Below are 129,385 nucleotides of genomic sequence, written 5' to 3'. Positions count from 1 at the left end.
ATGCCAACGTGGCAGTTACTAAACTTGGATTAAGGATGCGTTGGTACCAGGAAAAGGATTGAAGTCCGAAGAACATAAGTGATCACAGCGGCTGCGTTTGCCATAGCATTTTTATCTCCATCTAAGTTACATGTGTGTAGCAGTCATCATTTGTCACACATACAGAATGTGTGACAGTGAAACACGAGCTCTTCCTGGTCTGCTCAGACACTGTGTGAAAAATGACCTACGCCACAGCCTCAGATCGGGGCATGAGCTTTAGGTCTGGGATTCTCATTATCTCTGTCTGGATAGTGCAGTAAGAAACTGTAGACAAGATTTTATAGATTATAGTTTTTTTAATATAGATTAAAGGTGAACTTTCATAGATATTTTGTAAAATTGTAAAGCCATTTTTAAAAAAGGTGAAGCTGTGGACTCAATATGATCACTTATGTAAAAGAACTAAACTGTTTAACAGGTATGACCCAGTGAAAGAGAATGTTTTCAGAAGTTTTATTCTGGATAAAGGAAAAATCTTTAATATTTGCAAGAAATGTTTTGTTGGCTTAGCTAGAGAGTTTTCTATGTCTTTTAGTTGTAAAAATATGACATATGACAGCATTTATCTTCCTGGATAGAATACACCCTGTTTTAAATATGGGGAATGAAGGCATAGAAAGATAAAGTGATTTGCTAAAGGTTATAGAGGAAATTCTTAACAGAGACGAGATAACTTTCCTCTCTCAAGTTCCTGCTTTACGCCAGGATACTCAATTTATGTTTTTATCTACAAGACTGTATTTCATCTTCAAAACGCTTCATAATACGGAGCTACCTATAAAAACTGCTGCATACTGCAGTTTTAGAATGGGAAGAGTGTGTATGGACAGGTTGTGTCAATCTGGAAGTCAGTTTAATGTTAAACTCTTATTCTGGAACTTCTGAGAGTTTTTTTTTCTCTTTTTGTTGTGTTTGTGATTTTGAAAATATATTAGGTAGGCAAAGATAGACTGAATTGCTGTTTGAACAAGCAGATAACAGAATTATAAATAAATGGATGCTTACATTGATTTGAAGGGCTAATGTTCAGAGTTCACAGAGTTCACATTCACTCCAAAGGTGGGTTTTTTGCCAAATTACTTTTCTTCCTCTGTTTTTCCTTGCCTGAAATGGACATAAGGAGACATTTCAGTTCAAGAAACAATTGCTTCCATATTTCTAGATAAAGATCAATTTTTGCTGTTAACCTTAGTATTCTGGCTATGAGCTGTCAAGGGTGTCTTGTACTGTCAAGCAGACCGTTGAATAGAAATGCAAAAGCAAATAGGCTTGTATAAAAATGTACCCAAGTTATCTTATTTCAGTATTTCCAAAAATATATTGAAACTTAAATCTTGAAGGCTGGGTAATGGAACAATTGAATAACAAGAACAGTCTCTAATTTTTACTGTATTTTGGAGGCTGTAATAACAAATTTTATTTTGAGAAATGTTGAGAACGTGGAGACTGGAAAACAAAAGTCTCAGTTAAGGGAAAAGACTGGGAAAAGATGTTGCTTTAAGACAAGTTTCTACATATTGCCAGCAATGACTAACAAAAAAATATGCCCATGCCTCTTTTTTACTGTCATCTCATAAAAAAATGAATTTTATAAAATTCCTCAAACAAAAGTGAGGTGATTTCACCACTTAGAATTGAAATATAAGGTCTAATATGGGAGTGTAAATCTGTGAGCTGCACGTTAACACTAAAGAGAAGCAGAATTGAAAAAAAAAAAAAGAACTGCAAATAATTGGGATTTTCAGGGAGGAGGGGGAAAAGCCGTTCTGCGCTTTTCCATCCATGCCGCTAACATTTCTTGGATGCGTTGCAGGGTGTTCGGAAATGGGGGGGTGGGGGAGGAGGAGGATGCGAGAGGAGCGGCTGGCGCAGCCGGGCTCTTCCTTTTCCCTCCTTTCCTCCAGGCTTTTCCTGTAGGGCAGGGCTGGCTGCCGGCTCTAGGGCAGACTGGTTACCGGTTTCTGTGAGGGTTTTGTGGGAGTAAATCCCAGTAAATGACCCTGGGAAAATCAGACGTCCCCAGAGCACATGCTGCGCCCCTCACCGCGTGGCAGATGGGTTTTCCCTGCGCGCTTCACACTTAACTTCTGCAGCAGCTTAATGAAAACACTAATGCAGGGAAGATGAGTCTGATCAAGCCATCAAAGACTTGTGCTCCACATCCAACCCGTGCTAAAATGCCTCGTCATAGTGTTTTCATTAATTAGCTAATATGACTACCAAAGGACTGCCACATAAACCAGCTGAGAAGCCTTTGGGGATAGTTTTTGTCTTCCATGGACAACGGAACAGGGGAGCTGAACTCAGCAGACACTAAGGAGGACAGGGGCAAGGGCCTGGCTGGCAGCTGATGCGTGTCTTGGCTTCAGCACATTCTGCAGTGTCCGTGAGCTGTTTTGAACCCTTTGTAGTCACACGGGGCTAAGCGCTCACCAGGGATCAGTCTTGAAATAATTACAGGGAAGGAAATAGTTCCTTATCAAACTGATTTTCTCCTGGGCCTGCGCTGAGGCTCAGGGCAGTTCACGTGGTTCTGCACGGGGAGCAGGACAGGGTGGCTGGGCCTGTGTTTGCCCACTGCAAAGCCGGGTGGTTGTTTTAGATGTAGAACTTCTGGCATGTGGTAACAAGTTGTTTCTACAGAACTGGCCTTATGGACACCCGTGAGGCTTTGCCAAGGAACGTGGCTTTTTGGGTGATGCCACCTGGAATAAATTGTTTCTTTGAGAATTAAGGCAAAAACAAACACAATATTTAACAAAGGAGTTTAAACGCTTTGCACACAGCAAAGCATGCAACTAATTTCTGTGGTTGATTCTTACAGCAAAAACTTTCAAAAAGCTGTATTGTATTAAGAAACAGATTGGACTTTGACAGTCATGGACAAAATATTGCTATAACCACCCAATGTTTTAGTAGGTGTTAATTTGTTCATGTAATTCAACAGTCGTTTGTTCCATGAATGGTATGTTCTGTGATGTCTGCCTGAAATGTTCAGTTACGCTCTTCATGAGTCTGAATATAAACAGTAAAACAGTACAAATACATGTTGAGAAAAAAGCAACAACTTTTAATTTGTCTCTTCAGGATTATGTGTTATCTAAACTTTTTTGATTGTATCTCTAGTGTCACAAGATTTTTCCCTTTCCTGCTTTTATTTTTGTAGTGCTTCTGGGTTACAAAAACAGCAGCCCTGCTTTGAAGCCTGATTCTGGCTCATTAACGCTGACAGGAGCCAGCCGTGGAAACCTGGCACGGGTGCAGCTCGGGAAGGACGTGCCCGTTGCTTCCAGCGTTCACAGTAGCGGTAAAGAGGTTTGCTTCATAGTTTCCAACGTAAAGACAGATTTAGATGTTTAATTTTAGTTTATGATACATTTGAGATATTCTGACCATCGCATCTTGCCATAGCAAGTTTCTGAAGACAAGTAATTAACTGATATATATGGTAAAGGGCAGCTTGGGTGAAGCACTGGCTTTAATACCCGTCACCTGTAATGTGCAGGCAGAAGAGCCTTTGCCCCGCTACCCCAATCACACAGTGCCCACTGCAGGGAAAGGGATTCTCCAAAGAAAGGGCTCATGGAAAAAAGTGCCCTAACCCTGTGGAAGATCTGGATCTCTGCAAATAGAAAGGAGCTGTTTGCTTTTGGGGCATTTAAAAGAAGGACACTTTTGTTTTTCTTCTGTCTTGAGACTGTGTGTCTTTATTCAGCAGCTATATCATGTAAATCAGAGAAGAGTGTTTCTGCATTTTGTGTTATTTTTTAATTTGAAAGCTGGAGCAGGTTTTATTGAGTTGAATGAAAAGGAAAAAAAAAGTCATTTTGATGTATGTGTATAAATTTGGAAAATCAAACTTTTACCATTAGATGTTTTTCTTTTCTGATTATCTTGTTCCCTCTGCTTTTTCAAAATAATCATCATTCTTACATAGTTTTGTTCCATTTGCTTTTTCACGTTTTTGTTGTTGTTAAATACAGACAGATTAGCTTAAAGCAAATGCAAACTTTTAAGGTTTTACCTTTTAAACCTTTTAAAGATTTAAACCTTTAAGAGGACTTTATTCTTTCCCTGAGAAAGATGTTTCTAACTTGCAATGAAGAAATAATGGAAAAACTTCAAAGGGTCACTGTCAGTTCATCCCTGTCCTAGATGCTGATGTGGGTAAGTAAGTGGGGAGCTGGCTTAAAACAAGTATTCCTATTTAGGTAGGTATTTGGTATTTAGACCTGAAAAACAACTAAAGGATGGAAATAGAAGATGTTTGCACTTCGCAATAATCCAGGTTAATAAAGATATAAACAGAGGTTTCAAATCTATTAAATTTAAAGTCAAAGAGCCTGCCATCGGTCTTCCCGAAACAGAAGGAACTAGTGCCTGAGATGTGTTCTTGATAGTCCTGTCAATTTTACATTTGTTTTTAAAACGATTTAAAACTGGAGAAAAGCTGTGGAGAAAGGGTGTACTATATATGTATCAGACTCTCAATTAAAAGGAAGAAATCAGAGAAGTGAATATATAGGCAAAAGAAAAGACTGATATTTTTCTTAGCCTGGACGGAGACATATATATTCACTTGGAAGCTGGAAAAGCATGTCTGGGACCATACTGAACACTTTGGCTTTATAAGAAGTCGCATAGGAGAGCATATGCACTAACTTTAAAGCGGGAAATGTGACCATTTGCAGTTTGTCGAACTCATGCACTTCGTTGAGGGAGGGGCTGAGATGCTCCTTTGTGCAGAGAAACTTCTCTCCTTTGTTTTACACATAGTAGATACTTATGCAAGATCCTAGAGCATAAGGATAACACAAAATGAAAGTACTGTTTTCAGAGAACAAAGACAGATTGATTAAATCTGTGTGGAGGAAAAAAGCCACAAAGATCATCTTACATGATATGTACTCTATAAAGTTGTAATGTTAGAAGCTTTGCATTGTTTTCTAGTTTGTCAAATCTTTCTTGTCTCTGCAGATGATGCAATTCTCCCTCAAAGGTTGTTCTTTTTTTTGAAAAGTAAACTTCTATAAAAAATAAGCTTTATGAGATTTATGGTCCATCTTTACCTGTTCAGATGTATTTTTGTTTTCTTATTGAATAGTTTATATAAATACATATTTGTCTTTTCCTAGGCCAGAAGTAAGAACTGTCATTCTGATGATTATTCTAGTTACATTTTCAACTCAAAGTTAATATTCTTACAGCTGTGGTATTCCAAACATTTTTATAAAATCTCACTTCAGTTTTGCATTTTTACAAAGATGATCTTTCTTAGCAGCAGAAAGATATACACAATGTAAAATGTTACTGAAGAAATAACCTTTCAAATATCTAGATATTTTGTTCTAAGCTCCAAGCAGTTCAGTGAACAAGTTCAATTACACAGGCCTTAAGATTTTGTTCTGTTTTGGTAGATTATACTGCAGATCTCTCAGAAAATGGGATACAACCCAGCTGAAATGAGTATGTTCTCATCACAAAGTTAAGTCTCCTTGCCAGTTTTCCCTAGGCTGAAATTTGCCCCTTTGCAGAAAATACCAGGGCAAGGTTATTACACAAGAAGTGGATAGTGGATTTCTCCTTGGGATTTCAGTCCAGGCATCTGAACCAAGAGGTGGCTGCTGCCAGTGCTCAGGAACAGGCTGTGCTGCAAACAGGTCCATGCTGCAGGTTCTGCCTGTGCTGGGAGCAGGCAGCGCTGTGGGACAGCAACATCCCTTACAGGCTCGGTGCTGTATTAAGATTTCAGTTGGGATTCACGTTAGACAGTTGAATTTTTTATTCATAATACTTCTTTAAGCTGTTTATTAGTTTCCTTATTTCGGTGTGAGTTTACAGGTTATTTGCTAGGTCTAAAAGGGGGGGTTGTTAGAATTTAAGGACCCCTCACGTCATGCTCTGCCTTGCTGGTGACGCCTCGAGGCAGCAGGTAGGTGCCCTGCTTTAAGGCAGGGCCCACAGGCGCGGGGCAGGGTTTGCTGCAGTCTCTCTGCAGCGCTCTGCAGGGCTGCTCTGCAGTAACTCCTCACAAGTGGCACAGAAACATCAAGTCCTCTTAATTCAGGAGGCACTGGCAGCCCGGGTTTGGATTTGTGGCTAGATTGCTCGAGTTTGTTTTCCTTTCTCAGGCTATAGAGACACCAAGATCCTGTAGAAGGTGTCAGTGCTGGAGGGATTAGCAAGAGGGTAAGTCTTAAGCAATCAGTGCTGTGAAGACCCCTGGTGTTAGTGCAGCCAGTTCCAGTGGGAGACCATCTTTGAAGCCAAGTACCTTTTTGAGTCTCTCCTAGTCTTTCAAGATTAGTTATGAAGTGAAAATGTTCTGTTAAAATGCTCAGAGCAATTAGTACAGACCCAGACCTGATGCGTGCGCCCTTTTTCTCCTAAGCTTTGTGCCAGGGGAAAGCTCTCCCGGTAATGGATTCCAATGGATATTCAAAGAAAATGACACACGTAATCTCTTAGGTCAATGTTCACAGCCCTGAAAGGGTGGTCAGACACCTCTGGATAACAGGAATTGCTTCCTCATTTTCTCAACAGACGCTGCTATGCAGTGCCTGAACTGATGGTTCCAGTGGTTTTAATTTTATAAATGCTATACCACTCAATTGGAGGGATCTCAGAGTCCCTTAAACTTAATTTCAAAAGTAACTACATTGAAGTGGGTCCTTCCTGTCTACAGGACACCCACCGTACCATAGTATCAGAGGTTTGCCATTGAATTAAGAGTTTTTTGTCCCTCCCCTAACCAACACTCTCCCAGTTTCCCCCTGAAGGCAGGTAGGGAATAAAAAGAAACCTAAACCCAAGGAATCTCATGACGCCCGTTCAGCTGGAGCGCTCAGGCAAGCTCAGCACACCCTCCGAAGCCCTGCATTTGGTGAGCAGATACTATAACCTGCAATGGGAGCAGGAGTGAACACAAACTGAAGACGTAAGTAATGGAGATTTTGCTTTTTTCTTTCTTTCTTTTTTTTTTTCCTTAGAAATACAGCTGTTTGCTGGAAGTCATAATGCAAAAAGACTGAAGTTGTACTTGAAAGCAGGAAGACAGTTGGTTTCCACTGCCTTGCTGCTGAGGAACTGGTCTATTCTTTTCTTCCCATTTCACCTAATCCAAAGCATAAAGAAAATAAAGTCAGAAAGAGACAAAATGAATGATATTTGTTTTTTTCCCAGCATGGGTAAGGTCAATAGTGTTCACACCGTTTTCACCGTTCTGGGTGTCTCTGCAGTTATTTTCCGTGTTACTTTCTCTCGTTCCTCGTGGCTGGCAGCGTGTGCCAGAGCGCTCACGGATCCGGAGGCAGATCCTGTTTACAGGATGTGCACCAGGTTTCACACATTCCAGGAAACAATCTGCTTGCTGTGGCCTCAAAGCAGCCATTTCAGTTTGCCACAAACGAACTGAATGGGATTGTGTTTACACACAATATACACTATACGACTTCGAGGCTTTTTACAGCTATCTATGAGGCAGGGATCATGGGAACGTAATCTCCTACTCAGGCTCTGCCCTCTCACTGAGGGATTGCTTCTCCCACTTTTTAATTACCTACTAAAACTACCAGAATAATATCTGGAGTAAAAGAGTGTGTTCCTTCTTGCTTTCTCACAAGGAAAAAACTACTCTTTGTTCTCACCTCAAGTATTTATTTAAAGAACAAAATGATTTCCGTCATATAATTAACCTGCCAACATTTTTCTCAGGTGCTCATTCACGTAAAGAATAACTCCCTGTGTTAGGAGGCAACGGGGCTGTGGCTCCTTACCTAGACAGAATTTCCTATTATTTTACAGCCACTGAGTAGTTTGCAAGTGATTCCACAGAACTGCCCTATCAACAAGAACGGGCACCCTGTGCTGAGGAACTCCTGTTATAAGTGAGTAGCAACTTTGCTCCCCATGAAGGCCTACACAAGCACGTTTTCATTAGTTGCTGCTAACATCTTTGTAGTTGCCAAATTAACGTGGCCAAATACTTTGGTATTGGCAATTTCTAAGGTCTTTTTCCTCGCAATTGATCAGCTTGGTATAAAATAAGAGCTGGTCACCTACAGTTTAGGGCCTCTTAGCATTTATTCTAACTGCACTTTCTCCTTGTTTGCTGCCTAGCAGGAACAGCCAGGAATCAGCAGTCACAAAGCCCTGCCTGACTCTGCTACAGGCAAGGGTAGATGAGGAGATTTATTGAAATTCAGAGGTGAAAGAGATATGATGTAAATGCTCCCTTTTTTTTTTTTTCCCAAAGATAATAAAAGTTATCTGTACTCTCTCCTGAGATGGCCTTTTTTTTTAGTGAGTCATCTCTATGGCTATCACTTCTGTGTTGGACTGGTTTGAATTCTTACATTACTTGAAAAAAGAAAATGAAAAATAGCAAACAAGTCACTTGCAGTATCTTGGTTGGTTATGTAGGGCTGCTGTTCACTGAACACTAAGTATGCGATCCAACTTTTCAGATAAAAAGTGTGAACTACAAACAAACCGATGATGACTGCTGAAGATGCAAAACTGTCACAACCGAAGCCTTCCTAAAATTGAATAAAATGTCTGGACAGTTTTCTCTTTTGGCAGCTTTTAGAGTCTGGCAGTGAATTTTGGCAAAAACAAAGTCACAGTGATGCGTGTTCACAGTGACTGAGATGAGGAGAGGGCCTCAGTCCTCATCATCTTCACCACTGCTCCATGCAGGTTTTAGCAGAGTTCTGATCACCCTGTTCTCTAACAGTTTAATTCCCACAACTGCTTTTGTGTTACTCTTGAAAGCCCTTCTAGGATTCAGAATATGTGACAACGATTGCTCTATTGTAATTTAATTGACATGCCAAATAGTTGTCCTACCGCTCTGACCCTAGCTGGCCTGTGTCCTGGTGAGCTGTTTGGCTCCTACTGCAGATTCCAGAAATCTGGAAAAGGGCTGCCTCATTGGTTTCAGCCATTCGTTATGCTGTTTCTCTCTTGATTTGGTATCTCCGGACATGTGTCTGGGTATCCTGTAAACAAACTGAGTCTTTGTTTATTTCTGAAATAAACAAACATCAACTGCAATCCATCGTCTAACCATCTTCTAGTGGGAATGGAACCATTCTCCCTTTATGGGATTCAACAAATCAATGGAAGAAGTGTAGGCAAAGCTTCCATAATAGAAAGAGGAATAGCTGCAAAGAATAGCTGTAATGTTTGCAGAACATCCTTTGCTTTCAGGCTTAAATAAAATTTTATTTGTACTTGCTTTGGTTTGTATGTGTTACAGGAGAAAAACTCTCAGAAATACTACTGTTAATACTGTGACTAAAAAAAATGAAAATTAGGATTAGAAATCTAAAAGTCTTTTCTGTAGCTCCCGCATTTCTTTCTTTCTTTCTTTTTTTTTTCAGTCTGATTTGTTTCCCCTTTCTCATCTGTTAGGATCAGCCTGTTTCTATACCTAGTTAATTCTTTCTTCCTTTTGAGCCTTCAAATTTATTCGGAGCTTCCTGCCCTCTCATCTTGTAGTTTGCAGAGATTGTAAGTAGCAGAAAAATATTTTTTGTTGTTGTTTCTTCGTTCTACTGTTCAAACCTGCTTCCAGAACCTTTCAGTACTGGCTGAGTCTACCGTATTATAAAGAACTTCAGGTATTAAACAACACAAAATATTATTTCTTATCCCTTTTCCTAAGCAACAAACCACACACACAAAAGTGGATGAAAAATATGCTAATGGGAACGGCAGTTCAAAACATGCAAATATACACTGTGCTGTCAAGCCCTCCTCATGCCACCGAAACCCTCTCAAGTTAACTACTTTTGGTGAGTTTTGGGTATGCCTTTTTGCACTCTTTTTTGTAAAAGAGTGATCCCTGTCTCCGTCCTGCGCCGCCTCTGGGAGTCGTTGGGATGTGGTCAATGGTCTTTGTCCCTGGGGCCGCACGGACAGGGAGAGGCTAATTCGGTGCCACGAGCTGGGTGCTGCTCCTGGAGCCTCCACACACAGACAGTCCCATTCGCGCCCCATTCACGCCAATTTTGGCCTATTCGAAGTCCCTGCACGTGGAGGGGCCACAGTCTACGTAGTTTTCATTACAAACCTACCAGCCTAGGATCCATAGCACCTGCGGCTGCGAGGGGGTGAGGAACAGGCTGAGGTACTCGGAGCTACCTTTGCCTTGGCTTTTATGGCAAACTCAGCTCTCAGCCCCCACAACTCCACGTCCAGTGGCAAAATGTGGAGGGGCACAGTAAGGACGGTTGAATTAGGGAGCGTGTAAGTAAATTAAATGTATACCAGTCCATAGGACTGGACAGGAGGTGCTATGGAAACTGGCTGATGTCCTGGCGCTGATTCCTAAATTCTCTGGAAGACTGTGGCAACTAGAAGAGCTCCAGTACCCAGAAAAAGGCAAATATCACATCCATTAGCAAAACAAGGTCCAGAGAACAACAGCCAGCCGGCCTTGCCTCTCTCCGAAGACCATCATGGAACTAGTCTTTCTAGAAGCCATTCTCAGGTCCGTGAATGGCAGAGAGGTGATTCGGAAAAGACAGATTTATTTTATTTGTCTTCCGTGATGTCTGGCTGTACAGATAAGGGGATGGGGTGGATTACCTTGATTTTAGTAAGGCTTGTAAAATGGTGTCAATAGCAAATTCACAGTCCCCTCATAGTCCAAAGGGACTGAGCCCAATGAGTGGAGCCCACCCACCCTGCGTCCATGAAATAAAGAGTTCAGCAATTCTTCAAGAAGACTTAAATCATAGTGTTTCATAGTTGGAAGAAACCTAAATATTCCTGCATTTTACCTGGATTTGCTCCTAGCGTTCCTAAATGACAGGTAACTGTGAACTGCAAAGCCGCTTGCTCTGTAAGCACGCGCTGGACAGCTCATTCCGACCACGCTTGTTGTCTGGCAGTGCACAACTTCCCATGCTTCAGGAAACCTTCCGAGCACTGAGGCTGGACTACGTGGTGCCTTCGAACCTCAGCTGTTCTCAAATTGTGGGACAGAAAACACCTGAAGGGCTCCAAGAGCCAGCGGGAGGTGGTTGTGAGGGGTGTTCCTCAGTGCGGGCACCAGATAACGGCCCCGCAGCAGTGTGGGAGAGCAGGCACGTCCCCTCCAACAGCCAGGCTCTCCAAAGCTGCTCCCCTTCTCCCAGGAAAACTGCCTCCTTTGCGAACCCCTCATGGATACTTATCGCTTTGTGTGTTAAAGTTAACAAATGAATTAAACTAGCAGCTGGTTTCTTGTTTCCATCGGGGGAGTTTACTCGGCTCCCGCTCCCCTCCCTGAAGTTAAACAGACCGGGTGAGTCTTCATCACACGCATTCGCTGTTCCCTTCGAGCAGCATCTACCCGGGTGGGGTGCATGGCTGGCCAAAGACCTTGCATCAGCAGCAGGAACCACAGGGCTGTGCGCAGGGCACGCAGAGCTCCTTAGCTTTGCACAGGGATTACCCAGATCACCACTGTAACGGCTTCAAAGTTTGCTTATAGGATGGACATACACCTCGGCTGCGATGAAGCAGGCAAGTTAGTTGTGGCTCTAAAGAAATTATTTCCTGCTGCATTTAAGAGTGGTATATTAATTTCACAATTGACAAAGCTTTTAGCATGATCAGATCAGTTTTACTTTTTTTTTTCCTACTTCAGAGTAGGCTAAATGTGCCAAACTAAATTTTCTTGCACACAAGTCCGTCTTTCAGGAAACTCTGCAGGTGACACCGTTTGCTGCAGCGTTGACGCGAACAGGGCAAATTTTAACGCGCTCCCCAGACCCCAAACCGCTTTTCCTGCGCATCAGCCGGGTTCTCCTCAGACGAGGAGCCTTTCCCGGGGCCCCTCTCTCCAGACACCGCTCCGAGCCCAACGGCCGCTCCCTCCCCGCGTCACACGGCGCCTCCTCCGGTGACGTCACGTGACGTCACAGCGCGCGGGAAACCCCGCGCCAACCGCCGCAGCACCGCGCGCACCGCTCCCTCCACCCACCCCCCCCCCGCGAGCGGGCCCCTCAGGCCCCGCCCCGGTGACGTGCACGCGGTGACGTGTCGCGCTGGCGGCCCCGGAAGCGGCGGTGGGGGCCGGCGCCGAGGCGGGGGTGCGCGGCGGCGGCGGTGCGGAGCGGCGCCCGCTTCCCTCCCTCGCTGTTGCGCTGCTGCGGCAGCGGCACCATGAGCGGCCCCCGGGCGCCGAGGGCGCTGCCCGCCGCGCTGCTGGCGCCGCTCCTGGCGATGCTCCTGGCTGCCGCCGCCGCGGGATGCGCGCTGGAGGCGGGCGGCGGCGGCAGGAGGGCGGCGAGAGGCGGCGAGAGCGCGGCCGTTGTGGCAGGTAACGGCTGCGGCGCGCGGGGCGCCGCGGGGAGCCGGCCGCAGCGGCAGTGCGGAGCCCCGGCAGCGGCGCCGCCTCCGCGGCGCTGGGCGGCGGCGCCCGCAGCGGGAGCCGCGCGCGGAGCGGGGACCCCCGCGCGGGGAGGCGGCGGGGCTGCCGCGCGCGCCCCGATGCGCTGCCTTGGAAAAGCGGGTCACCATTACTTGTTCCTTATTTTTTTGTTAGATGCACTTAGCCTGGCGGTAGGTGGTACTGTGCGGTTCTTGCAGGCAGCATCAGCACGGTGCGTAGCGTTTCACGCATTATCAACTCTGAATCTCAGCTTGTATGAAAGTGTCAGGGTCTTTTTTTCATGCTATACGAGCTAGAAAATGACCGAAGTGAGAGGCTCCTTGGTCCCCGAATCCTGAAAGCGTGTATCTTGTGTAGAAATACGTTTATGCAGTAAATGTAATATCTTATGGGTGGATTTTTTTTTTATGTTTTACTTATGTATTTTCTACACCGAATTGCTGTGTATGCTTAAGAGACACCCTGGAATTGGTCCACATCCCCAAGAGGTTTTGAACCACACGTATCTGCTTGATAAAATACAGCTTTTGAGTCTATCTTCAGCTGGTTGGTAACTAACCCGCATAGTTTGAGTGACTGTGTGCCAGAAAAGCTCTTGAAGCTTGGAAGGAAAATACAGGACCTGTTCAGGGGGTCATTTTAGTCATATTTTCTAGGATTCTTTCCTTAAAATATATTGCTTGGAGAGGTGACATGCAGTTCTGGTGACTTCACAACACTGGGCTGGAGAGAAGCAGCTATTTTATTCATTGCAGTTTTGTATCGAGTGTTGAGTGTCAATCAAGTGACAGAGGAGAGCAACAACAGGGACTGAAAGACTCAGAAAGAATGGTAAAAGGTGATGGGAAAAAGTTGTGTGCGGGGGGCAATATGTAGGGGGCAAGCTGTGTGGGGGGCGCAGCATGTGCAAGTTGTTCATAAAAAGACATCAGTAACATTTTTTTTTTTTAATTCTCTGTGGTTAAGAGGAAATAACGTATATCACAGTGCAGGAAATCTAGGTTAAATATTAGCTGGGCAGTTTTTACCTATAAGATTAAAGTTACAGAGGTGATTCAACAAATTTCTACGATTGGAAGTTTTTGCCGGGTTAGTGAGGTTGGTGAAAGTAATTTAGATGGCCTGTGATTTTTGCTCTTGTGATATTCCAGCAGATGCTCAGGGCTTGCTTGTTTGCTTATTAGATGGTGGCTACTGCTGTCTTCTTGTGTACGCCTATTTAATGGCACTTTAAAAATGTCACCTGAATATGTAACATCAAAAAGTACTGAAGGCATTTCGTCATGGTGATGAAAATCAGATGAACAAAACTGTTTCCACCAAAACATATGACAAAGCTTTTTTTTTTTTCTCATTCATTCTGTGTCTGTGCTTGCTCGCTGCTTGATTGAGTTGAAAGGCTTAAGAAATCTCTTCCAAGCCCTCACACAGTGATTTGGCATTCATTGCTTTCAGTTTGGTCATTGACTCTTAAGTTGCTCTGTAATTGCCTTCTTATTTGAAAGTCTAAGTTAAATCGCTGTTATTATTTATCTAGATCACTTGAAGGGTAGCACCATAATGTAGCCTTTTTTTCTGAAAGTCATTGGAAAACTTGTGCTTTTCTCCAGTGAATTTCCACTCTGGAATTTCTCCATCATCTCAACAGTCAGCGTTGTGAGTGTGACTTGGAAGTAAGGGGCTGGAGCAGGCAGAATTTCTAGTAAACTCTTTTTTTTTTAAAGCTGCAACTTCTCAGTTGGTTTAAGGCTCTCATGTGGGTGGCTGCAGGAGGGTTTTCCTCCCCAGGAGCTGATCCACAGCGTGGCTGGCAACGCAAATCCGGGCGCTCATCCCAGCTCATCCTGGCCCTTGCCAGTGACCGGGTGGAGCAAGTTCCTGCTCGCCCTTCTGCTTCACACCCTTTCTGTCCCCAGAGTCCCTAAGCACTGCCTGTTGCCTTAACTTATGGGGAAGGAAGGCGGCAGGAAGCAGGCGCCAGAGAAGCCTGTGAATTCCTCATCAGACGCTTGCATGAAACACTTCAGCCAGCAGCAGCTGAAGGAAGAGGGTGGGACTGGCCAGTGGGGTTGGAAGTGAGAGAAGGGTTGTCTGTCCCTGGGATGGCAGAGTCCTCAGCTGTCCATAATATTGCATCCCTGAGGGGACGTCAAAACTGCTGCAGTGTCAGGGGTTGGCATTTCAGGTGTGTGTGTGTTTTCTTTGTTTTTAAGCTGGAGTAATCCATTTTAAAGTCGGTTTGTGTGAGGCTTTGTGTGTGCTGGAGTTATACAGAGCGTGCAGTGATTCTGCACGAGTATTTTCACCAGCTCAGGTTGTAAAAGGTTGTGAGCTTTCTGTCACTGCTCTAACAAATTGATTTTTAAGGTTAGTAATTTCTTCTGTGGCAAAAGCTCTGAGTTTGTTTTATGCTGTCATTTTCCTTGGTAGGTCTGTAGTTGAGCACTTCATGATCTAGTCTTGCTATTTCTCCTGGGTTGGCAGAAATCAGAGGCCTTCTGTCATGTATTTCATGAATGCCTCCGTGCAGAGTCATCAGCTCCTGAAATCTGGTTATTCATTTCTCCTATGTTCTCAGTTTCCTCTGGCTTTATTTCTGAGTATGTGCCGTCCTGTTGTTGATAAAGAACAGGAAAACTCCAACAAAGAAGCCTTGTGCAGCTGGGCTTTGGGCTCTCAATTGCTCAATCAGCAGTTGGTGGGTTGGCGTAACTGCCAGGTATGGGCAAAGCTGCAGTTGCCTCCATCAGTAGAGGTTTTTGAAACAAAGATAAAATCAACAGCCAACCAAAAGGTTAGTCCTTATGCAGCTAGGGTTGATTTCTCACCATTGGCGCTGGAATCCCACTTAGAGATAACATCCCAAGCACTCATCATTTCCTTTGCCTATAGCTGAGTGTTTTTACCTTGCAGGCTTTCCGGTGTTTTCATTGTAACTTTTAAGTGCTCTGCATGTTCTCCTGTCCTGTGAACTCTTTTGCTTGTCCATCAGCTTCATCTCTCCTGAAGACTCTGGTCCTGCTGTTGCAAATTTACCTGGCCGCTGTTTCCCTTCTCTGCGCTCACCATAGCCTGAAGTAGACCCTCTCTTAAAACCCTTTGATATCCCACTACCCAGACATTCATTCCCTGGCTTAATACCATCTCTTCATCCACAGGTTCCTGTGTTTTCCTTCAGCTCTCTGAAGGAATCTCTGGCCAGGGACCTTCTACCAGGCCCTGATTAGCTGCTCCTTGCAGCCGCTGGGCATGGCTCATTCCTCGCTAACCCGCCTCAGCGATGCTCATCTACCATGGCCATCTGAGCTGGCAGGGGGCTGTCACGGGAGGCCTGGATCCCTGACAGCGGCAGCTGATCTTGGGAAGCTTCTCTGTGAAAAACACCTAAAATGTAGTTTGCTGCTTTCCCCTTTTTTCCTCCAGATTTGTATAAACGATTTGTTGTCCTTTTAATTGATCATAGCTTGTGTGTTGTGATTGATGTGCTCTCTGTATTTAATATTTATGTTCTCATTTGGTGATAAGCAGGAAGGGCATATTGAAAAATTCATTGGTGTTAGGCTGTTACATCCTGTCTGTCAAAGTAACTTTTCAAAATACAGGAATTTGAGATGTTTATCTTGACCACATATGGTATGTGTTAAGAGTAAATAATCATTATGTATGTTGTCCTAAAATAAACATATATATATATATATATTTTACAAAGGTGAATTTCAAGTTATTACATAAGCTGCTGTTATTTTCCTTTTGGATATATTACGAAGTCTCTCATGTTACTATGGAAACTATCTTTGCATATCTGAGAGGGGGAGTGGGTGAATAAAATGAAGATGTATAGTTATAATGTTGCGTCTGTGCCACTTCTACATGATGATTCTTTGCGTATTATAAAAAACGCATTTCTCTTTGACTTCTGTAAAAACTTCAAACATAGCTGAGAAGAATCATATATTTCTCTGTGTTTTGTTTGTTTGTTTTGTTTTGTTTTTCTACTTCTGGACCTTGCTCCTTTTCCTTCAAATCCCAGAAGCGTGGCATTTTTCAGAGGCCTATTAAAGGAATTCTTAAATCTGTTTAATGAAAAGTACTCTGGAGTTTTAACTAAAATCTTTATTTGAAATTGAAGATAATGTTCTTGGCAGAACAGTTGAGAATTTGAGTTAACAGAACCCATTAACAGGACTGACTCATTTGAGTCAACAGAATTTGAGTGAACAATTAAGAACCACTTTTTGTAATCTCATTCTTGTGGTCTTTAGCAAGGAATTTTAAGTATATCAGGAGAATATTTCTTCAGTCTGAAGGCGTTATATCCCTGCAAGTGAATCTTGCTTCTGTAGTGATCCGAGATGTGGAGGTGGAGGGGGGTCTGTCGCTGCCTATTGCGACTCGTGTTGCCAGTCGCGCAGCGCCATGGACCTCGTGTGCATTGGGGGGCTTGTTGGGGCTGCCTGCGCTGTGTGAGGCTTTTTTAGCTTGTGCAATAAATAGTTCAGAACTTACAGGAATGCAAAACCAGCTTTGATCCTCTCTCTAGGCCAAGCTCTCTGCTTCCTACTTTTTCCTTTGCCACTTTAAGTGTTTAGGAATGGACAGGGGCAAAGCCCTTTGACTGTTTTCAGTAAAAACTTTAATTTGAGTTTTTGTGTAGCGCTTGTTTCTGCAGTTAATTGCTTGAATTAATTATTGTCATTCACTTGGCTTCCAAAATAAGGTGGACATTGAACAGTAGTGTTTGTGAAAATATTTAAAGCTTTTTTTTTTTTTTAAATAAGTAAAGCGTTGAAGTTTTTGTCAAGTTAAAAAATAGGAAAACTATTTTGGAGTACTAGAATATGTAACTTTTCCTTTAAACTGGAAACTTTCTCCACTTGGAGGGGTAGTACAGTAGCTTTGTGGCTCTGTGGTTAAGGATGAATGAAAGGAGCTAGCAGTACAGGAATTGCTAAGCACATGTAGTAGTGTTGAACGGAGAAAGGAATATATATATTTTAAATCTATGAGGAGACTGTGAACTGAATTAATAAAAATGAATTCTATGCAAGTTAGATGTGCCATTTAGAAAGGAAACTTTCACACAAACATTATTTTCTGAAAGGAAACTGTCATGCAAACACTTTCTATTTATATCATATAATTCTACTAAACTGCCATTCAGATTTGTCCTGAGTAGCTCCTGAACATTTCCTGGGCTGGGGTGTGTGCTTCTCCCCCCCTGCCCGGGGAATGTGGTAGTAATTGTGGTAGCCCATGATAACTGAGAGGATGGCTCAGGGATTTGTTCTTTCTTTTTTGACTTTTACTTTACGGCCTTTGTTTATGCGCAGAAATATCTTCAATAGGATTTGCTAGGAAATTGTCAATATTGTTTGGGTTCATCAGCAGAAATTCTGTAGCCCTAACTAAGGGATTTTGCTTGAAACAGCACTTTGGTAAGTTTCTTTCCTCTACTGTCATTATTAATTAGGTGATTTTTTTTCCATTTCTCTGCCTAAGCCTAGAGCAATTAACAAGAGCACATTTTATATATATATATTTTTTTCTCTCTGGCAGGAAGTATTTTACTGTTAACAAATAAGCAAAACCACCCAAACCATGTGGTATGTGATTTATGACATGCATACTAAACTCTGTCATCCTAAGTAGGAGATTTCTCTCTGTGGTAGATTTTTTTTTTTTTTTTTTTTTATGTAGATGATTGCAAGATAATAAATGGTTCTAATGCTACATTTAAGAACTCTTAAGGAACATTATTGGTTTAAGCGCTTCTTTTTTTTTGTCCTAGTGCTTAATATGACTTACCTGTACATAATACCACGTAGCTCTGTACTTAAACCATGATGTAGCAAGATGAAGAAAAGTCTGTCCTCTTTTATTTGCAGTTTAGTTGCAGATGCCTCAGGTGCTCAGAGCAATACAAATGTCCTTAACCTTCTCTTTTTTCTTTGAAAGTCGTAGTTTTGCTGGAGCTGTTTCAGAACATAGTGGTTTCAGTCTCTTTCTTGTTCATATTCTCTGATTTCTTCTACTAACACACGGTTGGCATAGCCATAAGGGTATCACAGGTAGTTGTGAGGCAAATCCATAAGAGAAAAGTGTGGATAAGAGACAGTGCAATGAATTCAGCTGTGCCCACTTCAGTTCACTGCCCTGCTGCACAAGGGCATCTGCAGGAAGATAACAGTTTTTGCTGGTTTAATGAAACCCCTGTTTAGGTCAGTTTTTACTTGTGTAAAGGTGTTTGGTTTTGATTTACTGTAGGATGATGTTTAAAATTAAAGTCACTAGCTTAACTTTTTAGTCTCATGATTTTTTATTAATGCAGTATAATAAATACATAATGTCCCATTCTGATTCTTCTGTAGATAGGTTCTCTTTTGAGCTGGTGTCTATCTGAACTCCAAGTGCATCCAACTAACTACTTACTTTTAAATAGCCTTGTTGCAAAGGAACCCAAGTAAAACTGGTTTGTTTGCTTTGTTAAGTCAACTTCTTTCCTAAGAAATTATGCATCTGCAATGCCTGTCCCTTTTCTTGGGCACAGAAGCCCTCAGGCACTTTGTTTTACATTGTCTTAGGCCTGTTTGTTTATATCGTCCTTTGCACAGTAATCAGGGTTCTTATTTCTCTTGATTCTGAAGAGTAGTAAGAGGTGAAATGTAACTTCCTCATTCCAACAAAATGCAAGCTGTATACACAGCCTTGGCTGGCATCAGACCTACAGTGGTTGCTCTTTCCTTACAAAAGAGTAATTAAAAAAATCACAGGTAAAATTATCTTAGTGGGAAGATACCTGGTGTGTTTTTACTGTATAGAAATATTTGAAACAAGGCACATCAGCAGGTGTTTTCCCTTCACATTTTATTTTTGGTTTGGGGCAAAAAGTATGATTAGTAATGTGGAAAGAATAAGGGTAAGATGCCTCAAGGAGCGTATTGGTTATAGTATGTGCATTAACATTTATCTGATAAGTTTTTGAGAAGTGTTGTTATGTGGGTGATTTTAGCCTTGAGTATTGGCAAAGTTCTTGCTAGCAGTGGTTCCCTTCGTAAGCTGGGTTTATTGAACTTTTTTTTTTTCTATTTATTTCTACTGGCTTGCAATCTTCTAAATGGTATCTGGAAGATGAAATTTCTGCCAAAAGTTAGTAAAGTTACATTTTTTTTTAACTATTTTTAGTTTTGCACATCCAAAATACTTTGACATCAGCAAATTAACATTCTTGCAGCAGCCAAAGCCTAACACAACCATTTGACTTCTTATCCAAATTATAGCTTTTATTCTATAAATGTAAAAGTGGTAGTTGATTAGTCAAATGAATAGCCTTTGCTGAAGTTTTAATTATGCAAATATTATAGATAAATGTTTGAATTCTGTTTCTTGTATTGATATTGTGTTTTCTGGTGTATGAGAAATTTTTACTCTTTTTTTTTTTTTTCTCCCCCTCTCGTTTGTGGATACCTAGTAGGGAATATATTTTCTTAATGTTTGGATACCTAGTAGGGAATATATTTTCTTAATGTTGGTATGTGGAACATACTGATACATGAGAAACATGGTATAGGCTGCCTTTGTCTTTCCCAGAGGTGGTAAGTGTGGGTGCAAACTCAAATACTAACATTTTCCAAGTATTGTAGCTAGTGCTAATGCTGTAGCTTTCCTAAATACTGTGCACAAGTTGTAAGTGCCCCGTTACATTTGCATCCATCATGGTGGGCCTGCACCAGGCTTCTCATTTCTAAACAAAAAGTGAAACCTGCTCTTGGGCCTGTCTCAAGCTTTTATTAAACATGGAATACCTCAAAATAAATGTTCTTATTAATTGGCTTGTTAAACAGGTGAAAATCCTTTTTTCCTTGCTCATGTTAGGTGTTTTCTGTTCCCTGATTGAAATGGATATGGTATTTAGCTGCAGTTAACAAAATCACTGCCGTTTTTCCTTAATCCGAAAGAATTTAAGATAAAGGTATATGCTTAGATATCTGAATATGTTGTTTTTTTTCTATCAAAGATTGCATTTTATTTTTGTGCAGGCATTCCGGTCCGAGGGATGGGTGGCAGCTCCCCGTGCTTGTGTGCAGTTGTTGTGTTTTTCCAGAGGAAGCTGGGACACGCCGCTTTGCATTCGCAGGAGCGCGGATCGCCCTGCCCGGCTGTTGGTCTCGGCAGCCCCTCCTCCAGGGGGGAAGCACCTGGGAGTGTTTCTTGTGGGTCCAGGGCTGGAGCAGAAGGGAAAGACCAGTTTGCAGCAGCACTTGCTGCTTCCCACATTGGGTATTTCCAGCTTGGTGCCAAGGTCCTGGCTGTTATATTGCTCTCTGATAATACCATGTTGGTCAGGGACTGGTATTCGTGACCCTGCTCGCCCCAACGTGCGATGCACCGTGCCCTGCCTCACCTCTTCGTTATTTTCATTTGCTGCTTAACACTGTTGAGGTAGCGGGGCCCAGCACTTGACCACATTGTTACTTGGTCCGAACTTTTAAGGATGGGATGGGAAGCAAGTGTGTCTGACCAGGAGGCTGGAAGCTGTTTGCACAGGTGCATCTCACCATAGACTCTACTTGCTGTGTCCCATTTCCCTTGAGTGTAAAGAGACCCTGGATGTTTAAGTCAGTACAGGCAAAAAAAGTTTTGCTCCCAGTTTTATATGATTTTTTTTTTTCTAGAAGTGCTTAAACATCTTCCTAGTATCTAACCCTAGCATCCAACTACTTTTTATTTCAATTGTGTATTTTTAATGTGTCTTTAATGTGTTAAAGTTTCTGAATGCTAGAGAATTAAAAATTACTGTTCATGGTGGGTATTTTGATATTAATTTGATACTTACATTCACAGGGCTTCTAAAAAGCACTTGAGTCTTGTTTCCTCCGTCATTTAACTTTAAAATGTTACAGGGTTAGGTTTCGGCCAATCAGTAACACAAGCTAGGAAGCTATAATTAATGCGTTACTCAGGGGGAAGGGGAGGTGGTGTTAACTCCTTCTCCCCATCTTTGATATCCTTGTTAGCCATAATTTATTACTTTCAGAATGTGTGAGACTTCCTAGTAGATGACTTATTTGAATAGACAAGATGCTTGGAGATCTATGCTGGAAGTTCTTGCAGACTTCAATCTGTTTTACAGATTTGCTTTCATCTGGATGGTTGGATTGTAATGTAAGGACATGAATGTACTTAGGATGTGGTACAAAGTTGGGAATATGTTTTTGTGAATTTAAAAGGAAAAATCCTTAACTCTTAGTTGGGGAATACTGTTGCCTTTATCTTGCCTTGCTTCTCCCACCCTAGCAAGTGTTGTGCATGGTGTGGTGTGTGCCTTGCACACTTCTTTGCAGGGCTTCTCACCACATTTGATTCACCTCTTCAGGCATATTTGCACGTGATTTGTGTTAGCTAAACTGGAGCATTTGTTCCGGTTTAAGACCAGAGAAGGAACAGAAACAAGCTGAATACGCTCACTTTCTGCCAAGCTCTTGATGTCTATGTTTTGGGTAACACTGAGCCCACCAGCGCATAATTGAAAATGCCTTGTAGAACAATTTTTTGTTGGATCTCTTCTTGTGAATTCTAGGTGGACAACTTTTTTTGAAGAAATCTGTGTGTGCTCATAAGGAGTACGTAAAGACTATGCTGCTGTCGGTTAATACGACACCGAAACTCTTACCAGAAATGGTTTAGATCAGTGGATAAGACTGTGGATAAGCACAGCTCTCAGAACAAGAAAGAACAATCCCACCTCTGCATTAATTGCATCTGGGAACAAGTAACATTTTGTGCCTCAGCAGAACGTTGTGCTAAATTGGAAATGGTGATATTCTCGCCCACGGTTGTTCAGTATCGTGCAGCCATGACTGGCTGAGTCACAGGCAGAGGACTGCTCGGCCGCCCCTGTCTCCGCAAGCCAACTCGGTGTTGAAGGTGCTCTGATCACGTGTTTGGCCCTAGGAAGGAGAGTTATGGGCAGTCTTGATTTCTGTTCTGTTGATGTGGGTTGGTCTTTGAAAGATGTCTAAATTTGGACATTGTTGGTGGCATGAAATCCACAGCTTGCTAGAAGGCTGCAGCTCTCTGTTTGAGGATTTTTCAGTAGCCATTGGGAATACCTGGTGGGATTTGCCTGCATTTCTGCCCTCTGCTTAGGCTAAGATTGGAGCCTGCAGACAGCTTTTAGCTAGAATGTCTGTTGTATCAGACTAGTCCAAGCTGCAATAAAACAGCATTTAGTAAATTCTGTACTCCCGAGTACAACTTCATGGATTTCCTATAATTAGGACTTGCAGAAATCTGCAGGCTAGCATTTTACATATAAAATAATTGCCTATAAAGAAGAAGTGATTTGTCTAGTGCAGAATAGCCTAATAACAGTTTTTAAGTGTGAAAGTTTTAAGTCTTCTTTCCCCCTCCCCCCCCCAACTGTGGTTTTAGATGTTTATCCAATGTCATTTTCATTTTTGGTCACACTTGCTACTTCTCATTTAATTCTTAACTAGTTATTTAATGGTTTGTGGAACTTGCTAAGTGGTATGTTTTAAAAAGGGAATAAAAAAAAATCATGCAGTTCAACCTGGTTTAGCTCAGATAAGGGGTGAATGATATTAAAGGGAGCATCTGGGAAATGGTTAGCCCCTATGCTCTTAAGTACAATTCCAGTCCATTTAGATGAGTTAAGATTTGCCTGTGTTACTCTGGGTGTGATTTCCACTCAGTTAATGAACAGCTGTGAAAATTCTGTGCAGTTATTGCCAATTTCTTGCATTTAAAGTTGGTTGATTCTACAGTCAATACTGGGAATGACCTAGCATTTAGTTGAATGCATTGAATACATGCAAAAGAACACCTGCTGTATCATCACATGTGTATCTGATCTGGGGTCTTGTGCACAGTGGTTCTAGTAAGCAACTGGAGTGAAATTCTTCTCCGTAACCAAAGTAGCCTAGTGAGCTTTCAGGAAAAGGTGAGTGAAAGCTACCTTCCGCATGGACTTGATCTTGAAGTTCTCTTCCAGCCATAACGACTCCGTGATTCTCTCCATGCACCTGCTTGGCTTAATGCATATTGCTTAATATGCAAGTGCTTCAAGCACCTGTCGTTATCGCTGAGCCAGGCGGTAGCAAGAAGAGTAGCAATAGGAAAAGTAGAGGAATTAATGAGAGGTTGCCGGTACCTCCTTGTGTACGTTCAGCAGAGGGTGCCTGTTGGCTGGGCACGGGTGGAGCCCTTAGATAAAGGTCCCTGAGGAAGCGCGGCGTGGGCCAGGGAAAGCCCTGTCAGAGGAGCGTGGCAACCGCTCCTGGATGTGGAGCCTCTAAGAACAGGGTGGCAGAGGCTGCGCATCCAGGAATGGTCAGGAACACGCTGCGTCTGTCCGGAGAGGGGGAAAGGCCCTGTGTTGTCAGACGGCCGCAGTCGTTGGGACATCAGCAGTGGTGTCTGTCACCGTGTTCGGTGGGTTGCGTATCCAGCTCCCAGCGATGACCAGGCTCACAAAGCTGAGACGCTGCTTTAAGTAACCACTTCCCTGGTGGTTTGTGTGTGTGTCTGGGTGTGTGCAAGTGTGTGTTTTTTCATAGCTGTTTAAAAAGAAAGTACAAAACAAAATAGGAATGTTAAATTAAGACGAAACTGAAGTTTTGTGTTTGTTTAAACAAATAACATGATTATTGTGAAAGTTTCCACTCTGAATTGCTTCTGCTTGGTGCAGTAGTATTTTATTCATTTCACTTATTTATGGTGCACTATCTTACATACTTTAATTATGTGGCTAATTCGGATTATTCGCTAATTTATTGATTAAGCTTGTTTTCGTTTTAGGGTTGCTAGATAGTGCGTTGAAAAAATACTAAAAGTATTTGGACTCTTTTTAGTTGAATTTGTATGAGAGAACTGTCCAGAAACTAGTGCTACTAAATGTGGCAGCAAGAAGTATTAAGGGCTTTCTTTGGCTTTCTGCGAGTTGTTTGGCCTTACTAATGAACACTTCTGCAGACTTGGATAGCAGATGAGGAGGACTGCATGTGCGGCCTTCTGTTAATCAGAATTTTGTAGAAGACGTTGGAATCAAATTTTGAATGTGACTGTAATCTTTGCAGATCACGATAGTATTTGGAAGCAAGTAATTCCAGACAACGTTTATAGTGTTTTGTTTTCTAGAAGGGCAAGCTTCTTTGCATTTTTACGGAGCTTCCATCATTGCCATCTGTGACACAGAACCATCTTATTGAATATGCACTGAGTGAAATTGTACAGAGTGGAGATGTGGAAATGTGCGTGGAGATTCAGTTTTTGTGGTGCTTTCATTAAAACAGTTGTGTGCTTCTCCAAGAGAAGAATCATGTATACCATCCACAATGTTGTAATCTCAAAATACATGGAAACCCTTCAAAATTATTGGAACTGTAGTTTTTTTTTTTCCGCTTCCAGGGGAAAATTGACTCTATTACTCCTTTACAAACCCTATTTTTAGACGTATCCTGGTGTGTTATCATCCTCACCCAATTGAACCAAAATAGATCGTTAAAAATCTTTCTTAAGAACACAGATGTTATCTTACAAAATCAGAGCAGCAGCTTATCTAGTATCTTAGAGTAACCATCTACCTGTAGCTCCCTGAGAAGAGGGTATTGCAGGAGGTTTAGCACGTAGCTACCGCACAGTGGTTCAGGAGGGCTCATCCCAACCCAAGGCCTTCTTTGCTTGGCCCGTGCCCTGAGGCGAGACTCTTCCAGACTGCTTGATTTTCATTAGCTCAGTATAAGCATGGTTTTATGTAGATCTCACTTGGAAAAATGCTTGTTGTCTTGGGTGTGGTGATGCTCAGTAGAAGTTGTTGAATATGCTGTGCAAAGGTAGCTTGTTTTTTAACTGCAACTTTAACTGCATACTACGAGGGGAAAGTTAGTATTTATTTTTCCTCTGCTTTATTTGTTTCTGTAACTTTTTCTATGACTTTCCCTTTTTTTTGTCATTCTTCGGAATTCTGCCTGCTCCATTTTGAGATGGATTTAAGGAGAGGATATATAATTACTCCTGTGTGTTGTTTTTGCTGACTAGTAGCTTTAACGTCTGCTCATTGAGCAAATGACTTAAACCCCCAGCGATGAGCAGTCTTTCTGGTAAGAAACTGCTAAAACGCACTCCGGTGCGTGCAGTTCCCTGGGGTGACCTGCAGCCCAGGTGAGCAGTGGTCAGTACTTGCTCTGTGTGTCTCCCCCCGTCCCGTCTGCCAGCAAGGATTCATCTTGGAATCGTGAGGTGACGTTTGCTGTTGATGTGCTTTATTTGGTCAAAACCAGAATCCTTCAGGAAGGAAGAAGGTTGTTTTTCTTGGTATCAGTTTGACTGTGAAGCTTGAAGCTGTTCAGCATTGAGGTGGGAAGAATAAAGGAAGTCTTAATTTGTGTTCCGGGTGCAAATCTCTGTGTTTGTGTTGTAGCTCTGGAAAACTGTTTTGTCTGGCTATACAAGTTATGCCATTTCTTCTCAGTACAACTGTGTATAGAAGGATTTTATGCAACTTACTAGTTGTTGGATTTGACTTCCAGTAAAATATTGGCTAAGTTTCAAGAAGCTAAGTCTGTATTTTCCAAACAAAATTCAATATATATGTATGTAAATATATATATATTTTTTTCTCCTCCTGGAAAATAGCTATGTCATCTTATTGTATTGATAAGGAGACAGAATGAAGGCACTCAGCTAGGCTGAGGAGAAAAAGATATTAAGGGGAAGCAATATTTTTCAGCTGGATAAACAAAATTTATGTTAAAAAGCAAGCAAATGGCAAACATTTCATCAAGAACTGACTGACTGGGCATGACCATGCATTTCTCAATGGATCCAAACTCCAAGGAACAAGGTGAAGGTCAGTCCTAGCAGCCCTCACTGTGAAGAGCTTGAAACTTCTCAAACACATATGAGCTCTCTGTGCCAGGGCAGGAGGTTTTGCAGTGTTACTTGGGCATTTCTGCCCTCCTGGTAGTGGCTCTGTTTCTAAATGGAATAAGGGTGTTCCTACATCAACATGCTTATACCAATTTATGTGATCCTCCTTTACAGTGAGTTGCAGACCTCTTTGCTCTTTGTACCTCTGGAAGATTTACTGGCTAACTTTTTTTTTTTTTAAATAAAATAAAAAATCCAACCTCTCTGGAGATTACGGACAAAAGTTTGCTTAAAGCTTAAAGCCTGATGTGGCAAGGGAAGATAATAGTTATGAATTTGTTCTTTGAAATTTTCAGCGGAGCCTATTGCCAAGAAAAGCAAATAGTTTGAATGCTCTAGATAAAGGACCACATCTACAAATAGTCACATTAGACTAGAGGACTATGCAGGTGTGTTTTATAAAGAGCTCTCATTTACTCTGGAGCCATCTTTATTCTCTTGCAGCTCAGTTACACTGGGCTTGGAGATGGACATACACTGAAGGTGCTAAAAATAAGGGAAGACTGTTAAAGATTAGTGTTGTTCTGCTGTTAATGGAAGCATGTAATGTATAAGTTGGCACCGCTAAAATAGATATTTGCCTTCAGTAGCATTTCAGATGGCAATTTTTGCATATAAAGTGACACTGCTATTAGATGCATCTTTGTAAGACTGGTATGTTTTGTGCAAGAATATCCTAAGTGCAGTTCTGGATAACGGTCACTCCTTAATGTTTGCAGGCAAAATACTGTGGAGTTTCCCTTCTCTAGACCGGAAAAGCTTAATCTTACTGGAGCTGACTTGTCCCTAGGTTTGCTCCTTTGGACTACATGTCTTTCGTTTCCTCTCTCTGCAATGTGATCTTTGAAAAAGTTTTCAGCTCTTAACATTGTTTAGAGGAGAGAGTGTGTGTGACAATTACTTTGGCTGCTCTAGCGAAAGAGCAAACTTGCCAGCAATGTCTAGTTATGCCCGTCTGCCAGGGTGTGTGTGTATGTGATGAGGTGGAGGGAGAAATGGCACTGAAGTGGGAAAAGCTGCAGCCTGATTTATTGTAGCAACTGACTGCATTAGAAACAGAAAGTGACGAGTTAGAAATGGTTTTCTATAGATTCTTAAATAATAGCCTTGAGTATAGCAGCTAACACTATTGTGTCCTTTTGAGGTTGTCTTGATTTACTTTATAAGATATAGCTGTAGCTATCTGGCAGTACTTGTGGCATCTTGTACGCTTCTTTATTTGTGCTAGATAACAAGTAGAGAGTTTGGACTACTAAATATATTTGTAAGCTGTTCAAATCGTGCTGTTTTCCTGGCCGTGGATGGAGCCTGCAAACCCCGGCTGGTGGTTCTAGCCATAGTGACATGCTGAAATAATTGCCTTGCTAAGTCCTGCCTGGGGCATGTGCAAGCTGAGCTAAGTATTCACACTCATACAGCAAGTCTCTCGAGACTAATTCCATAAATCAGTTTTCAATTGTCTTCCCGATTATTTAATAACATGCCGAAGAGTCTGTGGCTCCAGCTGGTGCTGGCCTCGTGCTGCAGTTGGTTCTGTCTAATGCTTGTGCCAGGGGTCTTGTGGGTGGCAGTGGAGCTTTATCGGAGGAGGGAAGACCCAGCGGGAAGACCCAACTTTTGAACCCACTCATATTCTCAAGAGATAGGAAGCCACAATGAAACTAGCAGCTCAGCGTCTGTCCCCGTTTCCTTGTTTCTGTTTGAAACCTGCCTGAGGTGTGGCTTCCATCAGCCACATCTTCGTGTGGGCGGATAATTCGCTCGGCTGCAGGAGCCTATTAACCAGTGCAGCTGACAGCGTGCAGCAGAACTGAGTGGCGAAGGAAGGCTTGCATTAGGAGGCTGCAGTGACTGAACAATTTCTTGGTCCTGGCATTATCTTGAGGAAAAATGACGCATGAAACTTTTCTGGCTTTGCTGATTTTGAATTATTAGACTTAGTTTGCACAACGCTGAAAACTATTCTTGAATTCTTCCTTCTTGTTAGTGGATTAGGCATTTGAGATGTTTCTCTGAAGCAGGTCAATAGGCATGTGGTCAGTTACTGATATACAAATCTAGTATATATTAATGTGCTCCACTAGGCAGCTATACCTGTGGGACTCAACAAAAGGTTGGAACTTAAAGAACATTTGTATAAAGAAATCCCTGTGTGACTAAAGTCTTGCTCATCCTCAATTTTAGTTGATTTTTTTTTCTTTCTTAGGCTGTCTTTTATTTAGTAATTATGTACACAATCTTTGTCCTTGGATGTAGACATTTTGGGGCACCCAAAGTTTTTTCAGAATTTTATACTTTAATTTGAAAAATTCATCTTGGTGTTTAAGCACATAAAAGATGATCTCTTTTTATGACAGCTGTCACCCTCTTGCTGTCTCTTTTTGGAATGGTTTCCAAGTAGCCTGCAGGTAGGAAGCCTTTCAGGTACAAAAAGGGTGTGCGTGTGTTCAGCTGTAAGGAGTTTAAAGAAAATAATGCATATGATGTTGCTGGTTGTAAAAAGAGGGCAAGAATTACTTGCTTTGAGAACAGATGGAATTTTTGATTTTAGAAAAAAAAATAAGAAATACTTATGCTCTGAAGCTGGGTATTTCATTTTCTAACTTACTGGTCTGAATTTATGGAGCTCATTTGACCTCCCAAATGAAAAGGCACACTGAAGTGGTCGTGAAAAAGGATATTAATTTTCAGTGCAGTGCTTTGGGTTTAGCTATGTAGGGTTGTTTTTAGTCTTTTTTTTTTTTTTTTTTTGAACCATCTTTGTACATATTTGCAGCATCCTGTCATTTTGAAGGGTGAACTTGATGCTAGACTTTGTTAATATCAAAGATGGTATATTAATTTTTAATAAAACTTTGTAACGCTTCACTTTGACATTTGCTACTTGGGAATGGCAAATACTCACATTTTGCTGTGTTCATCTGCAATTTTAAAGTAGTGATGCAGTAGTTACTTTAATTACCGGACTAAAAAGTCCATTCTATTAATTAGGCTTTGCTGTAAACAGATAGTCTTTTGTGAGGGATTGATAAATCAGCAGCTGCCTTGATTTTTATCTGATAAAAGGGAATCTAAAGCAACCCAGGGGTTTTAAGTTTGTTTAAAACTAGAGTGGAAATAGTTACTGCTTAAACAAGAAAAAAACTCCAAACAAAGGATCTTTTATACACCATAGAGATTAAGCATTGCTAATGGAACTTGCATTGCCTCATCACTTCTGGGTTTGCAGAATTGGGAGATATTTAAAAAACAAACAAACAAAACCCTCAATGGAGGTTCTAATCCTTTACACCAAAATTGTTCGGTAAACTTCACATCAATGTATCAAACCAGAGCTACACGACAGTCTTCTGTTTGAAATTAAATATCTTTACTAAGGCTTTTAATAAGTTTTACTGTCGTAACTAGGCAAGCTGTTTGTGGCAAGCATGAGAGAAGGTTTTTAGGTGCGTGTTCAAGAGCACCATTCAGCAGCCATGGCTGAAGCTTGCCGTTTATGCAGGTATGTGGAGCAGCTGATCAGAAGAGCTTAGAGTGAATCCCTGGATGTTTCTGCTCAAAGCCTGAATTTGTTTTTCTTCTGTCAGTTGCTGCTCCAGATATTAACACATAAATGAACATGTTTTTCTCCCTGTTGATGTGTAACTTTTTCTTTGTTGAAGAGCTGACCTATATTGGAATAGATGTGGACAACTTTTTTGGGGCTTTGGATGCGCTAATTCTGCAAATCTTCATAATTTCACTTTAGATTGTCTGACTTCTGGTTGCTCCTCTGATTGTTCTAGTGCTTTTTGTGCATGCAATAAAATTCTGCATCATTCAAATAAAAACATGGTTGCAGTCTAAGATTACAAGTTCTTATTTGTTTGATTGCTTAATCGACTCATTTGTGTAGGTTTTCTTAAGAAGGAGGCAGGTTTATTTCCTTCCCTGGGAAGGTAAACAAGAACCTGTCAGCTCTGTTCCTCTCTGTGAAATCTGAATATTTTTGTCACTTAAGAAAATTGACAGTTTATCCAATTTCATCTACACCCTTCTCTGTCCTGTCCCTCCCCCTGCTGTTGACTGCAACAGCATCTTGAATCTTATTTTTGATCAAGATTGCAGCTGTAGTGCAGAGACTTATGTAACATCTTAATAAATTATTTCTTTTTCTACTTAAAAAAGAGGATTTTCAAACAACCCCTTTTCTCTCCCCGCCTTCTGCAAACAGAGATAATTATTCCCCCCCCCAAAAAAAACAAAACAAACAAACAACAAAAAAAAACCACCCAAAAAACCACCTCTTAAGCCCATTGTGAGAATGTTAATAAAGCTGTTAAACCTTGTTAGTCATCCCTAGAGAATCTTAAATGCCCTGATTTTTGCATCAGTGAAAGGAAGGGTGAGGCTCCTTCCAGGGTTGTTCTGGTAGGAGGGATGCTTCTCCGTGGGGAGCTCAGGAAAACTAACAATGGCAGAGACTTCGCTTTAATCCTTGCACCGAGCTGCAGACTTTCGCAATATGCTTTTTTTTTTTTTTTTTTTTTTTTTTTTTTTTTTTTTTGCCATTTGTTTGGGTGTAACGTGGCTGTGCTGAAATAGAATTCTTGCTGCTTTGCCTCTGTGAGGTTGTATATACAAGATGTCTCCTAACAGGAATTTCTGAAGGAGCTACAGGATGCAAAGCAATGTTATATAACAACATGTGGCTTAAAAATGCTTATGAATGAACATGCCTGCACCAGTTATGATGAATTCTCTCTCCTGAGTGGTTATTGGCCTGCTGTCAAGCTCTGGGCTTTTATAAGCATAGCTGTTCTTGACACCCTGCTCTGAGGCGAATGTGTAGCTCTCCTTAGTCTTTGCTGTCTTTCAGGGTGCCTTGAGTTTAGCTGGAACTCGTATGCAGTGTCTAGCTTTGAAACCATGTAAGAATGGTAAAATTTGGTGCAAATAAGAAACGTATAGGTTTTATGAGACATCTATGAAGAGAGGTTTATTTCTCTGTATGAATTCCCATTCTTTATTCTTGACATGACACGTGCATATTGGAAAGCATGAATCTTGTGGGCAAGTGGCACTGCTGTAAGGTCCGGCCTGGGACTTAACTATTGGTCATAGTAAGAAACTTGGGTCAGATTTCTTATTGTGTTCAGTCCTCTGGTTTGGTATCACTGGACACTTAATATTTTGGGTGTTAAATGTAGTGATTCAGCAACTTTGCATGAGCTGCTTCCTAGCAGCTTTTCTCATCTTGCCCACTGAGGGGTTGGACTCCATCGCTCCTGTAACCCCTCTTCAAGGAGTGCAGCTGTGGATTAGATACCCCAGCCCCAGCTTCACATCGCTCACAAGACCAAGGAGGCCCAGCACCCTAATGATCTGTGCTCTCTTGAAAATTATGCAGAATTGAATCTTGCTGATTTCTTTTAACCTTAATTAAATAGAACAACTTCATTAAGCAACATTTAGAAAGTAAAAGTCCTAGGAACATATTGTAATGTTGGAGCCCTGTTGTCAAAACAGGGCTCCAGCAACCAAAAGAAGGCACAGGTTGCAAGCATCTGTGCTGGTGTGTATGCACACAGGCAAACTGTGTGGTGCTTTGCTTTGAAAGAATTTGGATTACTTAAATATTGTAGAATGACAGTTGGCTTGCTATGCAACTGCAATCTGTTTCTATATGGAGGAGACTTGATATTTTGCTTCAGTCTTTCAATTAAGAGCATTTTGGAAGAAGTTTTCTGCTCTGAGATTTTTCATGTAGACCACTGTGTATGAGTAATAAAAATCGGTAAGCCATGGATAGAAACCAGATAAAGGCAACATGTGGGAAGGTTCTTTTGTTCAACTGAGTTTAAGACCTTTGAGCAGAAGATGGAAACTGCTACTTCAGTGAGAGAAAGGAAAGGAGAGAATTTAGCGTTTTAAACATCAAAACAGTCTTGGACTGTTTCTTTTGAAGTATTTTTAAAAATAATATTATACATATATAAATATACAATAATAATATTGTATTTATGTAATATATTTATAATAACATAAAACTTTTTTTTTTATATAACTTTGCCTGAGTTAGGAAGTTGCGTGAGCTCGGAGAAAAATATTCAGACTTTCAAAAAAGTTTTCAAATTGAATTTCTGCGATGACTAATTCACATTTGCTGCTTCTGATAAATCTTCAGTGGGTTTAGGTGCTGAAATAAAGTAATAAAAAATGAGTTAGGTTAATGTCTCCCTTAAACTAATAGACCAGTTAAGTCAGTAATGCAGTTTGTCTGGTGCAGGCTGTTTGCTGCTTAACTCTTGATCATGGAAGTGAGAAAAGAATTTCGGAAGAGCTGTGTGCTTAAATATGATGAGTGTAGTAAGCTTCGTTTGCTACCATGGTAAACCCAAGAAATGAAAGCTGTGTTTTCCAACCTTGAGGTCCTTCTCCCATGTAAGAGCATGTTCCATCTTTGCCACATACGAAAAATACTGCCATTCGTTGGTCTGTCCCAGTCTTGTAGATCACAGGACCATATGCCAGAGAGAATTGGCACAAGCCTCCTAGAATGAGCTTTCTGAGTATATTTTTCAGTTTAAAAAGTATTTTTTTAATATACTAGCTAATTAAATTTAATGTTTGTTAAGGTTTGCTTATGGTTTTAATGGGCTATGAGTGATTTTTCTGTATATATTTGCTTGATGTGACGTAGCCATTTTTTGGATGCTGTTTCTGTCAGGTATTGCATTTAGAGGACCTGGTTTGTAGAACGTGTTTTCCATATAATTAAATTGTTGCAATTGGACTACAAGGTAGAACAGTATTATAAAATATGCTTGTCCTCAAGACTTGAATGAGGAGCTTCAGGTATGTTTTATCCTCTATGGAGGCCATATAGAGGTGCCCTTAGGGCACCCAGCAAAACAAGATGAGAACACAGACATTTGGGGGAGAAAACAAAACAAAGCTATGAAATTGTCTTTTTAATGTTGGTTTTATTTATAACTGCAGGAAACAGATCTCCTGTGAAATTGATTTGCTGTGGGCTTATTGAAAATGGGGTCCCATTGAGCACCCCGAAGCAGAACCGCTCAGCTCTTCTTTCCTGCTGTTGGTTTGTTTCCCCTTGCTGATGTTTAATGAAGGGCAGGTGGCTTTTTTAACTTTGGAAGTTGTGTTATTTCCTTTTTGCACATGGAAATGACAGGCTGTCTGTACTTGTTGATACTTGATATATTAAAAAAAGGTAATATAGCGGAAACATTTATGTCTCTGTTGGAATTTGGCCTTGTGCCTGTTTTCCTACCTCTGTGTGTTGCGGGGAGCAAATAGCAACAGAAGCAGTAAGAGTTGTGTGCGAGAGGGGCCTGGGCCACTCACAGTGCCTGTCCAGCAGGATTGATAAAAAATCAACTGTCTAATTTGTCCAAGTTCTGTCTTTTCAACACTTACAAATACAAATCAATATTAGTGTTCAGAATTTCTTGTGAGTCTTTAAAGTTGATATTGAAATTTTGTGTTTAAATGAGTTACGTTTATGTATATAAGCCTTAAAGTACCTGTAATAATTCTTGTGAGTAAAACTAGTCATTGCCTGGAACTTGCTGCCCTTCGTTTCATCTCTGTTTTCTTTTTTCCCCCAGCGTGTGAGGAATGAAGAAGCACTGGCTGCCGTGAGCCTTTGTGCGGCGTATCGAAAAGCTGCTCGGGCCAGTTGGTTTCTTGGGTTCATTTTGCAGCCTGGGCTGCACAAATGTGCCCCGGGTGGCCCGTGGAAAGGGACCGGCTCAGGGCAGGAACAGGGAGGAGTCCTCACTTCAGCAGGAGTATTGGCTCGTGCTGCCCGAGAGCATATGTGACAGGGCGGCCCTGGCTCTTCCTTGCATCCTGATACATCTGTGCTGTGAATGTGTCGTGTTGGGAGCAGCTGACGTTAGCTGAAACTGTACAGATAATATTGGACAATGTATATTCAGGCAAAGGTGTTCGGGAGCTTCACAAGTTTTTTTTTTTTTTTTTTTTTTTTTGTATATGATGTCTCAACATTGATCTGGAGGTGAAAGACTACGGCTTTTAATTTGTATGCAAATTCTACCCAACGCTTCTTGATGGGAAGAAATGTGTGTTTGTAGTAGTAATTCATTTTTGAACAGAATCAGTTTGGGCTAATCCTCTCTAATGCTACATGATCATTACAGGTTTGAAGTTCTTATTTTACTGAACTGGGTTTGTTGTGTGTGTGTGTTGTTTCCATCCATGATTTTACATGCAGAATGGGAGGGCTCAGTGCATGCACAATTAGCTGCTGGTTTTGATACAGTGCATCTATGATTCATTATAAGAATTAAAAAAAAAAAAAAAAAACAACAACTTCCCAACGTTAAGTATGAGCAATAGTATAAACAGTGATGTTGCCTCTGAAGATAGGTGCGAACGTGTCTCTCTCTTTTTTTTTTTTTTTTTTTTTTTTTTTTTTTTTTTCTCCTCCTGAAAAATTAAATAAGAAGGGCCGGGGGGAATTGGATCTTATTTACATCGATTAAGCCAAGGTGAACTGGGACACCATCAGTAGGTTTGTCAGCCCAGTTGATCACTTGGTGAGATTTGTCATAAGAAAAATATTTAGCAGCATATTAGTAGGAGCAAAACTGCCAGTTGTGCAAATTCAGAGTTGGATGCAAGTACTGGCTGCAGAGCCATTAGCGTGGCCTCTGGAAAAGGAAGGAAAGTCCTTTACTGGCTGATAACCTGCACTGAGAAATCTTCACATAAGTTATAAGAGTGTTTAAAGAAACTGGTATTTGTACGTCCTCAAAATTAGTGCTATGTTGGAGGGTGCAAAAAGGAAATAGTGCATTATGGTTATATCCACCAAGCAAAATGAATAGGTACAGTCAGTGCCTTTGTATGTCTGAAAGCATAGATATTGCATGGGCTAATAAAATTAACATTCAAATGCTATAAACCTCACAGTATCATGAGTAATAGAAAAATGTGCCTTGATGCTAAAATTCTTTGGTTTTAAGCACAGTGTTTTTGTTTGTTTTAATTTAGATTTTAGTTGTCTAATTCTGATATGTCCTCTTAAAGTAAAAATACATGCTGACAACATGTTGTTACAGGAACTTGGAGGGAATTGACGATGCTACAAGTGGTGCTTGCGGGGGATTAAATTTGATTCCCTGGTGTTAGGACAGTTAATACACGCACTAGATCCGCTGGCGTAGAAGGCTGAAGTAATTCAGTAATGTCAGCAATGTCATGCTTACATGCCTGATTCATGGATATAGGATATGATTGTGAATCACGTGTGGAAGCAAATATATCAGAGCAAGGTGGTATAATTAAAAAGTACGCACTTAAGGAGATGTGTGTGTGAATATATACTTGCATATATGGTTTTACATTAAATATATAGTATGGTTAATTCTACTCTAATTTATGATTGCAACACATTCTATTAATTTGTCTGAGTGTATGATTTAGGTGTTAAAGAATGTTTTTACATATTAAAACCAACTCAGGAAAACTTTCTATGCCTCTTGGATAGCTTTGAAGTTTTCTAAGTTATTCTATCTGTTCTAAAATGATTTAAGGTGGAAATGCTTTTCAGGTTCTTTGCCTTCCCCCCCTCTCACGGTGAAAAGTTTGTAAACTTTTAATGAGGTATATACTGCATCTTCTTCTGTCCTTAGAAAAGGAGATACATTTATTAGGATAGCAGAAAAGAAATTTGGTAGATCTAAAATATATAAAAAGCATGGATGTGCTTCAGCTGCCTCTTATTTGTTGTGAAGTAACACCAGTGCTTAAAGTGTACACGTTCCTGTAGTCCATTTCATCAGCTTAATTAATGTTCAGTTGACAGAAACAAGGGCTCAGTAAATTCAAAATCATGGTTCCTCAATAGCGATAGTTCAAAAAAAAAAAAAAAAAAAGTGGGGGGTGCAGAAATAGACAGTCTTGTTTTGTCCAAGTCAAGGGTGTGTTTTATATTCTAGGTGAAACTCTTTGGCTTGTATTTGAGCCTCTGTATTTGCATTTTTTTCTAGGAGCTATTCCAGTTTCATATTTAAGTGAATGCTATAATATGTGCAAGGTGTATACAGGACTTATAAAAAAGTATTTAACATCCTCTTCTGCCAAATTGAGCTACATGGCTGAGAGATTAAATTTAAGCAGCATTCACTATTTCCTTTTTTGGTCTTGTGTGGTAACACGCATGAGCACTGTGAGGAACACTTTCCTGTTACTAAGTGCAGGCATCAGATTGAAACATGACATATCCTGTGCACATTTTACATTTATATTTTTAAACCAAATATGCAAGCACGCATACAGATACAACTCATAAGTGTTGTTAAGGGTATTAATTAAGGTTGGAGAGAACGACTGTGCGCAGAGCTTGTCCAGCTTCGAGCTGTGCCCATGGGAAGGGTGTGAGAGGGAGGTGGAAGAGTCATGAATCCATCTTTTTGTTTTTTGTCTCCTCAAACAGGGTGGTGTAGTGATTTACTAATTAAGTTTCCTAACAATCTAAATGAAGTGTTTATACAGATATTCTGGCTTTTCAGAGTAAATCTTGACATGATTAATGTATTCAAAACCCTTTCCAAACTTCCTATTTAAACAAGTATTGCTGATTTGGAGTAGTTGGAAGATGCTTTGCTCTAATTCTATTAAAGGAAAGCTAGATGATTATTTGATGCAAAATCTAGGGAATTTCTTTCCTCTGAGGAAAAGCTGCTATTGCTTAAAGCACTTCGATTGTTTTCTAGGATGGTGTGTGATGTCTTGAATGCCCTAGCAGGTGTGATTAGAAAGTTAACCATGTCAGCTCTTCTGTTAAAGTTGTTTCAATGCTTTTTAATCTAGTAAAGATTAGAAAAACTCTAATGAAAACCTGTCATTATACTTGATTTTTTTGAATTATGAGCTTCAGTTTATTTAAATAACCAGCTATGATTTAACTAATGTTGTTGCTTTTAATAACTATGAACTTAAATTTCATTTATACCAAGTTATGGGTATGGGGAAAACAGAGTCAGTGAGTTAGTGATGACTTAAAGAATTTTTTTTTTTGCTTTGCTTTAAGTTTCAAACTTTCATGTTTAAAAAAAGTCAATTTGCATATATTAAAAGATAATAGAACAGGCAGGGTAAGCAAACACATCTCAGTGTGGATATAAACAAATGTTAACTTGCATATAAAGATCACTTGTATACATACGGCTTCGAGAAATGTATTTGCTTCATCTCAGGATGGTTTGTACCCTTTGTTTTTACTGAAGGATGTTTAGTAGGTTTAGGAAAATTAGGGAGCTTTCATGCAGCAGAGCTGGGTTTACAGTGCTGTGCTATCAGTCACTAAGCTCTATGTGTGTGTATGCAGGAACAAGCATTTCAGATACCAGGTTGAACAGTCAAGAGTTTCATCTTTCAGTCCCTTCTGATGCTACTACACCAGCTTGTAAACACAATTCCAGAAATGATCTGAATTTTTAATGTGAACTAGCAGAAAAGATTTCACATATATAGATATGTGAAAATTAAGAAGTAGAAAAAAAGTAACGTTGTTACCTCTTCATTTCTATTGCATTTTCCTTTTCGGGAAGCAAGTGACTTCAGGTATTTTGATTAGAAAATAAATGTATTCTGCCTTCTCTTTTTTGTCAAAAATTTGTTGCTTTAATGTTTCCAGTGGAAAGATGTGCTGCAATGATGAGAGTGAAAAATAAATGTCACAAATGACATTGTCAAGTTGACTGTTACATCCTGCTCAGCCTACTTGCCATATGGAGGAGTTTAATTATTATGAGTGGGAGTGATTTGCTTTGAGAGCTTTTAATTGAAAGATTAGACGAGGCTTGGAATGAGGAGGTCTCTCCAAGCATTTTAAGATTTTAATGACACCTTCATATGTAAGGATTTCGGGTAAAGGCAAAGGCTATATTTTTATTTCTTCTATTGTGAATGGTTGTTTTGAACATCTGGTGAAATTTCTGAAAACACCTGCTTTTCTTGAGCAATTTTGATAATCCCTGTTGTACCTGACTGTCAGATTTGTACTCATCTGTCTTTAAAAATCATGCTTCTCTTGCAGCTCCTTCTTTTGAGGCATTTTGCCTTGAAGTATCATTTTGAATTGAAGAAACTATAATGTATTAAGGTACCAAGTCAAACTAAAGCAAAGAAAGAAATGTGAGGTGTAAAGAAATAGAAACCGTGGTTTCCTGAAGATGCAGGGAGCTGGTGGCTGGTGCTGTGACCACCTGCTCTGCCTCTGGCACATGCAGAGAAATCCTGCTTATCTATCATTGTGGCTTGCTGAAACGTAGCTGTTTTAAAGTGAGGAAAGCTGTGTTAAGGACTACCCACTTGCGAACAGCTCTTTCTTCTGAGACCTGCCTCTATCCCAGATGGCTCCTGAGGAAGCTAGGAATGGTAAAACTAACACAACGTGGTACGCGCTACTGCCGAACTCGTCAAGGAGAGGAAGTCACGGAAACACTGTTGGCTTCCATGGGGCCACCATCTGCTGCAATAAAAAGTGCTCTTCCTTCTCTCTGAGCATTGAACATCCGCACGGAGCAAAGATCACGTGTAGTAGCCATTCTCCCAAACAGCTCCTAACAGCGCAGTGGCTTTTTCCATGAACGGATTGGGGAATTAAAGGCATGATGCCACTGATCCCAGGTATCCCCTGTGGTCTCAAATCATGGATCATTTTGTGTGTCCCTGTATTCCTAAAAGGACTCGTTGAGTCTCTGGGAATACAGTAGGTGCTTTGAGCCGGGATGCCGGCTGGAAGCGCCTGGCTGGAGTCCCCGCTGGAGGCTGCCGCACGGTGCTGGCGGCTGAGCTCCCGGCCCGCGTGCGGAGCCGGTGCCAGCCGCAGGACTGCGCTCCTGTGCGTGGGCTCGCCGTCCGTCCCTTCCACGAATCCTTCCTGCTTACAGCAGAGCTCAGGGAAAAGTGAATGTAGGCCAGATGAAAGACTGGCTAGAGATCACATGCCCTTTTGCTTTGGAGCTGTATGTATTCCTTAAAATAATTTCCAGAGCCTTGTCAGTGTGAACTCTTGAAGATGTTGGTATAATTAATTTTCTTTACTAGTTTGTGCCAACACTGTCACTTGAGAAATTTAACTCTTCTTGCATACTTAGGATGGGGGGTGGTGAGGAGCTGTAGCCACATAGTTCAGGAGAATTTTCAGCAAACTTTTCTTGTAGCCTTGCCATAGTTTTAGCTTTTTGTTGTTGTTAATGAAGCCAGAGGGAGCTGATTCCAGTGTTCAAACGTTTGTTTCCTCTTACCTGTAGAAATAATGTTCTCTATATTACTGCTTAGATAACTACAATTGATTCGTTACGCAGCTGTGTCCTACGAGGAGGGTCCCTAAGGGCTGCCTTGTGCCTCGGGGCTGGTAGTGACCACTGCGCTTCCCCACTGCCTCAGAGCTGGGGGGCAGTTGATGAGCAACTCGGGGCAGGAGGAAGGATCTTTTCAAGAGCCCCTGCCAAGTATGCCGTGCCATAAATATGATGCTTAATCCTGCAGTGACAAATTCCCTTCTTATCATGACCATAAGTTCTAAAATTTCCTCCCTTCGGTGTGGCGCTGAAGCCGACCGCGTGTAGCGTGACACGTGGCACGGTTGTGCGCTGCCCGTGCGCCTCCATGTGCTTCCAGTTAACAGAGTTTTGTGCTCTTGTTTATGCAGGTAATTCCTCAGAACTGTGTGCCGAAGGATCAGATTAAGTTGTCAGGCTCACGCCATAAACTTCCTGATTTTATCTCTAATTTTTCATGTGACCATAGTTTTGGACTAAAGGTATACCTGACAACACATCAGGCTAGGACAGCTAATATTTGCTCTTAGTGCACAATAGAAGTGTTTGAGTCCCAGACCCTCTGCAGGATGTGTTCAAAGTGAAATATCAAGTAGTTTTCTAATATGTTATTCTACCTTAGGTGCTTGCCGTATCTTAGAGTCTTCTCTTACCTTTCATCTTGACTAACCGGGTGCTTGAGAAGTTCCTGATAATTCTTCATCTATTATTATTATATTTTTGCTTTGCAGCTGAGGCAAAAATCTGCAGAGCAGCAGACCATTAAAATTTCATCAGCTGTTTTTTTGGATTGCTGGAACTTCAGAAGTACTCTCTTCTTCCTCCCACTGCCTCAAGAATGAGTGTTTTTTTGAGACTGTTCGTTGAAGAGGGGGATGATGAGCCTTGTCAATATGGGAGTGCTATGTCATTTTATTGTATGAAAATAAGCTTGGAGATCAATCTGGGTTCTCTTTAGAGTCGGTTCATTTTATTGCGGTCTGTGATCCTACTCCAAATTTCTCAGTCTCAAGAAGAGCAGTTGGAACCTTCTCCTCTTTGAGAGGTGTCAGGCAGTGCTGTCACCAGGGCACAGGGCATTTGAAGCACAGGCAGCCTGTTTACTTCTTTCTGTCAAGAAGAGTCATTAGCTCTTTAAAGTGCCTTCATGTTTAAGTAATCAAAGACGACATGGTTAGGATGAGTGTACTGATTAAGAAATTTGTGAGCCTCAATGCTGAGAAATAATCTGAGAAAATATTTTAAAAATGAAAAACTGGGCTTTCTTGCATAACAGGAGAAATGTTTTGAGTGATCACTTGAAAAACAGTGAATGTTATTCTTCATAGAAGAAAATCTCAGAACTAAGTACAGGTTAAACAGTAGGTGTGTTTGAGGTACCAGTTTTTGTTCTGATTATTGAGCTTTGTTATAACTTAAACATAATATAGCTCTAATCTTGCAGTACAAAGTTGTTCTAATACATGATAATACTTAAGTAGCACCTTAGTCTGGTTTGCTCGTGGCTATTGTACTGAAAATTATAATTTTTCTTTTGGCGTTGCTTGCCTTTGTCTTAAATGGCAGGAATGCTTTTTGGAGGAGTAGGAGGAAGGTAGCTGAACTTTGAGCTGATTCATTACTTCTGCATGTCCTACTTAATCTGTAGCTCTGTAGCTTTATTACCAAGCTTTTTTGTTGTTGTTTTTTGTTTGTTTGTTTGTTTGTTTTTCTCTAGAATCTCTTTTTCTAATTCCACAATTTTTAAAGAAATACAGAAACGCAGAATCATACCAACTCAGTTGGTTTGGAAACAGTAACATCTATTTTTGTGCCAGCCCTTGCACAATTCGTATGTAGTTTCACATCCTTTTTATTACATATGAGCTTAATTTCTATAGTAACCTGGAAGCCTAATCCTTTGATAGACTAACAAAAGCAAAAAATACTTGCATGTTGCTTCAATTTGCATTTCTGTTGCTATGATCAAAGCAGAGTGTATCTAATTGTATTTTGTGTGGGAATAGCCAATGTGTTAGTACGCTGGTAATTACAGTGGAAATTCACTACTTCAAGCTGAACTTTCAAAAAATATTTTCTGCATCCTTCTCCTTCCACACCTCTTGTTTAGTGTTGTTGGATGCATTAGAATTAATAAAATGGGTGTTTCACAGACCTTGCTATTAAGTAACTATCTTTAATCATGGGTTAAAAATCATGTGTCTTAGAATTTTGGAGCAATTGCTACATACGTTGTGGAAGAGAAAGAAGAAAAATGTGATGGCCTCACGTAAGGGGAACCAAAGCCTTCAGCTGCGCGCAGAGTTGGGCAACAGTAACTGAGACTTGTGCTTTGACTTTTCCCCTCTCCAGATCCGTGCAGCTCTCTGAGCCCCCCGTGCTTTACGGAGGAGGACCGCTTCAGCCTGGAAGCGCTCCGCACCATCCACAAGCAGATGGATGACGACAAGGACGGCGGCATTGAAGTAGATGAAAGTGATGAGGTAGGAGCGCCAAGCTCCAGCGGCGCGGGCCTGCGCGCTCTGTCCTCTCTTACGGAATCTTTTTATTCCTGAGCTTCCGCTGTGGTTGCTCCGTGTATGCTATTTCCACAGCCAAATGTTGAAGGTCCAGTTTCTAGAATTGTCAAAAAATGGATATTATTCTAGCATAAAGAAAATTCTTTATATATAAGCTGCTGTTTTTTTGTGATTACATGTAAAAGGGAAATGGTTTGACTTTCAGTGAGGTAATTAAGAACTGATATGGTCTTCTGACTGGTGTTTTCTTTACTTAAAAGCTTTTCTTGCTTAAGGCATCACTGGGTTTTCCTTTTTGTCTGGTCTGTTCCAGCCACTTTGTGGCCCACAACTCTGCCTCTTACAGGAAGCAGTCCAGAAAGGTTTCAGTTTTTTTGTTTTTCTTCAAGTTTTATGGGCAAATGTGATAAGCACCTCCTGCTTTAGGCTAAGGGAGTCCTATTGGCTTAAAAGCCGCTCAGGCCTGTGTGAAGCTTTTAGCAATTGTGCTTTTAGTGTTTGTGCTTGCTTGGGATTAGCATGTAGGCTCCTGGCAGCCCAGGCAAAGGAGTTGCCGCTATTCTTGTTCAGGTTTGCCCTCTGATTCTCAAAAGATGAGCTATGAAGAAATATTCGCACAATTCCAGTGTTGCTGCTTTGGCTTTCTGGCAGCTGTCAGGTGCTGGCTGGAGAAAGGAAGGGGGGAGCGAGGTTGTCCCTCTCCTAAAGGTGAGGGTGTTCATAAGCCTGGTCCCACTGAAGGTGTATTGGAGAAGAATCAAGCCCTGGTGTCTCTTCACATTGTAACATCTCAGGGAGGTTAAATGGTTCTCTCAGAATGAGCTAAGCTGTGAATTATCACTGTCGGGTTCACTGTGATACTTCGTAAACTTTCTTCTGTGATGACCAAATTGGGCACCACTGCTCTTCTGGTGCCTGGCAGAATTGATTTTTTTTTTTTTTTTTTCTCCTTCCCTGAAGGAACTGAGTGCAGTGGAGAGAATGATCTGGAATATCCTTATTTTTGAGGAATCATTTGCTTAGTATCTTAGAGGAGGGCACTGTGGTGAACTAGTTCAGGCAGTGGAAAAAGCCTAACTCTAATTTCACAGGATATATGTGAAAGTTAGCTAGTAATCTCAGTGCTTGTTTATCTACTGCCAGCATTTGGGACTGACACTTTTCAGATCTTTCCAATCTACAAACCAAAATATTAGTGACAGCAATAAGCCTTCCGGACAGTTCCCATAATTGTGTAATTAGTTATGCATGAAAGTTGAGAAAAATAAAGAAAATACTGCAAAATAAAGAAAATACTGAAATATTGTACAGGGAAACTTTTTGTAAGCATTGAAAAGTACTGTCCTTGTTTGCAGTAAATTTTTTCATCTTTATCTCTGAGCTTTAGTTTCATCCTTTTCCAGAGGAATGTCCAGATAAGTGCAGGCAACATAAGCTAATCTTAAACCTGTTAGAATGATGGAGATTAGAGCAGTCATGAGGGCTTGATGTCATTATGGCAGAATACTGAGCAGGGGAAGCAAGTGAAACTGTATAGTCAGAGTACTCTGCTGAGTGTAGAACAGGGAGACTGAAATACAACCCTTTTTATTCCACTTCATTTTTAATTATTGAAGAAATAGTTAATAAAAATGTTTTTTTTTCCCTCCCCTGTAGTTTCCATGCAGATCAGTGATGCTTGAGTGTTTGTGTAGACAAATTTTCTTCTAGAAAAATTTTCTTCTTGAAAATCCAAATTACCAAAATTAAAATTAGAATTGCAACTTAGTTGCATCTTGAACTAGTAATCTCTGTTCCTGTTCATAACTTTCCGGTTAGATCTTTCTAGTGTTTTTTTTTTTTGTTCTTAAAAATCTGATACTTGAAAAATGTGATTATCAATTTATCTGATATGCATATCTGATTAATTTCTTTAGCCCAGGATATATGTTAAATATATACTAATATGGACTAGTTTAAAAAACATTATTTTACTTAACAGCAGAGCAATGGATTTCCTGCTCTTTCATGCTGCATGTTTTTTGCTTGCAGTAAGACTCCTGGAAGGACAGCAAGAGTGTATTGATTAAGTATTAATCAGCTCAAAAATGGTGTGTGTTGACAGTGAGGATGGAAAGCTTTCTAATTTTTGAGTGAGGTAAGGTAACTAGGTTTTAGGCTGTTCAACTATTTGAATTTGCTAATCTAGTTGAGAAGTACAGCCAGCAATTCGAGGTATTTCATTTGCCTACTCTCTGTTCTTTATATAATGCTTCTAATATTCCCTTTCCCACTGTAGTTTGTTTTCATCTGTAAAACTGTCATATGGAATCATTTGGTAGAAAATATATCCATTTTCAAGTAATGACTATATTGCTTAAAGCTAAACTGGATTTTTTTTTTCTGAATTTGCTAAAATGTACTTTTTTTAGTACTACTTCCTAGAAAATACTTTGGGGGGGAAAAAAAAAGAACTTTTGTCTTAGTAGTCATGTGTTTTGAAATGTTTGTATTTGGTATTCATATAACTTTCTAAAATGTACCTAAAACAATGCACTTCAAAGCAGAAAGTAGAATTTAAAGATTTATTTCGGTAATTTACTTGTGCTCTGGGGTAGTTTATGATTTATTGTGCAGCAATTATTTTTTGAGGTAGGATATTGCATTATGAAAAGCACAGAGCACTAGAGCAGCGGAGAAAACGGAAGGATGTGTGTGTGGGGGGGAAACTTATCATTGGGGCAGGCCGAGGTGCATTTCCTCATCAACCAGACGTGCTGCTGTTACTGTTTCACTGCTAACGTACAGAAGGCTGCAATTGTTTAAACTGGTTTGAAGTTGTAGGCTGGGAAGGGGGTAGCTGAAAGGCAGAATGTTGTTGGCTGAGGCTCTGGTGAGGTGCTGTGGGAGGCTCCCTGCACCAGGAAGCATCTGTTACCCTGAGCGTGCGTGGGTTTCCTAATGCTGAGGCAGGCCGTGTTCAGTATTTACATAGGCTTGGTTGTTTCCAGAGGAGCTTTGCATGTAGATCCTCCATCCAAGCAATAGAATAGGCTGATGATTTTAAATAGTAATATCTCACTGTGCATATTACTTGTCTCAGAAACTAGAGGTGTGAATTTACAGCTTTGCCTGGAATTTTACAAGATCACTTACTATGTTAGGCAGATATATTTGTTGTGTTTTTACCAGTTGACTTGCAGAATTACTAAAATTGAGGGACAAAAAAGGCTTTGCGGAGAAGTGTACGTTAGTGAAAGCATGACATGATTGCAGCATAAACTTCTAGCAGCCTGGTGAAAAAAGGCAGCTTGAAGCTCAGAAGGGTAACACGTAAGTGCATGACCAAAAAAAAAAACATTGTTGGGAGCCAAGAGTCGAGAAGAAACTAACTTTAGTGGTCTAAGCAACAGGAGGAGAACAGTCTAAAGCAAGGAAAAGCAGCTAGCCATGTTCTGGTGAGGAAAGATATTTATTATTTTGACTATAATAGTTTGACAGCTTTTCAGACACTGGATGTTTAACAGGTCTGGATTTTTCTTTAACTGCAAGAAACCACTCAGGGTGGATGGGTGCTGTGAAGCCGTTTTTATGATGACTCCGGGTTGTATTTCCATCTGAAACACAAATGAGCAGAGAGGTGGCACAGATGGAGTGTCATGAGAGAGTACGCTGCATTTCCAAGGAAAACGAAGGGGTGGAGGCTAAAAAAGTCAGAGGAAGGAAAATAGAGAAGGTACTTCAGTCATGAGTAAACAAAGCATTAAAAACATCTAGAGCTGTAATGAGTCCAGAATTGGTGCTAATTTGTAATTAAAACTTTCATAATAAAGAAGCGGTTCATGCTCTCATTACTTTATTATATGATTAACTTGCTAGTGATATCTTTGATAGCTTGGGCTTCCTTTTTTTTTTTTTTTTTTTTAGCAATGAAAATGTTCCGTGTGTGTGCGCATCACAATCTGTATTACGAGCTCATTATTTGAAATATTTTGAATTAGTGTCGCTATTTTGGCAGGATCTGGAGAAATAAATTTTGACATATAACTTCCAAAGCTGATATTTTTCTTTCCTGAATTATGACAGAAATAGGACCTCCTGTTCCATTTGCATGAAAATGACCTAGTAAAAATGTTGTGCATATTTTTGTTCTTCAGTTCCATGAGTAACAGATGTAAAATTCAAAGGGACATGAATTACTAGATTGGACTAGAGACCTGGTCCTTTTGGTATCCTGGTCTGCACAGTGCTAAGCACCAACTGTCTCATAAAATTGCCAGCAATTCTATGGCAGGAAAACTTAACATTGGCTTTTCAAACTTGTTAACTTGACATAACTCTGCATGGCTTTGCTTTTTGGAATAGCCTTTTTTGGTTCTGGAGTGCAGGCAAACTTATATGCAGATTTTTTTCCCTTTTTGCTTTTTACATCATGGAGTGGCTAATGATTTAACGAAATATATTTAGAAGAGGGGGAAATGTCTACTCTGTAATGTTACAAAATCACAGATGTGTGGAACTAGAGTAACGCACATTGAGAGACATCTAGGACTTGTCCTTTTGGCAATGAGGAGTCCAAGGAGCGATCACCTCCCTAGGCAGTTGAAGGAATCCAACCAAATGTTGCAGTGTGGGGGTTTATTTATTTTTAACTTAAAGCTCGTACCACATAGTTTGAGAGCTCCATCTCCCCTTTTTACAGTGTGTAGTGTATATTGGGCTGCTGTGAAATTTCAGGAGCCCATAAGAATTTTTAGCATTTCGGCTGACAGGGCTTCTGCTGTAAGGCGAGCTTCTTCTTTTCTTGTCTGGGAATATGTATTCCCAACAAGATGCTACATGTCCTTAGGGGTCACTTTAGGTTTTTTTTTTTTTTTTTTTAATGTTGTTTATATAATAAATAGTCTTAGATTGATGTTTGTGTTCCTGTAAACTGAATTATGCTTTAGAGCCAGCCCGCCGAGTAAAACGCTGTGCAGCAAAGCAGCGCTGAGAAGCGCCCGGCTGGGTTGCCCAGTCCCGTCATCGTTCCTGAGCCTGTTCTACATGGCTCTGTGCAAGAACGTCCCATAAGGAACACGTGGTCTTTCAAACAAATCTTTGAGCTTCCTAACCCAATGTAACAAGTCTCTTTTCCCCAAAGACCCCAAACTTAATTCAGATGCCATAATTCTCAGTAATCATCTTCATTTATGTTTCAGCTGTAGCTCTGTTTTTGGCAGGGTTGAATATTGGAAGGTGTCATATTGAAAAGCAATGTTTTTTTCTCCTTTTACTTTTGCTAGGGTATAGTATATTTCAGTAACTTTAGACTATGATTTTTCTGTCGATGGCTTTAACAGAAGAGTTGCTTGCATTGAATTTTACTCTTCAGCTGCTAAATTGTTTACCCCAGGTTGTTTAAAAAGGCAGTGTCTTTTGGCACCCTGAAGTTCTGTAGCAACTCTGAGCAGTGGCCCCAGAACATGAGGGCGCCCTCAGCCGAGGGCCGTGTCCGTGCACAGAGCTGCCGGAACCGCGTTCCGCAGGCTCCGGGGCCGGAGCAGCCTCGGGCCTCGGGGCGCGCGCGGGGAGGCTGCCCCGTGCCTGGCGCTGGGTCCTGCCGCTCGCAGGGCCTCTCGCCTCCCCGCCTGCCCTGCAAGGGATCGTCAAGTTACTGCGCAACACAATAGCTGTGGATTTGGTCTGTGCTGCAGTTATAAACCTTTAATAGACCTTGTGAGCTCTCCAGGATATACCCCATTCCAGTTGCACAGCTAGACACTGTGGCTTTCTAGTGAATTTTTCTGTTATGTTTTTATGTTTACTATGTAGCATTCTTAGAAACTGTCCCCATGATGCTAAGATTGAGAACCTGCCTCAGACACAGTGGGTCGCTAATGAAAAAACACGACATTATAACCTACTAGGTATGACTAATCTGACAGCAGTGGATGGGGGCTGTTAAAGTCTCTCAATGGCAACTTAGGAAGAGGAAAATTTTAACTTTTTTCTGTGTTTTATTTTTGAAGAAACAGACCTGAAAGAAATAATCCTGTTTAAGGAATTGCTGTTCCAGAAAGATGGTATTCCTTAGCCAGGAAAGGTTACTAATTGCTCTTAGAATAAACTTGTCAGTTAAAAGGTCTATTTTAAGTTTGCAAAACTGAAAATCAAACATACAAACCCTCACTCAGAAGAAAGTATAAACATGGAGTATGAGTACTTCCTTCTGCAATTAATGAGCGGGGTTAATTTTACTTTTCCACTGAGGCTTGCAAAAGTATGTAGTTACTTGTTTGCCTTTCCCTGGCAAGGAGCAAGGATCTCTGGAAACTTCCATGTTTCTACTGCTCGGCTTCTTTCTGATTTGTTACGTGTGCCTTTAGCTCGCAAGTGTTTCCTCCATGTCAATGGCCTGTTGGATTTCAGTCTTTTCCTGTTTTTGAAGGGTGCCTTTTTTGTGGTCTTCAATTTAGTTTTCATTGCATTTACTGGATTTTTGTGAATATTGTGATACCGAGGACTTTCTGAAGAAGCTTGTGACTTCTATGTGACTCCTTTATTCCCTTGCCCAGCTTTGCAGTGGCATTTGCTTTGGGGAGGACGGTTCTGCCTCACACACTCCTGTGTCCTGGGCTTTGCACTGAGAACCGAGCGAGTAGTACAGCAGTTGGGATGTAATTTTGGGGATCAAAACTCAGTTTTGTGGTGTGTGTGTTATTACTTTTTTTGTACCTGGTTTGGTAGTTGATTGCTGTTCATCGTTTCACATCGTCTTTATGTAGCCGATCTGCCTTACTGGTTTCAACTTTGTAGTCTTAAAAGGCTGCTCCCTCTTGAGCAATTATGTTGGCTAAGATAATCCTTAGATGCTTTCTCTCAGAATTTGTTCTTACCTCCTTATTTAGAGTTATTTTTCTAACCTCTTCTATGTATGCTTAATGACCAGGGCAACGGAGGAGAGATTAGCTGCCATGGCAAGGAACAACAAAAAAAAAATCTTTTTGCTTTATCAGAATTTATCAGAGCGTGTGTTTGTTTTTTCATCTTTCTTCAATTTAGGGCATAATTCGTTTTAAGAGACCTTCCATATTAGGCCAACTTTGGAAGAAAAAATACTAAGCAAGTAATGCTTGTTGATCGTACTTACATTCATTAGGTGCATTCCTTTCTTTGAAAAGGGACAATCTCATTGTTTTTTTTATAACTACACACTTTAAATTTGCTGTTGTCAGTCCGGCGTTACAGGACATAGAGAAATTGTTGATTTTTTTCTCAGGAAATGGGAGTAATTACATTGGATCAAATAGAAGAGGGGCTTTTTATCTTGGAGACATCTTATGTAAATGCATAGTCACTCTTTGAGGAGTAAGTCTTTTTTTTTTTTTTCCTCAATGCAGACAAGTCGGGATTCTGTTCTGTGAGCATTAGTTTGCCCTTCAAAAAGAGAAAAAGAATAAAGAAATGCAAATACTTTAAACAGTCTCACAGTGTAAACCAGATCTTATACACTGTTGTCCTGTCCTCCCAGCAAATCATTTTGTGCGTTACTTAGGCTTGTTTTCTGTATGTGTGGTGACATTTGAAATCAAGCTTTGCAGATTTGCTTCTCTGAAGTGGTGAGCAGAGCCTGTGTTCCTGGCACAGCTGTGAGAACATCAGTTTATGTGTTAGCTCTTGCTCCCTCTCGTGGCTTTGCAGCAGAACAACGTGAAACGTTGCAACTTGAGCTCAAACTTTTTTTGTGCTGTTCGTCTAGGTACTCAAATAAGTTAAATTCAGAACACATTCTTCTAGCACCTTATGCTGCTGTGGGATGAGATGTAACATCTTGAAGGCTTTTGACTTTTCTGCCTTGGCGTCTTTCTCTTCTTTATTTCTATCCCAGTATGTAGGATTTTACATAGTTCTAAACAGCAGTGCATGTTTTCCTTGATAGCACCTGTACCTGTTCAAATATTCTTGTCCTAAGATTGTTCATACCCTTTGCTGTCAGTTAGCAGCAAAGAAAAAAAGCCGATTTGTTTCTTAGGAGCAAAACTGATCTGAAGGACATCTTTAACTAAGAAGATGCAACATGTGTCTGAATCCCCTTTAGCCACAACATATGTGCTGTTTTGTTCATCTTTAGAAAAAGCTTTAGTCTAGGACACCTGATTTTAAGACCATTAAATGACCATACCGGCCATCTGGAGTGTCCAGGGTCAGTGCATTACCATCCAGCAAGTCGAAGAATGAGTGTTAAATGTGCCTTAACCCTCTTATGGACAGAGACAGCCTTTAGAGGAGAAGTTCACAATGTAATTGTCTCCGTAGTACTTATTTATTTATTTATTTATTTATTTATTGCAAGTTCCCAAATGAACATGTTGGGGATAGTAAGTACATAAAGACTGGAGAGGAAAGGTAGGTCAAGCAGCATCAGTTTTTTTTCCCGTTGCTTTGACTGTGAGGTTGTACTTGATCTAGACAGGTTTAGAGATGGTAGCTGAAAGAGATGACCTTTTGTCCTCTTACTAGTTAGTGCCTTTTCTTCAGTTTAGTCTTTTCTAATTTGCGAGGGGGAAAAATGAGATAGCTGACTTCTCTGTGCATGGTAGTTGTGAGAATTGCCCACCTTGGACTGGTTGTGCCAATTTGGGTTCACATTTGGACTGTGGAACATGCAGCAGAGAACATGGGGCAGGTATTTCTGTATGTATGTACAGACATGTGTACAGTGACAGGAATCAGTCCTTTGTCTGTGGTGTCCCATTTCATAGTTGGGCCATGGTGCTTAGAAATTTGCCTCAGCCCCAAGACAAGCTTCTGTCTTGAGCTGTTCTCATGTATTTTGTAAATATGATTTTGACTGTAAATACGATTTTTGTTTTTCAAAATACTAAAGTAGTCTGGGCAGTAGCTGAATCCACCCCTCTCAAATCCAGCATCCTCTTATGTAGTTAGGATTTTGACACCAAAAAAATGAAAGAATTAAGAGGTCATAAGGAAAAATGTGTCCTTGTACAGTCCTTGTCCTTGTAGAAGAATTTGGGTTGGAAGGAACCTTCATCAGCTCTAACCTTCTCTTCAGAGAAGGTCCGACTCATCAAAATCAAATCATGAATGTGGCCAGAAAATTTGCCTTTTGTCTTTATTTAAAATAGTACTAAGGGGTGCATAGGTATTTTGAGACTCTTTTATAGTGCTCAAGGAGCAAAGAATCTGTAAGCTGAGAGCATTCAAGCAGGTTGCTGACTAGGTGCAGTATGAATTATGAAATGCAAGATGAATATCAAAGATCTAACTAGTTTTGACTATTTTAATATGCAAAATAAAACCAATTCTAGTCTTAATTTGGTAAGGAAATTAAAATGCCATCCTAACCTGTTAGTTCATAGTAGCAGAAACAAAGGATGACATGAATTATGAAGGGGACCGTGTGATCTGATCCGAGTTGTTAATGGACATCTTGAAAACCTACCATATCAGCAAGAAGAAATATTGATAATTTACTTGCAGACCATCTAGGTAAATGGAAGTAGTTTGCTGTTCGTGCATCACTAGATTTTCTGCTTCTATTTAAATTGAGAAATTAATTCCAAATGATCCTTATGCGCACGCTGCCTTTCCCAGCTTGTGCTGCCATTGATCTGCAGTTTTGTGGCTCATCACTTCAAATGTGGGGAACACTGAAATTCCCCTGGCTCATTTTAAATTCTTCTTCAACATCTGTAATTTTAAACTTGAATTTGTTTCATCTCACCTGCTGTGGCTGGCAGTATGGGGAACGGTGCTAATGGCCTCTCTTTATTCCGCAAACCTGACTACTGGGCAATATTCTCTTTTACTAATTTTTTCCATTGCCTTTTTTCTATTACTTAAGTAATTTCCAGCTATACTTGTGGCCATGTAATACTGTGATACTTCAGAAGTAAGCAGTAACAACCTGGTTTGGGATACATGCTTATATGAATGATATGATATGATGTAAAGTAAGGTCAGTTTTATGAGTTGTCCTGTAAGTGTGTGCAGCAAAACTGACCTTCCTGTTTGGAGCAGTGGGCATCCAGCGCTCGCAGAGAAAAGGCTGCGAAATTTTCTTCTTGATCAGAACAGTGACTTAACTAATCTGTTGTTTCTACTGCTGTTTGACTGAAATTATTGAAAATTAGGTCATGTTGCAGATCCTAATATGCTGGAAGGGACAGGCTTGTATTCTACCAAAGAGTCTGTGTTTGAACTTTGTCTCCCATGTACCCCTAAACTGGGACTGTTTAGCCTGGAGATGAGCAAGGTGCACACTGTATGCGTGTGTTTATATACGCAGACATGCACACATGTGTACATGCACGTGTGTGTGTGTATATATATTTCTAGCAATGCTTATTAAAGGAAGATCTATTGCAAGCATTCTAGACCTTTGGGATATTCATTGTGATAAAAAGAAGGGGAGAAAAGTAGATGAGAGAGGATGACAGGGACTGATTTAGAGTATAGTAACTGTAGCAATAGTGCAATTTAACTTGCACCCGTCCACCAGCAATCCAGCCCAGGAACTAAGGGCAACTGGCAACTGCTGACTGTTCAGTGTTCCTCAACTTATGGGACTCCTTGGGTGTTTGTGGCAGCCATTTTTCCTGACAGTGCCTCTAGCTAAGATGATATCCTCTAAGGATTTTGCATTTTTGTGGCTTTTTTGCTCATATGTATTGGGAGAAACCACTTGCTCGTGACTTGTTTGATAGGGGTACAACATAAGTATATATGACATGATTGCAAGATCTCTGTTTTTGTCACATGGTTTGCAAACATGCAAAGCTTGGTATTTCGGATGAGACTTTTTGTGAGCTACTGTGAATGAGATAGCTTGGTGTAATGCTTCTGTGCTTTGAATGCAGCTGTTCAGGTCTTTTCTGATGAGGAAAAAAATAGGTCTAAGATAACTACACTTTTTAATTTGATGAAGTAGAACTCAATTTTTTTTACTTAATTAAAAAGTTTTAAATGTAGCTGACCTTTATCCCGTCATAAGCAATGTAGCTGGAATAGCAGGATTCGGAAGGGACGGGGATAGAGTCGTAGAATGCTTAAGATTGGAAGGACATTTAGAGGTCACCTAGTCCAACCCCCCTGCAGGGTCACCTAGAGCACGTGGCACAGGACTGCATCCAAGCGGGTTTTGAAGATCTCCAGAGAAGGAGACTCCACAAGCTCTTGCACTGTGGATGTCTTCAAATCTTATGTGGGCTTGACATCAAGTAGATGATCGATTTATATCTTTAGAGCATAGAAGTGTGCAGTATGACTTGGTGCATTCATGATAAATCACTGTAAATCTAAGTGACTTAGTGTTGTCAAATTTGTAGTGCTAACAACAAGCTTCAGTTTTCCTGGGATCTAATTGCAAAATCATTTCCTGAAAGACTACTTAATTTCCTTTTTGAGCCTCTGAAGTGGTTGACTTGCTTGAATCGTGTGCCGTTTGTACGGAGAGGAGTAATAGCAGTTCTCTTCTGCCTGATTCACCTGCAGCCTGTGTTTAGAAATTGATTGCTCTATTGGAATTTAATATGATGTTTTTCCTTTCCTTCAGTTTTTAAGGGAAGATATGCAATATAAGGATGCCTCTAATAAACACAGTCATCTACACAGAGAAGATAAACACATCACCATTGAGGATCTGTGGAAACGCTGGAAAACCTCTGAAGGTAGGTAAAAAGGAGTTACTAGAAAGAATGGCTATTTAAAAAACATAATTTAGCAATCTTCATCAACTGAGTTACACTATGTCTCTTTTCAAGCATCTTCAAAAAACTATATTAGTTTTTATAAACTGTGGTTTATAGGATAATAGGTAAACACAAATGAAAGCTCAGTTCAGCTGGTGTTAATTTCCTCTTAATGTGCTGGATAAATTGAGATAGGTGGCATAGGCACCAGTGTGAGGTTGTAATTTATGAAAGTGATTGTTGCAAGTATTGAATTGCTGGTAAGTGTTTATTAATGTAAGTAAGCCTTAAGGTCTGCTCTCAGGCTCTTTTTCTTAAAATATATGTCACTAACTAAAAAATCCAATGTACTTTTGTTTTTATCCAGATGCTTTTGGCCTATCAAGAACTAAAATTCTTAAGTCTATAATGTTTTGGAAAACCTTTTTTTTCTTGGTGATAGTGGACAGTGGAATAATCCTTGCCCACCCTCCCATTTGAGTCAAAATAACTAACCAGGCTCCCTGCCCATGTTTTTTTCCCCCACTTGCCCCCATTCAGCTGTTTTCATGGTGAACACAAGTCTAAAAGTTAGTATCAGTTGAGCAACTCAAAATAGCAACCAATGAGGAATAAAACTAGGAACATGTCATGGATCCAGCTAATACAGGAAGTCACCTAAATGCAGTATGAGATACTGTACTGATTAAGTTGAATTAAAAATGTTTTCTGGGTATTATATGTGCTATATGTCTAGATTTTTATCAGTAATTTTTTGGGCCAATCTCTTCAAATTTTATATATGCATTTATTAAAGAAGATTCTGCAGAATTAATGTATTGTAACTAAATTAAAGCTGCAGCAGAAGAGAATTGCAAAGCAAATTATCTGACTACAGGTGTTGGTCCAACTGTTAGGAGCTTATGGGTAACTCTTTTAAAACCCAGCTTTTAGTAGTAGCAGAAGTATCTGTATGATGTATGCAGCTATCACAAATCTCTTGAATATAGTGAACAGCAGGAGTTGGGCTTAGGAGTTTGAGATCTGTCACTGCAGGAGTGTCACATTTTACTGTATCTGCTTATGGTGACTTTGCTCTGAATCCTGCTGAGGAAACTGAAGTAGCACCAGTGGGAAGCCCTTAGTAGACTCCCGATCAATATTGTCAGTGGTCTGTGGTGTCTGTGGAATCTACTACACCTTAACTGATGCTGAGCAGAATTGCTCTTTCCATAAAAATTTCTGAACTGCGCCTGTTAATATGGAATCTCAATATTTTACTTAAAATATCAGTCTTAAAACATGGATAAGGTTTGAGGGAAGAAGTAAAGGACACAGTTTATGGAAAAGCAAGTATGCTGTTGCTGCTCATCTCTTGGGATTAAGAAAAGTAGAGGTTATATTTAACTAGTAGCTTGGGAAGGGGATGAACTGACTATTTAAGTTTTGGGTCTTTTAAGTGTGGGTTTTTTTGTTTCCTTGTGGGATTTTTGGAATCCTTAAGGAATATTCTGTGCTGTTGCAAATTATAGAAATTCGAACTGAAGGCTGCTGTAGTTTCTGCATGCGAAGAAAGAATCAAGTCAAAGCTTAAATCAGTCATATCTAGCTTAATGTTGCTGTGTTGCAATGTACTTTGAGTCCTTTAGTACAGAGCAACTGTTACTTAATTTACTTCTTCCTTATGTTTTTGTGTGACTTTAATTTTATAATCTGATGCCATAGAGAGGGAGCTTTAGAGACACGACAAAGAACTAGCAAGTGTTAGAAGCACAAGAGGAAACTGCTTTCTAGAAGATCTTCTGGTGTGTGCTTGTTTTATGATGTTTGTCTTGACTGTCTCCTGTTCTTCCTTAACTAAACAGGATTTATGTGTGTACCTGAGTCTTTAAACAATTCAAGCCTAGCATTTTGTGGGCTACATTGGAAGATCCAGCTTGGATATTTTTTTTTTTCTACAGGGGCCTTAAGGCAGTGGTAGTTGTGAAGGCAGCCAAGGTGGTAGATGACTGTTTGCTGTGTATGTCTGAATTTCAGTCTTCATCCAGTTCCTTTGCAAAGGAATTCCGTTTCTCAGGGGTGTCTGCCACCTTCCCCCTCACAAAGAGGGGGCTAAACCTTCATGAATTTGGGTGCTATCAGAAGAGGAGAGTCTTTGCTCACCTGTCTTAGTAAAATGGGTAAGATGCTGCCGTTCGGGGGAATGTGGCATTGTCCCTCGAACTTGCTTTTTGCGATAATACAAAACAGTAGTAGCAGCCCTGGGATTCCCAGATGCTTCATTATTTCATTACTGGCAGACTAATGAGTCATCCTCAAGCTAATTTTTCAGCTTGCGGAAAGCCGTTCTCAGCCGATGGGGCTGCTTGGTCTGTAATGCAGAGGGTGCTCTGTAAGCTGTTCTCTGTAACAGCTGCTCCCTTGCTGTGTCTTTTTTTTCTCTTAGCTCTTCTTCTTTCAAGTCTATCATGTTGATATTTGTGATCACTGGTTTTAGCCTGAGGTAAGACTGTGCAACAAGTATTCTTGCAGCAGCTGGAAGGAATAAATGGCACCCCATAAAGAGGTTACGGTTGCACTGGACGTTCTTACAGTTGGCCAGCTCGGGTTTTCAGTAGCCGGGCTGTGGAAGTGCAAGCGAGGCAGTGCTGAGGATGCTGTTGCACAACCCTCCATCCCGGTCCAGCTGGGACTGATACAGTACTGCAGGCTGCCTGTCCTGTGCGAGAGGAAGTAAGAGGTAGCTGTAATGTCAAACCTTTGAAAAGTTTGTCTGCTTTTAGCTGCAGACTTCAGCAGTTTAGCTGCTTCTGTCTCCTTTGCTTTTAAATACTGTTTAAAAGTCTGCTGGTGACAGCTTATTTCATACTGATGTTGCTGTTGAAAGTCCTGCTAAAATAAAACTAGCCCTTGAATCCTCCTATATGTTTAATACAGAACAATCTGAAGTTGGTGACTTTGTGTTTTCTGCCTTGCCTGGTTCGCATGTTCTCAACTTTAAACTTAGTATATGGTTATTATTCATTCCTTGTCATGAAATACATGAATGAAGTGACAGGTAGTCCCACCTTCTGATCAGTGATGAGTAGAGGTTGGCAGGGAGCAACTTTTGTACTGGATTGGTTTGAAGCTGCTTTTGCCTCCTTCACTTGCAGGCATGTTATTGCAGCTGACAAAGCAAATAAGAAGAGAGCACTTAATACAAGGCCAAGTGCTGCAGTGGGGAGTAAACACTGTGGCTTCTGCACCTGCCTGCCTGGGACATGCTGCGGACATCCTTGCTCTCATGCTGTCTGAAATAGGTGTGAGGGAAGAATTTTATGAGTAATCCTTTTGCTGTATGCCTTTAACACGCAGGAGTCATCAACTGCTACTGCAGAATCTGAAGGACTATTTTTTGGGTGCTTAAAATAAGGAAAAAATGTATTACCTCAGCTAATTAATAGGAGCTGTCACATTCTAATTGGCAATGCAGAACAAGCTGAATTTCAGCAGGCTCCGTTGACCTTCAGCGCGGCCAGCAGAGATCACTTCTCCTGTATCACATTTCAGTCGGCCACGACTGCTTCTGCTGAATAAGAAGGCCTGTTTACTTCTCAGTGCTGCATGCAGTGTTACAATAAATTCATATATCTGCAACAAGTATTGCTTGATTTGTCTTCAGTAGTGTTGGAAGAACTAGAAGATATCAATTAAAAAAGGAGTGGCACGAGGAAGAGGGGAGAAGTTGGTAAATCTGGGCTTCCAGGGCGGTGTTGGGGGAGGGCGGAAGAAGGGACTGTTGTGGTTCGGTCCCGCCTGGGGCACCAGGGGCCTCGGTGAGGCCACCTCTGGCGTTCTGCCCACGCAGAGCTAACTTTTACAAGTGCTGCAGCAGGTTTCCAGGAAAAAAAAATCAGAAAACCTGTTTTCTGCTGACTAAGACTGTTGCACATGTTGTACAGCTAAGTCTTGGGACCTCCCATGCATTTCCTGGTGATGGGTTGACTGCTATAACTTGACTATTTTTGTCCAGTTTCTGTTTGTGTATCTCACCTAGCTCTTTATTTTTTTTCCTGCGTCAAATCGAAACAGTCGTCTTGCTCTAAATGAGTTTGTGAAGATACTTCCAGAACAGAAGTTAAGCTGACGTTTTCTTCAGTCTTAACACATTTTCTGAGATGCTCAGAATAACTTGTAAATATTATTGTTTTATATTTGAGAAACAATTAAGAACCTTTGATTGCAATGAGCTGTGAAAATGACCTGTTTATAAATGAAGCTGAAACATCTTGCATCAAAGCTTGGAGTAATAGGGCAAAAAAGAGCAGAGAGGAGATGCGAGAGTGTGCTCCTGAAAAGGTGGTGTGTGTAGCCATTTGCATAGGTATAATGCAAACTGTTTTGTATTGTTAACTTTTTTAGAGACGTATTTTTAGGGCCTGTGAAATGTGTTCTGGTCATCTGGAATGATGAAAATATGCAGTGTTTAGACTTGGCTTTAAGCTTTACCAAGTGAAATGAGAGTCATTGATTTTGTTCTCAGTGTTAGACTGCGATATGAATTTGAACTGACACAAATTTCTGCTGTTTGTAGCTTATCTGTTGAGTGCTAAGCCACTTTTTTCTCAGGGATGATTGTCCAAGTTCACTGAGCATGTGCCTTCAGGATAAGTTTTCCAAAGAAACCTGTGCCCAGTGTTACCAGATGCAAGTACAGTTTGAACAGGCAAATATTTCTTTATGCAAATATGTACCTATGCCCGAGGAGACAGTCACAGGGTGTGTTTTGCATTGCAGAAAAGCTTCTACAAAGCGTAGAGGAGGAGAGCACGGCTGCTCCCTGGTTTTGGCAGTGTGAAGCAGCAGCAGCTGTGGACCTGGAATGGCCAGAAGCTGATGATTTATAGCAAAATCAATGGATAGCATTTCCTTTTTTTTTTATAGCATCTATAGCTATGGAAGGCTATGTAGACTCTTGCTAGTATGAATAATATTCCAGTTAAAAATTGACTTAATCTACACACTCTAAAATATTTTTTTCTTGGTGGGATTATTACTGTGTGTAATGCAGGATGTCCTGGGCATATTTGGGGGTGACTTAAATGGTCATGTTGTATGGACATGTTCTGTCATGTTTTCTTTCAATCTTTTCTGCCCCGTTTTTTGTCGTTTGAAGGCATGAACTGCTATAAAGATTCTGGCGAAAACAGGTAAAAAAAAAAAAAGGCATTGTCCTGGGAGAGGCCAAAGAAAAAAGATTTAGGGTTCAAATCAGTAGTTAAAAGTCACAAGATACCTTTTTACTCCAGGGAGCGAGGAGAGGAAGCTAAGTTATTTTCTGAAATTTTTAATAAAGAAATGTTGCTTTTGGTGACCCACTTGTTTGTTTAAAACCTGCCTAAACTACTTCTGTGAGGAGCATATAATAAAAATGGCAAAATGCCAGAAACATTTTTAGCAAAGGTGAGTACTAATTTATCTATAGTTATATTCAAAAAAAAAACTTACTCACTGTAGTCTGCTTTTTTATCACTTGTCTTTTGAATCACGCTGCTGTTGTTTCTGATTATCAATGTTATTAAGCAGACATTTTTCTTCCAGTTCATAACTGGACTCAAGAGGAGACTCTTCAGTGGCTGTCAGAATTTGTTGAATTGCCCCAATATGAAAAGAATTTTAGAGACAGCAATGTGAAAGGAACAACACTTCCCAGGTGAATATTCCTTCCGTATTAGTCTCAGATGATTCCCTGTAGTTTGCTGCTTTGTTCATTTGTGGAACAACTGTCTGAACCTAATGGCCAAGCAGATGTGCTCAAATACAAGAAAAGTGCATTTCTGAAGAAATGTTTCTATTTCTGCCAAATTATTTCCAGATAAAATTTACTTCCTGCCACTCCTTTCACCTTATGTCTTGCTGCTGAAGCTTTTATTGACAGTCATGATTGTTTGTGGTATCTAACTTTCTTTTGCGCAGTTTCTAGTGTGTTGTTTGGGTAAACAGCAGGACTTTCGACAGAACCCTTCCTCTTGAGCGTAACTACTAGATTTCAATATTGCATTTAGAAGAATTGGTGTCACAAGACCTGCAGATAAGCTGGTACCATTTATTTATGCCAAGTAGATTTATTTTGAAACTGTTTCAGGAAGTAAAGAATAGGAAACAGAAAATATGTTTCTATACTTCTTACTCTAGCACATGCTGAGATGCTTTTTGATTTAAAAAAAAAAAAAAAAAAAAACCCTGCCGCTCTACCATATATCCTGTTCTAAGTGTGTCACTACAACCTGTATAAAACTCTGTGGAAAAGTGAGTCCACTTCTTTGACCAGTTCTGGATGTAGCTTATGAAGAAGTAGGTAACACTGTTGTCTCATTAACAGGATAGCAGTAAACGAGCATGCTTTCATGATCTCACACCTGAAAATAATTGACCGGAGCCACAGGCAGAAGCTTCAGCTGAAAGCCTTGGATGTTGTTCTGTTTGGACCACTCACACGTTAGTGTTTTTTTTGTTTCATTTTCTTATTATGAATTGTAAGAACTCAATAAAAAATAGTTTCAGTGACATTTCTAGCTGTATGTAGGACAGCTTATTTTGTTTTGTAGATGTGCATTGATGGATTATTTGGTATGTGTTGTGGAGCTGGAAGGAAAAAACACTCAAGGTGTCAGAATTGAGTGAGCTGTCCACTTGCATATTTAAGTTTCTGCAGTAATTTAAGTATATCCCTTCCTAGACTGATATATGTTGGCTTTTCTGTCACCAAAAACGAAACAAAAAAACCCCACCCTCTGTATGTTTTTGGCTGTGCTTAAGTTAATACTTCTAGCTAATGTTACAGCCTGTCCTCCAAAACAAGGAAGTGGTAGTGGCACAGAGCCAGTCCCAGGCTCTTTGGACAGATTTGGGCTTAAGCATGCTCGGATTTAATCTTACAGCTCAGCATCTGCCCCATTTTAGCTCATGGAGATGCTTCCTTACCTGCAGTGGTCCCCAGGCCTGCTTGATGGCGTCCCTGAATTAGGAAGCCCTCTGAGAGCTGCATGGTCATTTAGGAGACTAGGGAGTGACTCTTTCCAAGTCAGCACAGCCCTGGGCAGTCAGGTTTTTGGGGCAGGGGGTCTAACGCTTGGTCTTTGCGTATATCTTTAATGCTCACTGTTCCATTGAGCAGTTCGGAGACGCTTGGTTTTGCCATAGTGGCTTAGTTGTGCAGCATTTCCATAGCTGAGATTCTTTTTTTCTTTTCTCTTGCTGCTGGTGAAAACTAATTAGCCCTGAAGCCAGTGAAGTCCTTCTACAATGCTTTACCAGAGCCGATAAGCTGTGGCACGGTTGTCCCCATAGCCCTTGTGATGTTAAACAGACCCACAACCAAACGGTTGATGGATTTGCAACTCTTACGTTGTAACTGTCATGATCTGAAATGTGCTTTACTCTTTCATGCTTTGCAGTTAGTTTAGTCAACAGAATTAGGGCAAGGCCATGGCTCTTGCCAAAACCCTACAGACAAAAATCCAAGGCCTGGTTAAGTCCTGTGTTAAAGTGGTTATTCTTCAAAACAAAGCCCCAGATACTTGAAAAACTGATCCTAGCAAAGCATGAGCTCTGTGTTACACTAGTTATATTGCAACAATTAGGCCACCTCTTCAGACTGGGAAATTAAATGCATGTTTTGCTGTCAGAGTTGACAGAAGTTGTGTTTTAAATGTTTGTTTTGCAAAAGCTAATAAAACTGCAAAAATCGCACAAGCGAATTACATCTACGTATTAGATAAGACAGTTCTAGAATTCCGACTTTGCTTTTTGAGAGTTGCTACTAGCAATATACTCCTTTTAAAATTTGCTTTATTTCAGGCAAGTGAACTTCTATCTTGTCTTTGGATACTGCAGAAAATAGACTCATGTGAATTTACTCAAAACATGAAGCTGAACTTTAAAGTTTCTCCTAGTTTTCCCGGTTGCACTTTGTAAGGCTATAATTAAGCTCATTGTATAAAGATATGGACTGTGTCATGTAAAAGATTATAGGGCTTTGCTCTACATGATGTAAAGTTTTAGTATAAATTTAGCATGTGGCATTGGAAATCCTCTCAGATGCATTGGAAAGGGGCTTGTTGGAGATGAGGTTTGAAATAAATGAGCTGGAATTCTGTTTAGCTTTGGGTTCTATCACCTTTAGGCTGTGAACATGCAATTTCCGTGGTGGCTTTCTGTACCAACAATGTAGATAATGATCATGTTGTTCTCTGTTCAGGTCCCCCTCACAACTGGATGAAGGATTTTGTATTAACGGTTTCTATAGTGATTGGGTTTGGTGGCTGCTGGTTTGCATACACTCAGAACAGAACCTCAAGAGAACATATCACAAAAATGATGAAGGACTTGGAAAGTCTCCAAACAGCAGAGCAAAGTCTTCTTGACTTGCAGGAAAGGTATAAGAACTAAAAAAAAAGTTCAACTCTTCAGTGAGTTGTCCCTGTTTTTATTTTGAGGTGAAGTACAAATACAGATCATTTAAAGCCGTAACTTATTTGTTTTTAAGCTGTCTTTGAATTTTGTTCATCTTCGCTTTTCACCAAAATTCCTATTTTAGTAACAATGTATTTTTGTGGTTCGAATTGTGTCTGAATATTTTAGAATGTAATATGAACCTGAAGATGCAAGTAGAGAATACAGAACTTCAGTTGTCTTTTTATGTATTGATTTTCCACTTAAACACAAGAAGGAACTTCTTTACTGTGGGGGTGGTCGAACACTGAAACTGGTTGCCTGGAGAGGTTGTATAACATCCATCATTGGAGATATTTAAAAACTAATTGGATGCTTGAGCAGAGAGGTTGGCCCAGATGATCTCTAGAGGTCCTTTCCAATCCCAACTGTTCTGTGATTCTGTGAGTTAGAAGCATGTATTTTTTCATAAAATTACAATTTGCCTTGGAATCTAGAGTTCATTTTCTTAGAAATTAGGTTATCTCTTATTTGTCTTTTTTTCTTTTAACTGACCTTGACTCTTTATTTTGTACTGTTCATTTAGCATATGGGTAATTGGTGGCTTCTCTGCTATATCTGCACCTTCTGTAGGTCCATTTTGTTTGACACTTTATAGTCTTTACATCTTTAATGGAGGTTCACTTTAAAGCTGGCATATTTTGTCTGGCACTGTGTACTGCAGTTTACTTACAGGCTTGGATGTAATTGCTGCTGATTCATGCTGTTTGCATATTCTTATTTTTCCTTCTGTTGACTTATAACAAGACTTATAGCAAACATGCTGTGTATTTTCTCATTCTTCTTGTTCACCTCAGGCTTGAAAAGGCACAAGAAGAAAACAGAAATGTTGCTGTAGAAAAGCAAAATCTGGAGCGCAAAATGATGGATGAAATCAATGACGCAAAACGGGAAGCTCATCGACTAAGAGAGCTGAGGGAAGGAGCTGAATGTGAGCTGAGCAGGCTCAAATATGCAGAGGAGGAGCTAGTACAGGTACCTACAAACTGTAATTTTAGCATTGACTCTAAATTCATGGTGTTACCTGATGACTAGTAGTGCTTTAAAATAACATTTCTCTGATGCTAGATTTTTGAATGAAAAAATATAAAGTCACGTAATGATTGTCATTGTCCATCAATCATATGCATTATCTAGTAAAATACTCTCAAAGCAAAAAAAAACACAGCTTGTGTATTAGGCTATGGTCATAATGTATTTGAATTTAGAGAACATAATACAAACAAGAAGGAAGTTTTTTACTGTCTTATTATCAGACCAGAAATAATAGCTTTGTTGCGTTCTTCCGTATGATAATAGATCTGATTTATAGTACTAAATAAAAATGTATAGCATTAGAAGTATATTGAAACTTCAGGTGTGTGACTATACTGATAGGAATAAAATCTGAGAGTAATATAGAATATGGAAATTCATATGCTGTGGTTCAGAAACGCCTGATCTGCCTTAACACCCAGTGGCACACATTAATGCTCTGTGAAACTTTAGTGTTATTACTCTGGGTGGGGGGAAAATGTTTTTATGTTTCACTTTCTTCTGCTGTCAGTTCTAGTGATGGTCTTGGTGAAACTTTTATATGTTTTGATAGGTTCGAATGGCTTTAAAAAAAGCTGAGAAGGAGTTTGAGCTGAGAAGCAACTGGTCTGTTCCTGAAGCTTTGCAGAAGTGGCTGCAGTTAACTCATGAAGTTGAAGTACAATATTACAATATCAAAAGACAACATGCAGAAATGCAATTAGCAATTGCCAAAGATGAGGTACTAACTTTTATTTTTTAGCCACTTAAAGACTTTTCTGATCTGTTGCTTTGATATATGGACTAGTAGGTGCAAATTATTTGGATGAGAATTTGGATTGCTTTGAGATATATGCTACATGTCAATATTGCTAGTGTTTTATCACCTGCATTAGTGGGATAACTTCTAGGCTTATGCATTTAATTTTATCTTGTTTTTCAGGCAGAAAAGATAAAAAAGAAGCGAAGCACTGTATTTGGAACACTGCATGTTGCACACAGCTCCTCTCTGGATGATGTGGACCATAAAATACTTGAAGCAAAGTAAGAGTTAGCAGCATGTATGTTTATTGTCGCTTATTCCTGGAGCAGTGGAATTTGTGAAGAGTTGTGTCATGGAATTTAGCCTCTGTGCTTCTTGCAGTCTTAAGTGAAATTGGAAGTTGTAGTGGGAATACTTGCCATCTTAATGCTTTCTGGTGTGCTGGGATGATTGGCCGTTGCTTTGTCGCATCAGTAAGAACAGTACGTTCAGTTTTCATCTTGTGTACTTTTTTCAGAAAGGCTCTGTCTGAGCTGACGACGTGTTTGCGAGAGCGCCTTTATCGATGGCAACAGATTGAGAAGATTTGTGGCTTTCAAATAGCACACAATTCTGGGCTGCCGAGCTTGACATCCTCGCTGTACTCTGAACACAGCTGGGTGGTGATGCCTCGCGTTTCCATTCCTCCTTACCCGATTGCAGGGGGAGTTGATGACTTAGATGAAGATACTCCTCCAATAGTTTCCCAGTTTCATGGTAAGTGACGTGTTCAGTAAAACAAAAGGAGGAAAGTTGTGAAGGTGGGGGAATTGAGGCAAATGTAAGGGCAGGTGGGATAGAAATGCTAGAATAAAACAAGTGGACTAAAGTCTCATGGAACAAAATGCTCTGTAGTTTTCTGAGTTCATCCTCTGAGATTTGTAGAGAATGGTTTGCTGGGGTTTACAATAAAGGTACAGAACAAACCTTTATTCCCTCATTATTTTGGGGGAGGGGAGAGAGGGATCATTAGGAGAAGGCGGCTAAGAATTTGAAAGTCTGATTGTCATGCTTGGGTTGGTCCTAAACCAAAGTCTGTAAACTGTAATGCAAAATTTCTCTTAGCTCATCTATCTTTATCTTACGGAGGATGGGGTGGAGGTTTTGTGGGGTCCCTTGAGCTACTAAGAAGATCGCACCCTTTGAGAGAGGCAGCGCTTTCAAAACATTCCTTAATGGCTGCAACAAAGTCCTGTTATTGTCCAAGGGAAACTTTCAGACAGAATGTTTGTGTTGGGATGCACTGGATTGTTTGGGAGTGAGGCTAAGAGGCCAAATGCTGAAGGGAGGAAAATGCAACTTCAGTTAAACTATGTTGAAAAGATATACACTGGGGATTTGGACCACCCTTGTGTCTTGAGTCATTGCGTCAATACAAGAACGTGTTTTATGGAAGATGTGATTAACTGGACTCCAGAGGCAAATTAAAAAGAGGAGCTCCCACATAGCTGTTGAGACAAGGAAGAATGAGTAGGGAAGAAACCTCTGTCTCATATTTGTACACTTTTGCTCCTGGGCTGACATTCTCGGAAGAAATGAGAGTGGTATTTGAGAAGGGGCATAATGAAAATTGTTGCTACCTAACTGACTTCTTTTAGTGAGATTGAAGCACTAATTTCTTTGAAATGGACCGATATTTTGATGCCCCTACATGCCTTAAAAAAAGTTCATTAATCCTCATGCAACACTTGTATGTTTTAGTCACTTTTAAAGAATAGTGTCACTTCAGCTTGTCCTTTACAATCAAGGCTTTGATTTAAACTTTTGCAACGGTATTTTTTTTTTTTAAATGAAGATGATGAACAGTGATTTGTGATGCCTACAGTCAACATTTTTTGGTATAGTTCTGTTTCAAAATGAAGTACACCATTTGTTATCAGAACTTTCCAGACTGCTTAAAATGCTGAACCACTTAATGCATCAGACCCCTAAACCACTAATCTTAGTCATGCTCTCCAAGAATACTCAGCCTACTTGTTCAGTTATTTCATGAGAATGAACCCAGAGAGCAAAATGCAGTTGGTTCAGAGGAACTAGGATTAGAGAAGGACTGTACAGTTTATAAGGGCATACTTAAGTGAAACTTTGCTTTATGCTTAATGAAACTATGATTTCAATTTTTCTTTCCATTTAGCCCCTTTTGACTGTTTTGGAAGTCTAGATAATAAATACTGTGTCAGTCAGTGATAGAAGATGTCTTAGTAGAATTACAAGAACTTTCAACGTGTTTTCTGAGTTTCTGCGTAGAGCCTGCTTTTATGCAATGATCACATAAGTAGTAGCAGCTTATATTGGAAAGCTAAAAATGTATATGTTTTTTATTTGTACTCAGTGAAAAATTTGGAAAGATGTGAATTGGAGAAAGAGGGGAAAAAACATGTTAAATGATCTGTTCTTGAGAGCAGCAATTTAGGAGGAGTCTAATGTATATGGATTGGTAACTGCTAAATTATTCCCATCCTTCAGAGGAAAAAAAAAAAAAAAAGGACAAATGCACATGAGGCACAGAAGCAAATTGACTTGTCTCATCCATGAGACTTCAGGCAAAATACAGCCTACAGCCTGTACATTACAAGCAAGACTGTTTCAGTGTCTGGACTTAAACTGACCTGTCTGGTCTGGACCATTTCCTGGCTAGCATCCTTGATCTCATGATTAACGGAGCTGGAAGTCTGTCGGCCTTCTTTGTGCCTCTGCAAGCAGTGTGATAGTCTAAAGCAGTGTAAAGTAATAGATCTATTTAATCAATCCTTAGCTAAAGAACAAAAGGATCTAAGGAAATGTGTGAGCTAGATTTAGAACAAGGCCTTCAGGAGAAAGGGATAGTGAAACCTCTCCCTTTTTACTGAGTGATTGGTGTTGCACTGTTTCCTTGATGTATTGAGTTAATTTTCATTAAGTGTAAATGTAAAGTGTTACATTTGCTTAGCTAGAGTTTTGGAGTCCTGTGTATATGCACTTACAAATATCCAGAATGCTTATAATTTCTCTCAAAACTCAGTAATGGTGCATTTCGTGTTACATCAGCAAACAGTGGCATCTAATTTATCTACATATGCAATCCAGATTTTTTTCAAGGGTCTCTGTATTCTCAGTTCACACTTGCTTTTTTAGGAACGTTTTATGACACAAGCTTATTTTTGATCTGTATACACCTTTTCCTCAGGTCAGTATAGAGTTCATCAAAAGTAAAATCAAAAGTTTGAGTTGTACATGACAACTGTCATGCTTGGACTTGTGAGCCACCCTTTTATGTTCAGCCTGGAAGGAGACACAGTCTGAGTGTTGGTGAGGTGCAGCTAAGTTCTGACTTGCTGCATTGAAAGCAGAATGGCAGCTGAAACTTCTGAGATTCCAGCAATGGACACTAATTTACCTGAGGCTAAAGTGACATCTCAAAGGAAGGTGCGTTTTGTGTCAGGCAGGCCAGACATCCTTGTCTGAGAAAAATATTTGTGACTTTAATGTGCTCTTTTAGGTAAACATTTTGAACGTAAGGGTATGGCCTGTCTTGTCTAAAGTGATGTATTCTAGGGGATAGTTTGGGGAGGAGTAAAAGAAATCCCGAGACTGAAAATAGGTCTACAGATGTATTTCTGAAAGAGCATTGCTGTCAAATTGGCTTCTGAAGGAGGAATTGTATCAGGAGCTTGTGTGGCTTCTAGTTAGACACTTGGTAAACTCTTATGTTGCTGTGTCCTCCTGTTAGTGTTTTTATGTCCTGAAATTATAGCCTGCAAAAAGAAAATGTTATCAAATAGGAAATTCTCCTCCTTGCAGTGAGATTGAGTTAGATATTTCGTGTCTAACAGTGTGTGTATATGTATGATAATTGGTCTCCTATGTCTAAATGTAGCTTCTAACTGATGCAGTGCATTTCAAATGGCTGTTTGGTTACCTTGGTTACTTACCTTGTAAGATTTTTGGAGATTCTTTAAGCTGCAGATCACCACAGAATTAAAATGCAGGATATCGTGCAACACACTCATCTCAGCAGCACTATTTATAGTTCACAAGGGGTTGGGAACTTCAGTAGAGTCTTTCTTTTTGCTCTTCAGAGAGGGCAGTAAGTGGGAACTTTTGGTGCACGTAGTAACTTTGCAAGCACCCCGATGCAGCCCTGGGATGTTGCTTGGGTACTTCAGCTAACTGCAGTGTATAAGGTACTTGCCAACCTTCCTTTTCTTGAAACAGCCGAGCAATGGCAAGGTGGTTGACACGAATCATTGCGGCTGTAGCAGCCACCTGCCATTTGATACTCAGTGTAGCTTCCAGTAACATTTATGTCACTGGGGGTTTGGTGTGTTTTTTTTTTTTTTTCTTTTTTTCCTTTTTCCTTTGCCTCAGGGTCCATTGTGAAACCTGCTGGCACGCTGGCGAGGAGCAGCAGCCTGTGCCGCTCCAGGCGCAGTGTGGTGCCGTCGTCTCCCCAGTCTCAACAGGCTTTGCACTCCCCTGACCCCGACATCCTGTCTGTGTCCAGCTGCCCTGCTCTTTATCGAACTGAAGAGGAGGAAGAAGCCATTTACTTCTCTGCTGACAAGCAATGGTATGGAGACTAGCAAGCAGCACTTGGAACGCTGATAGGATTATCTGTGACTATCAGTGCAGAACTAGAGGCTGAGTTAAGTTCTTCACTGCTATGTATGTGTAAATAGCTAGCATGTTGTATGAAACTAATGTTACAAGCCAGGGTGCGCTGAACTAACCCTGATTCTCCATTACAATATGTTACTGGCTTTTACATCTGAAACTAGGATCAAAAGCAATGTCAGCTACTGGGCGAAGAGAAGATGGATGGTAACACAATTCTTACAGCATGTTGAGCGTGTACCTACTCTTGTTACATGGCCTCATAGGAAAAGGTTAAATTCCTTTTGGAAGGAGCAAATGAGCTTGTTGAAAGGTAGGGACACTTGTCCTGAAGAAACTTTTTGCATATGCTAGGCTTAAATCTCATTTGATTTCATAACTTCTCTGATTTCATGCACTAGTAAAATAGTTTTTGTTCCTTGAAGTGAGATGCAAATGACTGCCCACCAAAAGAGGGTTACAGAAATGTTATCTTAAAATTTGATAATCAAGTGGTTTAATGTTGCTTCATTATAGCTTTAGTACTGTGACTCAACTGTATCTCCAGTTAGTAGAAATGTAATAAATAATTAAAATTAAGATGGGTGAAGGAAAGAACCTACCTGCAAAAGCAGAGGAGTATGCTGTTATATATGTGGCTTTCTTTAACTATAGTATCTACCAAATGTTTTAAGTTAAAATATTAATGTTTTTTTTTCTCATCTCATTGCTGAGGAAATGTGTGGGTGGTACATCCAGGCTAATGGTATTGATTCTGAATTGTTTTCTTTTTTTATTTTCAAAAGCAAGCAAACAAAAAGATGGTTTGACGTTTCTCCTGTGTTTTCTCTGACTCAGGGAAGTCCCGGAAACAGGTTCAGAGTGCGACTCCTTCAGTTCATCCGTTGGAAGGAAGCAGTCTCCTCCATCAAGTCTTGAGATGTACCAGGCACTCTCTCCTCAGAAGGCATCCCGGGAAGAACTCTCACTGGAGGAGTCATCTACGGGAGACTCCTCTTCTCTAACTGCAGATATTTCCAGGGGCTCTCCTGACTGCGTAGGCATGGCAGAAACAAAGAGCATGATCTTTAGCCCTGCGAGCAAAGTGTATAACGGAATACTTGAGAAGTCCTGCAGCATGAACCAGCTTTCCGGCGGGATGGCGCTCCCGAAGCCTCGCCACACCTCGTGTTCCTCAGCCAGCAGCGACAGTAAACCCAACCAGGAAGCCTCTCCTTTCCCTAGGATAAGTAGTATCCCAAAGGACCTATACCAAAATGGTGAAAAAAACAAAAAGCCATCAAAAATAAAAAGCCTCTTTAAGAAGAAATGTAAGTGAGATGGACAGAAAAAAATCTACAGTAATGTTATAAAAACTCTATTTTTTAAAAATCTTTCGAATGTAATTCCATTCGAGCATTCCAGACTGAATGCCCTAATGGAATGCTCTGTAGGTCAGCTCTATTTAACTGACTCTACTGTCAAAGATCATGCCAGCTGTCAAGGACAAATCATTAAAAGGTTCAGACAGTTTACAGTCATTTCTGCCTATTTATTTCTGGGGGTTTAGTTTATTCATAAACTTCTTTTTTTTTTAAGCCACTTTGGACTTCTAAGCTTTAATGGACTAGTAAGCCTGTCTGGGCTTGCCAAAGTTTCTTGTTTACCAGAACATCTTCTTATCTTTCCATAGAGCTAGGACATTTATCTACTGGACTTTAAGAAAATAAAAAGTAGAACTAATTGAATTGCACTACTGTTTTCCAGACTGGAAAAGTCTCTCTGCAACTGAAACCGAAAGACTTACAAGTGACTGAGAAGATGGATCTTTTCACTTTTAGATCTTTTGGCATTTTTAAGTAGATCCTAGGATTTCTAATAGACTCGATTTCTGGAAATGGAAATGCCACGCTTTTATTATGGGAAGCTTTGTTAGATGCATTTATTATTAGAATGGGTCAAGTCCTGCTGTAAAGATCATGTTTTTCCCAGGACTTTCACTGTGATTTTACTTCACTGCAGGCTGTATGATAAAATATATAGATAATTTAACAAGAGGAGAGGCTCTTGTTCCTTATGCAAGTGATGGATATGAAACTTGACTGAGGACTGAAAATATTCACCCTCTTAGATGAGGAGGGGGAATAGTAGCTTTTGTTTACAGACTGACAGACAATGGACACATGGTTGTAAAAGTTTGTACTGTGGTAAAGATAATAAATTGGAAACATTATTGTGCTTGGGAATGTTCCAATTTTAGCTGATGCTTGTTTCAGAGGTCCTGTTTGTCAAAAGCTGTTGTAGGCTACATTGCTTATGCTTACTGCTGTGTGTAAGTTGTTGTTACATTTTTTGGATTAGCCATTAATGTCTTAATGTCCTCCTTTTGTAAGATTTCATACACTTTATTTTTGTATAGTTTGAAAATCTAGCTGTTCAGACATGACTGAAGTAAATGGTATAATTTTATAATGCATAGTGTTATACTAACTCATAATTTTAGATATAAAGATAGATATAAAGGTGAGATTCTGGACATGCTTTGGGATAAGCAGTTTTTATGTTAAGTAAGCTTTTATAGGGAGAGATGAAATTACTATGGGGTAACAAAGAAGCCTTCTTAGGGAAACAGTAGCTAGTTGTTCAGAAACATTTTTTTTTTTTTTAAACACTTGGAGACAACAAATGTACTGCTCGAGTAACAGTGCCTTTTATTCAGTTTGTCTGAAAAATGTTAATACCGGGCAAGAATTTCTTTTGAGGTACATTCCAAAGAAATACTTCTTGCTCTAATGAACACAAGCAATTTATCCAGTGATGACTAAAGAGTTTCAGCCCTTCCATAGGGGTCTGCTAGTTGCCTCAGTAACAGCTGCTGCTGCCAGTGAGCTGTGATGAGGGCCTCACTCCTTGCCAATATGTCCGTGCTGTGTTGCATGGAAGAATTAATTCACTGATTGCCTAAACTGTTTGCTAGTGAGTAGCCTGCAACTAAACCTGTAGTTAATTGAAATTGATATATTGTTCTCCTTCATTTTCTATTTAGGTTCCACTGTACGTAGTTGGTGTTAGTTGTGTCCCCGTGATGTGGTGAAATTAATGGCAGCGTTTACTGTGACCAGTGACACAGAAGAGGACCACCACTAGGGATAGATTTCAAAGTGTTTGACAGTCTCTGGACCACAATCCAAAGGACATGGCAGGCCTCTTGTCTTACTTAACAAATGGAAGTGGTAATTTTGGAAATAAGGGTCGTGGACTAGCCAAACCCTGGGAGGAGATCCAAAGGTGGCCGTGCTTTAAACTTTGTTCCCTCAGGAGATGTGAAGTTCCACTGTCCAGGAGTTATGGGTAACACAGGACATTACAAGTTGGATAGAAATATTAGATATGCATGTGAATACCTTAGGAGTCTTGGAACATCGATGCATTTAAGAGAACAGAACGCAGTCCTAGTTTTACTGTCCAACAAAAAATGATTGAATGTTGTGTACGTATAGAAAAGAAGCAGAGAGGAAACCAAATGTTTGTTAATATTTGATGAAGAAATGAATAGGAATAGAAAATAAGAACATGATAGTGTTCTGTGTTTGGTCATCAAACTGAACAACTATAGCTGCAAAAAAAATCATCACAAGGTAATGTGCCTGTGAACAGTGATCGTACACTCTGTACATGTTAGACTCTGTCAGCGGTGATGCAGAGGCAGTGATGCCACCAGAGAGAAGCATTTCAATGCTGAGTATTTGGAGTTGTTCAAAAGCCTGATACACTGAGCATGTACAAAGGGAAACTATGTTTTTAAAAAATAAATAAAATAGGAAACTTGTTTTGCCTCAGATAGCTGGATGGGGAAGACCACTACCACAAGAACATTCAGATTTGATGTCTGCACTTGAAAACACTACAGCAATATTTGAATATAAAGCAAAATCTGCAGTTGCAGATTAGATCTTGCAGTGTGAGTTTTGAGAAACTCTTATCACTACCAAAGAAGATGAGCGAATATTCTCATAATGAAAAGTAAATATTTACATCTGAAAACTGGTACTTTGGAGTCAGTAGAGAGCACTGCTTAATCCTGACATTGAAGTCATGCAAGCTCAAATTCTGAGAAGCCGAAAGAGGCAAGTTGAGTTTTATATAGTAAGCATAGCTAAAAATTAGAGTAGCAGAAGTGTTGTCTATTTATTGGCTTTGAATCCTTAAAAACAATGTATTTTTTTTTTTTTAAAGTTGACAGGTCTATGCACCTTAAGAAAAAAATGACATGGTATTGTACAATCAGACGAGATGATCATGGGGATAGATTTTTGGCTTCAAACTGTCTCCCCAAACCTTTGGAGCACAAACTGCTCTCAACACTCTGTTTAATACCAGCTGTCCTGTAGCTTTATAGTTGGTCCTTTAAAAATCAAACTGCTTTTTGAGTTTATAAAATAAATCTTAATAGAACTAAAAGGTCAAGTTAATATAATCAGAGGAGTATTGGGCATTGTATGAAGACTATAGTTGATCTGGAGTTCATAGGGTTTTTTATTTTTTTCTCCAGTATTTTAATTCAATTTTTACACACCTTGTCACCTTGATCTGTTCACATTCTAAATGGCTTGCATGTGACAACTGTAGAAGTGCAAACTTTTAGCATCTTTTTAGCATGAAAATCTTGTATTTCACTAAAATCATTTGGCAACTGGTGAGGTAGAGAAAGGGCTTCCTGAGCTCGGGCTGCAAAGCTATATATAAGAAAGAAATGTGTTGAAATGTTGCATTGACTCGAAGGAGGATCTTCTGTGGCAAATCCAGCCTTAAAAAGTGGAAGTACCTGGCATGTGTCAGCGTCTCATAGGAGTGAGCAGATGACGACGTGCTTTAAAAGGTCCTCCAAGGTTTTTTTTCCTGCTTGAGTAGTGATGTAATTTATTTGAACTAGCTGGCAGTTGGTGAGTCCAACCAGTAATACAACCACAAGGATTTCTGTAAGACATGTCAGTCACCCCGGGCACAATCTTCTAGCATCATCAGCCTTAAATGGCTCAGGACTTCCTAAGCTCTCAACTCAGCCTGGTTGTGATCAGAGTATGTGAGGTTTTATAGCTAAAATCCATGTTCTAAGAACTACTGGAGAACCAAAAAATAGATGGTGAAGATTCTTGCTTATTTAAGTACTTAATGTTGAAACCTTTGTAAAAGCAGGGCCCCTTGGTGGACAATGTCCGAAAAGGTTCTCCCTGAAGAGTTTACTATTTAAGTCTTTCATCTACAGTAGGAACTGTCAAATATTTCTTATGTATCAGAAAGTACACTGACAATTTGGGCTGTGGAGGAGAGTAGGAAACCCAGACTTCCCTAACTGAACAAAGACAAACTTTTCTGTAGTTCTCTTTGATCCTTATGAGAGATTTTTCTTCTCTTTCAAAGACTTGAGCAAGGGCATTTTTGGTTGCTTATGGTCAAATTTGAAATTAAAACGGTTGTGGGTTTTTTGTTTGTGTTTCTTCTCAGACAGTGAAGTTAATTGAAGTTAAGCTTGAAGTTAATTGAAGTTAAGCTTGTACTTCATGAGTTGCAATCATGTTTCAGTACCCTTTTATCTCCCTACTTCACTGGTGCCTACAAAACAGGTTTCCCTTCCCTGGTGGGCACTTTGCTGAAACAGTCCATCTTGGTCAAGGTTATAAGTTGCATTAAGAATATCCTTTCTTGTTTGGAGGGCAGTGAGATGGTAATAAACAAAAGGGAACTTGACTCCTTTTATCTTGTGATGTTTATGGATGCCATCCTGATTTAGGCAATTAATTTTGCAATTGGTTGAAAGCCTGCAAAGATAAAATTAATTAGAAATGGAAACTTCCAAGATTTTGGCCTTTTACTTCTAAATATTTGTGAAAACGGTTTGCTAGGACAAAGATAAGCTTTAATTAGTATTTCTTATACAATCATCTTTCAGAGTTTCAGAATAGTTTCGTTCCATTTCTAAGATTCATTGCTATAGAAGGATTATTGCCTTAATTTTATAATGTATGCAAGGAAGCTTTTTTTTTTTTTTTTTTTTTTAACTTGAAAACAAGGGAGAAGAAGATAAATAAACCTGGAAGCTTAACTTCAAATACTTTTGAAACCACATGAAATTATTGCTGGTTCATGGACTGTCTTAGTAGTTGGTAATCTACATGTACAATGTGGTAAACAGGATGAACAGGGCCTTCTGGTCTGTTCCTATTGCACTGACTGAAGCAGTGGGCTCCTCTCCTGTGTGAAACACTGCTTGGTTAGAATTGCTCTAGAGACCTTATTCCTGAACATTGCATCTTCATGGAATAGTCTGTTAAGACTGGATCATTCTGAGTGCTAGGAAATTTTTCTATTGCTGGCTTTTAAAACAAATTTCGGTTATAACCAAAGGAAAATATATATATATATATATATATATACACACATACACACACAAATATAAATTTACCAGGTGGTTGGACTGCCTGCCAGCATGTACATGTTTAGGTTACAGCTCTTTGAGCTTCAGTAGCCAGGTCAGGTGTCATACCTATTTTGGATGGATGCCCTTTCCTTACAGCTTTTTGGAGATGCTGTTCTGAAACTCCACTCAGTTCCCCAAGACTTGCATAAGCAAAAGGCAGGATTCACATCCCCTTGTTACACGAACCTGTTGTTCCTGCTTGCCTTTGCACCTAGCACTGCTTATGCAACAAGGCACTACCTGCCAGCCCACTTGGGCCTTTCGGAAATGAAATGGATTTATACGTTCACTTGTTTCACTACTGCTGTGAATCCCAGCACTGTGTGTCTGTTTACCGCTTTCCTGAAATGAAAAGTGGGAAGATTGGTCTCTGGGTGTTAAGGAAAATTCCTTAGTATAGTAATAAGAAATTCCTCTTGCTTGTCCCATAGGAGAAAAAAGAGGGTCAGTCTTTGATCTTTTTCAAAGTCCCGGGCTAAACAATGGTTAGAACTTGGCTTGCGGATGATGAGAGGTCCATTCCATTGTGAAATTTTCAGATCAGTGATTCTTGGCTTTATCCAAGAGTGGCACTTCCTTCTTTGGAAGTACTCTGCAGGGCATTGCTTGAATTATTATTTTTTTCCTCCATTTTCTACCCAGCATTAAATTTGATAGTTGCAATGTTATGTGGTTACCAGAATTCAGAGTAGGTTTGGGTGATGGTTTCTGTAGTGTGTCTTAAAGCTGAATTTTGGCTTAGTATGTGTGAAGACATCTGAATTAAGATTTCCTGCCTTCCCCACCATACATTCCTCTTATTCTGTACAGTTCTTTGTGATCCCTCTGCTGTTACAAAAATACGCAGGTACTGATACTTGATTCATAATCACATTTACTATACAGAACATTTTTTCAACTGAGAATTGTTAATAGATAAGTGGTAGAAATTTCTTTTTGAAGAGTAGATCCATGGTTAAATATCTCTGTAAAAAGGCTGTGTGCTTCACTTGGACTAGGTATGGCATTGACTCTGCTATGGTACATGAGTGATGAGGTTATCCTTTTCATTTCTGATTCACTTAATCTTATCTCATAACTGAGTTGCCCAAATTATTTTCCAATCTGAATTAATTTAATATTAAGGCCAGAATGTCCAGTCTTTCAAAAGTCAGTCTCCAGCTGTCAGCCATGAGTCTGTTCTTACTGAAATGAGGTTTCTGCAGAAAACGTGTTTTCTACTTTTACATGTGTTAGATGGTAAAAATAGGTTCTTGGAAGTCTCCAAGTAGAAGGCAGAAACATTCTGAAGTGATCCAGGTAACCTGTGTTCATCAGGTATCAAATCATCTCTCAGGAAGAATGAGTCTCCCCAGATGAATGCAGAGCTACTTACTGCTTGGAGCTTTGTGGTTAATTCTGTCTGGCTGTTATAGTAACTTGCATGTGTGTTTGCTTACTTTCCATTAGCTGACGAGTTGCGGGAGATCTTGGGGGTTTGTTTAAAAAATTGGTGTTTAAGAAACAAAATACAGCGAACTCAGAAGAGATGAGAAACATGCCAGGTTGTGGGCTGACTTGAACCAATAAACACCCCAGTTTTTGGCCAAAGTTTAAGTAGTTCTTGATGAAATTGTTTGGCTTGTGTATTTTTACACTGCTTTTCTGCAAGCAACAATAATTTAAAATTAAAGCACCCTATATTTCAGCAAGGCTATTTGGGAGATGTGCCTTGCCCGGTTGTTATTTCTTATTAAAAGAGGATTGAATGGTAGTGAATATTCAGCATATCCATGTCTGAGTGCAAGATTAGCAGAATTGATTTGCATTGCTTTTTAATTGAAGCTTCATAAAAATGTAGATATTTGCGTAAAACCCATCATTGGATCTAGATGTTTCAGTGATACAGCAGAAGAGGACCAAGACAAGTAAACATACAGAACTTAAAACTTAGTGTTCTCCTGTTTTGGGAAGGTATATTGTCCTCCATGCAGATTCTGCTCTTCCTCTATTTGCTCTTAGCTACTGTTTGTTTTCTTTAGTTGAAAGAAAATAAGAAACAAAGCCCTGAGACTGACTGGTTTCTCTAATATATGCACACTGTACTTGCTTTAACTTCATCTGCTGCATGTTGTTAATGCTGTACACAAATGCAGTTGGAATATTTCTCTGGTGTTGTACAGCATGATGCATTTCATTCCCCTTTCTAGTTTACCTCCCATTAGCTATATATTGCTTACAACTGGAAGAAACTGAGTTTCGGGAATTAAGTCTTTGCATAAAAATCATATTTTCTGTGAGTCTTATGAGAAACGTCCTGCTTGGAGAGTCTTGGATAGTATTTTCTTGTGTTTATTCATGTTGTTATTTTGCTTTATTTCATAAATGGATATTGATTTCAGATGTTGTTACACTTAATGTTGAATAAATCTGACTTTCATTTTGAAAAGTGAAACTGCGTTAGTGAAAAATGTTATAATGTAAAAAATATAATTCATCATGAACTGTTTCATAGAATATATAAACTTCATTGATTTTTATTATTTATCTTGGGATAAATTTTGTTCTGCTTAGAGTTTGTCCAAGATTTCTTTTCCTTTCATGTTTTATTTATGTTTGACAATGGTGGTACTGGACAAGGAAAGGTAGAGACCGTTTTGTTAGGGTGCTCCAGTTGAAATCAGAACACCTACTGAAATGGTGCATGGCACTGTGATAAGGATCAGTTTGAAAATCTGTGGCCTCTACAAAAAAAAAATCCCTTGCTTGTTGTTTAATATTTCTTTTAACTTACAGCAACTCTGAGAAGGAAGAAGCAGTAACTGTATATAAGAATTGTGTGTTTTTTTAAAATGACTTCTCTTGCAACCAATTCTGTAAACTGGACACTTTGCTTCTGAGGTTGCATCTAAGTGAATGTGACAAGATTGCAAGGAGATAAGCGAGTGAATGGCAATACAAGAGAGGAATATGGGGTTGCTCTAAATCACATATGGAGATCATAAAGTGCGAATCAAACTAATAAACTAAATTTTTCCTAGGAAGGAAAAATCCCAGACTTATTGGTAATTGGAAGCACATGTAGGTTACCCTCCCCCTGCATTTTCCTGTGTTTGGAGAGGTCTTATTACAAATTATAATGGTCAAAGATGGTTCACTTCATAAGCAGTAATTTTGTGCTCTGTGGGAGATAGTAACCCCAAATGAAACAAGGTAACTATTGTTGCCTAAACACGCTTTATCGCTTTATTTTCTTTTTTTTTTTTCCCTCTCCCCTATATACACGTAAAGAGCACGTAGGCTGGCTGAGCCCAGTGTAAGTGTTTTTCTAAATCCCACTAGTTGTCTGGCTGCACCTCCAGAGACCTTTCTCTATTGGGGGCCTACCATTCATTTCTTGTGTGAATCGTGCTTGAGCTATTATAGCATAGCTTATTTAAAAACAAAATAAATAAAAAATCTTATTTTACTGTAGCACTTGACACCCAGGCAAATGAAACAGCCTTCTGATCGCCCGAGGTATTACGGAGCTGTTAATTAACAGCTTGGGCAAACCAGAATTCAGTCACTGAGGTTAGAATTTTCCTTTCTAGATGAACTACTTTTGCTCTTCAATGGATTGAAGTCTGTTTCCTTAACCTGTGAAATTTTAGTGTTTCAAGCTGATGGTTTTACCAGTTGCACTGGCATCGCTTGTGATGCTACAACATCCTGCGTGTCCAGGTGAAATGGAAAATGGGGCGAGGGTGGAAATGGGCCTGGTGGTCTCTGCTCTGAGCTCCTGTGTGTGGTCCTCTTCCTAGTGCTTCCAGTTAAGCCACTTCTGCTTTAGTCCCCTAAGGGTCCCCCATGTCCCCATTCCTGTCTCAGGCTGACCTTCCGAGGGCCCTGCACTAAGCTGCTTACGTGGCCGTGCAGTGGGAAGCATGTCTGAATGCAGACAAATTCCCTGAATAAAGGCTGAAGTTTCGGTGTGTTCCTTCTGAGCTTGATACTGCAGTACTGTTTGTTTCAAAGCCTTACTCTTGTACTTAGATTCTAATTACAAACTTTCTCCAGGCTTTCCTGTGGGAAATTAAATGGCTAACTCATTAATATAAAATATAAATATAGTTACTTCAACTCTGAAGGCCAGGGTTTTCCCGCATTCGGAGAGGGATTATCTTCCAGCCTGGTGTCTTGCTCTTCTGATAATAATTTGATTCTCCCACTGGATTTCTGTTTCCTTATGCTCCATGTACTTACCTATTTTTAAAGGTCCTCACTTTATGGTTATCCTCGTCAGTTCTATACAGGGTAGACTTATAGCTTAAAAATTATAAGTTACAACTACAGCAGGTGGGTAGAGGCATGAGAACGTGTGGGTGAAGAGAGGTGCACAGGAGAAAATTTATCTCTATTTGTATTTTGAAATGCAGGAGCCTGGAGAAATGACTGGGAAGGTGAGGTGCACATGAGGAAAGCTGAAGAACAGGCTGTTTAGTTCTGAAGATTTTTTTTTTTTTTGCCACTTCTAAATCATGCTGAAAATATCATGCTTTTGAGGTGCAGAGTCCTAAAGAGGACTATGAATGAAAACACTGCTTCAGGGGCGGGAAGAATAAAAAAAAATAAAATAAAAAACACCTGTTTCCTGCTCAAACTAAAAACAAGAAAACATTCTTTGGGAAAGAATGCTGTTGAATGTTACTCAGTAGAAATGCTCAGAGATAGATGGCTGCCTTTTTTCTTTCTTTTTTTTTTTTTTTGAGATAAAGTGAGGTTTTAAGTATTTTCTTTTAACCTAGGGTTACCCTCGGGTAAGAAAACAGCCTGGGTGGCTATAATGAACACTGCCAGAGACTTTGATTTAATTGCTGTCTGGAGTAGGAGCATCAGAGACAAGAAAGGAGCACCTTGACTTTAGATGAAAGTTAGTAAATGTAAGTTGATGAAAGCTAATGCATTCCCCAGAAAGCAACAAGCAAAGGTCTTCTGAATGTTGACTTTTTCTAATAGTGTTCCCTGAACACTTTAAAAGATGTTGCATTTGGAAGTCTGGGCACTGCTGGATTGCTCAGTCGGGTTTGCTGCAACCGTGTCACTACATAGCATCTACTACACTGCAGCTGCTACTTTGAAGTTTTTTTTTAAAAAAGCCTCATTTGAGAAACTTGAAATAGGAAAGATCCTTTCTAAAGCATCTGTCTAAAGGCAGTGTTTCAGTGTAAAACAGCTAAGTGTAGCAATTAGAGTTGATTTTTTTTCTTTCTTTCTTTCCTGGTAAGCTGCTTAACTCCTCATTTCCAGCATCCATCTTGACATGAAGCTGTGCTTCATATTACATTTGACTTTTTTGGTCTTTTGTAATGTGGAGTAGAACTTGTGCAGTCCAACTTATGCCTGCAATACCTGTTAATCTGCTGTTGTCAGTGTACAGGCAAACAGAGTTCATAGTTTTTATTGGAATTTCATTTGGTTGAATCGAGACATTTTTATAGCAAGAACACTCACTGAGGCAACTGCTGCAGCTGCTCAGTGCATTGGCAAGTATGCTAGTTTCATTGATGTACTGAGAAAATTCTCATTTATCTAATAAAGATATTTGTCTTTTTCAAGAAGCTACAAAAATAATGCCTATGACAACAGCGAGGAGTTAAGAGACTAAAAGCAGTAATACACAAACTATTTTTGTAGCTGATGGGAAAGCTAGTAACTCTAAGCCAGATGAATGCAAACAAGTGTAGGTGAATGGTTAGATTATTAGTTATGTTAGAAATTCCAACTCTTTGGTGTGTTCTGGACAGAATTTAGAAACTTGAAACAGACTTGGCAGCCCAAACTAGAATCTGGTGTTGAGCTGCTGTGAGCAGCTCAAGTATGCAAGGTGTCAGGATTGGAATTATAGTAAATAGAATAATACAGACATTTTTGATACAACTGGTTATTGTACTGTTGTTAGTTGCCATGATGGTAATTTCTCTTTAGAGAAATAATTTGTTTTTCTAACATTTGGAATCAATCATATTGAGACATGTTACACACCCTCAGGGACCTTTGGCCCTGTTTTCATCCCCATTTATTGAACAAGCTGTAGACAAAACCAGGCTGGGTGGTTCCGCTTGTCTGAGGAAGCACTTAAGGTTCAGAGCCCCCGTTAATAGCGTTGAGTGGAAATAACTTGAGGAATATCTGGAGATCCTTTTACTTAAAATAGAGGGCTAGTTTTCTGTCGAGCAGGATCCCTGAGAAGGGAGTTGCACAAAAGTAGAAACTCATGGTGTTTTCTAACTGTAGTCACAGACCATGTATTCCTAGTTCTCCAGTGTATAATAGATAATACAGTTCTGCTGTTGCTTGTGTTACCTCTCTATTTTTATCTGGAGCTATTGAAATTACTATTTTCCCCACATAGTGCAAGACCTCCAGTAAGTAACGTTGGGTCCATTCTTTAATTTCTTGTGATTCTTTCAGATACCCCCTTCCAACCTGGAATATTTGCACTATGCTGCTCACCTGACACACAGTTGTAGGTGTAAGGGCCTTGCTTTGGTTCAGATAATCATCGTTTTGTCTTCTACCAGATTTTTCCATATTCCTATAGCACGACATTTTTCTGCAGAGACTTGTTTGAAATTAATTCAGCTTTATTTGGCACTAATTTACTGCAACTGCAAAGGCTCTTTTGGACTTGCATCTACTGTAGCTAAGAATACTCAAGTGTCCTATTTTCCAGGGGAGCTCAGACAAACCTATTATCAAAGAGCTGTGATTGTTTCTGTTGCATTACAACCAAACGTGCATTTTCCTCTGTGCCAGAGGGAGAGGGGGCGTATGTTTTCCGTCCCTTTAACGAAGCTCTTCATCTCCAAGCACTGTGTAAACTGGCATATGTTAAATTCTGAACATCAATGGAGAAGGCAGCACTGTAATTCACACATTTTGATTTGATGACTAGGTCACAAATATGCTAGTGTTCAGCTTGGTGATTATTGCTGCTCCTTTTCTCAGGGGAAAATTAGTATGCACATTTGAGGATGGCTTCTTTGCAAAGAATAATATAAGCTAAGAAGGCAGCTCAGTTTCGTAGCTGTTTGTGAAGAGGGCTTTTAGTTCTAGCTGTATTCCCTGTCTGGGAAAAGTCAAACATTTGAACAGACTTGGAAATTAAACAAATGATTTCTTCATTTATTGTGCAGTGTGAACTCTTCGGTTCTTTTTTTTCTTGAGATTATTGTACTGGTGAATTTTTTTTTTTAGTGCTGTACTCATGATGTGTCATGTTCATAATCTGTTTAGTGGAAGCCCTAGGGAAATCTGTGTCTCCTAACAGTAGGTGCTTTTCCATGCTAGAAATGAGGCTGAAGAATTTCACTTGTTTTAGAGCTGAAGTGTAGTTCATAGGTGTCCCAGCTACAGAGGAAGGTTGGAGTCTTCTGAATCTCAGTAGAATCAGAAATGCTAGAATTAACCCAAACAGAGAGGCCTCAGAGGAAATGATAAAATGCTAAAAATATGCTTGAAAAAAACTTTTCCCCTCACTTTGTTTCCAAGAAAGCAGCAGTTTTAGACTCCACTTCTTAAATGTATGAGCTAACTTATCCCAGTGGAATGACTTAAGATTAGCTTGGCTGGGATTTAGGAAGCCATACGGTGAATGGGTATTCATTATCTATTTGTTTAATTGCTTTATATGGTCGCTTTGAAAAATCTCTGCACAGTTCGTGTATTTTTTTGCGGCAACTATAACTATTGTTAAAGCTTCTGGTAACTGCACTGGTGAGAACCTCTCCTCAACACATCCGGATTTGCGATTCGTTGCTTTGAGGGGATCAGTGCTTTTTTAGTGACCTGCTCTTGTCCTTTAAGTTTTAATGTTCCTTGAGGCTAAGCAGCAAAAGATACCTGTTTTGGTCTATATTCCACCACAGGCAGTTAGTGGGATGAATGGAGAAACTGGGAGAAGTGTAAGAATCAACAGTTCAAGTATTATATTAAAGGAAAATATTGTTTGCTAGAATGTGAATCTGAAAACAAAAGTCTCCCTGAATTTGTGTAGTTTAAGGATGTGGAGACTGGAAGGTTTTTTGCTGACATCTATCTTTAAGTTGGTTTATAATAATATCTTTCTATTAACTTGAAATACTTAAATGCTGCTGCATCAGCTTGCCTGCTATAAATCGTAAATCATGCCAGTTAATTTGGAAGAAAACACTCAAGAGTCTTTCAAAAGATTTGTAACTAATTTTCTATTGCACATTTATCTCCACTAGTATGATATCAGGGTCAGCTGAAACTAAAACTTCATGCAAAATCATGCCGGAAGTACAAGAAAAACTTAAAATTTTTGAGTTTTTATTTACAGATGCCCTCAACGGGATCATAAAATTGGATTCTAGAAGTGCATAGCACATGGCTTTTGTGCATGAAACTGCATTTTCTTTATAGTATAAGACTGCTTATACTGCTTTATATGCTGTGGCCCATTGCAATTCGTTTATCTGTCATCTTCGATGAAAACAAGGTGATATGTTTTTCTTTATTTCTGTTTCTTTCAATGGTAAAACACAGCAGCAATGTCTCACTCAGCAGTCGGCAGCAGTGAGTCTTTGCTTCAAGAACCTTTACACAGCCCTCTTCATCTTATGCGATAATGGCTCCTTTCCTGCTCTGGAAATACTCTACAAAACGGCCTTTCAAAGCTGCTCTTAATGAGCCGCGGGGAGTTGGTAGTTTCTGTGTCAGCAGCCAGACAGGCAGCCAGCCCAGCAGAGCTTCCCCGTGTGCTCCAGGTGGGTGTTTGGTCGCTCTGCCCGGGCTCTCACTTGTCCGTTTTGAGGTCCCGATAGGATCTACCCCCAGAGCAACTCATTTGGGTTCAGTCTAATGAGATAGCTATGATCTGGCCTGGCAAGTTTCGTAGCAATAAAACAGGGAGGAAAAAAATCCTCAAACTTTTATCACCTGCTCTGACCCCAACTTCAGCTAATTTATGTATACATTCGTGTCTATAGCAAAGTGTCAATGAAAATTCCAACTAACACCTTAGAGTAGTGAATCTTTCAAGTGAGACGATTCCTTCCACTGTTTGTTGGCTTTTCAAAGGAGATTATGAGCAACGGTGGTATATTTGGATCTGTATTTCAGTGAATACAAATGGCACATTTAGATAAAACCTCAGAGGAAGTTAAAATCTAGTTCTGATTCATGTGCTCTGACTCTTCAATAGTTCTATGAAATGAGGATAATAGTGACCTGCTTCTTGCAGGAGATTCAGTGAATTTTAAGCTTCTGTTAATTAAAAGTACTATTCTGAGTTCTAGATATTATTAGTAATTTCAGCAGATTAAGGGATGAAACTCTTCAGAGCTAAGCATTTTCTCTTGCAAAGAGAATTCTTAATGTTCAAAGCTATGTGCAGCTCTGCGGTATCTTTCAGGACACTAACCTATTCATTTGTGGAGGGAGGAAAAAAAATGAGTGGGAAGTGACAGGAAAGCCCAGGAAAGAGTATGAAATAAAAGGCATGGTTTGACCTTCCTTGATCTTAAACAGGGAGTGTTAACAAAGTGACAGATGGAGAAGGAGGAAGAAAAGAAGGAAGAGTACTGAGAATGTGGTCCAGAAATGTCACAAGGATTAAAGATTTTCAGCAGTGCTCTGTATTTGTTTCACAGCTGTGTTGATATTTACTCTGAAAGCCAATTTCAATTAGCGGAGAACACACAAACAGAATTAAGGACTGCCCAGGCTTTCCCTGTCATTGCTGCTAATAAGCTTAAACACATTACATATATTTACCATGCCAGATGCTCCAGTCCCCCAGTCACTTTTGAGGTCCTTTTCTGAACTTGCTCCAGCCTGTCCTTATGTCTGCTGTACTGCTGAGCCCAGAACTGCACACGGCAACGCAGATGTGACCTCACCAGTGCTGAGCACCAAGTCCCCTCGACTTGCTGGCCCTACTTGCTCTTCCTGTTGTTGGCTGCCTTTTGCTTCCCGCGGGTGGGAATCCCAGGTGGATGACGAGCTGGTTATCCCTCAGGATGTGCTGGTGTATGGGGTTATTCCTACCCCCATGCAGGACTTGGCATTTCCCTTTGCTAAGCTTTGGGAGATGTCTGTCAGGCCATTTCTTCAGCCTGTTGAGAATCCTCTGAACGGAGCACAACCATCTGCAGCATCAGCTATTCCTCCCGCTCTGTATCACCTGCAGAGGCGCTCAGGGTGCCTTCTGCCCATCCTCTGCCCATCCTCTGATATGTTGAACATGTCGATGCCAGCAATGGCCCCTGCAGTACGTTATGAATGACTGGCCCTGAGCTGGCCTTGGTCACTGGCCCCAACCTTCTGAGCCTGGCAGTTCAGCCAGTTTTCAGTCCACCTCCCTCAGTTATCTAGGTCATATTCTATCAGTTCTATGAAAAGTTACAGGAGACACTGTTAAAATACTTGCTAAAGTTGAGACAAATGGTATCCACTGCGCTAGTCCTTTTCATGTAGAAGACTGTCATGTTGGTCAGAGAGGATTGCCCCATTGTAATTCCATGCAGACACCTCCCCATCAGTGTGTCCTTCATGCGCTTGGATTTTTCCAAGGTTTTGCTGCATTAATTTCCAGGGACCAAAGGCAGGCTGCCTCTCCCATGGTTCCCCTGAATCATTCATTTTCCTGAAGATGAGCAACACTTTCTTTCTTCCCATTGTCAGGAGCTTCCCCTAGTTGCCATGACCTTTCAAAGGCAATGCCTGATGGTGGCCTTGACCAGCTCTCTCAGCACCTGTGGGTGCATCCCATCGGGTCCCACAGACCTTGTGTATGTCCTCTCTGTTTAAATGTTTCCTCCCTAGCGTGATCACTCTATACTGAGACTTTATACAAGTCTTCCTTGCTGCAGACTAATTTATGGGTTTCAGAGACCTGGAGCTGCTGGAGACTGGTGTTGGCAGTAAGGACTGAGGCAGAGAAGGTGCTGGTTGCCTAAGCTGCCCTGGCCTTCACAACCCTGACCATTTTTTCCTTCTTTGCAAGTCTGAGGTCTTGGGGAGTGTCTCCCCTCTGTGGTTTCTCAATTACCTGTGTCAGGAGATTGCAGATACTTCCTGGATTGCTTGTGCCTCACAGTGTTGGCCATCCAGGAGACCTGGGGGTGGTTAAAGGACCATCTGTAGCAGGTTCTGGAAATGTGAAAGAAAAAGGCCTCCTCAAGTTGTCTGAAAAAGGCCTCATCAAGTGCTGAGTATTAGACAGTCACTCCACCATCACCAGTGTTGGTCTCTTTGCTAATTCTGACCCATAAGCTCTTAGCTGGCTCATCCTCTGTCCCTAGGCAGAGCTCTGCACATCCCTGCTGCTCTCATGTCAAGGCCAAACCTCCCCCTCGCTGTCCATGGTTCTTCCTAAAGTGCTTGTGTCCATCCTTTGCAGCACTCCAGTGCTCTGAGCTGTGACTCAATGCCTCTATCTTTATAGTGAGGCCGTAGCCCTGAACAGCTCGCAGACTTCTACTTCTTTCTGCTTGTTCCCCATGCTGTGTTAGTGTACGGGCTCTTCAGAGAGGCACCCCATCCTTTTGATTTTCCCTGGATACCTTCCACAATATCATTCACAATATCATAAGAGCTCTTGTAATGGAAAACAATCAAGTACTGAAACTTTGTGTCTCCTTCAGTGTCCTCCCTTCTGCTCTCCTGGAGGTGAGAAGAAAGGATGTAGTAGAGGGCAATAAAGGTTGGTCCTGCTCTCTGTCTGAGCCATTCCCAGCAATAGAAAATGGTCTGTTCCCCAGGGAGCCAGAAATGATCAGCTCAGTATTGAGAAATGTGGCAAAGGTTGTGAGGGGAAAATATGTTCTCTGACTTCTGGGAAGAGAGCCAAATGAAAGAACATGAGGAGTAGGGTGTTTGGAGGAAATGTGATACCCAAAGGACAAATGATTAGGAGTAGGTCAAGACTAACAGATTCAAAAAGAAAGCAAGTACTTGGGGACGAGAAAATCAGATTAAGCAGAAATGCTAATAGGACTGGGAAATGTTAATATATAATCTCACAAATAGCAAGAAAAGAAACAGTTGTCAGAAGAAATTAGTATTTGTTAAAATAAATCATAGCTGCTTTGTAAATCATTTAAAACTCAATGCTTGATGTTCAGAGGATTCCTTAATTTTGCCTCCTTTGTTCTGGGATACACGTAGGCTGATTTGATATGAAGTGGGACCAGAGTGAGTGTTCTTCCAGTGCCTCGCTTCTCTTTGCTTTGCTTTAGTGCCTTTCCCTCCTGCTTCCCTTGGGTGTGATAATGGCATTCCGTGAATCATAACAGCAGTGCAGAGCTTAATTAATGTTTGCAAAACACTTAGATCCTCAGCTGAAGTGTGTATATGCATCCGGTGCAACGTGTTATTGGCAAGAAGTATAGGGCAGTTTTTCTTCCAGCAACAACTGAATGCTTTTCCTATGCAGAGACATGATGAGTATGATCAGACTGAATAGGGACAGAGACGGACTTCGGCACAAGATCATCTCCAGGAATAGCAGATGTTTAAGGAAGAGAAGTATAGAAAAGACAGGCTCTTTATCTGGTGAGCTTTCCTGGCTTCAAGTAGCAAGTGTTTTCCAGACTGATCTAGAGATTACACCTGAAAGGAACCTCTGGAAAGAGTTTTTGGTGCATAAACGCCATTCGCCTAGCCAGTATTTGCTGGGCTAATCAGAGGGATTAGCTTGTTTGTTCCCTGCTGGATTCCCTTCTATGTCTGAGATGGGGATCCTAGCAAGGAAACTGTTCGCTCTGTTTAGTTGGAAGCCTATCCCCATCTAGCATCAATGACAAATAGGTATCAGGCACCAGAGGGAGAAATATTATGTCCTAATTTTGTATTTTGACGTAACTTGCTGGAAAGCTAAATGTATATCCTTTCAGCCCTTAGAAAGGATGACCCGTTGCCGTAATTTTTTTCCTGAATCTTTAAAACCTGAGATTCAGATCCCAACAGATCTTCACCCTTCTGAGCTGGAGAACTGGATTTGAATCCATTATTCCATACTTAAAGAACATCCAAAACTCGGCTTTCCTCTAGATTGAAACTAAATATAATCAGCTCTTTGTAAAGCATTCTTTTGCCTAACTATTACTTTGCTTGCTTCTTTCTCCCCTCTCCCCTCCTTCAACTCCCCCAGCATATCTGTGCTTTGCATGTTTGCTGGTAGCAGCTTTTTGCTTCACAAGTATTGACATTTGATTGGAAATGTTATATGTATATGAACTGAGATCCTTCTTCTATCAGGTGTGCACAAATAAATCAATTTCTCTTTTAAAAGCATGTTAAGGGAATTTATTTCATTTATATGGGTAAACAGGTAACTACTTTGTGAAGTTTTAAAAATATTGGTGTATGTTTGTAATGTGAGAACTAATGAAGTAAATGTTCTCAACTGTGTTGCTCATATATTTGGTCTAGCTCTTTGGCAATGCTGCTGATTTTGATGGCCTGTGGGCTACTAAATACTGTGTAGCATAGGGATTTTTAAAAATCATAGTATTTGCATTTAATTTTCTGCTGTGGAAGATAACTCTTCCTGTATGTTCACTGAAACTTTTCATCATGTCTTGGATTTTACTCTAGGTGGCAGGATTGTACCACCTACAGCATGGGAAGAACGGGTTGAGAAGGATAAAATAGTTAATGAAGCCTACTTTCCCAATGTGAATAATTCTTGTTTCCTAAATCAGCTACCTTATTTTTCCAATAGTGTCAAATTTATCAGTAAGCAGGTAGAATTCATAAGCTGTATTTTCAAAAGGGAAGAAAAAAAATCTTTTCTTCATAAGAGCTGCCTGACTTGATGAGAAGCTGCCGAATGTGTGAAGTATAATTGCTAGGATAATGCTGATGCTGGAACATCTTTTGGGGAATGAGAACAAAGTGCCAGATAGGTAGTTTCCTAGGAGGGGTCAAGGTTGCCAGAAGAATAATCTTTCAAACAACCCTGTGTCAAATTCTTTGCATCTGGAAGAGTTTCTTAATCTCTGTCACTGAATGCATGTCAAACAGGGAACTGAAGCACTTTATTTGCAAGAAAAGAGCTTTTTTTGAGCTGAAATAAATAGACATGTGCCAAACAAATGTGGGATGTAACTGTTAGTTTCAGTATAAAAACATAGTAGTACTGAGCTAATAGGAAAGTTAGGTGGTTATTTAGATTAACACTTTGACAGCAGTTCCTATACTTTCTAGATCCCATAACTTTAATATTATTGTTTTGGACCTCTGGACATAATTACTTCCTTACCCGCCATGGGTAAGGAAGTAGAATCCCTTGGCTGTGTTCTCATGCCAGCGTTTCTGAACTTTGGGCTGTGGAAAAGACAGATACTTTCTGGAGAAGGCAGAATGTCTAACAGACACTTACATTCAATTCTTTAGGAGAACAGACAGCTAAAATCTAGAGGTTCTTTCTAGACCTGGCAAGAGAGTAGAGAAATCTGAAGACACCTATTTTTCCTCTTCCTTCAGCTTTAATGGCACCAGTTCTTTATTTCAGCACCTGTTTTCATTGGGCTTGTTGTTGTTGCCAAACTTCCCTCCCATCAGCCTTGGCCTAAATGTTTGCCGGTCCTAAATGAAAAGTAGTTAGGAAAAATCTTGTTACAGTGCCTTCTGTTTCTTCTAAATTTTGGGGTAGTGTAGGTTTTGTAGGAATCTGCTTAGTGTTTCCCCGGGGTCCGGTGGTGCCTTTGCAGGGTGGCGAGGGTTAGCGTGGCCTCCGGCTCACACTGTTGGAACGCCAGGAAAAGAAACAGTGGATTTTCTTTTGAAGTTAGGCTGTTTTTTACCAAACCTTTGCATATCTTGGAGGTTTTAGAAAAGAATGAAGCAGCTATACAATTGGCTTTAAAACATCCTCTCAAAGTTGGGAAAAGTATACTTCATATCTTGTTTTCTTCCTCACAGAAAGTAGAATGGATGCACTGACTACCTTAACTTTTTTCTTTGATTAGCTTGGCCTATAGCACTCTCATCTGCCTTGTATTTTGAGATGAAATCACCTTTTGTTCCCACAGAGTATCATCTTTCTACCTTAGGGGTTTTATGAAACAAAATGGAGCCGCTTTGTAAGCATAGGGCAGATAAACTCTCTATATGAGTATGAATATCAGCCTTGCCTTAGCTCCTAGGAAGTCAGCACGGAAGTAAGAACAGAAGGCTCGCATGGTAATTTATCAGTTCATCATTTTGAAGTGTGTTTTACGTGTTATAGCTTACCTTCCGTCCAACGGTCTGCTGTTCTATGAAAAGAAATAGTAGAAATATGCTGCTATGGTTTTCTTTTTAAGTGTGAAAAGCAAGAGGAAGTTCACATAAGTATAATTCTTGATGTCAAATATTACTGAAAAATGTGAATATTTGATGAATTTGAGAAGACCGCCAGTCAGCTTAGTAAAGTTGAATTTGGTTCAAAGACTCTTAAATGTTTTTAAATGGGAACAGAACTGTAGTTTGCGTGCTTGAGCTTCAACTTTATTTGCATATAAATCCTTGAAGCATACAAGTTTAACACTTCTATAGACTTAAAAGCAGCTTTTTATTGATGAAAAACTATGAATTTGTAATCTTGCAGCTTATAATAATAATAAATCAACCCTGATTACTGAATAAAATTGAAGACTGCCTTTAATTGTTCAATTTGTTTGAAAGAAATATGTTTGCTTTATGAAACTGTAATCGATGATAAATATTTGTGGGAATATTTTGACTCTCAAGGGATTTTGCCACGCTGCATGCTAACTAGTGCTATTGCAACACAACCATTCATCATTGTGGAGCCTTGAAGGTCTGCAGTGTTAATGCTGCTCTGCACTGCTTAATACGACAAGACTAGTGTTTCTGCAGATTACTCACACTGTGTTGTCAATGGGAAAGGTCATAGAGGACTGAATTCTGCTTCGTATAATCATATTTCTTCATTTGTGATTTTTTGATTTTAACCAAAATGCTTTCTTTGTGCTACAGAACAATTGAACTAATCCTCTTTCGCTTGTTATAGCAGTCCTTGTGTCTTTCTGTCTTGGGAGAACAGTTTATATTATCGCTTCCCCATAAAATTATTTAGAGGTCACCTTTTGCCACATCATTTTTCTTCTTGCTTGCTCTAGTCACCATGAGAAGATTCAATTCTGTGTGAAGCAGGATGCTCTATACTAATATTGTTTAATGTGTTTTCCAGAGGGGGTTGCTATCAAGTAACATGAAGCGATGTTTTGCTTCAGGAGGTGAGGGTTACTACCTTTGTAGTTGCTCTCTCTGCCAGAAGAATTTCATATTTTAGGTCTTTTTAGTGTTAATGAAGCTATCTTAAAGGATTTAGACTTTGAATGAATTTATACAAGGGAAAGCATAAATGAAACCTTTGCACTCATCATTTTACCAAGTATTACATGCAATTTTGTTTATATAAACCATAAACAGTATTAATATTTATTCCACTCTTATCAACACTGCATTTTAAGAAAATTGGCAGCAAACTTGTCTTATTTTATCTTTGCTTCTCTAAGAAATGTAACCACGCGTGTCTTGGCCTTCCTCTGAATCAACGTTCCCCCCATTTTGCTCTAGAGAGGTTGTGTCGGTGTTTTACCCCCCCAGACACATGGACAAAGTCCTCTCCTCCTGAGGCCGGATTGCTGCTCCGGGGACTCCCTCTCCTGGTGACCGCGGGCTCCCAACTGCCTCTCCAGTGCGGCCCTTCCATGGCTGGAAAGCCTCTCTGCCCCTCAGGGATCAGCCCTTGCTCAAAGGTAGGCTTTTTGTGAAGAATTAGCAGAAGCACAGGCAGTTATGGAGCAATGGCTGCTATAGTGTGAGGGATGTGACCTGCGAAGGAAAGGAAGATGCTGGAAAGCTGTGATTTTTTCTCTAAAAAATACTCTAGGTCATGCATATGATTTGTATGTCTGAAGATTTTAGACTTTAAGTAGACTTTGAGGGTAGTCCTATTACTAATAGAAAAAAAAAATTAAAAATTACTTCTCAAAACATTATGTAAGGATAAGATATATAGTCTGTGTAGCATCTCAAATGAGTCTAGAGGTGGGCAAGGGCCAGGAGCATGATGAGTCCTTAAAAAAGAAACTCAATGTAGCAAATGCTGCAGATGTTCTTATCCAAGTGGAGATAAATGAAAACATTTCTTGTAGGTTTTTTATAGCATTTATTACATATGTAGGACAACTTGCAGCTATATATATCACACATAAATGGGAATTCCATGTAGTTTATTATAGTGTAATTGTCCTTGATTTCTGTTTCTGCCATTCCTTGGAGGTTCTTTTTCGATGTAGCAGAGTGAGGTTGGTCACTCAACTCGTGCCCAGTACATCTCTATCTCCTGTTCAGCTGGCAGGCTGCAGTGGTCGAGCTGAACTGACAGGGATTGTCCCTTCATTTGTTTTTTTACATTTCGATTTTAAATGTGAGGGTCATGAAAGGGAGGAAACTAGAAAGAGTGAAGATGAATGTTTCGGGTTTAAAGGGTGTTTCAAAGGAACTTCATATGTGCTGGAACATTATTTGGTCAGTAACAGTAACATTTAATCATGGTCGCCTTACATAAAATATGCCCCAAAATAAAGATACCTGATAGCTCTATCCCTGCAATGTGACATTCATGGTGCATTAGCTTTCCTTGTGCTTCGAGGGAGCAGAGGGTCTTGCCTTCCTCCTGCAGCCACTGCCAACCTGCCTGGCTCCTGGCTGATCCCTTCTCCGTGAAAGCACTTGGGAATCAGCCAGGCGCTCTGCTATCTCGCCTGGGCCTCCCTTCGTGCCCCAGGAGGGTGGCGGTTCCTGCACCCCAAGTGGCCTGTTCATGTCTGAGGTTTCTTTTGCTCTCTTTGGGGGAAAAGAGAGCAGGCAGCCACGTCCCTGCTTGCATCGTAAGGGCCAGTTTTGCTTAAAAGGAATGAGAATAGGGTTTGTTTCAGGTTGCAGATACACAATTTTATAATCTCAATTTACTCTTAGTCTGCTCAATAAATGTGAGCACATCACCTTCCAGGGATAAATAAGGACCAAAGAAGAAAACAAAGAGGTCTTAAGGGTGTAGCTGGGGTATCCTTTCCCTCATAAGGAGGAGTGGAGTCAAAGGCCATTTAGTTAAAGATGGCCAACAGTGATTCCTTGATGGATGTAAGAAGTTACTTAATTTCAGCCTAGACTCAAAAAGATACCAAATTTTGAGAGAGGAGGATTACCTTCCAGATGTTTTGTCCTTCTACTTTGAGATCCATGCAGATGGATTCAGCCAACAGATTTGGCCATTTTCAAATAATGGTGTATGCTATAATATTATTAATGATTGGAAACAGCAAAGTAGAGACTGAGGGGTGCAAATCAGGAGCTGATGGGTCATGAATGAAGGACTGTTATATGAAGAGAGACTTCATATAACTGAAGTCTGAAGCTTGTAATTTCCAGACTTATTTGGATTCTTTGAAGTTACAGAATTTTCATTTTAAAAAGGCAGTTTAAGTGGTGGTGCTACTTGATAACTAAACTCTTTTAATTCTTACAACAGCTTTTTCCTGAGAGTTGCATCTGCACCAGTGTTATTCAGGCAGTCATTTTTTTATCCATTTCAAGGGAAAACGACTTCTCTGGATTCACTTAAAATAAATGTTTGGGCTGGAGGGAGAATGGTAAGAAACAGCAAATAATATGGGAAAAGACTACTCCATCTTAAATCATGCTTAGCCATGTAAAACCCTTATCAGAGCTGACTCTCTGGCTGCAGAGAGTAATTTGTATTTTTTTTCTGCAAGCAGCACAAGAATGGGACTTTCAAAGTTTGTTCAATAAGCTAAAATTCTTTCCATAACAAGTCAAAACAGGATTTTAAGCTACTCTTGCAATAGTTCAGTGCCAATTGGCCTGGATTTCAGTCTGGTGTTTAGTTTAGCAATTCGAGTGTCTCGTTCAGTAGCACGTGTGGATAATTTGTGCTTTACACAGAAGGCCCATGCTACTTCTAGAGCTGCCTTGGGGAAAAGAACCCAAGCATTTCAGGGTCTGATTAGGAAGATGATTTGCATGTCTTTCCTCAGAACAGGTTCTTAAAATATGGTATTTATAGTAATTTGTGTGAAAAGACTTTACATGCTAGAGCCCCGTCTTTCCCAATATTTAGTGTGGCTGAATTTATCTTGGTCTCCTCCCTTTCTGCCAGCTAGATTCTGTCTGCTCTTACAGAGAACCAGATCTTGCCATCTTGCTCTTTCATCTCTAAGCTTCAGGGATTTTCTCCTTTTTCAGTTATTCTCCTTTCCAAACTCTCTAAATGTTGCTGGCCCTGAATGGAGAAGGGGATGCTTCAAGGGGACTGCAAGCAGTCCAGATAAGCCCCGAAGCCAGCCTCTCCAGCACTCTTAACTCTGTTTTCTGTGGATCCGCATATATCTACATGTGATAAACTTTTGAAACAGTATGAGCATGTGATAAACTCTTGAACAGTATGAACAGTATGCTCACAGAGTGCAGGAGCATGTGAAGAACTTGAGAGAACTTGCTTCAGTCAGGGAGGTAGATTTAGTAGATTATACAAATCATACACAGAAAATGTGCTGGTTTTGTACAGAAGCTGAGGTGTCTGTAGTTGGGAGTGTGTTTTCAATGTCACAAATGCTTTTTTTGGAAATGTTGCTTCACTTTTAATGATCAGCTCCTCTTACTTTTAAAAGTCAAGTGATGATCAGGCATTGGCTTCCCTCCTTTGTCCTCCCTTCCTGTGCATGAGAATATACTTGCATATATTCTCACAACTTCTAGGTTTTATCTTTGAAAAATTTTTGGCCACAAGTCTCTGTGTTCATTGCCTAAATCCCCGTTTTTGAAAGGTCAGGGATATGGGGTACAGAATACTGTTTAACCTGGTAATTTTTTTGGTTTTATCAGTTCCGATAACCAGCAAAAAATGCAATAGGAGCAACAGAGTCTGATGGTAAAATAAGGATCTAACATATTCTTTGAATTCTTGTAAAGGTCTAACATTCGTCAGTAAACACTCCTACCTTCTGTAGACCAATATTTGGACACTAATACCTGCGGTGAGATTTTACACTCACTTTGTGGCCTGTAGACTGCTGCTGTTGAAAAGACTGCCTTGTGACACTATAGAAGGATTGTAAATAAACTATGGTGAAGCTAAAGCAAACAAAGAAATCCATATTGCCTGCTTTATACACTAAAACGTTGCTATTTTTTTTGTTTCCAGTCTGTAAGAATGATTTTTATGCAATTACGTTTTCCGATCTGTGTTGGAGATGTGTGGGAAGGCAGAGGAATATGCGAGTTGCCTATCTAGAGAACTGCAGTGCTGAACCTGACCAGGCTTGTGTATGCTTGTTCTCCATGTGGCAACTCAAAATGGTCCTGTTTGAAAACAGGCTGGAAGCAATGCTTTTTTACTTTTGTCTTAATCCAAGTGGGCTTTAATCTTGAGACTCATAATGGGGAGAAAATTTGTTTCAAGTTCCAGATTACCTCCACTGTGGAGTATATATCAGCCAGGGGACAGCGTACAATACTGCAGCCGGTGTTGTTTTTAGGTGACGCCTGGTTATCTTTTTTTTTTCTTTTTCCCTCTGTTAGTGAAGTCCAGAGGCTGTCACAGCAACTGCTCCTCGCTTTATTTGCTGTGCCTGTAAGCGGTGTTGGAGGTATCCTGGGCAAACAGTGCCCAGGAGCTGTTGAGGATGCAACTGTGACCTACAGTAAATGTGCCTGAGCTGCCTTATATCTCTTTCACATGTGCTATTTATCATGAAACTCTTGGAAGTGTTAAGTCAGTTCCAAGAAAAGTTTCATAACCTGCAAGCTAAGATGACAGAGAAACACGTAGTGTATTTGAGACAAGTAATAGTATTATGTATGAGCACAAGAGGGCACAGCTATGCTTTCGCATGCTGCATTTAGTGGCTTAATATCCTGACTTCTTACAGATTAAGAAATGTTCTCCTGTTCTTTGAAAACAGGATTTTAGTGGAATAATCTAGTTATGTGTACAAATTATGAGTCAGTACTTCTAGGATGTTAAACCTAGACCCCATCTCTCTGCGCAATATCTACCCAAAATAATTGTTCAAATCTTTAAAGTTTATTAATGGTGGCCATCTCAGGTAGGTGTTACAGTTAACTGACCTACAAGATCAGTGCAGAGTTGGTGGTTTTCATTTGCTTCAAAGAGTTTGAAGCAAATGCTGATTTGCTGATTCAGGTTGCCCTAGCATTTCTTTCTTACGGACAGTGAAGAAACTCAGATTAATGTAGTAATTTGTATGGTGTTACTAGTTTCATCACCAATTGGTGACGTTTTAGTTTTGCACAGACCAAAACAAATGACTTTTTGTTGGATTCTTTGCTTTGGAAGACAAAACTAAAATAGCGCAGTTCTATATAATTTTTCTGATGAAGAGCACAGAAAGTAATTAGTTGTGGTACTACTAGAAATGAATTTGATACATGAACGTTGGAATGGGATGACTGGCTGGATGGACAATGGGAGGACAGTGGATATTGTCCTCCTTGACTTCAGCAAGACTTTCAACACCATCTCCCACAACATCCTCATAGGGAAGCTCAGGAAGTGTGGACTGGATGAGTGGATGGTGAAGTGGATCGAGGACTGGCTGAATGGCAGAACCCAGAGGGTGGTGATAAATGGGGCTGAATTTGGTTGGAGGCCTGTGGCCAGCAGTGTCCCCCAGGGGTCAGTACTGGGCCCGGTGCTCTTCAACTTGTTCATCAATGACTTGGACAAGGGCACAGAGCACACCGCCAGCAAGTTTGCAGATGACACCAAACTGGGAGGAGTGGCCGACACTCCCAAGGGCTGTGCTGCGATTCAGAGGGACCTGGACAGTATGGAGAGTTGTGCAGAGAGGAACCTCATGAGGTTCAACAAGTGCAGGGCCCTGCACCTGGGGAGGAATAACCTCACACACCAGCATGGATTAGGGGTTGACCTGCTGGAAAGCAGCTCCGCAGAGAGGGATTTGGGGGTCCTGGTTGACAAGTTAATCATGAGGCAGCAATGTGCCCTGGAGGCCAAGAAGGCCAATGGGATCCTGGCCTGCATGAATAGGAATGTTGCCAGCAGGTCGAGGGAAGTGATCCTGCCCCTCTGCTCAGCTCTCCAGGTGAGGCCGCACCTGGAGTACTGTGGGCAATTTTGGGCTCCCTAGTACAAGAAGGACATTGAGCTTCTAGAGAGGGTCCGGAGGAGAGCGACAAAGATGAATAAGGGACTGGAGCATCTATCGTATGAGGCAATACTAAGTGAGCTGGGTCTGTTTAGCCTGGAGAAGAGAAGGCTGAGAGGGGATCTGATGAATATGTGTAAATACCTGAGGGGTGAATGTAGAGAGGATGGGGCTAAAGTCTTCTCAGTGGTGGCCAGTGACAGGACAAGGGGTAATGGGTACAAGCTGAAACACAGGAAGTTCCACCTCCATGTGAGGAAGACAGAGCCCTGGAACAGGCTGCCCAGATTGGTTGTGGAGTCTCCTTCTCTGGAGATCTTCAAAACCTCCCTGAATGTGTCCCTGTGCCACGTGCTCTAGGTGTCCCTGCTGGAGCAGGGGGGTTGGACTAGATGATCTCTAGAGGTCCCTTGCAACCTCAACCTTTTTGTGATTCTGTGAATGTTGAAATGTTTCTAGCTTGAAATGTTTGGAAAGCTAGTTCCATGTTAATGTGTACCATCTTTTATACATTAAGAGTGGGGAAAAGCAGACCTCACATTTTTACCTCTTTTCCGTGCAAAAAAAAATTGCTCTGGTAGAAAATTATTAGGAAGAGAATCCTAAATGTATAATATTTCAAACTTAACTGTTTGTGATATTTGAGTCTACATTAGGAATAAATTCTGGTTTAGATTTGGCAATAACAGTATCTCGCAAATGTTAAGCTAATCCCACATAGTCATAAACAAATAATTTAAAATAAAATTGGACAGCATTTCATATTCAACCAAAAACTCATGGATGGGTATTGCAGAGCTGCGATTAATTGTTCTGTGCCTTGTGCATAAAGAAATCATGTGCTAAAGAAGAGCATTTATGCCTGAGTCGTTGCTGTGGCAATTTATACAAGTGTGCAATTATTATCTTAAATGCTTATAAGTAGAGCTCAATCATGTTACAGTGCAAACACAAAGAAATAATTAGTTGTCATCTCAGAGATGCTGTAAGTTAAATGGACTAGGTAGAGATACAAGAAGAGTAAGTAAAACGGTGGTAGCAAGTGTTCATGCTAATGTCACGATTATTCAAATGATAGTGGATGAAAGATTTGCTGATTGGAAGGTAAGAAAAGGCAGCAGGTGAGGGAAGGAGGTAGTGATCTTCCACAGAGATGAGGGAGAACATGAATATGGTCATCAAGATGAACCTTTTAAGACAGCAGATGAGCACTTATATGGAAAAGGCTTGTGCTCACATGCCTAGGGGTGCAAGCTTTAGTGTACATGAAGTCTTAACTGGAAAATATAATACCAACAGGAAAATATTTTATTAAATAAATTACTGCTTTACCTTGTATGCAACTATGTGTAATTATGTATAATATATATTTTATAGGTGTAATCTTAATTTTTAATACATACTCACATGCATGCACTTGTCAGTGCAGTGGTATTAATTATAGGCCAACTGTGCCAGGCTGATCTTACAACCTTACAGCATTCTCAAGTGTTAAGATTTCATGTATTCTGATGAAGGGAGCTTCAGCAACAAGGTCTCTGTTTCCTTAGAGAATACCTTTACAAAACTCTCAGAAAATCTGTAGATATTGAAGTTATACCAGCCCACTGCATAACAGCACTTCTAATTTTTAGAGAATAATTATGATAACTGTTTAAAGAATCTAGACAAGTTTATGCTGCTAGGATTTCACAGCTGGAATAAACATTTTGAGTAGCAGATAGACATTTCTAATTCCTTTGAATCCTGTGAGTTTTGAGTATTGGCTGTGGTACAAAGGAGCTGCATAATTTTCAGGACTGTTGAAGCTAAAGCTTATTCTTTTCTGTTGTTGAGCAAGTAACTCAAGTAACTTTTCTATCACAAAGATGCTCGTGGTTTCACAGCAAGAGTCTTTGTGAGGGCAAAATGGCTAACTGATTTCTATCTGAGATCAATATGTAGCTGACATAAAGTCTTTGCTTTAGCAGCTCTGATGTAGGTGATGAGCTGTTGGATGAAGGATTTATACTTGTTTTCTTTTTCCTGTTCCTTCACTTGTGTATTGCGTCTGTAGAAGGGCTTCGAATATTATTTTTTGTTTCTTTCTCACTGCCTAGAGGAGCTTACAAGATGAATTTTTCGTGCGTGACAGTGTGTCTCAGCTTCGGAAAACTCTTTATTTGAAGAAAATCATAGGGATGTCTCCCAAAGAAAGTGTGTAAGCTGATGAATAATACCAGTTGGCGATTTTGTTAATTAAATGAATGCCTATATTTTTGTGTATATATTTTTCTTATGTATCCAAGGTTATCTCTGAAATTATCTTTATGTATCATGACTGAGTAACTAAACTTGCAGCATGGGAAAATGCAGAGGAAAATTCCTGTTAGTCGTAATAACAATAGTGAGATAAGGAAGAAAGTCATACCCAGATGGGCTGTGATTTTAAAGCTCAGTTGAGCAATGAACATGTGTACCAAAAAATAACTGTGATGGGTTGTAACTGTCTAGGGAAGCACAGCTAGGAAGAAGATTTAGAGGTAAGAATGTACAGATATCTCCAATCTATAGCTGAGGGGATGAAATATATGTCTTAGCTACAACAGATATATTTTGCCTCCAAAAATGGCTTTTTTCTAGTCCAATATTTTATGGAAAAGATGATAAAGCCTCATCATGAAAAAGATGTTACAATACAGCCCAGTGGGAAGCAATTCTAGGAAGTTATAAGCAACTTTCTCTGGATGGAGCTGGGGGAAAGCGTTGTGGCCGATCAAGATGTGATTGAGAAGAACAGATTCCAAGAGATTCCAGGTTTTCTTTTCTTTGCTATAAAGCCAAGAATGCCAACATTTTCCAGTTTCTGAGAAAGATAATTCTAATTTTGTTGTAAAACTGTTTTGCTGGTGTTTGGTGATCTTGTTAATCTTCTTGTTAGAGAGCTGCTCTCTTTCTGGATAGCCTCACACAGACTGTACAGAGGAGCATTAGCTTCAGCAAAAGCTTCTAGAACCACCTGGAATGGTGCAGGGAGCAGAAAAGGAAGGGCAGTTAGTGGAAAATTATTCTTCTTGCTAAGGTCATGTTCATATGACTGCTGGCTCCAGTAACCAAGTATCTCATAGTCTTTACTTGTCTTCTTCATGAACTTTTGAATGATGTTTATCTGTGGATTGGTTTTGAGGGGAGGACAACAAGTTGCTAGAAAGCTTTGAGCATCTGACTTCAGGGTGTTTGCTCAGGGCGCTGGAAATTAGCACTTCTAGTGGGGCATGGCTCTCAAATTCCATAAAATACTTCACAAACAGAAGAGCTGGAATTAAATTCATTTTCTTTTTGTGTCCCGATGAGAACAGCTTACAGGGAACCAGCAAGGCTGGAGTAAGTGCCTTGTGTGGCTGGTTTTCTGGGCAGCTGTATTGTGAATGTACAAATGGTGGCTTTTACAAGTTTTAAATCCAGCTAAGCATGTGAAATTTCCACGTGATCTAGGTGAGCTTTCTGAGAAGGAGATGAGGCTTCTTTTTCTTATCCTTTTTTAATTAACAAATTTAGCCCTTGTCTTCAGAATCTCATATTTGGAAACTAGTTATCTGGAACTTTTCTTATGGAATCCTTCTAAAAACTTTCTAATGAAGTCAGAGAGCATTGCGGGCACCTTAATGTAATTAATTTAATATTAATTTGAAAATAACTTAAAGCTAATGCTGATATTGAAATGAGTCTGGCAAATGTTTAGGAAATACTCCCTTTAGTGGTTAAAAAAAAAAATCTGCTGCTGCTGTGAGTAGGGAATTTGGAAAATTAGTCCCACAGCTGTGTCCTTAAATGACAATCTTATTTTGCCATCCAGTTTAACCTATTTGTTAGTCACTGTTGCTCTCTTTAAGGAAAATATTAAAGCTATTTTAAAGGTTGTTGTGAAGATTAGTGTGTATTTGCTGCCCTAAGGCTTTCAGCAGACTGGGAGCAGCAGACTGGAATTGCAAAGGTTCCTAGTTTCACTGTTTGCTGGCTGTGTGGAAAGTGCTTGTTTTCCTAAGGGTTAATATAAAAATAAATTTAGCTTAGCACGGTTCTCAGGCAATTTAAGGTGAAGATTTTAAAGATTAGTTCTGACAATGCTGCGGAACAGACCATATGTCATCTTTGGAGAAGCACAGACAGAATTCCTTCTGGTCTTTGTTATGAACTTAATGAGGTTAGAGAAATGTCCTCTGTCTTTTACAAGACACATGGGTAAAAAGCCTTGATTTGAAAAACATGATCAACAATGTATCTTTAGTGAGAAAACAAATTGAATTATGCTGCTGTTTTTGTTCCTATGGTGCCTCTCAATAAAAGTTTCATCACAAAATGATTTAATTGTAATTGCTCATAAAACCCACTATTTATTACAAGCCAGAGTGGAATCCAGTAGGGAAGACTGGCTGCTCATTTTGGGCTTGCTTACTGTGTTTTAGGATGTCTAAGGCTGATGTAAGAGGCTGATATCTCGCAGGTGTCAGAGCTGTGTCCGGCGGGGATGGCGGCGGCGGGAGCCGTGTCCGTCCTCTGCCCGGAGGAGCCCGGTGCCAGCAGCCCTCAGGGCAGCTGCAGCGCGAGGCTTCCCGCGTCTCGCTGCTCTGGCCATCGTGAGGGTTCCTGCTGGGGCACAGGAATCGTCTGCAACACGAGAAAAGCGACTGGCAATAAAGCGTGCATCCAGCCGCCTTGCTGGCTGAGTGCGTTTATTTTGTGATCTGAGCTTCCCAAGTGACAACTTTGAAGACTACCTGGTGGTATATGCACCTCTTTAATCTGTCAAGTACTTTGCTGACAGTGCTTCTAAGTGAAGTTTTCTATATTATAAAATCCTAAAAAACAAATCTTTAGTTTTTGATTATTGTTCTTCCGTAGTTGTTGTTACTGTGTGCACCAAACAGGAGTCAACTGTTGTATTTTATATCTATCTTTAGCAAGTTACAGGTGGACAGCTGAGAAATACTCTTAGAGACTTTCCTTCCATTTTTAATAAAAATTGCCTCTCAGTTTAAAGAAAAACCTTGCACAATTTCCCCTATTCATTTGATCTCCTGACTTTCATCAAACCAAAATTTTGAAATATAGAGTTTAGGAATCATTCTAGGTTTCTCTTTCAAATTAAAAATGAAACCAGAAAAACTAAAGGAAACCTCATTGTATACATATTTTTTTTCTGTTTTTGCTTTTGAAAGTTTTTCAAGTAACTGAAATGAAAAAAGTCATAAACTTAGATAATGTTAGAAATAAAGTATTTTTGTGAGATTGTCTGGGATGTAGATCAAGAGATAGGGAGCTTATTTCTGACTTTCCTGTTGATTTGCTCTGTGATGATGTTTAACTTCTCTATATGTTTCTGCAGTTGTACTTATCTCGAATAAGATTTTCTTATACTTTGCATCCACAGTTTTTATTAATAGATACGTGGAAGGAGAGGAAAAGTAAATAAGTGCTAGGGAAGACGGCAACTCCTCCCTTATCAGAATACTATCGATCCATAAAAAAATCTTACCTTTAGGAAAGAGTAATAACCTGCAGAATATGGTAGCGATAAATCTTCCTGGATATAAGCCTGTGTATATTTAAGATGAATGATGAAAAGAGCCAAGTGGCATAAAGCACAAGTGGAATCTGAGAACTGGAGATGGCACTTAGGGGGCAGGACAGAGTAGGGAACTGGCCCCAGTTTTCCGTCCCTCTCTGTTTCTCGAAGAGGTGGGATCCCTGGGATGGAGCTGTTGGGAGGAAGGCTTCCCTCCTCACCTGGGCCTGGGAAAAAGTCGCTGTGTCAGTGAGGTCAGTGAGCAGAAACTTGCTGGAGGTGGTTCTTAAAAGTAGGTTCTCCTGAAGTGCCTCCAGCACAGCCTGGGGAGGAATTAGCACTTCCCTCCAAGCCAGAGTATCAGGTTGCCTTTAAGTCAGAGGAGATGAATTTTTGACAAGGTGAATGAGAAGTGGACGGCTGGGTGGGGAGGAGAGATGGATGTCTTCCAGGAGGTGAGATTGATGCCTTATTTCTGCATTGAAAGGATAGTTTGGGCTGATAGCTAAGTCCCCTCGTGATTTGAAACAAAACGAGAATACTCTTTAAGAAAGAAAGCAATGATGTTCTTGCTGAAATAACTGTAGTACCCTGTATTTTGGCATGGAAGAATTGATTGTTAATAATTGAATATCAGCAGGATTTAAAATATCTGTGACAAGACTGTCCTTGGGCAATTTTGTAGGAAATAAATTTAAGTTTTAAGAGATAGCTAACCTAAGAGTAAGTCATCCTCTCGTACTCCAGGGAGCCAGTCTGTGATGGGGACTCGTCTACTATCAACAGCAGCTTTGTGTTTTTGCTGGTAGTGCCACAGTATTAAAATATGACTGTAAAGTGTATTTAAAAAGAGAGAGAAAAAAAAAAAAAAAAGGAGGCATTTGCTATTTATAGTGAACTTGTTCACCGTGGTTTTGACTTTGGAGCCTCCTGAACCTGGTGTTGGGGTTCTGAAGTAAATGAAATGCGCATGGCCTGTGCCTTCTCATGAAATCTTTTCCTATGTGAAATGAATATGTACAATTAAAAAGGCATCTTTGTGCATTTTGTGCAGAATAAGTAGGGACAGACAGAGAGAAGAGCCCCTGCTCTCCCAGCATACTTATGATTTATCTGCTCCACACTATGTTCTTCCCTGGGGATCGTCACTCAGCTGATGCGTGCGGCAGGGATGGTTGTAAAGATTTTTATTGCTTCTTTTCTGTTATCTGCAAGAGATACTTTGTACCTACAAAGTCAAGGACTTTAATTAGGACTGCTTTGGAATAGCACCATTACAAGCAAGCTATAGGATTAAAAATTTGTATGTTGCTGGGATGAGTTCTCTGGTTAAAACAAATATCCACAGAAAAGAAAAATGCATGAAAATAGTTGGTACAGTGAGTGACAACAGTTCCGTGTGCTATTATATTTCGAAAGGCTGCCAAAAAAATACTGCCTGAATAGCTAGCGAAGCTCTGAAATGTCTAGTGCTGTGCCTGCAAATTGGTCCTTGGCATGAAATGTGTTTTGCAGCTGTTACAAAGGTACATCAAAGCCTGGGCTGGGGGGAAATTCAAACTGGCGGGCAATGAGAAAGGCCTGGGTGCAAAGAGTTGATCTGCCCAGAGTGAGATGAAGCCGAATATTGTTTGCTCTGTGTTGTTTGACAGAAGCATTGAGCAAAAAGTACAAGCAGGCCAAATTTGCTGCTTGCATAAACAAGCTGAATGTCACTGAAGTCAGCTGTTTGCACCGACAATGAATTTGCCTTCCAGGTTTTAAACGACTCGTACATCCTTTAATGTCAGAACATAAAACAGCTTTCATTACAGGGTCTAAATTAACTAATTATACAAGTTTTCTGTCTCTTACTGCAGAGAGGGGGGAAAAAAAAGCTCCTCCTAGTTCTGCTGCTGAGTTTTGCTAGGACTTTGGGTTGTTTCAGTAGCCTGAAGCAGGTGATGCCTGCTGCTTCCCCCTCCTCGCTGGCTTTGGGCTCAAGCTCTGCAACTCGCGTGGCAGGGCAGGAAATCTTTTGAATTCACTGCAGTAAGAGTAGCCGTGACTTCACTTGCTGAGATCCAGCCTTGTGGCCTGATTTCAGGGGGTGTTGCAGCCTGCTTGGGGCCTGGTGCTGGGTCCCCGCGCAGGCACAAGCTGAGTCTGGCACCTGCTCCGCAGGCGCTTCCCGGGGCAGAAACCTGGTAATTGAAATCCGGGTGTTATTACTGAAATCCCCAGGTCCTAATGCACACATATTAAGTTAATTTACAAGCAAACAGAATAATTTTACCTGACAGCAACGGCGGAGCGTCCTTTCCACATGTGCCACATGTGCGTGGCGTCGCGCCACGCAGCTCGCCAATGGCCACCCGCTCCCTCTGCGGTGGCTTTTTTGGTTATTCCTCCACGCAGAAAGGCAGAAATAACCCTTTTTCTCTTACTGGTTCCCTTCTAAGCAAGTTGGAGGTCTGGTTGCTGAAAACAAACCAAAAAGACAACAAAAAATCACCCTTCCCCAATCAAGAAAACTATTTAGCATGGATCAACAGCACTTAAAAGCTTGTTTATTGCTTTTCCATCTGGTCTTTTGTGGAAAGATGCGATCCTTAGTATTTTTTGAAGTTTACCAGTTTTCTTTCGGAGTATTTTATAGTCTGCACTGGCAAAATTAAACTTTTATTTCAGAAAATAATTTCTACATGAAGTATTTTGGGATAAATCGAGCTGTTGTTCTCTGCTGCTTCACGGGAGTTATTAGCCAGCTTGGGAGCTGGATTCCTTTCCTTCGCCATGCCCTGCACGTTACCACATTTTCCAAAACAATACTGAAATTTTGAAAATTCCTATGAGGCTCAGGAAACTTCCTTATCCTGGCTCTGTCTCTTAATCTTTTGTTGCTCTTTTTACTGATTATCAGTCTACTCTCTGCTTTCAAGGCATATGATAGACTCTGCTTGTCCTGATACTCTTAAAAAAAAAAAAAAAAAAAACTGAATGATGAAGTAAAATGTAAGAATGAAATTTAGAATGAATTTATGAACTTAGAACCCCATAGTCCCATGTTGTAAGAAAGCTGTTGAATTTTTAGGAAGGATCTGCATGAGCAGTAGTAGTCTGATAGCTCTGAAGTGTTAACGAGGGGAAAGGCAGTTTTTGATACATCTGACAACAAAAAATTAAGCTCCTGAGTGGAAACTTGACATTAGGGCAGGAGAAGCCATATATTTGAAACTGGTTCTGTTTATAATTCACATATTTATCATAAGGATTTAATTTCAGCAAAAGGTATAAATTATGTGGCAGTGGGGGAACTTTGGCAACAATAATTTGGTAGGGTTACTGTCTACGTGGTGCTGGCTTCCGTCTGGTAGTGCAGTCATTGCTGTGCTCCAGGTAATGAAACATGCTGGTCTTACTGGTGTGAATTCCCAATGCTTAAACCAGAGAGAGTTCTGGCTGTTCAACTAGGAATGGTCCAAAGACAAATAGTGCATCAGCACCTACTAATCAAGAGGCTGTTAAGAGGTGGAGCTGAAGAAGTCAATTATGTGAATTTAGCATTCTGGCTTAACTTTAGCTTCCTTTACTGCTGCAGAGTTTCTGTTTATGAGTCTATTCCAATTCTGTCTGCTGTAAGGAGTTTATATAATTCAGTGGTAAGTGTTGGACATCAGAAATTTCTAATGGCAGTGCTCACTACGAATCAAGAAACTAGAGCTAACAAAAAAGAGTGCTAATCTATTTATGCATAGTTTTACTGGGGGTTTATGAGTGTAGTTATGTGAGGGTTGTCGTACTGTTGATTTCTAGATGCCACTTTATTGTGTGTGTTCAGACTTCCAGGCTTATGTGTCTGATCCAAAGGTAATTAATGATGATGGAAAGGCCACTGTTGATTTAGAAATGGTTTGGATCAGGCAGTTCATGCTATCTGCTTTTCATGGAAGATGATGCTAAACTATTTGAACATCAAGATTTTAGAAACCCTTCTGTCTGAGAGTGGCTCAGTTCTGGAGGTATATGGCATGATATTCAGGCATATACAGTGAGTATGTTTATTTTTGCTATGTGGATATGAGTGGTGGGGCAGCTGGGAAGAGCGTGGGGGGCAACTAGCAGAATTTCACTTATATATGAAATTAATATGATAAGGAAGACTCTGGGGCTTTGATCACTGTTTTCTGAATCAAATCTGTGCAGAACATGTCCATTTTATTTGGTTTTATATTAGAAGTAATGTTGTAAATGTTAGGAGAAATGGGCAGTGTAATTTCTAGGTTAGTGGTGTTTTATTATATAGCAACATGACATGCTATTTAATATGTCTAGTTGCTGGATTTCTCTAAGCCAATTCAATCTAAATACTTCATAGATCTAGGCCTTACAGTTTCATTGCCATCTGTACTGACTACAGTTTAAGTAGATCTTTGGAAAAATGGCTAAAGAGCTTGGAGTGTAGAATAATTATCTGATCCACTGAAATCTTTAGCTTTCTGAGCAAGATCATGCTATGGACAAACACTTTTTATTGCTGCTTTCACATGAGTGAATATTATTAAGAGTACATCTATGATAATGTTCGAGGAGAAAGGATGTCGCATCTATTATGCAAGTATTATAATGTTTCTAAACCAGATAAAAATAATGTACTCAATAGACACTACAAAATGAACTCCAGTCTAATTGCTCTCAACACTGTATTATATCACTCCCATTTACACCTTGCTAATGATTTCAAATGTTCAAACAAGCCATTTTTAAACTGATCAAAGTCTATTGTAGTTCTAACACTGATTCATTTCACCATTTAATCAGGTCTCTGACAAATTCCTAAGTACTCATTTCCTTGGAAGTAATTTGCAAGTGGTGCTACTCAGGGTATTATGAATGGGTGTAATATCCAGCTGCTTTCTAAGAGATGCAGCACGAGGCTCGTCTTTAGATGAGCGCAAGGATATGTCAGACACAGTGTGCACCTTGCAGCAGGCTGCGTGGTCTGCTCCAAGGTGCCTCAGCTCCTGCTGCTTTTGTGCCTTGTTTCTCATGGAAGTGCAGCATTTACAGCAGGGCAGGACAGCAGCACTTGTGGCAGTGTCACCCTTCAAAGTGACTGGCCAACCTGAGACTTCTCTGAGCAGCGTGTTCAGAGGAGGGTGCTGAGGAGGCAGACACTTCTCTGATCTGTGCTGTTCATGGGCAGACGATGCACAAACGTCTGGTCTCCTAGATCAGAAGTTTGTTCGTTCATGTGTTTCCGAACCTTCCGAGATCAGTGATAAATAAATTCTCTTGGCTTCCACTATTTTGTTCAGGACTTCACGGCTCCTGCTTGTTGCTCTAAATATTGCCCTTGTGACTGGCTCTTGGAGAGCCCTTTCTCCCCCTGCCTGCAGGGCTGTGCTCATACAGTGCAGTATCTTCACAGATCACTTTGCTTGTTGCAGTATTTTCCTAAAGGTGCTTTCATTTGCTCCCTCATCTCAATGTGATATCCAGTGCTTTAGAGTGATTGCCATGGATCACGTTTTATCTTCTCATAGGAATTAGATGGTAGTCTTGTATAAACCTACCAACTGGACCATGGGCTTTAAATAAACTAGGTGCAACTAGAATAGGAAGACCCTGCTAGCCTTCAGTTTGTACCAATGTTATTTCATGGCCTATTCTTTGTGTTTTATATTGTATTTCCCACCACTGTTCAGTTATGCACATTGAAGAATCCATGATGTTAAAGCTGAGTCATATTGTAGATATTAATTTAGTAAATAGGTTTCTAAGAGTGTGGTATTTAATTTGCTACTTTTCCATGGTAGCTTCAAACACGCTTTTAGTTTATGTTTTTCTATTGAAATATTTGAAGTTGGATATCACATTGCTTTTTGTATCCATTTTGTTGTTTTTATTTGGCAAATGCAATCTCCAGCATTTTAATGGGGCTGAAATCAACACCTGGTTATTGTGCTTCTCTACCCTTTACAAGCCAGCAATAGTGTCTGCCCTGATGTCCAAGCTGAGCAGGCATCAGTGAAGTAGAGCCTGTTAATCTGCTGCTTCTGCTCAGGAAACAGCAATCAATTAGACTCAGAACCATTTGGATCCCTACAGGTAAAAATACTTGCTGGTGTTTATCACTAGTTAATTTAAGAGACAAAAATGTATCCATAGATATGTTATTAGCTAACATGGCAGTTAATTGGGTATGTGTTTGTTTATAACACTTCAGAATTTTTCTTTTAGTGATTTTTTTAAAATACTTACGAATGAGAGGAGATTGCTAACTAGATAATAACTTTCTTTACACAACAAATTAAGTCCAAATATGTCAGTGTTTAATTTGATTTGGGAATGCTTTAAACATTTAGCTTCATTAAGAAAAAAAAAATTCCTGGAATCTGAAGGTCTTGAAGAGCTTTGCGAATAGAAATGATTTAGATAGAAATTATTTTCAGTGAGGAATGCTTTTAGATTAGGAAATCTCTTTAAATAGGAAACAAAGCAATTAAAGCATAACTACAAATGGACTCTAATTCTGGTAGCTGAGGAGAGAGGGCTAATAAAAAAGTCCCCCGAAGAGTACTGAGAATTGCAAGGAAAACCAGGGGCATCATAGCAGGTTCTTATGTCTGCTGCAGGGGCCCTGCCTGTCTTCCTCCTGGTTCCGTAGTGCTTGCACATATTGGCAAATGTTCACGTGTTCAACCAAAGTGAACAGCGCAACCTGAACAGGGCAGAGAGATGTAATTAATCCAGGATCTCCTGACATTTACCCTGTTGTGCTAGAAAGGGCACTTACTTCACTGCCATCTTGAGATGCTGTTGGGTTTTGGATTATCGGCTTGTTATTGGTGAGGGTTTCTTAGTTTCCCAGCTTCAAACTCAGACACGTATCAAGCTGGACTGTAGCCTGCTTTTGGAGAGGTGATGTCTGAGGAGGATAATTTTGCTGGGAGGTCTGGGCTGACTTTAGCTGTCTGCTGGGGGGCTGAGGCAGGAGCTCCGGCTCACAGCCTACCTAAAAGGAAGCTTAAAGCTTCCTGCAGAGGGAAAACGTTGGAGCTTTTTGCATTTAGTTTATTCTGTGGTGAAGGGGTTCATTCTTCTCTTCAGGAGAGAAAATTTTGGAGTTTTTCTTTTTTTTTTCCAAAAATGTTTTTGTCATTCTCCTCCTTTTCTGTTAAGAGGCTACCCAGAAAAGTTGGAAGGTTTGAGAGTTGCATTAGCCTAGCACCTTTCTCCAGCGTGCTCAGATGGATACTCCAAAATGCAGGCTAGATTGGATGTACATTTTTCTCTTACACAGAAGCAGTGTGAATAAGTTATCATGAAAAGATTTCATAATTTCATTAAAGAATTATTAGAGCTGCAAGTATTCAAATAAATATCTTGAAGGTTCTCCTTCTAGCTCCAGGTCTTTGACATCAAGCTTGCCTAGGCTTTTGAATAAGCACTTCATACAAAATTAGACTGAAGGAAATTGATATTTAGTAACAAATTGCATTAGAGATGCTCCGCATTGTGAAAGGAAGCCCAACAAAATATCCTAGCCCGAGTAGTAGGCTTTCAATTCATGTTTTCCAAATCCAAAGGATTTTGGTGGATTTCTCAGTCCTTCTCCATAGCTCTCTTGTTCACCAAACTAGCTCCTCAAAGATAGGGAGGAAAACTATCTGAGAAAATTGTAACATCATACACATTTTAGTAACTGATTTAATTTTTGAATATAGAAATGAAAGAGCTCATATAAATTTGGTATAAACGAATAGGTGAGATTTATGTAAATAGTCCTACTAATTTCTTGTTGTGATCATAGCAAAATACTGCAGTATTTAATGAGCACAAGTAAACACTGCTTTTAATGATGACTCCTGTGCTGCATTTAGTGCTAGCAAATGCTAACGTTTCTTGTAGCCTGACTTTTCTAGCCATGAAATTTCAAAATATTGTGAATTAAGTTTACACTTAAAATGAAATAGATTTGACTCCTGGCAACAAAGAGGCAGCCTGGGTGTGAAGCAGAGGACTAAGTGTAGTCACAGCCGCAAAATGGCTCTGTGGACAAGCTACCCTAAGCCTATTACGAAAAGAGCTACCGCAAGTTGTTATGGTAACTGCAGCTGTACAGTAACAGGGTAGGATTAAATAGTTGCTTTTTCCCTGTCTGGAGTTTTGCAAAGCATTGTTTCCCACAGACAGAGGGGAGAAACATTTCTGAGGAAAATTAATGAGGGAACAGCCCAGCAGAAGGTGTCTGTAAATTGGCTGTTGTCCCCTCGTGCAATGCCGGGCCCTTCCTAAACACTGGGCCTTGCCCCCTTCCAGGCCGGCGGGAATATATTTATTTATCTTGCTGAAAGCCTGTGTTTGTTTTACTTGGATGTTTCCTCCCTCCTTAACGCGTTCTTGCTTTTTTCCTTGCCCAGATTCGTTATTTCTGGTGCGATCCTCTTTCATTGCTTCCATGTTTCCGCTTGGACAGTGTCCGAGGTGGGAAATTGTGCTCGATGGGGCTGCTCGTGCTGCAGGGCCCTGCAGGAGGGAGCCCGCTCTGCGGGGTCACGGCTGGCGTACGGGCTGCTCTGCCCGTCTGTGGGTAGGAGCTCTGGCAGCAATGTTACTCCTCTGGTACTCTGAATTCCCTCTAGATGCTGCTGCTACAATAGCTGAAAATATTCTTCAGCCATGTTTAAGTGATATAAACATATTTTTCCATGCTCATTTTCTATACAAATTTTTGCCTTATTCTCATGTATGTACATAGAGTAATGCCTGCTTCTTAGCACCCTTATTATTCCTGTTACATCACTTTCCTACCTTTTACCCACTTTTTTGAGGGAGATGAAATATTTTTTCAGTCTTTTATTACAATGTGTGACTAAATTTCTTGTATGTCTTTGTCTTTTGAGAATTTTAGCCCCTTTAGTTTCAGGAAGCATCATATTTTTAAAATTTATTTGCAGAGTGAATATGCCAATAAATTGTACAGTGTCTTATCAGGGTTCTAGCCTGGCTATCCAGAGGTCTTTTGCATGTAAAATATTTAGTAATATATCTCTACAAATGCTGAAGTTGTAGGTAGCTAATCAGGATCCGCAGATTGCTTCCAATCCACGGGTTACCAGCTTGGTTGGATTAGAACTGTTTTTTTTTTTTTTTTTTCTCCCCTCAAAGCACTTTCCTCTTCATATTTGCTGTCTGCTTGAATTATAAAACTGCTCAGAAGTACAAAGAGTTAAACTGCTTTTACTGGCCACCAAAGCAATCTTCTGGTACCCTGGTAGATACTCTTCTCTTTGCAGTTAAAAGGTGTAGCTAGATAAAAAAGCTACCTCTCAAAGGTCAAGACAAAATTTTGCAAAAATAAAGGGGTTCTGTGAAATGTCAGCATTTCTTGTGCTTATTTCCTTTAATGAATTCCCTTCTTCAGATGCATAAATTTAAACACGTGCCACTTAAAAAATGTAGGCTTGCTGATTAGGGAACATAAAGCAGACTGCATGTATATAATATGCCAAGAGTAAGAAAAGAATAACAACGTAGATTGCAAGATCTTATCCTGATAGAGAACAATAAAATATGCATAGTTCAGAAGACTATAACGCAAATAAAATGCAGCATTTTACGGAAGAAGTGAACCACAGCTAGTGACACAGCTCTGACACTAACATGCAAGGGGTGATTATTCAAATGTCTCTATGATTAATTCAGTTTGTATTGATGCAAATAATCTTAGAGGAGACCTGTGAGAGCTAATGCATTTTGGTTCTGTGGTTTTCCATTGATAGCACAAAACAGCACAGAGGAAAGCCATTTTCATGATATTAATAATGGGATTACAGAATCAGGTCATTTAAAAGAATGGTGCTGACTCAGCTCTAGTGGTGCAGGGTTGAATGTAGAGATTAATTCTTGAGCATGCTACATACAAATCTACTGCTGGATATCTCGTTGCACTAAAGCATATTTTCTCCTTTGTAGGAGATATTTAAAATGACAGCGGCTGATTTGATGCCTTCTTCCCTGCTGTTAGGCATTCTTTTATAACATTGGAGTGCTTTCTGCTAGCTGTATTTACCTCTCCCCTATGCAAGAGGGCTTGCCTTTCTCCCTCCCTCTCCCCTGGAACCGAAGCTAGTTTCATCTTTTATAATTCCCTGAAGGTCAATGAAAGTCTGAGGGGATCATAACTGCTCTGCATGGATAGCTGTCTCAGCCAATGAATCTTATTAAAATCAGTGATGAGAGCAAGCAAACATTTCCTTTCTGTGAAAGGACATCTTCATAGACATCACTGGAGGCTGGCCCCATGCCACCTTAGGCACTTCAGTGTTAGACACCTGTACTTTTGTTCTACCTTTTTTTATTTTTATGACCAGTCCAATAAGCTTAGCACGTACATTGAAATGTGGTTCTTGCTCAAGTTCCTTTGTGACAGCGAGAAGGAAAAGCACAAGTTGCCATTGATTTTTTTTAAAGGTTCAAGCTACAAATGTATCACATAGTAATTTTGTTCCCTGTGTCTAAAAATACAAAGGAAAAACAGAATCATTTGAGTCAAAAAAAAAAAAAAAAAAAAAAAAAAAAAAAAGTCAGAAAGGAGCTTATATGACATTCTTGGAAATAAGCTTAAAGAAAGAGAGAAATCAGATTTTTGTACTTTTGTGATGTAGCAATTCTGCATTAGTTGTAAGTTTGCTTGTTTTAAGGTAGTACAAATTAAAATTCTGTGTGTGCGGGGAGGGGGGTAAGGTTAGTTTTCTTTTGTGGAGTTACACAATTAAAACTGCTACATTTACATTCATTTTCTTCTAAGAACTTCTAAGCATATTATTTATTTTCAAAGTAGATTAGAAAATCATGTAATGCAGTATAGAGAAAAACATTACCATATTAAACAGAGCTATTCCGTGAGATTTGTGGTGAGTTTTCTGATGACCAGGGAAAAAAATGAGGGGGAAAGGACATAAAAGCAACAATGGAGACTGTTAGAAACATCATGTAGTAATTCTAGACTTGAATATTTTTGTGCTTCGATAGCAATGCTGGAAGTTGAGACATTTATCCTTTATATCATCTTGAGTGGTAAATTATTGGGCTACTTTGACCCGCCTGAACTTCAAAGCAAAGGATCATATTTTCTTGCTGAGAGTTGTTTCCTCACTTCATGTTTTTAAAATAGGTCAGATTCCTGCTGTCCCCTTAGGCTCTGTATTAAGTCATATCACATATCTGCAAACTCACCTCTGAGAAACCTGCAGTTTGCCATGTCTGGGAATACAGGCCGTGGAGGGAAGGATTAAGTCTTTCTGTGAATGTGACATGATAGACTCGCTTGCACAGGGAGCTGTTCCATGTGCAGCAGGGTTTTTCCCAACTGTCTAGATAGTTTTGAGGTAACATTTGGTTGGGGGGTTGTGGCAAAGCTTTTGATGTTGATTCCAGTCAGCTGGTCTACTCCTTGCTCCTGCTGGGCTGGCTTGCAATGCAGAGTGGCCGCAAGACCCGTTGACACCAGTCAGCGATGACACCGCAGGTCCCTCGCTCCGGCCTTGCCTGCTTGGCACGGGCCTGGTCTGCCTCTCTGTCAGAGGAGTTCAATGCCATCACCTGCCTTGCTGACCAGCTCCTGCAGTCCCAGAAGAGCCAAATACAGTCGCCCTCGACAGGCTTTTATTCTCTGTAGCCCACGTCCAGAGTATAACCATGGTGCTGCCATTCAGCTGCCTGAGGCTGCTGCAGGTCTTCATGTGCGGCCAGGCCTGGAGGATCTGCACACACCTTTCTTCAGAGTTTTGAGTTCACTCAGGTTCATTTCCAAATTGATCGTATTTTTGTGGAAAGCAGAGTGGCAGATTACTGTGTCAGCCAGTCATCTTGCAGCGGGCTCCTGTTGATCTAAATGGAGGTTGTGTACTGTTAAGAGAATGGCATCAATTTGAAATGAGAAAGGAGGCTAAAGAGAATTTTTGTTTTTCCTGTTGAAGTGACTCCATTGTTCACCAGTTTATTATTCTACTATAGTTATTTTTGCCAAGATATTTGCCAATGATTTTTTTTTTAGTTGCAAATGATGTATTGCAGCTGGAAGCCCTTTTATGTGGCTTTTAAAAGCTGAGAAATTTGTTTTCAATGTGTGAGAAGTTCTGTGCTGATACCATAAAATGCATTTCATTAGGATGTTGTATGTTTAATGATTGCTAGCCCAATGGGGCATGTAGAATTTCCTGCTGTGGCCTTCTATACAAATTTATTGGAGCAAGACGTTGGAAAACGTTGCTAGTGTGCAGCAATGCATGGAAAACATTCGCATTCGTGGAAAAGTGATGGAAATTCTCAGGAACAGTTGCTAGATTAGAACAAAGCCAAAACCTTTGTGGTTCTAAATGAGTTGTCTGCACATGAGTATTGGCAGGTGTAGGGTAGATGGTAGGTTTTATTGCTGCCTTTGGGCAGCCAGAAAACTTTCATATCCAGTATTAAGCCGTTGCTCTTCTGGAATAGTAAAATAATGTTTTCTTATTTGTTTGCATGCATGTACAGAACTATGGGGCAACAAGAAGTTGAAATGTACATTAGAGACTGAAGTCCATGTTGCTGCTCTTCCCTGGAAATTTGAGGTGGGTTCTCTCACAAATCTTCTCCCAGCTTCTCTGTGTTTTGACAAGTTTACTACTTGTCAGAGTCTGAACATTTGTTTTTCAGTTGTGATCACAGGACCGTAGTGGAAAGGTACCGTTCTTTAGACCGAACGCAGATGTCAAAATGGGCAGGGAACTGGATGTATTGGATCAAATTTTCAAGTCTGGCTGAGGAGAATTTGATGTAGCTCAGGCTAGAGGGAGCCTGACACAGTTGTAAACTAAAGCTAATTGAATGCTTGTCTGAAGGCACGGTGTCCGGGGATGAAGGATGACTTTTAGACCCATGGCTGGAAAGGAACTGACAGACACAGGAGCTGTTCTGCTGTGAGTGAGAGGTTCTGGGCCAGCCTCAGCTTGGAGGTGATTGAGGAGCCCTGTGCAGGCCAGACACTGCTGTTCTTGCGTTGGGTTGGAGCATAAACAGTGGAATGAATATGTATTTATCTGCCCACCTGGTACCTCACACGGCAGACACCTGTGGTCATTCTACTGATGTCTGTGTCTGTTATAACCATCAAAATGGCCTGGGCACAGGTGTTGAAAGCAGAGCTGTAGCTGAATGTAAAGATGATATGCATGGGTGTTGGTGCAGATCTGAACGATGCTTAGAGGGTCTTGAAGCCCTGCACAATGCCCTCTGGGGAGGGGTAAGTTCGTTCAGTGAATTCTTGTGTAACGAGTCTGAAAGACACTCCTCTACTTCTCATCATGTTCAGTATATGATGTCCTGGCCTCATCTTGGGGTCTGTAGCAGTATAGTATTTTTGCCCGGTGATTTAGGGAATTTTGACTCTGAAGACAGCCGTGTTTCAATTAAACACACATTTTGTTTCTTCTGGTATATCTTGCCCTCCTCCCCCACCTCCCTCAAGCTCAGGAGCGACACAGAGAAGCTGAAGAGGGAGGGTCCATCAGAGGACAACCATTGCTGGGGCATAGTGTGTGTGTGGGCTGCAAGGGAGCTGGACTTCTCAGTCATAAGGAGGTGGCTAAAGGGTTATAGCAGCCTACAACTTCTTTCAGGGGAGTTACAAAGATGAGACCACCAAACTCTCCTCAGTAGGTACAGAGAATATAACATGAGATAACGGCCACAAATTTTGGACAAGGAAGGTCAAGCTGGCCACCCTTTCCCACAAGGATAAGAGTGTAAAGCCCCATGCACCAGAGCAGGTTTGGCTCTTTTCAGGGCTTGCCTGGAGAGATCTAGAAGTGGCCTCACTTAGTGCTGCTGAAAATCCTGCTCTGAGGGCGCTGCTGGACTAGGAGGCTTCAGAGGTCTCGTTTTTTAAACATTTTGGTGATCCTGTGCGCAGTCTCCTTGACCTGGTTTAAAACTCCAAGACCATGAAGATGCTTAATGGCAGGGTCCATTCAGTGCTCCACCATACAAGGGATGCTGAAGAAGCCTTCAAATGGGGCCACTTTTGCTCTGCAGGTAAGTGGTGCTCTTCAGGGTGAAAGTAAGGTCTGTTTCTGAAGGGATAATAAGCTCCTTTAGCAACCACTGTGGGAGCTGCTGCTTCAAGTAGAAGGTGTACTTTTTTGACCTTGACTTCTCTAATATAAGCACACAGCAGCATGTATGTATTTATGCAGGGAAAAACAATCCTACCAGATCCTACTTTGCATATATAATGTGGTTACAGGGAAGAGAGTGAGAGAACAAGCTGCCTGTGGCAAATGTAAATAAATTAATCCATTGCTGCATAGCACTTCTTGCTGTGGTATGATAGGGTGTTTTCAAATTTAGTAGTACGAAGTCTTATTGTCTTGAATTGACTAAAGGTACTAATGACCTTCTGATCTGAGATCTGATGGCTTCTCATGATATTTGGAATCTGCACTAGACAAATTCTAAATAAACTGACAGGCACATAGCTGCATACAAGAATTTAGTCATTTCTCTGCAGATTTTTGTGATTAGAACTGTACAAATATAAAATGTGAATATGGAGAAGGTGGGCCTGAGGCAGAAATGCAAGCAGAGAGATGAAGCAACTTGCCATGGACCACACAGCAAGTCAGGTGGTTCTTTCCCTTCATTAATTTCAATGATATAACTGATGTAAAATCAATTATTACACAGATATGGAACAGCTGTTGAAGATCTTCTAATGGAACCCAAGTAAGAATAATGTCAAGCCAAAATAGCTTTCTAAGTAATTAGACACATTAATAAAACCACAAAATTTAGGGCCATAGTATGAACACTGACTGAACACAAATGTGAGAGGAATTAAAATAGTCTTGATGTATTTGTGGAGTGTCTTCTGTCTAGGAATTTATTCTGCTTATCAGCAATAATGCTGAACACCTAAACAGGCACTGAAATGACTTGTATGAGGGAAGGCAGTTAAAAGCCATGACACAGACAGGGCTGCCCTAATTACTAAGATCTTATCACTCTCAATCTGGATAAAATCCCCCATTGCTTGGGGGTTTGTATGTGAGACTGGTGACCAGAAGACCCTTTTCAACTTTTAATTGTGCCTCTGGATAGATGATGACAGTTTATTTCCATTTGACTGCCATACTGCAGTACTGCAAGTTCCTTTCCAGGAAGGCTCTGCAGAAGAAATTAGTTTATCATAACACATCACAGCAGACACAGCTAGAGCCCTGTGTAGCAGGAGCAATATTCAAGTATCTGAGAAACAAGCTCTTTTATACCACTGCAATGTTAAGATTATCAGGGAGTGAAGAGCAGAGCACACCTGGGATGTACCTTGCTTTGGAAGCGAGGGAGAAGTCTGTGGTCTGAGCAGTAGTCTGGTAACCAAAACGTCTTGTAATTCCAGATCTTTCATGTAATCCTTGACAGACTTGGGGTAAGTCATATGTCTCTTTCTTTTTGTGATTCAAATACAGATAATCCCTCTTTTCTCCTCCCTTCACTGTGTCATAGCATACTGGTGATTTGTTCACCCTTTAGGAAATACGAAGTGTTATAATGATGCAGAGCACAACGTCTGTCTGTGGCTTAAATAATTGTTGCTTTCTGCAATATATGCTGCTTTTACCCCATTATTTTGATGGAACCAGCTATAATTTTATGGATTGATATCAGGCCCTAAATCTTCGCTGAATAAAACCTCTGAAGAGGTAAATCTATTTCTTAAGCTGTCTCTTCCTAAATCTAAATACAGTCATGGAGTGTCCTCCTCCTTGCTGAGCAGAGGAAACAAGGGCTGGAGCTGGGTATCCTCTGATTGCCCCAAGGCAGAATCCGTGACTTTTTTGTGGGACTGAGGGCACCGCGACTGTCGTCACGGGGAGCTGGGTGAGCCAGAGCTTCTTGGCCTGTGCTGTGAGCTGATACCAGTGTGCTCCAGCCTGTGAAATAAGACTTGGTGTTTTGCAGATGTATAGCTGTAGAAAGAAATACTTTTACTTACTACCTATACCAGTACAGGATCTCACGCGATTGGCTACTAATTCACATATCCAGAGATGCAGGATTCATTTTAGCCAGTAAAATTTGAAGTGATCAGTCGAAAATCAATAATTAAATATTTTCACAAGAAATGAAATCCGCCAGCATTTTCTTTGTATTCTACTCTGGAAAAGTCATTTTATCCTGGAATATTTACTTGGACTTGCACTAGGGGGCACTTTAAGACTGACTAAGGGAAATGGATAACTTAGCAACACTAATTCCACATCATCATGAACTGGGTAAACAGTCTGGTACAAAACAAAATATAAAAAAAAACATAAGCAATTAAATATGTATTTAGCAGCAAGTGTGATTCGATTCCTGTTTTTTTCCCCCAGCAACTGCACTTCCTGAAACTGGACATGCAACTGAAAATTACCTCCTTGTTCGAAACAGATTGTATCATTGTCCTCTTGTTCTGCTAAATAAATGGACTTTGCTTTTCAGCATCTAGCCAAACACAGGATCAGATGCTATGTTTTTTATTAATCAGCCTCTGAATTTCAGCTGTCTGTGATGGTAGGTTGTCATTTTTTTCACTTTATAGGAAGTGCTGAAATTTTTCCAACATCTTTTTTTTTTTTTTTTTCTGTGTTCTCCCAACATTTTTAGTATTGCTATTTTTTGTTTATTTCAGATGATTTTTCTGACTTAAGCCCATCAGAACTGAAGTTGTGTTCCAGGACATTCTCTAGAGCATCACCCGAGCATGAGAAACTAATTCTGCTGCCACATTAATGTCCACCCCCCTGCCAGAAATGTGTGTGAGCCAAAGTGTTTGAATTCTGTAATGATTTGTCTTGTTAAGCATATTAAGAGGACATAATATTCAGAACTCCTAATTCTAACAGAATTTTTCCTTCTGCATAGTTTAGGAAAGCTTAGAAGTAACCAGATTAATCTGATAAATGCAGATACACTGGCAAAAGCACAGCATTGTTGCACATCTCTTTCCATAATGTGACAGACCATCGTTTTGCTATTAATTTGCTTTCATGATATCAATAAGCTATATTAACTGTAAAAAGGTAGATAAAAATGACCTATTCAGTTCTTTGGAACAGCAAAATGTACTGTCATAGCTGAGATGACTTGATGTCTTGTAACAGTGACAGACTTAGCATATAAAACAGCTAGACAATAAATGCAAACCTTTCCTGCATTTCAGTTATGAACTAGATTGTTGCTATTTGCTTTTCTTTTCCTTCCTTTACCCTGCATCTGCCTGCACTGCTTCAGATACTGGTGGCTTTGCTTTTTTGAAGCTGGTTGCACTGTTCAGTATTATTGGATGCACTATTTATTTATTTATTTATTTGGGTCAGAAAGTACTATTTTGTTGAAGCTGTAACATTTTGTGAAAGCAATGATTTTGATAAAACTTTGCCAGGCAGATGTCGCAGTGTCAGGTGCACTGAGATGGTACTAAAAATATGCTCACCTCAGAGCCACTGATACCCAGTCACTGAGGATGAGCATTGCTTTTATTTTGGTATTTATGCTGTAGAAAGGCCAGTACCGAGCCTCCTTAACTGTATATGAATAGACAGGACTATACTAAGCTATACCTAGCCAAAGTGCATCTCAGCCTGTTTATGTAAGATGGTTCTGAATCCTTTTTTTTTTTTTTTTTTTTAACAACACCTTAATCAGAACAAAGCACAGCCCAGGGGTGCTTGCAGCTCCACATCGCTCAGCGGGGCAGCGCTGCATGCGCCGGACCCACAGGCAGCCGGCCCTGAGCGGCACCGGGGCCTTGCGCGCGACTGCTCGCCTTGAGCAGGGAGAAGGCCGAGCTTTAAAGTAAACAAGAGCATGTGCGACTGGAAATCAATAGTTTGAACTTAGCAGATGAGAAATGAGGTCTAATTGGTGATTAAACAACACTGGTGGTGAAAACAATTAGACAGCGACCTTTTGTTTCACTGCTTTCTGGAGAGAAACTGGACTGAGGTGATCAAACTTCACAGCTCCTACCGCTGCCTGGGGTCCCTCAGGATACTTCTGGGCTTTGGTTGCCCTGGACTTGAGAGCAAGAGGCTGATCAGATGGGGTAGGAAGAAGAGAATGAGAAGGGAGCTCAGAAGATGTTTTAGTTTGAGTGGCCTTGGCTCCCCTGTCTTCCTGACTTCCCACCCTGACCACTCATTATCCGGGTGGGTGCTGTCAGCAGGTTGTGATGCGACACTCTGAGCAAAGGTGCAGGTACAGATTTTCTAGATAGATGGAGCTTTGGTTACTCCACAGGCTGTTCCTTTCTTTCGCCTGCCCTTGTAAGAATAACTTTACAGCAATATTGCATATCTACACTTTGAATCAATACACGAGGTTAGTTTTGAACTTTCTAGTTCAGATACACTGTTGCTTTGGAAGCGTGGGTCTCTGTAGGGGTTGCTGAAAGGGTATTGAGTTAGCTCCTGAAGTAGGTTTTCCAATTGCTCTGAATTCTGAGCTGCTGTGATTATACTAATAGCAGCAGCTATCTGCTTAGTTTAAAGCTAGCTTTGGCATATCTTTGCAAACTACAGAAATACTGCATGAGGTTGTGTGTGTGTGTGTGTATATTTTATATATTTGTGTATATACAGATGTGTGTGTGTGTTTATGTATTTATGCACAAACATCGTAACTGTAGCAAACGCTGAATATAATACATGATTCACAAGCAGAAATTGCATGTTCTAATTCTAATTTTGTAGGTGCTTCTTTTGTTTTATCTTTTGTTTGTTTTTCTTGAAACTTTTCCAATTCATCCCATCTACTGCCTTGCTTTCTTAAAAAGGACAGTTATTAACATTCTAGTATCTTGTGCAAAGTGAGTAGGGGATAGAAAAGATTTCTTCAAAACCAAAGCAAGTGATACATCTCAGGCAAGCAATTAGGTCATTTATTTAATAAATTAAAATACTTGTGATTATAAGTTCACTCTAACATTTTTTTCCTATACTGCACAGCTGATGGCAGAAACAATGAAACATCCCTGTCTAGAAATTCTTCCCTTTAGTCTTCATATTCTTTACCACTTTCCTCCTCTTACTCTATTTTTCATAAAATGTTAAAAAATGTTAATTATAATTGTCTGCTAAGAAATTAAAGCCTATCTAAGTCTCACATATATCTTAGTGCCTAATATTGCAGGGGGACTTGAGTCATTTTAACCCTATTGATTTTCCTGTGTGATATATTCCATTGAATTAGCTCACAAAGCACTGACCTGGGATTCTGGAGACCAAGCTTCAAGTCCCTGCTTTGTCTCATTCAGAGCAGGAAACTGAACCTCCATCTCTCTTTTCTTGTGCAGATCCAATGTGTTATTCTGCAGCAGGATTTTTTATTTTCATAGGGCTTTTCTTCAAATGAAAACTAGTGTGGAATAGAAATTTTTAAAACTAGAAATGTTTTACACATTGGACAGCTACTTACCCATCCCAAATCGAAGAGCGAAGATATCTTTGTTCTTCCTGATTACTTTGTTAGCAAGTACACTCTTGCATGTAATCAGAGTAGGGGGAAGACACCCTAACATATTCCAACAGAGAAAACCTGCCTGGAGAGTTTCTTCATCTCTGCTGTTGCATTGTGAATTCATTAGACTTTGAAGCATTTGAAGCCTTCAGTGTCAAATCATTGTAAATGAGTATCCTTCCTGTGCATGCCACTGCCAGCACATATAGCCTTGAATCCATAGATAGTTCTAAGGTCTTTGATATTATTCAAGCTCTTTAGCTGAAATAATGTATTTTGCTAGTGGTTCCTAATGTTTTTGGCGGAGTGCAGTGTTTATGTGTTCCTGCAGTACTCTAGACCTGTATGTCATGATCTAGTATGGAAAGGTGCATGATATATGATATACATGAGAGTTCCTTTCGAGTGACCACAAGTGTATAGATGTCATGATGGAAAATTCTTTCACTTCTGTCATAAGAAAGGTGACTGGATGATTACAGAATCACAACATAGTTGAAGGAGGAAATGACCTATGGAGACTGTCTAGTCCAACCCTCTGCTCAAAGCAATGTCATCTATGGCATGTTGCTCAGTTATGTCCAGTAGGATTTTGAATAGCCCCAAAGGTGAAGACTCTACAGCTTCTCTGGGCAGCATCTTCCAGTGTTTTATCACCCCCATAGTAAAATATTTTTTTCTTATGTATTAATGGAATTTCTTGTATTTGAATCTGTAGTCACTATGTGCGTGACACCACTGAGAGCAATTTGGCTGCCTTTGAGAGATGACTGTCAGCCCATTTCTCCAGCCTGTTGAACAACCATCTGGTGTGTCATGAATGGCAGCACAACCATCTGATCTGGAGTATCAGCTACTCCTCCCTGTTTTGTGTCATCTGCAAACTTGCTCGGGTGCACTCTGCCCTATCATCCAGGTATGTTAAGCAGTTTTGATGCCAGTGATGATGGCTGGAGTACAATAGTAGTGACCGGCCTCGAGCTGGCCTTGGTGGCACTGAGTGCCTTGGCTTTCTCCATGTCCCGTGGCCTCATGTGCCTGATGTAGTAGGAGCCCATGCTTTCTCTAGTTGTCCTTTTGTGGCTGATACCTTTAGAAGCTGTTCTTGTTGCCCTTCATGCCCTTTATTGCTGTATCCCGCCTCATGTGGATTTTGGCTTCCCTAACACTATCCCTGCACACTTGGACAGTGTCTCCATATTCTGCTTGAACTCTATGTCCCTATGTGCACCCCCTTGCGTGTTTCTTTTCATGTTCGAGTTTTGTCAAGAGCTCCTTGTTCATCTGTACTGGCCTGCAGATGGCTTTGCTGAATTTCCTGCTCCTTGGGGTTGACCATTCTTGATTTTGGAGGAGGTAAAACAGCCTGCTCTCCTGGATCCCTCCTCTCTCCAGTGTTGTCTCTTCTAGGATTAATTAAAGCAGGTCTCTTAACTGGCTGAAATCTGCTCTTTAGGGCTGCAATCCTGCTTCTTGCTATCTTCCCTCCCCACCGGATTCTGAACTCCACCCCCTCAGGGTTGCTGGAGCTAAGGCCATCCCTGACCATTTCTTCCATCTTTGTAAATCTGAGGTCCTGGAGGGTGTCTCTCCTCTGTGGTTCCTCTGTCATCTGTGTCAAGAGATTATTGTCAGTGCACTCCAGAAACCTCCTGGGTTGCTTGTTCCCTGCAGTGGTGCCCCTCCAGCAGACTTTGGGGTGGTTAAGCAGCTATGAAAGCATCCTCCATAATGCTGTTCTCATGCCTGAAGGCAGGACAAGCCTTGGCAGTCTTTTCACAACATCCTGGATCCAAGCTCTTGGCAAGCACCAAACCTCCCTAGGTGGTGGGTCAGGTCAGCAGGTAGGAGCATCCATAACTTGCAGCAGGGAGTCATCTGATGCTGTCACTCACTGCTTCCTCCTGGTGCCGCCGTGTGGCTCAGGCTCAGCTGGCTCAGGCATTTTGTTGGATGCAGCTCCAAGCCCCTCATCTGCTATCAGGCACTGAACAGCTTCTGTGGTTGCAAATCTGCAAGCAGAGCAGGACCTGTCCGCCAGGTGCCAGAAGCCACAAGCCTTTGTCATCGTGTGAGTCTGCATTTCCAAACCAGAAAAGCACAACCTCCATCTGAACTCTGTTCAATACAGCTGAGAGTTTGGGCTCTCTTATTCCAGCTCAACAGGGTCTCAGAGAAGATCCGGTCGAAATTATTTTCAGTATCTGTGATGTGCAATCTGTTGACCTCATCCCACAACTCCTTTACATGGTGACACACATCCACCCAGCGCGCTCATCTCCTGCAGGCAAGGAGCCAGTCTCCCTCTGCCCTGGCAGAAAGCCCTCCCGCCCCAGCCCTGGAGAGGGGCATTCTCTCTTGGAACCCTGCTCTGAGTTGAGGCCTCTGACATTGCAGGGATGGTTGTTGCAGTCAGTGTCAGCTTCTCCCTGGTGCCTGCTGAAAGGCTTGCAGCTTCCAGTAGCTGTTCTTTCCCAGCGACAGCAGGTGCCTTGCAGTTCCTCAGAATCCTCATGAGTGCCCTGATATCCCCAAAGTAGTTGACAGGTGATCAGGAAGATCCGGAAGAAGGGCCTAGAAACTGCAGTGTAAGCTGCTGCATCTGAATAAAACACTGGGCAGGTCAGCTAGAAGTTGTCTGTAGTTGCCAGTTTGATATATTCCTCTCTCCTCCTGCCTGTCTCTGAAGTGCCCTTGGCACAAAAGGGCAAGTGGAGAGCTCTGAGGTAGGTGAGCTGTACTTGTGCCCTGCCTCTGAGCCGTGGGCCAAAGGTGGTAGGTTGGCTGCCCCTTATGCATTTATTATACTGAAAAGGATACAGATTGGAACAGAAAAAAATCCTTTGCATTTTGTCTTCAATTTACTAGTTCCTTAATCTTTTCTGTGTGTGTTTCAAGTTGCTCAGAAACAGCCTACTCTGGATTTAGGAAAACCAGCAATATACCTAGTGTTGTAGATGGCAGCAGATTCTGCGTAGTGCTGACCCCCTGTGCTGTTTTGTCGTCATGAGGACAATGGAAGAGCGCTCTTGTTGTTGAAACTTTTCTTTCCATCTGCTCACTCTGACTTTAACCATAAGCCTGCTTAACACAAAGGGAAGGCGCTCTGCCTAGCAAGGAGAGGGTCGGGAGGGTTCACTGTAAACAAACTGATGAGATGAATGTAAACAGGAGTAGTGTGTTCTACTACAGATGGCTACCCCTCCCTCCTGCCTTATAATTCCTATGTTCATACTGAAAGAGTTTTATTGCTTCAACTCCTGTAATGGAATATGAGGTCGTAAGAAATGCATCCTTTGAAACTAAGACTTGAATTCTTCATTTGCAGCTGATTTTAATGGAGGACTGAAGAATTAAAGCTCTTAACTCCATGGCTGACTCTGCATTGGGCAGGAGGTTGGATTAGATGATCTCCTTCCAGCCTGAATTTTCTGATAATCTTATCGATTATCTCCTATATGAGATGCTATAGTAATATTTATCACTATGACAATTTGTTTGGCACTACCCATATAGCTCATTATATTGCTGTCACAGAGGATATCTTATCTAATGCTTTTACCTTTTTATTGTGTGTTTTTCATAATTGTCAATGGACTTATTCTTATCTAGAAATGAAAGATGGATTTTAAAGATGGTGAGGGGACAGAAGCACTTGCTCTGTGGGGAAGAGCTCAGGGTGCTGAGCTTATTCAGCCTGGAGAAGAGCTAGCTTCAAGTAACCCTAACAACAGCCCCCAGCACCAATAGACAAGTCATAAAGAAGCCAGAGCTTAGGCTGGATGCAAGGATAAGTGAGCACAGTCAAGCACTAGAACAGGCAAGAGAGGTGGTGCTGTCTCCATCCTTGGAGGTTTTGAGTTGGACAAGCCCTGAGGAGACTAGTCTGACCTTGAGGCCAACCCTGATTTGAGCAAGAGGGTAGACTAGAGACCTGAGGTCCTTGGGTCCATTCTGAACTGAATTATGTTATCGTCTTGAGACTGATCTCGTAAGAGACATATGTTCACAAGCACATATGTATGCTGTTACGAAATTCCCAAGCTTCATTCCCCGCTTTGATAAGAGGGACCAGCTCCACTGCTTTTCCCCTACTATGCCAAAGGTATTTCTTTTAGCTGAAGTGATGAGTTTCTGTAAGATCTCCTGCTCTGCAGGGTCTAAGAAAAACTGTCACTCTTGCGGCTAGGGGAAATGTCTTGTGCTCCAGAGCAGATTTCCCTGCAGCATCCAAGCACAGATGGTGAGAAGACTGGTAGATCTTCTGTGCTGTCTGTTCATTTTACTGAAGTCAATCCTTTTCCTTGCTGCTTGTATTTCTAGGTGAAGACTACTGATGTCGCAACGTTGCTGAAATTGCCAGCGTTTGTCTGGATATTTGGATGCAACTGGGGCTTTGTTATCATGGTACTGTCTCATCTTTGCTTATGAGCTCTGTTGTGCCAAAGAGGAAAGGAAGCCTTTAGCTTGAAGGTGAGACACTGGAGTGGCTATGAACAACTACATGCTCCTTTGATTTACAGAAATGTTTATAGGAGTGTAACGAGCAGGTTTTGCAAATCACAAACAGAGAGAGAAAAAAGTTATTTTTACCTTTAGAAATGTGTTTTGGAATGTATGGTGTTCCATCCAGATGAGTTCTAGGGCATCTTTGTTGCAATTTTGTCTGAGAGTGGCCTCTCAAAATACCCTGAATTTCTCAAAGTCAGACTGAGTGCATTGTTTCTCCTCAGCAGCTTTGAATTCTAGTTGCTAAAAACTAATAGACCTTAAAGGTCTGTTACAAATCATATTTATTGTCAAATCTGAAATGAATAGTTGCAGGTGAAGAATTGTGTATTTTTTTTTCCTTCACTTTTACAATTAAATGCCTTGCTCTAGCTCTGGGAACTTCTTATGAAAATTAAGCATGCTTGATTAAGGCAGAAAGCTGTTAAGTGGACAAAATGCCTCAACATACCAAACTTCTCTCTCTGTCGTTCTAAAAAGTAGTCACTTCCTATTGTACTCAGTCTGAAGAGCTTTGCAGAAACTCTGTGTAACTCTATTTCAACCTGGATTCGTTTTTAAATGTTACCAACCAGTTGACTGAATGGAGGAAAAGTGAGGATTTAATGAATAGGCTACTGGAGGAAATGTCAGACATTTTGTGCAATAATTCTGACTACCTTTTGTCACTCAAATACGTGTGTATACTTGCCCTCTCCTTCCTTCCTGCATCCCAATCTTGAGCTTCTTCATTTTTTTTGGTTGCAGCCATCCCTATTTCTTTCTCTACAGCACTCAAAAAACTCTTTCAATACAGGCTCCAGTAGAGCTAGCTCCCTTTATCCCGTGTCCTTGATTCCTGTTGCATCAAAATAAAAGTCAACTTTTCATGTAGAGGAGAGAATTTCTGGAGGGAGAGAGGTGGGTAAAGCAGAGAGGAGTAGGAGAGATGATACAGAGGTTGAATGATATTTTCCTGGGAAGTTTCCCAGTTTCGGTCTGAGAACTAATCCTTAAAGATCTAACTACGGAGTAAAATGTAGGTGTGATTGTAGCATGCTAAGAGTAAAATTAATATATTTATCTCTGTCACTGCATCTCCGTTGCTATATTACTGTGCAGCTTGAAGCTGTGCAAACTACCCTATAAACCTGCAGTCCTTGGCTTCACATTTCCTTGCTGGTCAAGTATGTGATACTCCAGTAATTTAAGACTCCATCCATTATGTTTCATAAATGCAAATTTACCCTTAATGAGGCCATAATTGCAGACAATCTAATAGTGAAACATGCGATGAATAACTAAATTCTAGCTTTCAATCAAATGAGGCAAAATCTTGATCTAACTAACTGGTCATATATATGTGTGTAGGGGTATATATATATACATACATACATATATATATATATATATATATATATATATATATATATATTTAATGTTCAATATCTGCTTGGTGTGTTATCTGACCATGCCATATACCAGAGAAAATGCCCCACTGCAAGAAAATGGCTCTCTGAGGCCAATTTACCTTACACACAGAACCAAATTATGCTGCAGCCCTAATCGCAAAACATATTTTTAGAAATCTGCTTAGCTGATAAATTGCATTCCCACCATGACTGGTGCTGGTGACATGTTGTGCTGGCATGCCCTGTTTCTTTTGTGTGTGAGCCATTAAGTACAAGAGTGTGTTGCAAGTCATCCCAGACTCCTTTTCTGACAGAGGAGGGCTGCAGCCATTTAGAAACCTCCTCTTATTGCTTTCTAAGATGAACAGATTTCTGAGAATTTGTGAGCAGCCTTCGAGTCTGATGCCTTCAAGATATTTTTGAGCCTTTGTACCTAGTGAAGACCTACTGTTGGCATAATAATTCACAGCATTGCTGCAGTTAAAGTAGCAGAAGTAGCAGAACAGAGTTTCTGTAGTTAGACAGAAATTATCTAAAAGATCAGAAACAGTATTCAGTTTACCAAATTAGACTGTAGGTGCTGCATCTAGGAAGAAAGTTAATTGCTTTATTTTTGAGCAAGACAGTTTCTGTAAAGTGTATTTTGTGTTGCTTACAATTTTCATTTTTATCCTTCCCCATGAGATTGGCTGAAAGTTTATTGTGCATTCTTCTCTGGTGCAGTCATTGTTTTAGATAGGTTTAATTTCTTCCTCACATGCTTTTGTGTTTTAATCTTTCCCACGCAGTTTATTCAGCTTGAAAAGTTTTTTTTTGACTTTGCTTTTGCATTGTTGTCTCAAATGGATCTTTCTTTCCATTCACCTGTTCATTAATTGTATTTGTATTTTGACTTATTTAAACCTATTTCTTTGAGAACATTGGAGGGCTAAGCTTTTGTTCTGCAACAAAATGATACGCTGTAGGTGTAT

General features: G+C 40.4%; 1 protein-coding gene across 2 annotated transcripts; it reads left to right on the top strand.

Moving 5' to 3' along the window:
* The first annotated feature begins 12,273 nt into the window (after positions 1 to 12,273).
* STIM2 (stromal interaction molecule 2) lies at positions 12,274 to 71,226 on the top strand. Of its 2 annotated transcripts, XM_088539931.1 has the most exons (13): positions 12,274 to 12,355; positions 42,049 to 42,179; positions 53,752 to 53,866; positions 59,450 to 59,561; positions 60,231 to 60,346; positions 62,109 to 62,286; positions 63,160 to 63,337; positions 63,951 to 64,118; positions 64,320 to 64,420; positions 64,657 to 64,895; positions 68,526 to 68,727; positions 68,936 to 69,084; positions 69,609 to 69,902. In XM_088539931.1, the coding sequence occupies exons 2-13, from the start codon at positions 42,132 to 42,134 to the stop codon at positions 69,773 to 69,775; spliced, it is 1,773 nt and encodes a 590-aa protein (XP_088396057.1). In that variant the 5' UTR covers positions 12,274 to 12,355; positions 42,049 to 42,131; the 3' UTR covers positions 69,776 to 69,902. The 2 variants fall into 2 exon arrangements, with proteins under 2 accessions (XP_088396057.1, XP_088396056.1); XM_088539930.1 differs by lacking the exon at positions 68,936 to 69,084 and having other exon boundaries at positions 69,609 to 71,226.
* Positions 71,227 to 129,385: the final 58,159 nt, after the last annotated feature.

This window comes from Tinamus guttatus, unplaced genomic scaffold (assembly GCF_059628265.1).
Source record: "Tinamus guttatus ecotype Peru unplaced genomic scaffold, ASM5962826v1 Tinamus_guttatus_pri_ptg000052l, whole genome shotgun sequence".
Lineage (NCBI taxonomy): Eukaryota > Metazoa > Chordata > Aves > Tinamiformes > Tinamidae > Tinamus > Tinamus guttatus.
The sequence above is the reverse complement of the archived record's forward strand: the minus strand, read 5'-3'. Positions and strand labels throughout refer to the sequence as shown.

Coding starts and splice junctions, on each gene's coding strand:
- STIM2 (XM_088539930.1), top strand. CDS start 42,132: ATGGATGACGACAAGGACGGCGGCATTGAAGTAGATGAAAGTGATGAG. Junction 60,347..62,108: donor TCTGTTTGGACCACTCACAC/GTTAGTGTTTTT, acceptor TTCTCTGTTCAG/GTCCCCCTCACAACTGGATG. Junction 64,119..64,319: donor TAGCAATTGCCAAAGATGAG/GTACTAACTTTT, acceptor CTTGTTTTTCAG/GCAGAAAAGATAAAAAAGAA.